Source organism: Gossypium raimondii, chromosome 10, assembly GCF_025698545.1.
Source record: "Gossypium raimondii isolate GPD5lz chromosome 10, ASM2569854v1, whole genome shotgun sequence".
NCBI classification, from domain to species: domain Eukaryota; kingdom Viridiplantae; phylum Streptophyta; class Magnoliopsida; order Malvales; family Malvaceae; genus Gossypium; species Gossypium raimondii.
The window spans coordinates 55,682,292-55,826,470 of record NC_068574.1 but is presented as its reverse complement, the minus strand read 5'-3'; the positions used below and the strand labels follow the sequence as shown (position 1 = coordinate 55,826,470).

The 144,179-nt window shown below is 32.2% G+C and overlaps 8 protein-coding genes across 15 annotated transcripts; 3 read left to right on the top strand and 5 right to left on the bottom strand.

Moving 5' to 3' along the window:
• Positions 1-848: 848 nt before the first annotated feature.
• Positions 849-3,747, bottom strand: LOC105776947 (GATA transcription factor 8). Of its 2 annotated transcripts, XM_012599933.2 has the most exons (4): positions 3,602-3,747; positions 3,057-3,138; positions 2,356-2,638; positions 849-2,043 (listed from the first exon to the last, which is right to left on the bottom strand). In XM_012599933.2, exons 3-4 carry the CDS (start codon positions 2,593-2,595, stop codon positions 1,270-1,272), a joined length of 1,014 nt encoding a protein of 337 aa, XP_012455387.1. In that variant the 5' UTR covers positions 2,596-2,638; positions 3,057-3,138; positions 3,602-3,747; the 3' UTR covers positions 849-1,269. The 2 variants fall into 2 exon arrangements, with proteins under 2 accessions (XP_012455387.1, XP_052478249.1); XM_052622289.1 differs by lacking the exon at positions 3,602-3,747 and having other exon boundaries at positions 3,057-3,513.
• Positions 3,748-39,898: 36,151 nt separating this feature from the next.
• LOC105778049 (dolichyl-diphosphooligosaccharide--protein glycosyltransferase subunit 1B) lies at positions 39,899-44,686 on the bottom strand. Of its 3 annotated transcripts, none has more exons than XM_012601617.2 (8): positions 44,431-44,686; positions 43,588-43,632; positions 42,648-43,282; positions 42,391-42,538; positions 41,669-41,848; positions 41,470-41,538; positions 41,125-41,214; positions 39,899-40,403 (listed from the first exon to the last, which is right to left on the bottom strand). In XM_012601617.2, the coding sequence occupies exons 1-8, from the start codon at positions 44,545-44,547 to the stop codon at positions 40,281-40,283; spliced, it is 1,407 nt and encodes a 468-aa protein (XP_012457071.1). In that variant the 5' UTR covers positions 44,548-44,686; the 3' UTR covers positions 39,899-40,280. The 3 variants fall into 3 exon arrangements, 2 of the variants coding, with proteins under 2 accessions (XP_012457071.1, XP_052477594.1); XR_008189683.1 differs by having other exon boundaries at positions 40,345-40,403; positions 41,125-41,333; XM_052621634.1 differs by lacking the exons at positions 39,899-40,403; positions 41,125-41,214 and having other exon boundaries at positions 41,628-41,848.
• Positions 44,687-46,989: 2,303 nt separating this feature from the next.
• Positions 46,990-49,844, top strand: LOC105775064 (BTB/POZ domain-containing protein At5g03250). Its single transcript, XM_012597603.2, has 4 exons — positions 46,990-47,054; positions 47,594-47,663; positions 47,801-49,024; positions 49,254-49,844. The coding sequence occupies exons 1-4, from the start codon at positions 46,990-46,992 to the stop codon at positions 49,731-49,733; spliced, it is 1,839 nt and encodes a 612-aa protein (XP_012453057.1). The 3' UTR covers positions 49,734-49,844.
• Positions 49,845-50,168: 324 nt separating this feature from the next.
• On the bottom strand, positions 50,169-53,528 carry LOC105778072 (E3 ubiquitin-protein ligase WAV3-like). Its single transcript, XM_012601658.2, has 2 exons — positions 52,912-53,528; positions 50,169-52,285 (listed from the first exon to the last, which is right to left on the bottom strand). The coding sequence occupies exons 1-2, from the start codon at positions 53,164-53,166 to the stop codon at positions 50,417-50,419; spliced, it is 2,124 nt and encodes a 707-aa protein (XP_012457112.1). The 5' UTR covers positions 53,167-53,528; the 3' UTR covers positions 50,169-50,416.
• Positions 53,529-58,260: 4,732 nt separating this feature from the next.
• LOC105776677 (uncharacterized) lies at positions 58,261-64,281 on the top strand. 3 transcript variants are annotated; one of them, XR_008189670.1, is made up of 4 exons: positions 58,261-58,728; positions 58,809-58,937; positions 59,312-59,703; positions 59,818-64,281. XR_008189670.1 is itself a non-coding variant. In XM_012599505.2 (3 exons), exons 1-3 carry the CDS (start codon positions 58,646-58,648, stop codon positions 59,550-59,552), a joined length of 435 nt encoding a protein of 144 aa, XP_012454959.1. In that variant the 5' UTR covers positions 58,269-58,645; the 3' UTR covers positions 59,553-59,580. The 3 variants fall into 3 exon arrangements, 1 of the variants encoding a protein (XP_012454959.1); XR_008189669.1 differs by having other exon boundaries at positions 58,263-58,937; XM_012599505.2 differs by lacking the exon at positions 59,818-64,281 and having other exon boundaries at positions 58,269-58,728; positions 58,827-58,937; positions 59,312-59,580.
• A 458-nt stretch (positions 64,282-64,739) lies between these two features.
• Positions 64,740-69,651, bottom strand: LOC105776676 (synaptotagmin-3). 3 transcript variants are annotated; one of them, XM_012599501.2, is made up of 12 exons: positions 69,295-69,651; positions 67,614-67,712; positions 67,461-67,511; positions 67,259-67,382; positions 67,004-67,122; positions 66,818-66,919; positions 66,621-66,695; positions 66,432-66,508; positions 65,923-66,172; positions 65,446-65,817; positions 65,217-65,345; positions 64,740-65,141 (listed from the first exon to the last, which is right to left on the bottom strand). In XM_012599501.2, the coding sequence occupies exons 1-12, from the start codon at positions 69,403-69,405 to the stop codon at positions 65,013-65,015; spliced, it is 1,638 nt and encodes a 545-aa protein (XP_012454955.1). In that variant the 5' UTR covers positions 69,406-69,651; the 3' UTR covers positions 64,740-65,012. The 3 variants fall into 3 exon arrangements, with proteins under 3 accessions (XP_012454955.1, XP_012454956.1, XP_052477572.1); XM_012599502.2 differs by having other exon boundaries at positions 67,614-67,930; positions 69,295-69,649; XM_052621612.1 differs by lacking the exon at positions 69,295-69,651 and adding an exon at positions 68,065-68,617 and having other exon boundaries at positions 67,614-67,930.
• Positions 69,652-102,230: 32,579 nt separating this feature from the next.
• LOC105775622 (uncharacterized) lies at positions 102,231-102,866 on the top strand. The gene is made up of 2 exons (XM_012598121.1): positions 102,231-102,774; positions 102,862-102,866. The coding sequence occupies exons 1-2, from the start codon at positions 102,231-102,233 to the stop codon at positions 102,864-102,866; spliced, it is 549 nt and encodes a 182-aa protein (XP_012453575.1).
• Positions 102,867-104,337: 1,471 nt separating this feature from the next.
• On the bottom strand, positions 104,338-107,957 carry LOC128034009 (protein MAINTENANCE OF MERISTEMS-like). The gene is made up of 4 exons (XM_052622523.1): positions 107,817-107,957; positions 107,463-107,538; positions 104,999-105,063; positions 104,338-104,886 (listed from the first exon to the last, which is right to left on the bottom strand). Exons 1-4 carry the CDS (start codon positions 107,955-107,957, stop codon positions 104,338-104,340), a joined length of 831 nt encoding a protein of 276 aa, XP_052478483.1.
• Positions 107,958-144,179: the final 36,222 nt, after the last annotated feature.

The following is a 144,179-nucleotide window of genomic DNA, read 5'->3' as shown; positions in this document are numbered from 1 at the left end:
ATTGACACAATCTCAATTGGTGGTATATTGTCCTATCATTTTCAAAAATTTTGTTCAAAATGCAAGCATTACTTTAAAATAAGAATCCCCCAACAAGTATCAAACCATATGATTAGAATGTCCAAATCAACTTTAAAAATAATGAAAGCAACTACCATTCATTGATTTTATTTTCAATTTTCCCATGCTTTTTAATATTACTAATCATTTCCCATACAATCAAGGTAAAAACCCTTCATTTATGTTGCCTCTAGTTTGGTAGCATTGAGTGAGATTAGGAGGATTGAGACATTTTGCCAAATCCTTTCATAACAACCTTACTAATGATTACTTGATTTTGATTATCTAACCAAATTAGCTAAAAGGTTTTTTTTAATTTAGGATTTTTTATAAGAATAACGAGTTATTCATTTATGAACTAGAAACTGATATCATATAAAAACTTGAACAATTTTTTTGAAATTTCAACAATGATTTGACAACAAATTTGGGGTGTGTGTTTTAACAAAACTTAACATTTTCTTAACTTAGATTATAAGGGACTTCTGGGTCCAATTTGGTTGATCAACTATGATATCAATGGGAAGCCTTACTCTTGCTTGAAATTCAAGAATGTCTTTTTAATGACTAGTTTTCATTTTCTAAACTTTTGGGTCTTTATCACTCAAATGATATTATTTTTAACAATTTTGTGGTCTCCTTTGAATAGTTTCCTCAAAATGGGTAATTTCTAAAAAAGTCCAACTACCATTTGCTAGAATCCCAGAGGCTTAAATATGAATTATTTTTCATCACTTATATTTCATTGTTAATGAAGAAAGAGGCACAAAAAGTATAGAAATTAAGCATTTAAAAGGGAAATTTAGATGATTTTTTTTTCACTGCAAAAAGAATCCCCAAATAGGAAGAAAAAAAAATTAAAAAGAAAATAACGACTCCAATAATTAATAACCTTTGAAGGACCTACTCTTTACTAAAAAAACCTACAACTTTTGCTACCCTTAAAACCTTCCATTTTCCCCTAAACCCTTTTTCTTTCTCTCATTAAAATCCCTCTCTACAATTCTAAAATATTTGTCATGTATTGCTCCAATTTCCCCCCCATTTCCAACCCTATACAAAAATAAAACAATGAACAAAGAGAAAAATAACAATAACAAAAATAAACACATAAAAAAAAAAGATTAAAAGAGATTGGGATGGGGGAAACATTGTGAAAGTTTTAACCCCATCAACATTAGGGTTCCAAAATTCTCCAAAGCCCTCCCTTCATATGTAATCTAGTGCTGGGTTGCTTTTATTTGGGATCATTTCTGGTGCATCAGCTGTCCCACATTTGGTCCTCATTTCCAGCACTTTCTTATGAGAATTCGAGTGCACCGACGGGATAAACGTCGGACTCGCCGCCGGTCGGTACTCGGGAAAGAGCCTGCCAGATTTATACCGCACTCCGCATGCATTGCAAAGGGTTTTCGGTCCCATTGGCCCTGCCCTCCATTGAGGTGTCTTTGTTATCTCACAATGCATGCATTTCCTAACAGATGGATTTTGAGTAGTGTTGTTATCAGTAGGTGGTGCTGCTGCTGCTGGGAGTGTCAACTTGATCTTCTTTTTCTTCTTGTGTTCCGGGTTAACTTGTCGTGGCAACTTGATCAGAAGCCGAGACTCAGCGTGGTTCTCGGAGTCGGATGGCACCTTGGGAACAAACAACGACTGAGGAACGTCGTTGTCATTGACGGACGAAGACGGGGAGATAAGCTGAATCGCTGGACGAGGGTTGAAAGTGGCGGGACGGGGACGTTTGCTACGCGCACGTCCGCACTTCCCAGGGGCGGCAACCGGTTTCTCCCCGGAGTAAGAGCTGCTGCTTTCGAGGACCGAAACCGGACTGGATGTCTGGAATTGATGGTGATCATGATCATGATGGGATGGTGAATCCTTATTGTTTGAATTAGGCTCTTGTTTCTTAATTGTCAAGCTTGCTCCACAATTTGAATCTTCAACAAAGTTTGACAACCACTCCAATTGAACAATGTCTTCATACTGCAAAATCAATCGAAAATTAATCAAAATAAAAATATTTGTCAAAAAAAGTATGTGTAAGTGGACCCCACAACACATAAACATTATATTTTCCAACAAAGGCATGCATAACTAATCACATGACAAATCATGTGACTTACATAACCGAAGCAATAATTATGCCTTCAAATAATGCGAGACTCTTGGCTGTATTCCACTTTTTTTCGACCAATGTAGCCGACAATCAGATATCATAAAAAAACCTAAACTTTAATCATGGGTGATATTTATGACGTCATAATTATGATACAAAAAGAACTTTAAGACACTAACCGGAACAGAGAGTTCGGCGGAGAGGTCGGAAGCGCTGTTGTTGGAAAAAACTGAGTCAGAACCCGGGAATGACTCGGGGTGAGCAGTCCAAATGCTGGGAAAAGCGGCGGCGTTGACGGCGGAATCAGGGGCGGAGAAGCCAGCTTCGACATCCTCGTTAGGGAAGTCGAGGAGGTCGTCTATGTGGTCGAAGAAGCTGCCGCAATCTATCTCGTCGATGAAGTTGGTTGGTCCAATCATGGTTTCTTTATGTTAATAATTTCTCTCTAAGAAATTTATAAACCTGTAAAGAAAAGGAAATGTAAGATTTATTAGTAATAATGTTAATTTTGCATGTGAATGTCTCTCTTTATTGAAAAGCGGTCACTGCTAAAATGATTGAGCCGTGTGGCGCATGTTAGCATAAGAATTTTTTTGAAAAATACAATTTTGAAAATTGAAATTTCAAATTTGAGCAATTTTGAATTGAAATTTGGAAGTATTTGAGATTTTTTTTGGTAATACAAATTTGTTTTTATGTTCCAAAATTTTTTATTTTATTTGCTCAAATGGATGGTGAAGTAAAAATTAAAATTTTCTAAGTTAGTGCAAGGTGGTCCAATGCTAGCTAAAATTTGTTTTTTTTAAGGTGGGAGGATTATTGATTTTTAAAATTCTATTTTCAAAAGTGAACAAAAAAATGGAGGGATTATGAAGCAAACCTTTCGTTACTAAGTGAGCAAAACTTTTCTGGGGAAACAGGAGATAATTTTCCAGGAAAATGAAGAGAATTGTTCGAGATACCTGCAACCAAAAAAAAGGTGAAATTGTTAGTGCATAAAAGACTACAATGCTAGCTGAAGTAAACTTTTTTGAGCTAATGAAAACCAGTTCTCAAAAATTCAGTTTCAATTCCTCTGTTTTCTCAGCTACCAAACAGGGTATCATTCATGGAAAAAGAAATGATTTTTGAACCCATAATTGAACACCATACTCCCTGCCGACACTAAAATTTCCAATGTAACAACAAACCCAATTTTAAAAACCAACAAAACTCACTGAAAATGTTAAACTTGGAGCTAAAAAGAATTCAAAAATTCCCAATTTCCCACCAAAACAAGAACTCATTGAGAAACCCAATGTTCAAAAAGATCAAAACTTTCAACTCCAATGAAACAAGTTCCAAAAACCCAACTTCATATTTGTCCAAAATCAGTCATGTAAATGAGTAATAGTGTGAGCAGAGGCAATGAGGAGAGAATAATACCTTTGAAGAAGAAAGAGAGGAAAATTGAAGGGGAGAGAGAAAGGGAAACAAAGGATAAAAAGGAGAGGGCAGGGGGGATTTATGGTAGGTCAGCACTCAGCATCCTTTCCTTCATTGCTAGCTGTCTTTTACTCTTCTTTCTGTCTTCATCTTCAAGGCTTCTCTCTCTTTTTATTACTCCTTTTGGGTCCCATCCCTTTTTTTTTTTCTAGATTTTCAAATTTTTTTCCACCCAAGGTTTTCAATTAAAAATAAAAGATATCAAGAAAAAAAAAATCAAATTTTGGGGTTTTTTTACAAATTTTTTTAAAAAAATTGTTTGAATAAATTGGAGGCAAAAACGTGAACTTTTTTAGAGCACTATTTACACATTTCATTATGAGTTCGTTTTGTTAGTACAATCAGAAGAAAGGTTTTGTTTTTTAGTTTCATGAGTGAATTTAAGAATCATAAGTTTACCTAAAATATTTATATTTCATGAATTTAAGAAAAATAGTTAATTATATTTTTTTATAATAGGATAGTATTTAGTAAATTTTAGTAAAAAATCTCATCCCAACCCATGAATAGAAGAAGAATGTGCTTCAACATACTTGAACCCACATCCTCCTATATTAATAATAATATTCATACTAATCAAATTAAGATTCAATCGGTATTTAATCATTAAATTTAATTATAGTAAACTGTGAAGTAAATTTCGGACTTTATTACCATTACCCTTAAATTTTTAACTCCCTAAGTTAAAAAAACATGAGAAAAACAAAGTCAAAAGAAAGAAACAAGTAACGCGTGTAAATAAGACGTGAATGGAAGTACACCGAATTTGCCTTACGTGGCAAATTTTCATTGGGAATTTTGACGTGGAAATAGAAAACTGCGCGTGGGGTTTGTTTTACTTGGGGTTTAAAATTCCCGTGTGGATTAGATTTGCCACCTATTTCCCATAAAAATACAACTTTTATTTTCTCTTTTGTCAATTAACCTAACGCGGTTTTTATGCCCAAGATTTTTTAAAACTAAGTAAACTAATTGGATATCTTATTCTTTTTATTTTTGCTAAAATAATTGTTTTTTATGGATTTGCTACTTCTTTCGGAGAGGTTTGTGAAGTGTCGTTCGTTTGAATTTGGTAGAATTTCAACAAGTCTACTATTATTTCCTGTGCAAGTTTTATTTATTGACTCTATTGAGAACTCAAGCAACTTCACAAAATAACTTTGTCGAGAGCTTGAAGAAGCAGCGAATTCACAAAGTAAAAAATGCCTCACTAAGTGTTTGAACAGGCAAACCGTGCCCACCATGGTGTACTCATGCCATGTAGCTTGTAAGGCATTAATGGGTGAGAACAATGTTGTTTGAGCTAGTTATAGTGCATGGGTTTGAGTTCAACCATACAGAATTGTGCATGGCTGCTTCCACTTTATGAGCCAAATGCATCTTTAGGCTCTTAAATTCTTGATAAAATCACTCTATAAAACCGAATAAGATCTTAATAGAGTTGAGAAACAATTCCGTATTGGAGGACAATAACGATTTTGCTGAAGGGTCCTTCGACTGCAAGGGAGCGACACTTTGCAAATTTCTCTTAAAAGTGTCTAAAATCTCTCTAGACTTTTAAGTTAAAAGGGGTTTTTTCTTCTTCTGAATTTTAGGAGAATTTGTTCTAATATAATTAATAGTTAGCAATTGGCAAATTAAAATTATTAAACTTAAACCCTTTTCTTTGCAAAATATAATCTTGCATTGTAGTTCTAATTTTTGTTCTTTTACTTGGTGGTTTTTGAAAGTAGTATTGCATTTAAATTTTTTAAAAATCTAATTATTCTCAAAATAGAAGTTTCTTTTTATTTTCACTTGTATAAAGTATAATAATAAATGATGTTGCATTAAAGCTATTTGTTCATTTGATACTAATTAATTTTTTATGAACAATTTAATATTGTCTTCGAATAAGTAATTAGCTTTAGTTAATAACGTAATTGTAATGCATGTGTGCTGATAAATCAATTACAATAAATAATAATTGATTGAAGTGATTTTATTAAATTTTAATAATTGCAACAAATTTATTTTCATAGAGATCAAATAATAAAGAGTTGAATTAGCCATGATTTTTTAACTTTTTTTTAGTGAATTATAAGAAAAGAGCGAAACCCTAACAGGGACGCAATTAACGTGACTTGAACTCAGGCCACACTTAAAATAATAAATATCCTTATGCACATTTGGTTCCATAAAATTAGACCAATCATGAAGTTATTTACTTTTATTTTATAATAATAGAGACACATTTTTACTTTTAATTTATATATCAATGAGTTGTTTTCAGATATATCCCACATTTTCTTTTGGTATTCGATATTGACCACGAAATTTTGAAGTGGGATGGAACAAATTATTATTATCATAAATGCCTCCCATTGTAAGGTGTTTAAATTTCGATAAAATTTTAATAAAAGTGGGGAAAAAGTTTCATTTTAGTTTTTGTTTGTGTTTTCTTTTCTTTCAATAATCGAATTTGGAATTAGTGTTAATTGAGAATATAAGCACAAATTTTTATTACTTTATTTGTGATTTAATTGATAAAAGTAGATTTCATTGTTAATTTTAATTAATTTTTCAGTTAATTTTTTAATTTTCAAATTATATCTTTTAAAATAATTTGAGTATTGAATGACATTACAATTCCAAAATATTGATTTAAATTTGAATTTTAAAATAACATAATTAAAAGGAAAATCACAAACTTAAAAAAATTAATTTTTATAATTCATCAAACAAACATGAAAAATATTTATTTATTTATTTATTAAAAAACATCAATGGTGACAAATTAATTAGAGGTCTCTAATTGAATACATTCATCAAGGCACCTTGTAAAATCTTGACTGTATAATTTAATGTATTTATAAAGTTATGAATTTTGAACAATGATTTTGGGTCCCTTCCACTAACTCTCTTTTAGTAGAGGAAGAAAGAAGGAAAAAATTTAATAGCATTCTTACAAATTAATTTCACTTTTTCCTTTTTCTATTCTTTTACTACATTTATTTTACTTCAACTTCAACTTTTTCTCTATAAATATTACTACGAATTTGACCCTTTTTTTCTTTTTTGGCGCGAAACGTGGGTTGTCATGTTTAAAAATTTAATATTTTAGTTAGTATTCTCATTACAAAAATCATTGCGACTCTTTTTTAAAAGGTTAAGGGTCAAAGTTAACTATTTTTAAAAGATTGAGGGTCAAACTGATAAAAGATGAAATGTAAAGGGCTAAATTTAAGATTAAACCTTTTTTTCTAAGTATAATTACGTGTAATATTGGAAAATGTGAAATATTTCCTTTTCTTTCAATGTTACCCTACAACACCTAATGTAAATTAATTTATTTATTGTTTCGTCCCATGATTCCCCCACTCTATGGATGGGAACCACAGTTTGTTCAAAATTGGAAAGTGGCATTACCATCAAATAAAGGATACTAAATTTAGGATTAAACATATTTTAAAAATATTTTTTGGGCCAAAAAAAGAAAAAGAAAAAAGTTTTGATTTTTTAATTAGATATTATAAAAAGGTTAATAAAAAGAGAGTGCAAAAACATGGTTGGAGGGGTATTAGGGTGTAGAAGAAATGATGAACCTCACTCACTCCATATCTCCTTTCACTCTTTTAACTAACTTCATTTCTACTCTTTGCATCAATTCCTTCTAAAATACTCACTCCTTTTTTTTATTTCCACTCAAAATTTTGCTATAATATTTTTAGAAAGAACTCGATTTTTTTATATATTTTTTTAAATATATAACTTGGGTTGCACTCTTTGGATCACTTTCTTGTAAAAGACTTCTCCCCTTCTTTGGAAAAAGCAAAATTAGGGTTGAAAATCCATTTAAATTAGTAGGAGAGGTTAGGCTCTATGCACCATAAAAATTTGGATTTGTTGCCACAATCAAACAATGGGTATATGCCAATGAAACAATATAATTCTATAGTTTGATGGGTATCTCATTTGATTGAAAAGGAAAGGTTTTATATACTAAATTATGTTACATGTGGTTGAAAAAATCATATAAAAATTAAATGAAATTTTGGTTGAAATAAATGAATTGAGATAATCAAAATTATATTTTGGATTCAAACATCATGATTCTTGTCATTTGTATGTATTTATATAGATTTATCAAAATATAAAAAGAATACATAAATACCCTAAAGTCGTTACCTTATAAAATGAATTTTTGAATTAGGACCTAATTAATCAAACAAATTATAATAGTATAAATAATTATTTTTTCTAAAATTACAATCAAAATGAGTATAATTTGAATAACTACAATCATAATAAATTACTTAAAATAATAATGAAATAAGTCTTGATTATTTACTTATGTCTAAAGGAAAACATGTTTTGTTCTCTTCTTTTTGTATTTTCTTAATTAGATGATGTGATAGATAATAAATGTCTTAGAAATGATGTCAACATGGATAATTTGTAATTGTAGAAAATCATGTTATTCACCTTCAATGAAGATTTTAACCTTTATAAGTCTTACTATAAATTCATGAAATTAAGACATTCCACTAACAATAATAAAAGCAAACTTTTAAAAGTATTAGTTTAATTTCTTAAATCATCTTTTTGGGGGAAATGATATATCCATAAATTTTGTATTTGAAGGGTGCTTTATTATTTATTATTAATTGTAAATTTGTCATGTGTCATGTGACATACATTTTAATACCATTAAATGTCATAAAACTATGATAAGCATACCATTTCTTCACTTTAAAGACAATAGGAAGAAAGGTGTTATGTCCATCATTTTTCCCTCAACAATACCTTATGATAACTAATAAAATGTGTAAATAAAATAATGTATTCACTAAAGGTTCAAAATGCATATACTTAATTCGCAAAACAAAATGAATCCCACATTTCTCAAAATTAAAAGAAGTTTGTTATAATAAACATTGATAATGACGGTAGAACGATTGCAAAGCAATAAGAAAAGAAAAATAAGAACACACACTTTCGAGAAAAAATCATGAGTAGAGAAAAAGAAATTCACTAATGTTGAAAATCGAAGGATACAATAGGAGTGTTGACTACATCTATTTAAGGGTTAAAAAACCCTGTTCTAATCAAAGTTAAATAGTAGAAGTATAGTTCTATAGGGACTCAGCTTGCGTGGTATTCGCAACCTCAATCCAATTTTGTGCTTAATATATATAGGCCCTCGGCCTCTCGCCCCACAAATCCTCTTATTTTACCACTGTTTTTATTTATTCAACAAGTGACGGGATTCGGGTCACACAAACTCAAATTTCTTATTTTTTAATGGTGGATTAATATGATTGTTGATTGCACTAATTGATTATGATTTTAATTTTTTCAAATTCTTACTATAATTGCAATTTTTTTACCGCAAAAAAAAAGGGTAACATAAGGGTGGCATTTCCTTTTGGTCAAAGAAGCATTAGGCGGTACATAATAATAATAATAACTACAAAAACCCATAATATTTCCTTATGTCAAAAAATATGGGCAATGCATCTAAAACCAATGGAAAAAGCACATGGGTTTGTGCCCTAAAATGGGTTCCCATGCATTTATTCATTGATTAAATATTTATTTAATTATTTCAATTACAAGCTACTTTAAAGTTTAAATACATATATAGTACTTCATATTAATCCCTAAACATTTAGCAAATCCACTTAGACATTGACTACTAAATTTCGACTCCTTCTCAATTATATGGTTTAAACACATTGAAAAATGTATCATTTAATTCCATTTATAATGTCTACACAAATTACGTATAAATGTATAATAGAAAATAATTTTTTTGGCCAATGCTGTAATATTAGTTGATAATTACGTGTTAAACGACAATACAATAAGGGCACTGTCTAGATGTATAGATGTATATCTATCGGCATTCAGAATTTCTCTGCATGTTTTCATGTGCTTGCATATGCATCCTACACACATTTTAGACCAAAAAAGTATGAGGAGATGTACCAATAAATTATAACTTGGTTGGTATTAATATTATTATCAATAGAGGAAGACATAAGTTCGAAAGTGTTGAAATGTATTTATTCTCTTATTTAAAAGATGGGAAAAGATTAAGAGTAATTCTTTTGAGGTGTCGGAAAAGACTAAATATTTATATAGAAAATAGAAGATCATTAAGCGATTAAAATATACAAAATTATTTAAAAATATGAAAGTTGAAAAGAGAGACACTTTAGTCAATATATGTTGTTATGGAAAATCAAAACCCCTAAACATAACCCCGTAGACAAAATAGATTCAAAATTACATGATTGGTGCTTATTATTATCTTCTTCTTTTTTTTCATTCCATCCTATTTTATATATTTTACATTTCACTTTCTATTAATAGAATAAAATCAAGTGAGCTTAGAGGATGTGGATGAGTGTGGATTTAGCTTTATGTTACTGCTAATTGCTAAGTGCTAGCTTGCTGTCCTAACGTGGGATACAATTAGAAAGGAATAAAATGAAAAAGGTGTTAATTTACTTACAAGATTATGTGAAAATTAGAATAAAGTACTAATAGTTGTTGAACTTTTCAAAACACAGTGACAATGAAAGGTGTTTTCTCACTTTTTTTGTACAAAGTGGTTTTCAAATTTTAGTGGAAACCACAAAATTATAAATAGTATCATATGCATAGATAGGGTGAATTTGCAATTATATGAAAATTAAAAAAATGTTTTTCATTGAAAGAAAAAAAAAGAAAAAACAAACTCCATTTTATATGGAAAATAGACTTATTTAATAAATTGTATAATTTCTAGAATAACACCAAAAATAGAGGGATTAACTTCCTAAAATAACAAGTGCAAGGACTAAATTTCTAATTTTTGAGAAGTACAGGGACTATAGGTAAATCTAACCAAAAAACAAATTCTTTTTTTTTTCCTCTCATTTTAGAGAAAGGAAACACAGTAAAGGCGCTGGAGGGTTGAAAAACAATATACATATATTGTTGGCTGCAAAGACAAGTCTCAATCCAGTGGGCTGAAATTTAACGTGCTCGCATGATCGTGTGGTCAAGTACCTCTCGCACTACGGATATCGAACTGTCCCACGACGTGGATCCCACTCTCTCACTTCCTCCAATCAACTCTTTCAAAACCTCCCGGACCCACCACTTTTACCATACACCGCAAAACACCCAACAATCCCTTCTTTAAGAGGAAAAAAAACCACCTTAATAGCCACAAAATATTCGAAAAACTCGAATTACCGGGTATTAATCTGGCGTGTCGGTGCCGACACTTGGATCACCGACAGTGTGACCGGGTGTAGCAGGTGATGGTAGCGGTACCCGGTTGCGCAACCGGATATAGAAAACTTAAAAATAAATAAAGCCCGGAAATTCATGCACGAGAATGTGACGCATTATTTAACGCGTCGGTGCGGGGATTATTGACTATCGTGAAAAAACGCCGGTTCCAACGATTTTCCGTTTCGTTCCTCCCAGTTTTCGACCGTTGACATTTCATAAATTACGGTTTTTTTCCTTTTTAAAAATAATTTAGAATTATTTTTAATTATTTCCATTATTGCACTCTTTTCTTTTTGGTGTAAATTACATTGAGTTGAAATTAATGTAGAAAACAAAAATTTCCAAAGTTGATAACTCTATAAGTCATGTGTATAGAGAAACGGACAACAGCATGTGATGATGCCACGTGGATGCAGACCCTCAATTCACGATGATGACGTGGGGAAATCATGTTAAAAATGGTGATACCACCGTTACACTCGCCGTGAACACGAAAGATGATTGAAAGCTATACTGCGTTTACATGTGAAAATTTTGCTACCAATTTAATTTCAAACCAAGAAAAATACATTTTAATTTTAAAATTTCAAATGTAAATGTTGAACAATCAAATGACGTAACGTAGGGACTGCGATGCGATGTTTGAAAATTATTTGAAATGACTATTTTTACCTGTCAAGTGAATTTTTTAAGGTAAAAAAAAAACTAGTAAATATTTGTTTAAATTTTTTCCTTTGAAATATTGTACTTAACTTTGATTTACATTTATATAAATAAAATATTTTTTACACAATACAAATAATTCACACACCCACACACTTCACTCTCACACAAAGTCAATCCTATACAACTTTGATTTCCATGAATAATTGTACAAATGATTAAATGTTTGATTCCCGCCTTAGGTATGGAGTAACTTTAAAATTTGTGGTCAGCATCTACTCCTTTAATGGGCTTACAAAATACGGAGAGTTAGTTACTGGACTCACTCCAGCAGATATATTGAGAAATAAAATAAAAAACCAATCTCATTTTTTCAAGTATTGTTATTATTAGTAGTAGTAATAGTAGTATTAAGGTAAACTACATTAGTAGTCACCCAATTATGATTTTTTTCTTTTTTGGCCATCCAATTATAAAAAATTATTAAAAGGTTACTCAACTATTTAATTTTATCTTTTTTGTCACCCAATTATCTTAGATTTTTAGGTGTTCCTATTTTTATGTTAGCCACCTAATGACCAACAAAGACAAAAAATAGTTAGGTGACCGTTTTATAACTTTTCATGATTAGAATAAAAAATACTAATAATTAAATGACCATTTTATAATTTTTCATAATTAAATGACTAAAAAATCATAATTGAAAGAGCTTATCGTAATTTGCCCTTATTATTATTATTATTATTATTATTATTATTATCTAAATTCATTCAAATATGAAATAAAATGTAGTCAAGTAGATTGGCATCCCACATTTGTATCAAGGGCCAAAGGGAGACAAGTTCTCAAGGTTGGGACTAGGAAACATCGTGTCATTCGTACGAAATTGAAGCATAGTTCCCCACACTTTAATGGCTTTATTATTATTTTGGCTATTTCCTACCCAAATTAAATGTCTCGAGTTGACAAGTATCAAATAAAAATATAGTAAAATATTTTTTTTAAAAAAAGACACATAACAATTTTAATACAATCTGTTGAATAAAAATTACATTGTTATGTATTAAATACTAGCTCTTTCTTTTATTATCAAATAAAAATAAAATAAACTGTCATCCAATCTGTAATGTGATACATGAATTTTAATTTAATTGTATATATAAATGTTAAATTTAATTTAACTATACAAATTTAGAAAACAAATGAATAATTTCAATTATTTTATGTTGAGGATTTCAGCTAGTTGCACCAAACATCTCCCAAGTTATGACCATCATTCTAAATTGATTTTTAAACTTCAAAATGTTTTAATTACATTATCAGATTATCGATGTTAAATTAATAATGTCATTTCATTATTAAAATTGTTAATCTATTCTTACATTATTCATTTTAAGTTTAACTATATAAAATTTCTATGTCATTTAACGGTTAAATTAAATGTTTTAATAATAAAACAACTTGATTGATATAATTTTTATTGTGTTGGAACGTAATTAAAATATTTTAAAATTTGAGTAAATAAACTTGGAATAGTACAAAATTACATGTGGGTACGATATTAGGAACTAAAATATAAAATTTGCATGTATACAAGTAGACAAATTTAAAATTCATGTAAACAATAATAATAGGAAAAACAAGGCAGATGAGGTTTTCATTTAAACACACTCAAAAGTCAAACATAGTATCACTATGGGTTTTAGTACATAATATTTTTCTTATAAAATATCAAAGTTATAATTAATTTCCTAAATTTAGGCAATTATATATATATGAATAATATGAAATTAGTTGATATGCGGAGGAGAAAGTAACATAAATAGATATTCAAATAAGAGTATAAATATCACTTTTGACTTGGAAGGAGTTAAAAACTTTATAATTTTATTACCAAGGGATATTAAAATCTTAAACTCTTTTAACTTGGTCATCGAACTATTTGAAAGTCTTCATTTAAGTTATTGAGTAATTAAAATTGTTGTTGTATGGTTTTCTTTGTTCACACAACATACACCAACCGAAAATCTTCATTCTCTTTCTCTTTTATTATTCAATTTTTTTTCTTTATGAAATAATTTTTAATATCATGAATTTGTAAACCAAAATCTAAACAACTTTCTTCTCTAATCACCAATATTGACTGTCAAATTAACTTGGATCTGTTATACCTTGTGTAGTGAGCCTCGCAGACCTTACAATGTACTTCACAATATACCCATAGAGAGCTAAATACGTGTATCCCAATGGAATCAACTACATTGCAGACCTGGGGTTAGTTCACGAACCTCAACTTGGAGAACTTTAAAAAGGGACTATCCGCTAAGACTATGTAAGGGTCATGTAAATGCCCGACATAATTGATTGCTAGTCACCTTAAAATGTCTCATTCTAGGACATAGCAGCAAAACAAACCCAAATATAAAAACAAAAACAGTCCATTTACAGTAAATATAAACCCAAAAATTACAAGCCCAAATGCCCAATAATAATAAAAACCCTAGAGGCCCGACTGGCCCACAAGTCAAACAATTTCAGCCAAACAAAAAGAAAGGCAGAAACCCTAGCCGCATGCACGCCTCTGCCCATGTGCGCCGCTCCACCTCCTCTTACGCAGCCGCCGCCCAACGCTCGCCTATCACCGGTCATCCACGCGTCTGACACCTGCGAAAAATTGAATACAATGGCAAAAAGGGAGGCACGCGGGAAGTTAATGACAACAGAAATTAAAGAAGAAGACGACATTTTTGATTCGGCTATAAAAGCCTGAATCTAACCTTTAGGGCACGTTTGGTTCGCTGTATTGGATTAGAGGTGTAATGGAATAGAGGTGTAATAGCAAATCAACTGTTTGGTTGAATGTAATGGAATAGAGGCGTAATAGTAATCCTGTGTTTGGTTGAATGTAATAGAGGTGTAATAGCATAATGGAAAAACTAAAATGACTAGAATACCCTTAGCAGAAATTTGTTTAGGTAAATGATTATTGTTATTGTTATTAAATTTTAATAAGATTATTAATATCAATAATAAATAATTTAATCATATTTTAACATAATTATTATTAAATATATTTTAATTAAAATATATAATTTAATAAAATTCTTAATAATTAATATTCTTATATGAATTTACTCAAACCATAATATATAATCTTGTAAAATATAAATTAACATAATTATTATTAAATATATTATAATTAAAATATATAATTTAATAAAATTCTTAATAATTAATATTCTTATATGAATTTACTCAAATCATAATATATGATACTATAAAATAAAATTTGAAATAATTAATATTAAATATATTTTAATTAAAATATATGATTTAATAAAATTTAAAATAATTATAACTAATAAATTATATTTTATGAATTTGTATAATTTAAAATAATAATTATTACATATAATTTAATAATATATAATTTCATAAAATTCTTGATAATAAATTTTCTTATATGAATTTATACAATTTAAAATAATTAATATTAAATATAATTTAATAGTGATATATAATTTCATAAAATTCTTAATAATAAAATGGTATTATATGAATTTACTAAAATCAATATATAACTTGAACATAATTAACTTATATTAAGAAAAGGTTAGATGAAAATGAAATTGTACATTATAATCCATATGTTATATAGTTTTACAACATCAAAAAGTTTGAACATTGATTTTTAATGGTAAGAAAGAAATCTTCTGACCCATTCCAATCGGGCAACAGAAGGTAAACTAAAGAAAACGATCATTTGAATTGGATGATCGGGAATTTTACTCAAAGCATCATACCGCTGATCGTCGGTTAAACCTTCAATTGACCATAAGGCTGAATATAAATTTGAAGCTCTCTCTTCCATATTTTGATGTTCTTCTGACTTCTGCTGAACTACCACCTCGGAGGCAATACTCCTACTGATTTGCTCGCCAACGGCCTGGATTTTGTCCCCCAACAAAGTGGCAGCCTCATTAAATGAAGAAAACACATTATCACGAGCATCAGATTTCTTCTTTCTCTTGTTTGAAGATGAGCAACATTGTTAAACATTAAAAAAGGGAATGGCTGTTAGGATAGGAGCTTTTGCGTCCATAAGGGAAACTGTTGTGGTTCAAAAGAGAAAACAAGGAGAATGAAGAGAAACACGTAAGATGTCACAGTTGGATGATCGGAAACATGCTTCTAATAATAACTTTCAAATTTAATTGTAGCAGTATAATTTAAAAGCAAAGCAGCAATTAAGAACGCAAAAAGAGGGAACTATGAAACTATTAAATCCAATTGCCAAGCTTTCAAAGGATTCATGACTTTTCTTTGTTCTGTATGATACCAAAGCGACAAACCGTTAAACCCAATTCCAAGTTCAATAACCTACACTGAATCGCCTCCTCATTTCCCTCATTATCCAAATTAGTTCTCACCTCAATAATTCTTCCTAATAAAAGACCCCAACCAAAGAAGTGTCCTCTTTTCATTACAATATGAGAAGCTTAAACCCTTTTCTTTTGTTTTCAAGAATGTTGGAAGCAGTCATGGCACAACCATAAAACCAACCATATTAAGTAAATTCGATTGCCTAACATCATACATGTAGTAAGTTGCACTCGTTAATACATAACAAACCACTGGCCTCTAATTCCCCCATATTCATCCCCATTAGCAAACAACACAATGCAGTCATATGTATCATCAGAAAATCATAGGCATGCACTCAATTTCTTAATTTTATGAAGCAAAGAATGCAAAAGGCAAAGACCGTTCCAACAAAGAGCTTTTTGGACAAATGAAGAAACTTGAGATCATAAATAACAAAAATGGAATAAAAAAAAACCAAGCCCCTATACTGTACAGAAAAAGAAAAGCAAAATCTGCAAACAGTTTCCTGTTTATTCTTTCTCCAACTCATAGCAAAGAATAACAAAAAATGAAAAGGGAGTGTCTTTTGTAAGTTTTCTTAATTTAAATGAAGTCCGCAAGGCAAAAAATATATATTATTCATATTTATATGAATTTTTGAAAATTTTATACATGGTGTTGATTTGGTTGACTTTGATTACCTATTGACAGAATATTTCCAGCAATGAAATTGATTGATATTAAGAATGCTTCACACTTTAATGTGAGCACATAAATCCTCACATAAACCTCTTCACATAATCACTGTTAATGTTTGGGTTCAACGAGACAGCTAACCAGCTAGCTATCGTTCACAATACCTATATATTATATCAACTCTTAATTTGATCTAGCTATGAAATATATAACCTAATTTTCAGCTCTTCCCTTTCTTTTTACTCGTTGCCAACCAAGCTAGTTGTTTATTTGGAGCAGCTATAATTTAAAGAAAAATTGAAAATGAATGGAAACAAGAACTTTTAAGTGCTTCTACGTGCATGCATTGCATGGACTACTGATGATGAAACTAACAAAAACCCATTGATTGTTCTTGGTTATCGATCCACTCAAACTGATAAATTCAAGCATCTCTGTTTTAGTTGTTAGTAGAGAAGGAGAAAATGAATACTGGTTACTTTAACAAAACAAAAAAATATTGTTCGAATAATGTGCCATCTTTGGCTGCAAAAGAAAATAGAAAGAAGCTTCATGAATGCAAAATTTGTCATACGAAAATGGAAATATGATTTAGTGAAAGAAGTATATGCTTTAAACTTTTTGATGTTGGTCTTTGAAAATTCAGGATTTATAAATTTGAAAGAAGTATATGCTTTAAACTTTTTGATGTTGGTCTTTGAAAATTCAGGATTTATAAATTACACCGCACTAAATTTATATGAAATCACCATCAGAAAGCAAGGGATATTAAACCCAGAAAAACTTTCGTTAACTAAAACTACTGAAGAATAAAAGATTCATAACCATGAAATCAGCATTAAACTACTGAAGAGTAAAAAACCACAAGCGCAATTATACAATAATTCCAATGAAATCAGCTTTAAAAGTAGTGCATCCATATACACAATAATCTCGATGAAATAAGCAACAATGAATAAAATAAAATAGCAATTTCAACAGAAATTAATCGGTCACAACCCCGTACCAACAATCCAACCGTCAATAGTTCCAAGCAAAATCAATCATTAAGAGCTCTAAATTGAACTATCCCAAGCATAATTTTCAACACGGCGACTAGAACATGGGCGCTCAATGCCTTGCTAACACAACCAAGGTCTCATTGGCTTCTAAAACAAAAACTACTGCTACCAAAAAGGCTTAAAAACAACAACACAACCAACTTCACATGATGTAGTCTAATAGAGTTCCCAATACTACCCCAGAGACCACTTTGAAATTTACACAAGATTTCCCTTGCATAACATCATCAAATTAATGCCAAAGCCAGAGAGGATTCAAGATTTGATATTATATACATAGAAAGCATAACCAATACATAAATAACTTGTAGGAACTAAAACAGGTAACACTTAAAGGTGACGATTAGGCTTAAAAAAGTAAAGAGAAAAGCATGCAGAGGGGTTATTTACAATTGGGAAAAACATTGAGATACATGTACTACAATTGGCAGATTAATTTAGGTCAGAATTAAAACTCACCCGATATTGGATCCTACGTGATGACCCGAAAAACGCTTCACTCTTTTTTCAATGGATTAAGCTATCAGGAATTTCCAATTTTGTGAATATATTGAAGAGAAAAAGAGAGAGTTTTGGTGTGCGGCGCAGATAGGGTTGGGAGGAAATGGGGAAGGGAAATTAGACGCCGAGACGAGAAGAAACGATGACGACAGAATAATCAACGGAAGCAGTGGGAAATGTGAGGAGAAAATGATTAGGACGGAAGAGGAGAGGGTCGGGTAGGGAGGGAGGGTAAAACAGAGAGATGGGGAGGGAGGCCGGACGTAATAGCTAATACAGCGATTTGGGAAGGGATTGGAAAACACGGGAATTTGGGGATTAGGGGCGTAATGTAATACGCGCGTAATACCTATTACAGCGAACCAAACGCCGGAATAGGGGCGTAATGTAATACGCGCGTAATCGGGGCGTAATGGATTGGGTAATACGGCGAACCAAACACAGTGTTATATTTTTTTACGCGCATCAGTAAATAAAAAACAGAATAGAGATTTTAAAAGGTTAAGATCTGATTATTTTCATTTTGCTTTTCTGTTTTCTTTTATTATTTTATTTACTTAGTTATTCATTTCTTTTACAAATCAATTTTAAAAAATAATATAGAATAAAAAAGAAAAGAAAAAGAAAATACCTAGAACGCCCTTTGGTCGTGTCGTTGGAGGCCTCTCTGTCGTCGAAATCGGCACTAAAAGGCAGGGTGAAAGGTTTTTTTTCTCGCGGCCATCGGACAAGAAAGCGTGGCCTTCGAACAGGATTCGAAACGGGGCATAAATAGCCCCTTTGCGCAACTCCGGCCACCGTCCCAGGCGGTACCACGGCGGCGGCCACGGCCAAAACCTAGGCCGGATTTTGAGGGGGAATACCGAGAGGGAGAGAGACCAATGACTCTCTGTACTTTCCTGAAAAATGAAAGGGCAAATGTGTTTTTGTTGTTTTTTTTAAGTATTTATATAAGGTGTAAAACGGCGTCGTTTTGGACTTTAGCATCAGTGGCAAAAAACGACGTCATTTTGGCCTAACCCGTTTTATTCGACCCGCCCGTTAGGAGGATCCGCGCCTTTTTTAGCCAATGGAATATTTTGGCTACAGGTCCTTCCACCTTTGCGACGCGTTGCAATTTAGTTCTTTTCCTTTTTTATTTTAATTTCGCCCGATAATTTTATATTTATTTCATTCTCGTCCTTTAGGGAACACAGCGCATAAGTGATGGGAATATTTTCCCAATCAGTCCCTTGCTTTCTGGGAGCGTCTTATTTTAGTCCTTGAAAATCATTTTTATTTACAATTTAGTCCCCATAATTTTAATTCCATTTCAACCTCATCCTCGGTCCATTTAATTTATTTATTTATAAAAAATGCTCTTTTATCATTATTTATTTTAATTTTTTTTACACTTATTATTTATTTGAAACTGTTTTACATTAAATTTATTCAAATTTTTTATATATTATTTATTGTGAACCATATTATTTATATCTTTTTATTTTTTTTCATATATAATTTTTAAAAACTATTCGTGTCGAAACCGTTTTTTTGAAAACAAAATTTAGTTGTCGACTTTAAAAATTAAACTGGAGTCGCCACCGATCCTTTATTAAGGTGTGATCGGCTCACCCTATTTTGGTCTACGAATTTTGAGAAAATGAGTCCGGGAGTCAGTTACGCACGAGGAAGGGTTATCACCCTCGTAACGCCGAAAATCGGTTCCAAATTGATCATTTAATGTCTTGGTGTCGAAGGTTAAAAAGATTTTAAAATCGACTCGAATGATGAAATTTGAAAAAGGATAATCAATTGTTCAAGTCATATAAAGAAATCGAGTCCCAATACGTTAGGGTACAATTCCTCATAATCCCCGAACTTTGAATATCACTTTTATTTTATGCGAAAATCTTCATTTCGAGAAAGTAACATGCCACATCCAATACGTTAGGGCACGACAAGTTAAGTTCTCAAAAATGATTTTTATACTCATGCCTTTTGAATAAAGAATATCCTCGGTTATTTAAGATTAACAAAAAAAATCAGAACCCAATACGTTAGGGCTCAATTTTCCTTGAAAATCCCAAACTTCGAATATTACTTTTATTCAAAAAAACCTTTGAATCAAGAGAAAATGATTTTAATATATGATTAAAACCAAAATATATTTTCAAAAGGGTATGTTGAAAAGTTAATGTACAATGTGATACAAATACTTTAATTCAAAATATATGTATATATGTATTTTCAAAATATAAGTATGAGACATAAATAAATTTTGAAAACGTGTATAAGCATATATTAAAAGCAGATATATATAAGTATACGTATATAAAATAAAAAATAAATGAAATATATAAAACAAAACAAAAACCTATTATAATTCCTAAGAAAATATGCATGTATATATATGTATGCGAAATTTATGAAAATAGGATAAAAATATAAAAATATGTACATGTGAAAATCAACAAAATAAAAATACAAATTTATGTATATATATATATATATATATATAAAATAAAAATTAGGTAAGTATGTATAAAATATAAGGCATGTGAAAAATAAAAAACTATATAAAAAATGTGCGAGAGAAATATATGTATGCATGTAAAAAACTCAAATTATATATATATATATATATATATATATATATATAAATATGCATATGTGTAAAATACGTGAATGTGAATGTATAGAAAATATATAATGATAACTATAATGCATAATATAATAATAATGTTTTTAAGAAAAATAATTAAATAAAATAATAGTTTTTCCTTAAAAATGGATTAAATTGAGCTTAAAGACAAAAAGTGGGGCGATTTGAAATAAATTGGAAGGCGGGACCAACTTAAATGCGCATAATAGTGGGGACCAAAGGAAATTATTCCGTCTTCCCAAAACATTGCTAGCAATGATGGGCCAAAATGGAACAAAAACAAAACATGCGGGAAAATTTAAAAAGAGATAAAAGGATTTAATTGAAACGCAACGTAAAAATGGGGACTATAAGCGCAATTGTACCATCAAAAGTAAGAACGCGCGGATTTTTCCCTTCGGGTCGGGTCACCGCGTGGGTCTGCTTTAGTAAAAACGACACCATTTCGGTGTCTCTATTTAAACCCTCTTTTTTGCAAAAATATCATTTAAAGTTAACAAAAAAAACAAAAACTCAAATCCACTCCCTTGTCTGCTAGGGTTTCATACCCCAAGCCGCCGCCATCCGTTCGCCACGGCCACGCAACCAAATGGTAGGAGGCTCATGGACTAGGTTTTTTAACCCCTTTTTAGCAGATCTGAGAGCAAGGTACGTTACTCTTTCTCCTTTTTATGCTTTTTTGAATAATAATAAAAAAACTAAAGCGAAAGAATGGGGAAAAATGAAAGGAAACTTGCTCCTTACTTTCAATCACTGTTTTTCGTTTTATTTCAATGGCAGTTACAGAATCTTTTTCTTCTCCTTTTTTTTACAGATTTCCAAAGCACCCTTATATAGCCGAAAATCAGAGAGGAAAACAATCAAAAATCGAATCTATATCTTTTTTGTTATTCCCCCGTATTTTCCTATTATTTTCTTGTTGCGTGGCTGTTTGTTGTTTGTTGCAGGAGCCAACTGAAGGAGAACGTGTGGGGAAGGAGCGCAAGAGGCTGCGACGAACGTGGCTGCTGTTGAGGGCGGCGGCTGGTGGTTTTTTCTGCTTAGGGTTTCTATTATTTTTTTGTTTTTTGGGCTAGGTTTAGTTTGGGCTTAGGTTTAGTTTATTGGGCCCGGGCATATTTGGGCTTATACAATTCGATATATATTTTATTTTATTTTTATTTATGTTGAGTTTTCCTAATGTTGTTTATTTGAAACTTTTATTATTTATTTTGAATCGTTATTAAATCAATTATTTTAAATTATTATTTACTTTAAATTGTTTTATATGTTATCTTGTTTTATTTTCCTTCGATTATTAATATCGGTTAAAATGATATATGCTCATTGTTATCATGTGTACCATAATTTGTTTATTCATATTCTCGTATATTTGTGTATCATTTATTCATAAATCGTTATTTCACGTTATATATTATCATCCCATTTCATTTCATCATTTCGAAAGTCGTGTTCAATTTTTCTACAATAAAACAAATGTACTTCGTTCAAATGCTGTACACGCTATTATTCAAAAAAGGAAAATTTTAAAATAAGACAATATTTCGCGTTTTGGAAATTCGAGAAATTGTACCCTAACTTACGGGGTTTCAATTTTCTCGTTATACCAAGATAACGAAGTATCCTTTTAAGATTTCAAAAATGAAAGGAATCTCAATAAGACAATATCTTTGCGTTTTGGTGATTCGAGAGATCGTACCCTAACTTACGGGGTCTCGATTTTGTCGTTAAACCTAAATAGCAAAGTATCCTTTTAAAATTTTCAAAAATGAAATAAATTTCGTTATGAGGTAACACTTCGTGTTTTGGTAATTCGAGAAAACCATACCCTAACTTACGGGGTTTCGATTTTTCTCATTAAAACAAAATAGTGAAATGTCCCTCTGATTTTCAAAAAATATGAAACTTCGATAAAAATTAAAGTCGCGCTATTCTCCAAAGTTTCAAATACCGCGTCCTAACTCACGGGGTGTAACATTTTGTTACTTTGGAATAAGCGGGTCTTTAACTCATTTTCAAATTTACTCAAACGATTTTTAAATGTACGTCAATAAAAATGGATCGTATTTTAATTTGCTTTTCAAATTTTCAAATTTCGGTATTAAGACATTAAGTAATCAACTAGGTACCAATTTTGGACGCATCGAGGGTGCTAATCCTTCCTCGTGCGTAATCGACTCCCGAACCTGTTTTCTGGATTTTGTAGACCAAAAATTATCGTTTTAGTGAATTTAAACTTTTATTAAATTATGACGTGATCCGATCACACCTAAATAAAAAATATTGGGGCGACTCCCGTTTTTAATTTTTGTTTTCAAACCAACGTCGACCGCGTTTTATTAAAAAAAGATGGTGTCAACAATCGTCACTACCAAGAGTATCAAATCAGACTTCCAAATCAGTAGCCTCGGGACAAGTATCCAAACTTGTTCCCACTATAAAATAGGCTATGCAAATAACACGTTGTTAGCAAATCCACTTAGACATTGACTACTAAATTTCGACTCCTTCTCAATCATATGGTTTAAACACATTGAAATATATATCAATTCATTCCATTTATAATGTCTACACAAATTACGTATAAATGTATAATAGAAAATAATTTTTTGGCTAATGCTTTAATATTAGTTGATAATTACGTGTTAAACGACAATACAACAAGGGCACTGTCTAAAATTATTATTTTATGCAATGAAAACAAATCACTAAAATTACCAATTATTGAAATTTAAAATAATATTATCAACACTATTGCTATTATTATAAATATATAACAATTCTTGTATCTTTCCCATGCTCATGTACCACATCAATAATTTATATTACATCATTTTTTAAATATTATATATAATAAATAATTTCAGAGACTGTAATGGGGAATTTACTAAAGAAGAAGACAATTCTTTTACAATTAGGAATTAGTTGTCACTTACACATGGAGTTGATGAAGGAAAAGACAGGGTAACCTTCCTATTTTTTCATCACTAATATGCCCTTCCCTAACCCTGTTCTTTAATAGACAAGACATGGGCAAAATCGTAAATTCGATTCGATGTGACGTGGCGGCACCCGCGCAATGAACGGGAACGGGGCTCGTGCTGCTCCGGTCATGTGCATCGTGCGTGCAAGCAAGAGAGGGGAAAAAAGGAGGAAGAAGAAGAGAAAGTCTTTGCTGATTGTGGGACCCATTTCGCACGTTGTCATGTTTTTTTGCCAACGTGGCAAGACAGAGATTCACGGCCCACAACGGGGAATCGCAGCTCGCTCAACTCCAGCTACGTTTTTGTGTAGCAAGTTTCTTCTAGTAGAGAAAGAAAAACTAGAAAGGGGATGGAAAGCACGTGAGGTGGGGCCGAAAGACACGTGACTTTCCCTTTGGAACCTTTGTTTTACTTTTGACCGTGTGGACTAGTCGTCATCCGCCACGTTGATAAATACTGACTTTACTTGGACGAAAGTACCCGCGAGGAATTGTTTTTATTACCTCTTTAGGATCTTTTGATGTTTCGTTAGATCATGTGTTCTGTGGGAGCCACTTTTATAGCATCAAATGTAGGCAGACAAAATGTGATCTGAAGACTTTTGCGGGGCTAAGTTTAAGGTATGGGTATATCTTTATAAATGAAATTACTTAAATACCCTTATTAGATAATTTATATTTCGATTAATCCATTTTTGGATCTAAAGTTGTATTAAGATTCCAATTATTTCCAATTTAAACTCTCTTTTTTTTGGATTGTTTGGGTGGGTTTAGATTCAGACAAATATTCTTTTATTAAACCAAATCAATTCTAATTTAAATTAAACTTATTGAATGAATGTTTTAAAATTAACCCAATTTTGTCAACTAAATCGTGGACTAATTAGTAAAGGATGTTATTATTTTTGAAAAAATATCAACTCAGTTTTTGAATTTTTAAATGGCAAAAAATGTGATTTTTATTTAAAATATTAATTAATATTTGTTTGATAATTTTAAAAAAAATTACAGTTACGGATTAGAACTTTAACCTCGCAGTCATCCATTGTGTGTGAAACTAATGATTAGTTTAAATTACATTGGCACAGCTGTTTTAATGTTTTGACTAAACCAAACACATTTTGAAAATAATAATAAAAAGGATTATTAGCAACTAACAAAAGGTTAAATCAATATATAGATGTGTTTATATATATATATATATATACAATTTTATTAAATTTTATTTGGCATTCAGAATTTCTCTGCATGTTTTCATGTGCTTGCATATGCATCATACACACATTTTTACTTTTAATTATCAAATGATTATATGCCTTTTTTTCTTTTGAATTCATAGGAGCTTTACTTAGAACCAAAAACAAAGTCAATCTAGTTTTGAAATTTTGGAGTAAAATTTAAATCTTTAGACCCAAAAGTATGAGGAGATATAATAATAAATTACAAAATATTTTAGTTTTCATATTTAAACACATGGAGTATCAGCTCGTTGAGCCTTAACTTGGTTGGTAATATTATTATCAGTGGAGCAAAACAAAGGTTCGAAAGTGTTGAAGGGTATTTATTTTCTTATTTAAAAGATGGGAAAAGATTAAGAGTAGTTCTTTTAAGTGTCGGGGAGAGACTAAATATTTATATAGAAAAATAGAAGATCATTAAGCGATTAAAATATAAAAATTATTTAAAAATATAAAGTTGAAAAGAGCGATTAAAATTATTTTAATTGTGTTGGAACGTAATTAAAATATTTTAAAATTTCAAAACTCTGAAATAGTACAAAATTACATGTGGGTACGATATTAGGGAACTAAAATATAAAATTTGCATGAATACAAGTAGATAAATTTAAAATTCATGTGAACAATAAAATAGGAAAAACAAGGCAGATGAGGTTTTCATTTAAATACACTCAAAAGTCAAACATAGTATATATCACTGGGTTTTAGTACATAATATTTTTTTATAAAATATCAAAGTTATAATTAATTTCCTAAATTTAGGCAATTATATATATATATATATATATGAAATTAGTTGATATGAGGAGGAGAAAGTGACATAAATAGATATTCAAATAAGAGTATAAATATCACTTTTGACTTGGAAGGAGTTAAAAACTTTATAATTTTACTACCAAGGGATATTAAAATCTTAAACTCTTTTAACTTGGTCATCGAACTATTTAAAAGTCTTCATTTAAGTTATTGGGTAATTAAAATTGTTGTTGTATGACTTTCTTTGTTCACACAACTTACACCAACCGAAAATCTTCATTCTCTTTCTCTTTTATTATTCAGTTTTTTTCTTTATGAAATAATTTTTAATGTCACGAATTTGTAAACCAAAATCCAAACAACTTTCTTCTCTGATCACCAATATTGACTGTCAAATTGATTTGGATATGTTATACCTTGTGTAGTGAGCCTCACAGACCTTACAATGTACCTCACAGTATACCCATAGAGAGCTAAATACGTGTATCCCAATGGAATCAACTACATTGCAGACCTGGGGTTAGTTCACGAACCTCAACTTGGCGAACTTTAAAAAGGGACTATCCGTTAAGACTATGTAAGGGTCATGTAAATGCCCGACATAATTGATTGCTAGTCACCTTAAAATGTCTCATTCTAGGACATAGCATCATCGTCACTACCAAGAGTATTAAATCAGACTTCCAAATCAGTAGCCTCAGGACAAGTATCCAAACTTGTTCCCACTATAAAAAGGGCTATGCAAATAACTCATATGGACTCACGTAGTCATTCCTTCTTTCTAATTTCCAAACTTTGCCCCAAAACTAAAATCACTCCCTAATCTTCACTCATTTCCTTCATTCAATCCCCATCTTCTTCCCATTGTTTACCGTACTAATTAACAATTTGTGCAGTGAGCATGGACAAGCATGTCGCACCCAAGTAACAGTGATCCTCCCAGCATTAAGTTTGATCCTATCTGTGATCAAGTTATAGACCCCACTGGTCGTACCACATGAGCAAATAATGAACAAACTAGGACAACCCAACACCCAAATTCCTTACATGGAAACCAAAATACAAACCCACAAAATCAAACCAACGCTCAAAACCAAAACCAACACAATCCCTATCAACAAAACATATACCAACAAATTTACTAGCACCCCTATGGTATTACAATCCCGAAAATTAGTATCATGCCAAAGCATTGTTGACCAACCAAGTGTCTCAGCATCATCATTCATTGTCAACAATATCTGGACATGCAAGAGAGGATAATAGTCATGGAAGAGCAAATGTCCTCCAAATAAAAAAGATATGAAGAACAACAAAATTTTACCTAGGAACAAATGGTTAGATAAAAACAAGTAGATGAAAAAAATGAAAGGAATGAAAAGCTCATTGAAGATTTAAGAGTAGGCATGATAAATCGTGATTAGAATCTAAGGTATGGAAAGTAAGAATTTATTCATTCTGAGCATGATCACCAACATACAAACCAAGGTAATGAGGATTTAATAAATTATATTGACATGGATGATAGCTATGATGAAGATCGTGATGATAGTTATAACTACTCTAGTTAGAATACATTGGAACAAAAAATAGAAAAGTTAGAAAATCACTTACAAGATTTTCAAAAGGTTGAACCCCAAGACTAGTGAAAAAGTATAAAATGAACCTTTAGCTGAAAAAATTCTGCGATATCATGTCTCCTCTACTTTTATTTTTCCTAAAATAATATATGATGGTCGATGGGATCCTTAAGACCATTTAGCCCATTATGTGAACCATATGAATATATTTAGGGTTTCAAATAAAGTTAAATGTAACACCCCAAACCCGTATCCGTCGCCAAATTAGGGTTATGAGGTATTACCGAACAAAACATAGTTCATCACGATCATTTATTACAATTCATGCACGAAATTATAATGACTTCTTACAATAGTTATCAAATTCAAATAGCAACCATTCACTCATTTATAAAAGTCAAATTCATATATATAAAGCTCATAACCAATTAATTCAAACATGCATTATTAATCATATTACAAATACGAACCATGCTTCAAATTCAATCATATTAATATCCTCTATTCAATCAAATTACTAACCAAACAACAATCATCAAAATCATAGTGCACGTGCTTCATAAATACAAAGTTCGAGCTATGTGACCGTCAATTACATGGCATTCGAATACCTAAATCATAATTAAACATAATTCACCTCATATACCGAGCATACATTAAGACATCCTTTAGTAAAATTTCATGCCTTTAACTAAATACTAAACATACCATTTTCATATGTTAAGCATCATGCCAAAATTTCATATTCACAACCAATTCATTTCTCATTAGTCGATTAGCAAATTAGCATCAAAATACATACCAATTCCACCATTCAAAATTAAGCTAAACATAATATTTCATAACATAATACAAACATCAACATGTCACTTATAACTATATATATATAACCAAATAAACGAACCTAAAACATAGTCATTATTCACCATATAAAATTGTACCAAAATAACCAATACTCAATCAATATGTATATTCATCATTTACCTCGTTACTAAAACCAAAACATATAACCATGAAACATACTTCCCAAAATGAACTTTTACCATAACCGAATATACACAAACATTAACATTATTATCAAGCCATTTTCGCATGGCTACAAATATACAAATCAAAATAAACCATATCGAAACTAGCCTATACATCATTTACAAGCCAACTCACATGGCTAATTTCATATCTCAAAACGTATCCTATTGACACTAGCCTATACATGCCATATACCATATATACAAAGCTTCAAAAGTACCAACTAAAATATCTGATAGTGTGATTGAGTCGCTGACGATCCCAGATCTGAGCTAGCTTGATTTCACTACAAGGCACAAAAAAAAAAAACACAGAGTAAGCTTTATAGCTTAGTAAGTTCGTATACAATTAAACTTAATCTATCAATTGGATATACAATACATTCAATAAGCATTTCATGATAATTTGCATATCAATACACAAACTTTCCATTTCATTTCATATGAGCATTACTCATTTATATATGTTCCATCAAACCTCATACACATAGAATCAACAAACACATAGGTTTTGTACGTACCTGTACTATCTTGTATTTATTTATCACATTCTCACCTCTTCGCTCAATACGTTAAACCATCCCGAAACCTTTCAATGCTTAAAGATCTCACACACTTAGTGCTATATGATTAGCCAAAGCTATAACAATGTCACACACTTAGTGCCATCACATTAAACCGAAGCTCTCTCGGTATCGCACACTTAGTGCCATTTATTCAGTCGAAGTTATCTTAAATTCGCATACTTAGTGCCATATACTTTCGAATCATCATCGAATGCTATTATAGCCTTACATTCACATTTTAATTCATTCCAAAACATAAAAAAAAATTGATAAAATAGTACGTATTACATACGAACTTACTTCGGACGTAAAAACGATAAAACTAGTCGATTAGTCGAGTACTTTGTTCTTGCCTTGATCTAAGTCCGGGTTCCTCTTTTCTTGATCTATATTATAACAAATTCAACTCATTTTATCACATAATCTCTCAATTTAGTCCACAACACACATTTGGGCATATTTACACTTTAGCCCTTAGACTTTCACATTTATCACAATTTAGTCCTTATTACAAACAATCACAATTCATTCAATTTAATACAAATTCATGTTGGCCGAATATTACCCATTCTCATATCAGCCCATATTTTTCATCTATTTTAAAATTTAACCACTAAATTTTCATATTTCACAATTAAATCCAAAATAGACAGTTTTACCAAAATTCACTTTACAAAACTTGTACATCTAACAACAATAATTTATTTTCCATCATCAACTAACAAAATGCTCATGCATTCAACAATGGCAACATTCAAGTACTTTAACAATTTTGAAATCGAAGACACAGGCTAGCTAGTACTAGTTGCAACAATCACAAAAACATAAAAATTAACAAAAACCGAGTCAAAATGGACTTACAATTGAAACATGCATGAACCGAATGCTCAAAGCACCCAAGCTCATCTTTTGCTTTTGATATTCGGCTATGGAGAAAGATGATAGCATAAAAATGTTTTTTTTTGTTTAATTAAATAAAACATTATTTAACATTTTACTAATTTGCCATTATAAATTCATATTTACACAAATGCCAAACCAGATATCATCCACTAACTTACAATTAGGATAATTATCACATAAGGACCTTTACTATAATATTCTATAGCTATTTGACACATTTAGCTTATATAACACAACTTTTACGCTTTATGCGATTTAGTTCTTTTTACCGAATTAAGCATTTAAACGGTAAAATTTCTTTACGAAAATTTCACACCATCATATACTCATGCTGTAAACAATAAAATAATAAAATAATCATTTCAACTTCAGATTTGTGGTCTCAAAATTACTGTTTTTGTAACACCCCTTACCCATATCCAACACCGGAATAGGGTACGAGGCATTACCAGAACACATACACTTGTAAACATATTTAACCTAGTTATAAAATTACATCTAAATTAAAACTTTCAAAATTATTAACATGCTTTTATAATTCTTCACAATATATCCTCAAAATATTATAACCATAATAAATAGGGCCTACGAGACCCGATACATACTCATGCAATTCAATGCATCATTTCCATTTCATTCAATTGGCAATTTCTCATGCTCATAATTCAAATTATTAAGTTCAGTACAAATATGTATTTACCATTTAACTCAACGTTTATTGATTATACCATTCATTAACACAATTACTAAGTTCACCTGTCAATTACAATCATTGGTGGGTCTCCTTGTATAAACTCACTCTCACTTATCCATTTACTATAATTCTTTTGGGCCCATTTGTCACTTACCATCCTTAATCAATCTAGGGAACAGTTACGGAAAATTGAGTACTTCACTTCTACTTTGCCATAGTATAACTATGGTCTTGCGTATGATCACTTATCACTTGTCCCTGATCAGATAAGTGTAGCTAAGCTACCACTTATCACTTGCCATTTATCACTGATCAGATAAGTGTAGCTAAAGCTACCACTTATCACTTGTCACTTGTCACTGATCAGATAAGTGTAGCTGAAGCTATCACTTATCACTTGCCACTTGTCATTGATCAAATAAGTGTAGCTGAAGCAATCACTTATCACTTGCCACTGATCAGAAGCACTCAAATCCGGCGTTCCGCTCAATTTGATCATTTATTCGGTTTTCGCATTTTATTTTATTTTATTCTCATTTCAACAATAAATATATCTCATCATACATTATATAATTCATGAAATTAACATTTAATCATTAAATTTCAGCCATATGAACTTACTAGTTCATTATCTTTCCACACTCGTTTCCTATGCACATCACACAAGATATAAACATATCATTCAGCCATAGTCGCAAGCTAGTGTATTTAAACATAACTCTTATTGGAACTAACCACATGATAAACCATTTCACTAGAGATTACATGATCACAACTAAATATGTTACCATTTCAACCACAACTTGGCCAAAGCCTAAGCATGTACGCTAAATATGTTAGCCAAATACACATATAGCATAAACATTATAAGCATGGATGAGCACAACATTTATTCATGTACCACACTTACCAACATGTGTTAGTTCATAAACCATTCATGACATTACTTCATGCCAAAACATATACCGAATATACCATACACACATTCTATGAAACTTTATTTTCACACACGAGCTTAGACCATGACCAATAATGCACAAATATAAGCATCATTCCTATTTCATCGTTTATCAATTATAATCAAGCATATGACCAATTATACACAAATCATTCATATATTTCCTAATTTTCATCCTCCTTCTCTCCACTCCACATCCTTAATGTGTATAACACACTTAAACAACGTTAACTATAATTTCACTATTCACTCACATGTATATTCAAAGCTGTTTATCCGAGTCAGAGTCACTAAATTATTTTTATCTGGAGCTACAGAGCTCCAAATCAAGATCCGTTAATTTTTCCTGAAACTAGACTCGCATATCTTCTTACCTTTAAATTTTCAGAATTTTTGGTTCATCCAAATAGTACAATTTATTCTTTAAAATTTCCCTTGTTTCACTGCTCAACAGTTCTGACCCCTCATCACTAAAAATTAATTATCTCATTGTACAGAATTCGGATAATGTTCTCGTTTGTTTCTTTTGAAAATAAACTCATTCAAGATTCTAAACATATAAATTCTGTCCCATAATTATATTTTTACAATTTTTAATGATTTTCCAAATTCAGAACAGGGGAACTCGAAATCATTTTGACCTTATCTCACAAAATTAATTATATCTCATGATTTTCAATTCCATTGCTTACACCATTTCTTCTATGAGAAACTACACTCAATAAGATTTAATTTCATATTTTATTCATCTTCTAATTCAATTCCCACAATTTTTGGTGATTTTTCAAAGTGAAACCACTGCTGCTGCCCAAAACTGTTTTAGTGTAAAATGTTGATTACCAATTTGATCCTAAACTTTTAATACATGACAATTTCGTCCCTAGGCTCGGAAAATGAAATTATTGCAATATAATCCTTGATTCAAGCCTAATAATTCTCATACATATCAATAACAGCCCATGGATTCCATGAAATTTCAGAATTTTTCCACAATTTAAATACTTTTCAATTTAATCCCTAAAACATGTTTTTCATCCAAAATTATTTAATAAAACACCTTTAAACATCCATAAACATCTCAATTTCATCATAAAATAACAAAAATTATATGAACTTATCATTGGTATCTTCCAAAACTTTCAACAAATTGAGAAACTAGTAGAATACTAAGTTGGACCTAATTGTAAAAGTCTAAAAATATAAAAATTTCAAGGAAAAAGCAAGAATTAAACTTACTTGAAGCTAAAATATGGAAGACCAGATCTAAACCCTCTTCCATGACGGTTTCCCACCGAAATTTCAAGAAGAATGGTCTTGAAATCCTTAAAATAAAATTTGGCCACACAAACTTTATTGTAATTCCAATTTTGTCCTTAAATACATAAAAATCTTTGATTTTTTTTATCGGTATGCCATCTCAGCCACTTAAATTGGTCCATTTACTCTTTTAGTCCTTCCTTATTTAATTGTTAAGCTATTTAATCAGTTTAGCAAGTTTTGCATCTTTTCAATTTAGTCCTTTTTAATTAATTAATTGTCGAAACATTAAAATTTTCTGACGAAACTTTAACACAACCATATTGACACTCCGTAAATATTTATAAAAATATTTACGGCTCGATTTATAACATCGAGGTCTCGATACCTCTTTTCCTCAATTTCTTGACTTAATAAATTTTTATAAAACACAAATTACTAATTCAAAAATCTCTTAAAAATCATATTTGGCTCGTAATTATTAATAATAAAATTTACGAGCTTATTTTCCGAATTTGGTGATCTCGTACCACTGTTTTCGACATTTCTAAAAATCGGTTATTACATAGTCTATTTACCATTTAAGGACCTGTAGTTTTGAATTTCATAGCTATTTAGCCCCTTCTAGCTTCTAGAATTCAGTTTCTACATTTTATACAAATTGGTCATTTCCTTAATTAATCACTAAATCGATAAAATTTTCATATCAGTATTTTCATGCAACCTTCCTATCATAATACAACCCATGTCATAATTTTAAATTTTTTTTCCCTCGTCGGATTTGTGGTCCCGAAACCACTGTTCCGACTAGATCCAAAATCAGGCTGTTAAAACGGACTGTTACATTAAATGCGGGGCATTTTCAATGTATTTAAAGCTACGACAACACTATCACAAACTTTGAGAAGTTGGCAGACAAAACTTTGAAACAATCAGTTGCATACCTCATGTTTGTTATGTCGAGATTTCATGAAACACAACACGTGTATGCAAATATTAAAATAAAAAATCGCACGATTCGCAAATTTCATATATTTCATTAATATATCCAACATCCATATTGTATTATAACAAGTATTACACTATATTTGGTATAAAAATTGATTGGGGGAATAAAAATTCCAATTTAATTTGATATAAAATTTAAAATGGAAACTATATAGTTTTTAATAATTATAATAATACGAATTAACATAAAAATTAAAAAAAGGCAATACATGTTTCTATATTTAATTCATTAATTAATTTTAAATTGTTCACGAAATCAATGCATTTAGACTTATTTTATTTTCAACATATTATTATAGTTATATTTTGTTGAATAAAGTGAATAAATTTTATATGAATACAAGATTATATATGCACATATAAAAATGATAAAAATATTATAATATTAATACAAAAAACAATCCATGCATGACGAAGGAGTTAAACTATATTATGTAGTCACTAATCTATTATATATATATTTGTTTTCAGTTACAGTTGTATGGGATTTGTTACCATGTAAATGCATATTATCTAGGGTTGCAGATGAACTAGGTTAGGATGAATAAGCCTATGTTCAATTTTTTAATAAATATTTGATTGTATTTGGTTTATAATTTCATATTTGTGTTATATTTATTAATAATTTTAAAATTATGTTCATGTTCTTTTATTTAAAATTGTGTGCGGTCTTTCTTTAATTTAAATTAATGAATCTATTCATGAAAATTAACCAAACACGATCACAAACATTAAACAATATGTTCATGAATAATAAACAAACACATCATAGATAAATACATGCCTTATTTTAAATATAAAATAATCAAGTATAAATATTGATGATTATATTAATAATAAAATAATTTTAATTATATAATAATTGAACAATAAACGAATTTTGAACAAGCTTTAAAGGAACAGAAACGAGCTGATTTAGAAACATAAATGAACTAAACACGAACTGAACATGCCATGTTTGTGTTCAGTTCATCTAATAAACGAGTCTCAAAATGTTGTTCGTGTTTGTTTATTTAGCTTAATAAATGAACATAAATAAACAAAAATTGAGTTATTCATCGAACACGATTTTTATTTATAGCCATAATATTATCTCTAATGAAAGAAAATTTAAAATCATTTTAGATTCAAATTCTTTTAGATTAAAATTTGTTGAGGGGGGCTAACTCCTTTAGGAGAAGTCTTTTAGGTGTCATTCGCTAGGTGAACCCCCAACAATGGAAGGGATTGTCCCTTAATGGGGGATTTTGTCTCTCGCCTCTACTAAAAGCCGTGTACAATTCATTAAGAGGAAGTGTCTCGGTTGGTGAAGATACGACTTACAAGGCTTAAAAGAGAGGTGTCAGTATAGGAGTCGCCCCCCCTTGACAATGCCTTTTATTGTTGAGGGAGGCAACTCATTCGAGAGAAGTCTCCAAAGTGTCATCCGCTGGGCAACTGACCAAACCCTTGATAGTGGAAGGGATTGTCCTCTATTGGAAATTTTGTGTTCTACCTCTACGAAGAATGGTGAACAGTTCATAGAAGGGAGCAAATTGTTTGTGGAGATACGGCTTACAAGGTTAAGGAGAGGTGCTAGTATTGTGTGTAGTATAGCTCAAGTGGTACCATAGTTGCAAGTATCTAAGTTATAAGACTTATGTTAGTGGTTTGAGTCCCCTTGTATGCAGGTGCTTAATAAAACTGTATTAAAATTGAAAACCAATTTGCTGGCAGTTAGGCAACAACCCGGAGAGCTTGTTGGAGAGCTTACCTAAAGGTTCAGTCAAGTCACTTTGGAAGTAAAATACCTCACTGATGATTGAGCCATCTTCAAATTCAATAGCTTTGATAACATGCATGTTAAATTGTGTGATCGATGATTCTAAATACTTAAATGATAAGAAAAAGAATTTAATTGTTATATTTAAATTTCAAGAATAAATAGGCGAAAAAGTTGGATATAATTCATGGAGAAACAAATCCCAAAAATTCAAAACCAAATATGGATAAAGAAATATGAAAAAAATGGTTATTAAAATTTGAGTTCAAAAGCTCTAATACCATACACGTCAAATGAGATATTTAGTTGTTCTAAATACTTAAATTAATAAGAAAAGATGTTTAAATCTCGAGATTATATATTATTGGTGAAAATAAGGATTTGCAAACTAATATTCAATTTCTATTAATTTTCAATAAAATAAATGTTAAAAGAAGTTATATACAAATCTCTGGCTGTTAAATATCGATAAAAAAGTTACAAATTCTTTAGAAAATACTTTAAAAATTTTCAGAAATATTTTTAAAAGGAAATATTAAATTGTTCCCGATTGTTATATAGCATAGACCAAATGAAATTTTTATTCTTAATCGAATCGGTCCAATTAATTAGCTTAACGTTTTTCTTTATATTTGACAAACGAATAACCTAAAAAGAGAAAAGAAATTGGAAACAAAATTTGTAAAGCCTTTAATTTGGAAGTGACATAAATTAAAGCAATGGTGCCCATGCAAATTACATAGCTGTGATTTGATGTTTGCCACATGGTTTGTAAAGACTTCAATTTAAGAATACAACATTCCAATAATTATAATTAGTATGGATTCTACTATATGTCCGTTGGGTTAATTATTAACTATTTTAGGGTTAAATTATAAAGTAAATAATTGAATGTTAAAATGTAGTTCAAACCTTGTGTATTTGAAATTTTATTTTTTAGTTTCGAATGTAAAATTTAGATCTAATTGTTAATACCATTAAATTCTTCTGCTAAAATTGTTAGTGTGACATTTTAAAATTAAAAAAATCTCACTTAGTAGCCATGTAACAAAAAATGACATTGCAATGGACTTGAATTGAGCAAATAATTTTAATAATGGTAACAACTCTTAGGAGTTACATCAACATTTTAATCAATATAAAGTATTTGAGCTAATAAATGATATTGTAAAAATTGAAGTATAAAGATTAAATTTTAAATTTGAGTGTAGTATAGAGACTAAAAATGAAAACTGACCATTGTTATATAATCTTAAATTTAAGTAAAGCATGGGGACTAAACTTGAAATTTGCCCACTATTCTATATAATGAAACAAACGAGGGTGATCCACCACGTGTCAATTTTATATATGGGTTATATAGATTGTTAGAACTAAAAATGAACACAAAAAACTTGCAATGCATTTCTAAACCAAACAACTCAACAAGAAAAAAAAGGATTCATTGGGAAGAAAGAAAATGCTTGAATGGTAACATTGCATGCTGTTATTTTATAAGTAGGAATTTATATGTGATTTTGTAGGTTAGGTTTTGAATGTTTAATGTTAAAACAAAAGAACATTGTTACTCTTGAATAAATGAAGATTTAGTAATATAATATCACATACATGAGTTCAGTTCTTTTGTGCCTGATAATATATATTAAACATAAATATGGGTTGATGGAGGAAAATGAATTGACTATTAGTATAAAAATATAGGGTTTATTGTTGAATTATGGTATAGTAGATATTATCAATCATTCATATTAGAATGTTGAATTCCAAAATGAGCCAACTAGTGTTGGGATTATATTATTTCCACTTGATTGAAAAACCTATACATGATTTGGTATTGACTTAATATATCATTTCAACAAACAAAGAGAGGATACATGAATCCAATTAAAACTTTATTTCTATCAAAACCCTATGATTTTAATACTTATCATGTGCAGGGTCGATGCAAAATTTTAGGTCTGTTTTTAAGTCATACTGAAAATGGACCTAAAATTCTGCCCAAGGCTAACCCAAATTAAAAAGATTAATCCGACCTAACTCATTCATATTAAATTTTTTAGATTATTTTTTATATAAAAATAAATTAAAAAATATAATATATCAAATACACTAAAAATATTAAAATAAATGTTTCTCAACAAATTGAAAATACATTAAAAAAGTCTTTATACTTAAATAACGCTAAGAAAGTTACAACTTAGCAAGCAAATGTCTATAAGATAGTAGCAAAATTAATAATAAAACAAGAGTTATACAATATCCAAACAATGGCAACAAAATAATAGTAATATAATAACGAAATAGTGGCAAAACAACTAATTTAGATCGAGCAGTCTGAGTAAAACATTCTATCCGAAGTTCAGCCCATTTAGTAAACAAGTCTTATTTTTTGTCTAAACCCTTTTCCGAACCTATAGTTTTACCTAAATTCTACCACTTTTTGAATTGGCCTTCAACCTTAAGTGAATAACTCAACCCTAATTAAGTTTAATCATAACAAGAACTAAAAGATTTAGTAATAAAAGATTTAAACTCGTATTCTGTTTCATTATCAGATCATCTTGTTCATGTGACATACTTTTAATAGGACCAACAATGTGTGCCCATAGTTTTAACCAGGGTCGCTATGGATGATGTATCATTTTTATTTAGATATTATACATACCAATACCAATATATTGTTTTGAGTTTATCATTATTTTTAAAATAATCTTTCATATATATATATTTATAATTGAATTTAGATTTTAATAGAACATATTATATATGCAAATATATCTTAATCATATATAAGAAATATATTTATTTGCAAATATAGAATTAATATTAGGGTAAAAACTATATAAATGGTCATCCAACTATGCCCGCATTTCTATTTTGGTAATTTAACTTTAAAAATTTTTAATTTAGGCAATAATGTTTGAATTCATTTCTATTTTGATCACGACCGTTGAATTGAAAACGGAAAGCCTCTTTTCTAACTGGTATGACACATTTAGTCCTTAATACTTACATATTCTATCAATTTGATCTTCAAACTTCCTAATCAAAACTTTCAACTTTTAAAATAAAAGCATTTTACATCTATAAATTTGTAAAACCCAAAAAAGAAAAAAACTTCTCTCAATTACAAGCCATTTTCTAGCCAATTCCTAATATCAACGAGTTTATCTTGAAACCTTATTTTCTTTTTCTTTTCATTAGTTTTCTTTTAAACATAATATTTTATAACTTTTGATTAATAAAATTTTGGATAAAAATAAAAAACCTTAAAAAAAACTTTAGATTTACTCTTGTTGTTAACAGTATGATATTTCCTTCAAGGTACATAAAATAATCTTCAAAATTGGTCCTTGAAATTGAAAATTAAATCTAGAGTTAAAAATTGACTTTAAAAAATAATTCAATTGTTCAATCAACACTTATATAAAAAAATTATGAACATTTAATTTCCTTTTGTTACATTGATAATGATTTTTAATTTTATAAATTGATTAAGAAATCATGTATTCTATTTAAATTTTTTAAAATTTTAAATCCACAATAAGCAATATGTATCACTAATAATCCAATTTAGTGTCAAATCATTTACCAAATTAATTAAAAACTAAAATTATGCTAGTCGAGTAAAATATTATTTTTTACAAATATTAAATTATTTATATAATTTTATTATAGATTATATTTTTCAAATTTGTATTTTGTATTATTTTTAATGGTGTTTAATTAATTTCTAACACTAACTTCTTAAAAATATAAACAAAAGAGTTATGTACCAAATTGGATAATTTCAACCATAAATAAAACAATTAATAGATGTGAAATTCCTCTGTTTTAAACGTTAAAAACTTTGGTTAGGAAGTTTGAGGATCAAATTGATAGAATTTGTAAATGAAGGGTTAAATTTATTGAATGATTTAGAATTAGGATAAATTTGATAGAATAAGTAAGTATTGAGGACTAAAATGTGTTATTATGCCAGTTAGAAAAAGACTTTCCGTTATCCATTTAATAGATGATGGCCAAAACAGAAATGAATCCAAACATTAGTGCTTAAATTGAAAATTTTTAAAGTTAGGTGACCAAAATAGAAACACAGGCATAATTGGATGACCATTTGTGTAATTTACCCTTCATATTAATTAGCTAAAATAACTTCATTTGATGATTATATTTCTGTTTATATGTAATTATAAAAAATAAAATTAATTAAGAGAAAAAAATCAAAATTAGTTTAAAATTTCAAAATCCAATAGACCGAAACATATCAAAATTTTGACTAAACCAAAACTGACTATTTGATGGTAAGTACTAGTACGGTACCGATAACCATGTATTTTAAGTGGTCGATCCATACATCATTGTTTGGTTTTGCGATTAGACTATGACAAGCTTATTGTAATTATTCATCTCATTATTCTTCCTATGGAAAGGGATAGTTTTTGCTAACAAAAATGACAAAATATAATGAAATAATTATTCCATTGTAAATTACGATATTTAAAAAAAAAAACTACTAATTTCATCGGAAAAATTTTCGGAACTATATAGCATGCAAAATAGTTGCCAAGAATTTCCTATTTACGGAGTTGGGGTATGCTCTAACCTGGTAAAGCGGCATTACTGCAGGCTTAAGAGAGACGATTCAGAACTATCTGCTAACTTACTGTTGTGATTACCGCAAAGCTCACTTACGTATGGAAAGATCGATGTGTATGTAAGCAACACAAGCCACGAAAAGCATGAAGAATGCGGATGCCAACATCAGAGGCTCGGCAAGCATGAAGATTGGCTTGAAGGAGTAGTAAACCTGCCAAAGAGGGGGTAAATGAAAAGACACGAGATTGAAGAACATTGCTCGTTCCACTAAACACAATAACATACGACACAACTGATAAATCGTCTTAATCTGGGTTTGTCTACAGAAGGAAGCACAATATAGTGGCTAAAATCACTAGGCTTGTTCACCAGGTTGGACCAAATTATTAACCCCAAACAGTCCAAGAGCATGAATCATTTCCTAGTACATAAGCTTATAGTTTCATGAAGACAAACATATAGCGTCTTCGTAGAATTACCTAGAAAGCATAAGCAAAGAAAAGATTTTGGCCGGAACAATTGTATCAGGTAACCAACAAAGGACAAGCAACGCAAATGATAGTTCTCATCAAAGCCGATCTCTAGAATCTTCAACTTTAGGGTTTGACTCTATATCTTGGATAAATTGGTATATTGTCTAAAATGTAAAACAAGCAAAAAAAATCTATAAATGAAAATGCCAAGTTGCACGGTTAATTGTATGCCTCTTGTTATTCATATGCTGCAATAGTTGGCTTAACTAAGAAGAGTATAACAGCCTCCACAAAAATAGTTTCATATGTATTTCAATCATCATGATTCGAAAGTGTCACTTAGTATGGTGTTCTATCCACCAATGCATAATACCCCAAGGAGATGAAATATTATGGACAATGATAAAATTGACACCATTGCAAAAACACATAAAGCTAGTAGAAAAGGTGATAAATTACCTGGAAATGAGAGTTATGCATGGGAACAAAATTTTTCTTTTCCAAGACGACCACAGTCCTTCCAACAACATCAAGAGAAGAATATTTAGCCTGCATGATTAAATTGGAGTGCATCTCGGTCAACACGGAATACAAGTCTCCTGCAACTATATGCATAAGTGCAAAGCCTTCATATTGCTAGACAACGTTTCTTAACGTAGTACTCAAAGCTGCTCACAAATTTTGTCAAAAGAAAACATTGACGTCATTGTCATTGTAGGCACAAAAATTTATACGCAGCACAAACTACCTTTGCAAGTGTACCAAATTATGAGAGACAGAAAGTGTTATATTCGGAATAACTACCTCAAGATGATGCTCCACAGGGAAGGGAACCACGGGGGAAGGGTCTGTTGACCCCTCGGGTAGCACAACCTGAAAAGTAACATATTAGTTCTGGTATGATAAGATATATGTTTAACATTATGGACAGAAGGACTAAAGCAACAACTATAAACAAGTACATTTAAACAAGAAGAATCCAAGATCATTCTACTAAACCCACTTTTATGGTTAACTTGTCAACCACCATCCCAATAAGGGGGCATCCAAAGGTAAAGTTAAGGTAACGCTTGTCATCAGATGACTCGAAAAGAAAATCTTGTAATGGTAGCCCATAACCAATAACAAAAGTTGCTTTCCAACCTCCAAATAAAGGATAACGTGGCTCAATTTGCAGCTCCGACTGTAAAAGCATAAATTTAGTCAAAATACACAGACAAAAACAGTAGTGATGCTGATGAAGCATATGAAAAATGCATAAATAAAACCTTTCATATTATGCCGACCTTTGCCTCGACAGGAATGATGGCAAAGGCCGCATTAAGATGTAAATGCATGATCATAAAACTGGAAACTACATTAGCAACAGAATAATCAAAACACCTTGCATTTAAAACACAAAGTGCAATGGACCTTCTCCCATTCTAAATGTATGCTGTATTCTATTAAAAACAAATGTGGGAATGAATCAAAACCCATCTTTCCAAAACAAATGTTCCCAATTTATTTCAAGAAGAAACTGAAACGCCATCAAGGAGGATAAAAATGCAAGGGATTTAGCCATCTAATTGGTCAGAACATCCAGCGAACAGGAGTACAACGTATAAATTTCTAGGAATAACTCGTACATGAATTCAAAGTTTTCTAGGAGAGTAATTTGAATGTTCAAAACAACTTTTTGCTGCAAGGGACAAGAGAAAATAGAAGAAAAACATATCTGAATACCTTCAAAGAATCTGTACGCAGATGTGAGGATGAGATGTTTCCTATTTCATCCCGGTAGTAGACAGAATGAACCCTAGGTGGTAATCTTGCCAGAAGGTATCTAAATGAAGATGCACCATTAGAAGATTGCCTTGATTGGTAATCAACCCTGCAAACAGTACACAGCAGAAAGTGAATGATCAAATCAACCTTAAAGAAGGTGCTTTTGTTCTTGATGAACTTTTAAGCTGAACCATAGGAGGTAGTAGCTACCCTACCTTGAAAAAACACCTTTGTGCCGGGCACCTGCATGAATTAACTTGTAATGCTCTGTGACCTGAATGTTGCCCCAATGTGATATTTCGATTTCCTGAACAAGCTCCTCAACGACAGCAAATGGGCTATTATTCTCAAAGTGTACATGAATTGGAGAAATAGAGTATGGAGGACGGTCCTCATATGGCCCATACTTTATTTCAGTGCCGACACGGTTTGTAGGTTCCATCCTTATGAATGATTCGACCTTGGTACTTGGTGTCTTAATAAAAGTTGTTTGTTGCTTAATATGATACGGCGACAATATTAATGCAGTATCATGATAAAATACTAACTGAGATTCTGATTGGGCTATCTCTGCTGGAAAAGGCTCTAGGAAGTGCGTGAACACGTACAACACTTCCAGCGTTGTGCTTTCTCCTGAATTTAATGGATTAGCCAAATAAATAGTAAAATATTTAGTGTCAATAGGTGGTGCATCAGGCAGTTCAGTTGGTTTTACTTCAAGACGAACTGAAGTAGTCTTCTTCCGCTTTCCTTTAATTGCTGATGCATCAACCATTGCTAGATGGTCAACTTCAGTGGGGGTCAAAGCAAGAACAACTTCTGAAGCAGATCTAGTACCAGCATTCTCGACCTAAAAGAGACTCATATGTTAACATAAACAATATTACATGCAAATATTAGAAATCTAGAGATTCAGTAATTCAGTTCTACATATCATCATGCAAATATTTGAATGTTATGTTTGGGAAGATGAAATTGAGACCCCACGTTTATAAACCTCATCCTCTATGTGTTAATATTCTTTTTCTTTCAATCTTTTTTTTTTTTTCTTTGAGGAGATATTCTTTCAATCATTTAAACAATAATTCATATATGTCAATAAATATAAAGTCATTAGGAAATCAATAAATTAGCAGCATTAAAGAAAGAAATTACCTTCAAAGTCAAGTGAACATTAATAATGTGGGAGCTCAAGTCAATCTGCATCAACCAAAAACAACATCTTAAATAATCAAACAACTAAGAAACAAAACAACTGACAAAATCCACGTAAATCAGGTAAAAGGAAAACTAAATTAAACAAAATATTAAAATCAAGCATCAATTTTACATTATTTTTAGAATTGGATCAATTAAAACATAAATTCATATATATTCTCACCCAAAATCATTTCCTTATCCCCCCACACAGACAAAAAGAATCTAGAATCGTAAATCATAATTTCAACAATTTCAAATAAAAATAAAGATTAAAATAAAAGAAGGGCTGTAATCAAGCATTAATGTTACTTTTTTTTTTGGCAATAGGAGCATTTACAGTACAAATTCTTATAGTCTCATTCAAAATCAATTCCTTAAGCAAAAAAAAAAAGTTCATAAATTCGAAAATTTCGAATAAAAACTTAGGATTAGAAAAGAAAGAAAGAGTTGTAATCAAGCATTAGTGTCACAATATTATTACAATTGGATCAATTAAAATCCAATTTCATATATACTCTGACTCAAAATCTTTTCGTTATCAAAAAGTAAAATTATATAATCTTAAATCATAGTTTCGACAATTCGAATAAAAATTTAATATTGAAAAAGAAAGAACTGTAATCAAGCATTAATCTTACATTTCCTCCTTTTTTTTTCAATTGGAGAAATTTAAATATAATTCACATATACTCTAACTCAAAACCATTTCCTTCTAAAGCGGATAACATAATTTCGACAATGCCGAACAATTTAAGATAAAAAAAAAAAAGCAGAAGAAGAAAAAGATATGGTGGTTACTCTACGCTCGGCGTTGGAGATCACAAATTGACGTGGAGGAGAAGATCCGGCGACGAAGAATAAAAGAGCGAAGAAAGTGAGAGCTAAGTTTACTCTAGCTCTGATCCGAGCCTCCATTGCTGTTGACGAGAGACTTGTAATACCGTCCTCGGCTTTAGGCCAAGATCGAAGGAGGACTTCAATACAAAGACTCAAGAGTGAGAGAGAGAGAGACAGAGACAGAGGTATTGTTCGTTGAGTCAGCTTTATGGGCTTCTTTTCATGGTTTGGGATAACCTTTTTCTTTTCTTCTTGTTATTAGTAGGTAAAAAAACTCTCCAGTCCCTCTTAATATCAAAATTGAGTAAATTAGTCCTTCTAAATTTTGTCAATTTCAAATGCGAGCAACTAAGAACAATTAATCACAATGTTAATATCTTCCGCCAATTGCACATAATTTTGATTGATATAATAACAAATTAACTTTCAATTTTTACATATTTGTCATTTTGGCCTTAATTCTAAAAAAACTCAACAAATCTTGCCTCAACATTTACACATTTACAAAATGTTGTGAGATAAATTTGTTAAAATAAGACCACTTTGACTGAATGAGTAAAATTTGAGGGCTAAATTTGTTATTATACCAATCAAAATCATATACAATTTATGAAAACATTAATGTTGTGATTAATTATCCTTAGTTTCTCACTTTTGAAATTGACAGGATTGAATTACTCTAATTTTTAGAGGGACCAAATTTCTCAATTATGAAATTGAGAGGGACTCGAGAGATCTTTTTATCTTATTAGTCTTAAGGGCATATAAAATTTTGGAAATGACATAATTTAATTTAATGAATTTAGCAATTATCGTTTAGTTAAGACTAAATTTTTAAAATTTGAAAAGTACAGAAATTAAAAATGATCAATTTAAAGTGAAAAACCAAATCTGTAACTTATGCATAGTAAAAGGACTAATAAAATTATTTGACCTAAGAATTTGTATTGATTCAATATTAATTTAATTGATATGATGCGTTTTGGTGTAAATTTAGACACTTAATTTTCTCTTAATGTGAATAATTTGTTAGGGCTACCGAGATTTAAATATAATTTAAAAATATGTTAAAATTAAATGGTAAAAAATCTCTCCGGTCTCTCTCAATTTTAATAACGATCAAATTAGTCCCTCTAATAAAACCGCAACAATATAGTCCCTATCAATTTCGAAAGTGCGAACTAATGACAATTAATCACGGCGTTAATGTTTTAGTCAATTTTACATAAATTTGATTGGTATAATAACAAATTTAGCTCTCATAATTTACATATTCTATCAATTTTGTCATAATTTAACAAATTTAGGCCATAATTTTTTTTGTAAATGTGTAAATATTGAGGCTAAATTTGTTGAACTTTTTAGAATCAAGACCAAATTAACAAAATATGTAAACATCGAGGGCTAAATTTGTTATTATACCAATCAAAATTATGCACAATTGAAGAAAAAAATTAACACGGTGGTTAATTATCCTTAATTGCTCACTTTTAAAATTTACAAGATTAAATTACTCCGATTTGTTAAGAAGGACTAATTTGCTCAATTCCGAAATTGAAAGAAACTAGAGATGGCTTTTTACCAATTAAAATTAAAGTTTATGAGCCGAGGTACAAGCCCTGCTGACTAGGCTCGTATGTAATGGGCCCTAAAATGCAAGTCTTTTAAATTTTTATAGATTTGACTTGAATTAAATTAAATAATTAAATATTTTTAATTAATTATTAACAATGGAAATAATTTTACCATCTTTTGCAATAAATATCATTTTTAGTATGGTGTTTGGAAATAATTTTATTTTTATCGGTTGATTTTTATCTTCTTCATTTTATTAATTATTTTCAATTCAATATTCAAGATAGTAATTTGTTAATAATGTATAAATATTAGTTATAAACCTCAAAATTATACATGGATTTTGAATTAATGTGTAATTTGATATATAGATTTTAATTTGGTGTAATTATACGCATTAAATTATGATTATGGTTAAAATGTATACATGAAATTTTAATTTTAATTTAATCATACATCTTCAAATATATAAATACATCAACTTATTTTATATTTGATAAATATAATTCTTTCTGTATGCAATATATAAACAAAAATAATATTATATTAATAATTGTATTAATATTTGTGAAGATTGAATTAAATTAAAATTTTATATATAAAATTACACGAAATCAAAATTTATGTATACAAAAGCACGCTCAATGTATAATTTTGTTATTTACCTTGAAAGATTTTTTCTTTTTTGTCTAACTTTCACGTAAGTTGTAACAACAAGGAACTGCCTGGATATTCATTCCCCTTTAGACTCGGGACTTCCCTTATTTCCCATTTTCTTTTAATTTTTCTTCCTTTTTATGAATACTATTTACTATTTTTAAAAAGAATTTATTGTTTAGTGTAACGTAGAAATCATTTCTATTTTCATTTCACTTTGTTTCTTTCAGTTTTTTTTTTTTTAAATTTAAGGTGACAGTGTAAACGTTTGGATTCAAGTGAAAAAAAATGGCAAGCATGATCATGAAATTGGGATCGAAATCAGAAGTCTTTCACCGTGACGGCCAAACCTGGTAATTTCTTCCATTTTTCTGTAGTTTCATTCTTGCTTGGTTAACTGTTTCGATTTTTTTTCTTTCTAAATTTCCTCAAAAATATGGGTTTAACCGTTTGTTTCTTGAGTTACAAGTAACTTTCTATTTTACTTGTTATTATCATTTTTAAGTTAGAATTTTGGGTTTTTGATGGTTAGGTGTTTCTAATTCCCAATGAAAAAAAAAAAGAGATTGAAATGTGCTTAAAGGGAAATTTTGGTTTTTTTGTTAATATGCAGAATTTTGTTTGATACCTATTTGTATTCTGCGCTGATAATTAGGATTTAGGGATCATGGATTTATGGTTCTTTTTAATATATGAAGAGTGAACTAAGAGTGTGAAATCAGTAAATTCGATATGGGTTCAATTCTGGTTTACCTGTATGTGTCTGTGTTTGAATTTTTCTTGAATACTGGCATTAGTTCCATGATTGAACTGGCAGCTTGTTTCTCCATTATTATTTTTTTCCCTTTTTCGCGTTTCGTATTACAATATGATCCTGTATTTCGTCTTTCAGGTTGTGCTCGACCGGTCTGCCGAGCGATCTTGTTGTCGAAGTAGGAGAAATGGCCTTCCATCTACACAAGGTGCTTACCTTGGTTCATATCGTTGTAGAAGAATGCTTCCTACTTTCATTCATTAAAGATATTGTCAATGGAATACCTTATTCCTTTACTAATCAGAATGTCTTTTCCCTTTTCTCGATTTTCGCCTTGTTAATCAGTTTCCTTTGCTGTCAAGAAGCCAAGTAATTGAGAATCGAATTAACGATTATTCCAGTGAGGATGACGAAAAGTGTGTCCTGCAATTTCATGACTTACCTGGTGGAGCCAAGACCTTTTTGCTTGTAGCCAAATTCTGCTATGGCATTAGATTAGAGCTCACTGCGCTGAATATAGTAGGTATTCGTTGTGCTGCCGAGTATCTTCAAATGACCGAAGATCGCGGGGATGGAAATCTTATAATGCTAAGCGAAAGTTTTCTGAACGAAATGTTTGGTCATTGGACGGACACGATCAAAGCTCTTGAAACCTGCAAAGAGTTTCTACCGTATTCAGAAGAGCTTCATATTGTTTCGCGATGCATTGATTCCTTGGCAATGAAAGCTTGTGCTGATACGAATTTGTTTAGTTGGCCTCTGCCGGAAAACGGCATCGCACAATGTCCTGAAGGCAATCATGTCTTATGGAATGGAATATGTTCGACATCCAAACCACAACCATTGAGTGAGGATTGGTGGTATGAAGATGCGTCCTTCCTTAGATTATCGTCGTATAAAAGGTTGATTCTAGCTGTCGAATCAAGAGGCATGAAGCCAGAGAGGATTGCCGGTTCTGTTGTCCACTACGCTAAGAGGCATCTTCCGTTGTTGTGTAGGCAACCAAGCTTCCGGGGCCGAAACCATGCAGCCCCTAGATCACTTGTGTCTCACCCATCCGATGCAGATCAAAGGAATCTCCTTGAAGAAATAGTGGCATTGGTACCCATTCAAAAGGGTGCCACCCCAACAAATTTCTTGTTGAGGCTTCTCCGAACATCAATGGTTTTACAGGCGAGGCCATCGTGTCAAGACAAGCTAGAGAAACAGATTGGGGCTCAGCTGGATCAAGCTGCTTTGGAAGATCTTCTGATACCGAATATCGGGTACTCCATGGAAACCCTTTACGACATTGATTGTGTTCAGCGGATTCTTGATCACTTTGCTCACATAGATAACGAGCCGCTGGACCCTTCGAATTATATCATTGATGAGGGGCAGCTTATGGGAGGTTCCCATCCATTGACCCCAATGACAATGGTGGCTACCTTGGTGGATGGATACCTGGCTGAAGTGGCACCTGATGTTAATTTGAAGTTGCCAAAGTTTCAGTCACTTGCTGCTGTTATTCCCGACTATGCCAGACCATTAAATGACGGAATTTATTGTGCAATCGACATATACCTTAAGGTAAGATTCTTCCTAGTTCTTGGTTCATCACCAAATTTGATCATTCGTTTCGAGTCACTAGATTGAAAAACTATGATTATGCATTCATTCTTATTAATAATTTCAATATTTCATATCCTTATCAGCACAGATACTCACACCCGAATCCATGGAAGAAACGCCTGCAAAATAATCTTTGTATTGCCATTACATTTCGTCTTAGCTTCACAGTTTATTACTTTTCATCCAGGCGCATCCATGGCTGACAGATTCCGAGAGGGAACAAATATGCAGCCTTATGAACTGCCAGAAGCTCTCATTGGAAGCCAGCACTCACGCAACCCAGAACGAGAGGCTACCACTCCGAGTCATTGTCCAAGTCCTATTTTTTGAACAACTTCGGCTTCGCACATCCATTTCCGGTTGGTTATTTGTCTCGGACAACCTCAAAAACTCACAAAATCCAAATGGGAATCTCGCTAACGCTGGAAACAACACACGTGTTGGAGCTGTTCGAGACCATTTGGTGGAGGCTGATGACATAATGGAGCGGGTTTCGGAACTTGAGAAAGAATGCTTGGGCATGAAGGAAGAACTTGAAAAGTTGGTGAAAGCAAAGCGTGGTTGGAACCTTTTCTTGAGAAAATTCGGGTTTCGATCGAAGTCTAAGTCCATTGATCCGAAAGCGGTAAAAAGCTGCCTTCTGATTCAAAAAAATCAAAGCCCGTAGCAAAAGCTCCGAGGAAACCTCAACAATGGTGAGTCTGGATTACAGGTTTTTAAAAAAAACTAACAAGGGCAAGTCCTTTGTTGCTTTAGGCAGTATTTGTACATAGTCAAAAGTTCATTAGGCTTTAAATTATAGAAATGAATCTCTTTATTTTTAATGAAGTACATGTATTTGACACTGTCTTTAACATTTTCTCAAATACGGATTTAGAAATGAATCTCTAAACTTGTACTTCATTAAATTTCTTGTTGAAAATATTTTAGTGCCTTGAGAAATTTTTTCCCCAGAAAAAATTACATTGTTTAACCTTTACAGGGTTAAAATTTCAAGTAAAAGAGATTGTTTAAAGTGTGTTTCAAGTTAAAAGATACATCTTTCTATCGGTTAGAAAATATTTTGATCAAAAAATTCATGTATGTTTTAAAAATCGACAACTTTAGTGAATTTAATTTAATAAATTTCATCTCATCCATGCATGTATCATAAATATACAAAAATAATCTGAAACCTATGTTACTGGAACTAAAGATATAACCGTATGACCGTTGGATGCATGTATTTACTTGAAGAGTTATTCTCATACTTATTCGGATGATTGTAAGACACAGGTACTCGTAGTAACATAGGTGTAGTTTTGCTTCTCTTTGCTGCTCCGTGTTATTTTGCCCTAAAAACTTCCAATATTACCTTGGCTTTGGTTGTGACCATGGTGATTGAAGAAGTCCTTGTCTTGATGGACTACTCAATAAAAATGCCTGAGATTGAGTTAGCATCTCAACCATTGATGGCGTTTGATATGCCTGAACCAAGCTTGAACCATCAGTGGAGTCGCCTCTCGCGGTGGCTCTTTGCCATGAGTGCGAGCTCAGTCCCGAAAGAATATATGCTCTCCCAGATACCTCGTATACATGCCTACTTACCATTCTTTCTTCCATCTCCTTGAGCTCCGCATCCAATGCAACCCAAAGTCGGTCCCGAGATTTGGCGGAAACAGTCTCGGACAATACCCTTTGGCAATTTTCGAGGATTGAAACAGCACCGGCAAGATCTCCTTGCTCGGCTGCGGTTCTTGCCTCCACCATTGCATCTGCTGCTCGGAACCTATTGCGTTGCCTATCTACTTCGATTGACATTTCTTCTTGCCCGGCTATTTTAGGTCTTTGAATCCGGACGACACCACTCTCCGTAGATGTCATTTCTTTCGTTAAAGGATCCCTATAAAAACATTTCACCTTTAGTAATGATGTTTCACATTGAGAGGACTCGGCTGGTACTTTAACCGATACCAAGAAATCCCTCTCTTCGTCGGCATAGAGATCCCCAACATCGATCAATCCGGTTTTTCCATCAGCTGAAACATGGCTTCGATAGCTTCCAGCTTTAAGTGAACTAAGGCAGAGCTTCGGATTCATGCACTCTACACACACTTGTAGCTCTTGAACCACAACGCTTAAAAGACCTCCGATGCATTGTGCAAGTGCATCTTGGATCATAGTTTCAGTTTCTATAAAAGAAAATGTCCCTCCAGAGATCTCCGAAATCGAATGCATCAATGAAGCATCATGATCTGTACCAAAACCGAAAGTGTGGACTGGAATCTGAAATTCTCTGTTGCTACCACTGCGTATGGAAAGGGGAATGAGCGACTCATAGTTGGGGTAAGACGAGTTCATACCCACGCCATTAATGGTATCCCGCCCATCCGACAAAAGTATAATGCTGGAAACTGGATTCTTTTCAGTCCGATCTTCCATTACCTTGCCACCTTTTCTTAGACCTTCTGCAATGTTGGTACCACCATTTGCAATCACAGAATTAACAGCTCGAAGTGCCTGCTGCTGCCCTATGTCAGACATCCGACGGAGTGGAAAGAGGCGGCGAGCATTTGAGGAGAAGGCAATGACCGAGAGTCTATCATTGCAACCGAGGTTTTGTATGAGAAATCCCATTGCTCGTTTTAGTAACGCAAGCTTAGTACCGGACATGCTACCACTAATATCAAGCACCGTTACAAGGTCAACAGGAGCACGAGGATTTCGAGATTGCAACAAGCTAACCTGATCTCCACTCAGACTAGGATTTCGAATTGCAGCCATGGCAGCAGCCTTGAGATGAACAAGAATTGTGAAATCATCATAAGAATGGGACCTCGGTGCGGTTGAAACCTCTGGATACGTTTCGATCTTTATTGTTGTATCAGACGTGTTATCCAAGGTATTGTTACTTTCAGCAATCACAGGTAGATGATCCAAGGATTCATCATCGTTGAAAACACCTGGCTCGGGACCTCGAATGTGCCATTGATTTAAATTACGTTGAGGTACAGGCAACCGGTGGGCTACATCCATCAAAGCATCGTTTCGTGACCGTCCTCCAGGATCCAAACCGGGGCTCCGGATCGGGATTTCTTTCCATTTTGATCGACAAACCGGACAGACTTGATTGTTGTGCGAAGCAACGCAATGGAAGTGGAACGAATGTGAGCACTCTGCAGTGAATATAGCATGTCCATCTCCTTGTTTCATCTTCATCAAACATATCGAACATGTTTGCTGAAACAAAATACACAACAAACATTTAAGGTATTATTTTTCGTGTCCTAAATTATATACGCGTTCTAATATTTATACTGGAATCTATGTAAGGCATGTCACAACATCAAGCTCATAAAAAAAAAAGGTTTTTTTTTTCTTTTCTTTCTAAATATTTTTTTACCCATCTTTAACCATGCAATAGAAAATAGTCCTGAAAGGAACTTTATGTATTAACCCCACAAACCCAAAGGAAAAATCCAAAGTTCAACAACTTTGGTCAATACACCCTACTTAATCATATGTTAAAATAAGACTAAAATATGATTAGACACACAATACAACCTTAATAATTGAATTAAGGCTATCTTAGTCAAAATCTAGGATGTATATGTACTTTCAAAACTATGAAAATTATTAAAAAAATTTGAATATACTAAATATATTCATACAAAAAAAACAATATTTTTCCTTCAATTAAAAATCCAAGTTCCAACATAACAAGAAATTTTTCGCATCAATAGTTAATATCAAAAGCTAAACAATAAATGCAAAACACAATCAAACTACACCATTTTCTCACTAACCAAACAGGAAAAAGAAACAATCCAAAGGGAAAAAAGCTAGAAGAAAGGGTTGAACCAAACCTTAGATGATTTGCTTGAACTTTTAGACAAACTTTTAGGCAACCTTAAACAATGAGAAGAAGGCAAAGGAGTTGTTGTCCTAGAAGGAACCATATTTTCCCAGTTTGAAGGAGGTAACAAAACAGCATCAGATAATCTTTCACTAGAAGGAAGTGGATGATAATCACCATCATCATCACCATCTGTAGTTCTTGGTAAATAAGCACAAAGATTCAAGCCTAAACTCAACTTCACTTTCCTCCATTTACTACCCATTTTTTTTACCCAAAAAACAAAACAAGAAAACCCCAGAGTTAAAAAAATGGTTCTTCAAGTTGATTCTAATGTCAAAGCTGCTTCCTTTCACAGAGCATGGAAAAGAAAGGACAAAAAAGAAAATGGGTCCATAATAAAAGTGAAAATGGAACGAAAAACCAAGAGAAATATTATATAAAGAGAAGAGAGAGAGGAGTTTAATGGAGGTTTTTGTTATTGTTTTAATATTACATATACATATATATATATAAGAGTGATAAAGCTGTAGTCCTTTTTTTTGTTTTTTGAAGGGTGGCGTCAAAGGGACTAAGTCAGAGTGTGAAGTAATGGTTTGTTTGTAACGAGAAGAAGAATAATAGTGGTGGTGGTTTTGGCCGCCATTACAGGATTTATTGGAGATTTGAGAATTGTTCGACCTTTTTGTTGTTGTCTGGATATGGTAAAGGGCAGACCCCGTTAATAGAAGCACGTTTTGGTTGAATTTTTATTGTGAAAAAACCAAATATTTTTGCTGCTTTAAAGAGATAATTCAATCCTACGTCCTATTTTGATAAGTTTTTTATATATATATATAAATTATATAGTTTGTTGCTAAATTTTTATTTTAAATATAGAAAGAAATTTGCATTTTATTTAAAGAATAAAACGGCTTTACAAGTGAAAACTCGTTTTTTCTTATAAAATCTAAATAATTGGATGTAAAACCCTAAGTTTACAAAGGAAATTAAAAAAAAGATTTTATCTATAAAACACAAATTTTCCCCGTAAAACTCAACTCTTAATCAATTAGTTAATTAAAATGAGTGTAAAATAATATTAAATTAATGAGAAATAGTCAAAATAAAAACAAATTTTAATGACAATACTTAAAATATAAATCAACAACCCTTTAAGTAACCCCTAAGTATAAATATAAAGTATCACCGTATTTTCTCCATAATGGAGATGTGTTATAGAAACCCCAAAAACTCTTAACGTTTTCCAACTCAAAACACTCTACTTCTAAGTTCTAACCCATCTATAACTAATTATTTAGCATTTTATTTAAGTATCGAGCTTGTAAATTTCATCATTAATTTGTTGGTTTTCAAAAGCTTTTAGCATCTAAATATAAGAAGAAGCATCATTTTGTATTATCAAATTTCAGATTTGACACTGTCCTATCTTTTAGTGGCAAACAATCAAACTTTTCTCTACCAAATGGCTGACAAACATTGCATCAATCTTTCTATGTACCAATGCTTGATTGCCAAATGTTACATTTTCCTTTTTATATTAATTATGTAAATAATATGTTACATCATAAATTGGGTAAAATAATAAAGCATATTATATTTTTTAAAAAAATTTAAATTTAAGTCTTAAATATGACGTTATTAGAATAAATATTCATAAATTCCATGAACATAATATAAAAAAAGATGCGGCTTTAACGTACCATATAACAAAGCCCCTTTTGCTTTGGCGAATGGAACATCACATCACATCCAACATTTTTAGGACAATTGGCTCCTCTCTAATCGCATCAATTTCTTCCTTTTTCTTTCTTTCTTTAAATATTTCTTTCTTTCTCCATTTATTGCATCATATTTTTTCATTTTAATTTCGATTAAATCATTATTCGATAAAAAAAATTTAAACTCCAATACAGAAATAAATGCCAAATTGATAAATTATAATTATATAAATTTATTTATTTTAATACTTAGAAATGATTTTTTTTCTTGGTAAACTTGATTGCTATTGTTACTTCCAAAATGGGAATGAATATATTCATTGAAATTTATGCAACTTATGTGGCAACCACATCCTTTGATAAATTCTCAAAAATATTCATGTGCAAGTAAGTTAGCTTCTAGATTGTTGACTTGACTACCATTAGAGTCTTTATTATATAAATAAAAGAATTGTTCAAATTTGGAATATTTCCTTCGTAAGTAGTCTATCATCCTCAAAAGGAAATCACAAATAATTTTTTGAAGTAAATATTTAAATCATGTGGGAAGTTTTCAGTCCAAAATCTTATCATTTTTCTGATTTAAATTTAAATATATTTTGGTTGTAATTTTATAAATATATTAATTTCAATTGAGTTTATACTTATAATCATTGTATTTGTAAACTTTAAAAAAAAAGTTAGGGTAAATTATATTAGTAGACATTAAATTATGAAAAGTTACAAAATAGTTACTTAACCATTCAATTGTCTTGTTTTGGTCATTCAACCTTCTTAGGTTTTTGGGCGTTTTCATTTTTACCTTAACCAGTTGGTGACCAAAAAAGATGAAATTAAATAGTTAGGTGACTATTTTGTAACTTTTCATAGTTGGATGATAAAAGAAAAACTATAGTTGAGTGACCTTTACTTTAATTTACCCAAAAAGTTATTATAGTGTCTATTATTCCCATTGGAATTGACTGATTGAGATTTAAGGTTCATTTTGCAATTACACAACTTGATCTTGAAATCAAGTTGAATTGACCCAAAAACCCAATTTTACTATTCAAAGTAACAAGAAAATTATTTTAAAATATTTTATATTAATTTTATTATAAATTTAAACAAACTTTTAGTTATTTAAATTACAAAATATCTTATTCGGACCTAACCTAATTCATTTTGAACACGATTATTTTCTTTTTAAAAGAAGTATATAAAATTGTTTTGAGTCAAAATAAGTTATGGCTTATTTATAATTTATTATATCATGAATTTTAATTAAAAAACATCATAAATAAAACACCATTAAGTCGATAGAATTTTAATTTAGTTGGTATTGATATTGTTGTCGGGGCAGAAAATATGGGTTCGTATTGAAGCGCATTAATCGTTGTATTTAAAGGTTGAGATAATATTGTAAGTAGTTATAAAAATAAAATTATGCATGACATGTTAAATTCGTTGGTGATAAGAGAATATTGGGAAGAAAAAAAAGGTGATTACTAAGCATATTTCACATAAATTGGACCGTTAAAAGCATAGGTTATGAACAGAAGTCATTATATGAGTTGAAGTTGGGTCCAATCCAAGCTTTATTTTAGAATAGCATAAAACCATATAATAGAAGAATATGGGCACTAAAATTAATTAAGAGTGGAGTATTGTTGTTAGAAATTTAATAAGAACTTATTCTTTGTGTTGGAAGAATTTCTCTATTTTTTCATAGGGAATCTAGAATAATAAGAGTTGCAATTGCATACTTATCATGGAACTATATTTATTTGAATTTTTTAATAATACAAGTTGATTTGGAGACTCGAAAACATTTTAATATATTTTAAATAATAAATTGAAATTTTAAGATTGAATTAAACCTTATTAAATTTGAGTAAATAAATCTTTCTTATTCAATGATTACTTCAAAATCAATAATATGCATAGAAATATTAATCTCGAAAATTGAATTTAAAGAAGAATATTATGACCTGAGTTTGAGTTTTAATATTCAAAGTTCGAACTTAATCCACCCAAATTCATTTTCAAGCTGCTAATATGTTATCTTTTTTGGGGATAAATTATACCGAGATCACTAAATTATTAGTAAATTTATGTTTTGGTCACTAAACTTCAAAGAGTTATAAAATTGTCACTAAATTATTCAAAAGTTACTGGGTTGTTAGGTTTTATTTTTTAAAGTTTGGCTAATGAGCTTCAAGCAACGATTCAATAACCGGTACAACGGATCAGTATCCATCGACAAATAGAAGAACATATCTTAGATCCAAGCCAATCTGACAGTTAGTCTAGGAGATCAGAGAAGAAACCTATTTGGATTCAGGTTTGTAGATTTGTGACGTTCAAAATTGTTTCATAAAAAAGAAAAATTAAATTATAGAAGAGAAGGGAAAAAACAGATTTTAATTGGTGCAAGTAGTGCAAATGGAGAAAGCCATGCAATAGTGATTTTAATAGCCTAGTGACTTTCGAATAGTTTACTGACATTTTTTAACTTTTGAAGTTTAATAGCCAAAACGTAAAGTTACTAAAAATTTAGTGATTATCGTATAGAAATTAAACATAGTAATTATTAAACATGTTCATTCATAAAATTGAGTAATTAAGTAAACTTATAACCCATATTTTCGACGTACTGAATGCATGAGATGGATTTAAATTCAGTCTAATTTCATGGATTTAGATGGATGAATTATTGAACTAAGAATAAAGAAGGTGGGTTGCAATGAGTAGAGATCCATTAACAAAAGTATACTTTGATAAAAGGTAACTTTGTGGAGGGTATAAGATTCCCTTTCCTTTTACCATCCTCTAAACTTTCTAGGCCAAGTCAACTACAAAAGCTAAAACCTCCCCTTTTTTTCCCGACAATAATAATAATAATAATAATAATAATAATATACAAATGAAATTTGGTTAAAATATATCATAAGTTTTTGTACTCTTTTTAAATTTATAATTTAGTCCTTATACTTTTATTTCTAAGAATTCAGTCTTTCTATTTTAAAATTTCAAATTTAAAACTAATTGTTAACATTATTAAAATTATTTTGTAAAATTTAGGTTCATTATAATGCTATTTTTAGTTACATAGCTATCAAGTGAAATTTTTTACTTGAATGTCACACCAACAAATTTAATGAAATTTTTTATGGTATTAACAATTAGACCTAAATTTTGAAATTTGGAAAGTAAAAACTAAATCACTGAAAATAAAAGTATAGGTTCTAAATTCTAAATTTGAAAAGAGTATAAGAACTAATGATATTTTTAACATGAAACTTTATAGTGCCAAATGTTTTAACAACCAGCAGCCCAGAGTTGAGTCGCTTAGATAATCAATTTCCAATTTAATTAGTTCAATCGATTTAAAATTAAATTTTTTAAAAATTCTAAAATATTCATAAGTATTTAAAATAGTTAGGAAAAATATCATAAAATAAAATAAAATAAAAATAACTGCACATAAATGATAATAGAAATATAAGCATCCATTTTATGAATTATAAAAAAATAAATTAATTGTTTAAATTTTTATTTTCTGAAGTAAAATCAGAATGCATTAAAAAGAGGATATGCGATACACTAATCAAAGTTCTGAAAGCATCAGCTGTCTAACAGCTGTCAACAAATTATTGATAACCAAGGCGGTGCCTCGGGTTTGCCTAATAGTAAAGAAAAAAATAAAAGAAATTGAACCTAATTAAAGCAAAAACCTAAGAAAACTGAAAAAAGCCTAAATCCTATCGTCAATTAGAATCACATTTCCTCTTTTTTGCATCTATAGTTGTTGTGGTGGAGTATACTGATTGTCCCTTTTCATCACTGGAAAAGAGTCTCATTGAAGCGCTCTACCAGATTTCTCCTTAATCTGAGTTCATCAGAGAGTGGTGAGGACAGATGTTTTTGTGTTGCATCCCCGGACTTAGACAAAAATGTCCTATTTCTACCAATTCTAGAGTCTTCTTTAGTCGTTGGCGATGATGGGTTCAATCTCCGTCGGTACTTCTTCAATCCAATAGGATGGGTTATCCAGGTTGTATCCTCGAGTTGAAAGGGCATGCGCTACGTCATTTGTCTTTCGAGGGGTATACTCAAAAGATAAGGTAACAAAGCTGAGTCTTTTTCTTTGGATTTCACTAATGATGTTTCCAATCACCGATCTATCTACTGAATATGAATTAAGCTTTTTATTGATTGTAAGGGCATCTCCTTCGACAACCAGATCTCGAAAGCCCATTTCTTCCCCAAATATGACGGTCTGTAGACATGCCTTCGCTTCAGCAGTGGTCGGATCCCTTGTTCTTCCTAGTGGGTAAGAACATGCTCCCATAACAAATCCTTCATGATTTCTTATAATAACTCCCGCAGTTGCTGTCATGTCTTGTCGTGAATAGCTGCGTCAAAATTGGCTTTGACTTGATCTTCCTTGGGGGGTCTCCAAAATACCTCTCTTGGACTGAGTCTAGTTTCTGTTGAGGATTTAACTTGCTCTAACTCTCGTAAATAAGCTCAAATAAAATTGACAACCTCTTGTACCCTTTCCTTTTTTCCTTCGTGGTAAATTCTATTTCTGTTGTACCATATTGCCCAAATGGTAATTGCCATGTAGTACATATTTTAATATTATTCATTTGGAAGAAAGAGGCAGACCATTGTTTCCATGTATGACTTGCGTTTATGTGCAAGGTGTCCAAGCAGGACCTGTTTTGTGAATTCGCAATCTCGAAAGAGGTGTTCCGTAGTTTCTTCTTCAACTGAGCAGACTGAACATGCAACATCATTCTTGATTCTTCGAAGTCTAAGAGTACTGAGCGTCGGAAGAAAATTATTGGCAACTCTTCACAGATGTATTTTTATTTTACTTGGGATCGGGAGATTCCAAATCTTTGTAAAATATTCTTTTTTGGTAATTTGGCCCATAATATAATCCTGTAGGTGTAGAGTCTTAGTCATTAGCCATTTAAAGCCACTTTGAACTGTGTATTCGCCTAATTTGTCCCCTCGCCATATTAGAACATCTGACTGCGTCTTGTTTACCAAAGGAATAGACAGAACTGCCTCCGCTTGCTCCCTTTCGAGTAAGTTCCATATTGCCTCATAGTTTCATGAAAATGAGTCTTTATTGATTAGATCTGCTACTTTTGAATAGTTGATATTTATGTTTTAATTTTTTACTCTTCCATCATCAATAGTGGGTAGCCAAGCGTCATTCCAGATGTTTGTTGATTGATCGTTCCCTATCCTCTAGCCTGTTCCTTCTTCAAGTAAGCTTCGTGCGTTCCAAATGCTGCGCCAGGTAAAGGAGGGGTAAGCTTTTAACCTTGCATTTAAAAATTTATCATGCGGATAATAATTTAATTTCATAACGCGCGCAAACAAACAGTCAGGTTGGGTGATTAGTCTCCATCCCTATTTAGCCAACAGGGCCGTATTAAACATTGTTAAATCCCTAAACCCCATAACACTGAACGCTTTTGGACTAATCGTGAACCAACTACACCAGTGAATGCCTTTATTAGTTTTTAAATTGTGCCACCAAAATTTACTCACCAGATTTTCTAGTTCTTTGCAAAGTAAAACTGGTAACTTAAAACACTGCATGGCGTAAATCGGGAGGGCTTGTAAAATTGATTTAATAAAAACTTCTTTACCCCCAAAGGACAAATTGCGGATACTCTAATTCTTTGATTTTTGGATGAATCTTTCTTTTAGTTCAAGAAACGCTCATTTCTTTTTCCGCCTACCATTGTTGGTAAACCCAGATATTTTTCTAGATTATTTGAAATTCGTACCCCCAAAACTCTCCCTGTCTGCCCTTTAATTTCGTCTTGTACATTTTTGCTAAAGTAGATCAATAACTTCTTGAAATTCACTAGTTGTCTGGAAATACTTTCGTATTCATTAACTACTACCTTCATTAACATTACGCCTTCCATTGTTGCTTTCCCAAATAAGATGCTGTCATCAGCAAAGAAAAGATGAGTGATAGCTAGTTCTCTTATTCTCACTTTAGCCCCGTCAATTTGTCTTTCCCTTTTAGCCTTGTTCAGGAGCTTAAAGCAGCCTTCTGCACATATGATAAATAAGTATGGGCTCAATGGATCTCCTTGTTTGATTCCTCTTATTGGTTTAAATTCTGCCCTTGAATCCCATTAAGTACTACTGAGTATGACATTGTTCGTACGCACTTCATTATGAGCTCAATCCACCTATTGCAAAAGCCTAGCATTTTCATCATGCTTTCAAGGTAGTTCCATTCCATTCTGCCATAGGCTTTGCTCATATCCAATTTTAAAGCAAAATACACCGTGCCTCCTCTTTTCTTTTTTTTTTGAAAGAGTGTAGTAATTCATAAGCAATCATTATGTTGTCAGTTATTTGTCTTCCTAGGACAAAAGCACATTGTGTTTCTTCAATACATAAGTGTAGCACCCTTCGAAATCTATTAACCACTATTTTTTAGATCAATTTGTATGTGACATTACAAAGACTTATGGGTCTGAATTGTCCCAAATTCGTGGGGGTTTGTACCTTTAGGATAAGTACAATATTGGTTTTATTAACTTCCTCAAAATCCATCCCATTATTCAGTACTTGAAGGTAATAATTAACATCTTTCCTATAATATTCCATAATTTTTGGTAGAAAAACGCCGGGTATCCATATTTTCCTAATGCTTTGAGAGGTGCCATACTTTTTAAAGGTTCCACTACCTCTTCTTCCTTAAATTCTCTAATAAGTTCCTCATTTAGAGATTCTGTAATACACGGTTGGACTTCGCTTTTGAGCCTTTCACAACTTTGTAGTGGATTGGAAGAAAATAGATGTCGAAAAAATTGGTTGCAAGTTCGTTAATGGCGTTGTCACCCTCCACCCATTCACCCCTTCCATCCTCCAGAGTTTTTACTGTATTTCTTTTTTTGCTTTGTGTTGCAAAATTGTGGAAGAAGGCAGTGTTTCGGTCCCCCATACGTAACCAATTAGCTCTTGCCAGTTGTTCCCAATATAATTCTTCCTTGTCGGCTTCCATGTTGAATGTTAACTTAACTTCTGTTAATTCTGCCAAAATATCATTATCTAGATCTTCTCTATTTAAATTAATAAGTCGTGATTTTAAATCCTCTTTGGTCTTCCATCTGGATCTACTACTAGATTTATCCCAATTTTTCAATTTCAATTTCAGATCTTCTAATTTCTCTGGCAGATCCTTATCTCCCAAATCTCATCCTTGATTGATTACCTATTCGAAATCGTTTTCCAGCACCCAATCAACATTTAGTCTAAACATATTTTTACTATTCTCAAATCTCTCTCTTCCATGCGTCACTATGTTAATAAATATGGGACAATTGTCGGAAATACTATGACACTTATGTTGAACTGAGAAATTTAAGAACCTTTCCCACCATAGTGGATTGGCCACCCCTATCCAGTCTTTCACGAATGTTATTGCTTGGAAGTCTCCCTCGTTCCCATGTAAACCATTGTCCTGAAAATCCTAAGTCATTCAATTCACAATCTTCCAAAGCCTCCCTAAATGCCAACATTTGTCTTTCCTCCCTTAATCTACTCCCTCTTTTTTCAAACGAGAACAGTATTTCATTACAATTCCCCATAACAAGCCATGACAACTAGTTGCTTCCTTTTAGCTGTCTAAGGAGGTTCCATGAATCTTTCCCTTTCTGTTCAATTGATGAGCCATAAAAGCCTGTAAAACGCCAATACTCTTCTCCACTATTTTCTATAACTTCTATATCTATATGATCTTTAGAATAACTTTTCAATTTAACATATACTCCTTCTTTCCAACCAAGAGAAAGTCCCCCTTTTGATCCTTCTGCACACACATCAATCCCGTTTGCATATCCACATATTTTCCTTATTGCTTGAATTCAATTTTCCTCATATTTTTTTTTTGTATCAGTGGACCGATTGGATTATTGATTTTTAGTTCAACCGATTGATTTGGTCTAGTTCCAACATAATGCCCACCAAAGGTGTTTACAGGTCGAGTCTATAAATCAATACATACATAACTGCCTAAGCCTGCCCCGACATAAAATATGTGCCTCAAATTTTACTCAAACTCGCTTATATTTGTAAATGATTAATTCAAACTCATTTAGGCTACCCATATTGTTTAACTTAACATATTTTTTAATATTTACTTTATGATATAATATATTTAATTTAATATGATCTAAATTACCTAAAATTTAAAAGAAAAGAGAAAAAAATTCATATTATAAACTTGAAAATGGGTCGAGTCAAATTAAGCTTGACATTGAATATTAAAACCCGAATATGACCCATATTTTAAACCAATAAGTATAATTTTTATTTATCCAAGCCTATTTTTCAAAATCTTTCTAAACTTTTCTCCAAACCTATGGTATACTAGGGTGTAAATGAGACATTGGTGCTCGCAAGCTACTCGAGTTTGACAAAAAAAATATTTCAAACTCGATTCGGTAATTATCGAGTTGAGCTCGAGCTATCGATCAAGTTGAATTCGAGCTTAATAATACTTGACTAGAATGTCTCGTGAGACTTATCAAGCTTTTCATATTTTTTATATTATTAAATTATGTTATTGCCCATAATATATATTATTAGCCCTAAGCTTAACTATTGAGTCGAGCTCGAATACAAAAATTGGTAAACAAGCTTAATCGAACTTGAACTTAAAAATAAATGTTCAACTAAACTTGAATTGAATATTGAACTCCGAATTTTGAATCGAGCTTGAACTTAACAATATTTAGGTCAACTCAACTCGATTACACCCCTATATATAAATATGGGCTGTTACTGACCTAAAAGACGGAGAGTAGCATGTAAGTACATTTGTTTTAACTTAAACCAGTATGGTTACTACTAAGAAATAAAATTTACGACCATAAGGAACATCGAGTATGGATAATCTTTTTTCTGAATATAGCTAATTAAACATAATTAAATTTTGTAGTAAACTGTGTAGCCAATCAAAATTTGTTCTTAAAACTTAAAACAACAACTTTATTTCAAGAAGATTTGGGTTGTGTTTATGCCACCAAATATTAATCAAATGAAGATTATTATTATAAAATAATTTAATTTTCTTATATATATAAAGCTTTTCTCGTGATCTCACATGCATTTGATCATAATCAAGTCAAATCTAAGTCATTTATTAGTAGGGTCCATTTTCTTTTCACATTTTATAAAGAAATTGTCAGCTTATGTTTCTTTTCCTTTTGTACAGAGAAAGTTTCAGTCTTCTGCATTATTGTGAATGCATGTAAATGTCTTTTTTCTTTTTAATGTATATAAATTAAAGCGAAAATGCCTCCTTCAATTAGGTTTTTAAAACAAATTTAATTATTACGTTAGGGTATTCTAAAGTAAGGTTGATTTAGCAAAGATAACAAGTGATTGGTAAAAGCTATATATTGCTTTTGAATGGTGACTTATGAGATAATATTAGATAAAAGAGAGTAGAGATTGTGATATATATATATATATATACATGATGGTCCATGCAAACTCATAAATAAAACAAAAGATATAAGAAGTAGTGCATGCTGCATCATTTTACCTTTTCTTTAATTTAGTGATCTATCATCCTACATGAAATTAATTGAATATATATATATATACTGTTTAAAATTTCAGCATCCAATTTGAAGTACTCACTGCTTTTATATACACACACACACACTCATGTTTAAGATAGTATAATTATTTTGTTTAAGTTTTAACATATTTGTTTTGCATATATACATATATATATTATCCTTCATCTTGAAAAAGAAAAAGAAAAACCTCTTGGGTACTGAAAGATAAATTGGACTTGAGCAAGTTCAAGAAACATCTAATTCAAACTGAGCTTTAACTAAGAAAATATGGGAGTTGGGCTGCCTCACATCCCAAAAGATTAGTCCTAAAATGGAATTTCCAAGTTCCCTTTCAGCCATTGATGTAAAATAGTTGATTTGACAAGTAAATTTGATATGTTTATATTGTGTTATGTTTACAACATTAGACACTTTTATGGGGTTTAACGCATAAATAAATTCATATTTTGGATTGTCAACCAAGACATCCCATAGCATCCTATATGTGGATTTATGAATTGAGTTGGTAGGTTCCTCAGCTTCATTGGCTGTTTTCAATAGCAATAACAACATAAGAGGTATACTCCAAATAAAATAACTAAATAAGCATACCTATATTAAGGCACTGAAAATTTACAGTAAAAAATATATTGGCACTGAATTTAACTGGGATTCTATAAATGGATTTTTTGCAGTAATCTTTGTTTCTGTATATTTCTCTTGTACTTGTATCAATCTTTGTATGTTACTGCAAAACCAATTGACATCGGTTTAAATTCTCTTCCTGTTTCTCAAGCTGTCACCCATTTTATCGCAACATGTATTACTCCATTCTTCGAATCGATCAGGTGGTATTTCTGGTTGATTCGTCCGTTATGGACGACGTCAGTAAGATTAATATCGACATTTCCCAGATGTTCCTACATAGGAAATGATTCAAAGTAATGTTAAAGATATAACGATGCAGTGAGAATTAGAGAAAGTTGAGTGCATACCTTTGATCGGAAGCTAAAGCCTGTTCGCTTGCTCATGACTTCGATATGGATCTTCTCATTTAATGGAGGTTCCTCGAGCATGTAGTGAAACTCTTCGTTCCAGACAGGATCTCGGGTTCTCTTGATCATCTGAAAACACCATTTTTGTAAAATGGTGGACCGAGCAATGTTAAGCCGAGAAAAGAAGTTGGAGTTCGAACAAAAACAAATGCAAATGCGAGAAGTTTACCTTTGTCCTTTTTGTTTCTCCTCTGAAAAAAACTACGGCATAAGGGTTATTGTGGCGTTCACCCTCGACATCCTCGGCTCCTTGAATCAGAACCGAAAGGAGACCTGCTCCACCAAAGACTTCACTGTCGGATGTCCGGTCAAACCCGCTTTCCTTTCTGCTGTATCCATCTTGTGTCCCGTCTAACTTACCACTGTCAGCTCTAAAAGGGGCATACATAAGCTCAACCACAATTTTACCTCTTTGCTTCTTATCCTGAGGATCATAACTATCTGTGTGCTTCAGCAAATCGAGTTTAAATTCCTTTGTCTCATAGGGTGTAAGAAATTTCAATGGGACAAACTGCATTCCAAGTCGGTCATGATTACCGACCTGCAAATAACAACACATACAAAGAAGAAACAATTTGAATTGTCATCTAGATAAAATCTCCTTTTATCACAATAAATAAACCGAGTGACCGGAAGGCGAAAAAACCTTGTCCCAGTCAAAGACTTGTAACTGAAGAACTTGAGATCCGGGGTCCTTTACGATAAGCTTGAACTTTTCGTTCCATTCTGGATTCAAATTCCTCTTCTTGATGGTTGTTTTCTTCGATGGCAGCCTCTCTCCAGATAGATTTAACTTGACATAAGGGTCCGATGTCCCGAGGATGTCCTTCTTTAAGAGCTTTTGTGCCCGCACAACCTTTACATGTAGTATTCCAACAGGTTTCTTTACAGCCACCCTAAAAAAAGAACCAAACTAAAAACTCGGCCAACAAGCATAAAACTCTATAGTTTTATAAGAATCGATCAAAAATAATTATTAGAAGTACTTCTAGTACACATGGTTAAGTACCCAATATCCAGAACTTAACGCAATATAACCAAGGCCTTAAAAGTTAAAATAGTTCACAACATACAGTATGTATGAACATTAAAGTTCTAGAAAGCTCAGTAACAAAAAATGGAGTAGATATAACATAGTACGTAATAGAAACTTACGTTGCAGGATCAAGAATCGGTATCTCTAGTGCTTGTGGCCAGATGTAGAGGCTTGCAACTTGCCTTTTAATTGTTTTCTGCAGGCAACTCGAACAGTTAGCCAACCGTTCTTCAGACAAAATTCTAAGTTCATAAGCCCTCCACAATTATATCCGACTATTTTTTGTATAGAAATTACCAGTACAATACCTGGACAAACTGATAAAGTCCGGGTATAGCCATAATATCACCTCCAAGTATACTCATTCCGAAGTCTACATCAGGCTGCATGGTAGGTAGTAAACATCATCATCGGAAAATAATTGTAGCTTTCATTGATATTTAAAAGTGAACATAACCAACATTTTAATCCAATAAATTTTCGATGTTCAAAAAGTTTTACTAACCTTCCCAAGGAGTGATACTGCAACAGTTGCAAAACATGGAAAGGTAGGTACAAGAGGTTTCAAAGTTATCCGTGGTGCCATAAATATTTGTAAATCGACTAACTGCGAAGCAGCAGAATCAAACTCTCGAAGAAAACAGAAAAAGGATACATTCTTCTTTCAATTCTGTCTCTAGACTCGTCTAACCTGAATGGTGATTCGGAAAGACAACAACTTCAGCGTCAAAACAATGTTTGGATTGCCAGCCCAACGAACTGCCGGTTCCAGGACTAGTTCTTTCTCATTTGTTTCACACACTTTAAGACCTGCAAATAGTGAAATACGATAAAATGAGAATATTAGTAGGAAGAAATTTAGGCCTCGTGCTCATGATTCCCACACTTAATCGTTCTATGCTATGATTTTGGTGAACAAATCAAGAAAAAAAAATCCATTTCTTACCATGAATTTCCGGAGGAATAGTTCCGAGACTTAGATTATCAAACTCAATGGCTTCTATTTGATACTTCCCGACATACTCGGCAAACATGGGTTCGGTAGCGCTTCTTATTTGAGCACAAATTGCCTGTAGATTAAAATTAAATTCCGAGTTCATAACTAACATAATTGAAAATCTCGAAACCTTTTCAAGTCACCAAACTACCTTATCGAGGTACGGCCACATATCAGCAACAAACTTGTTCAGCCAATCTACCTGCATTGTTTTCACAATTACCATCAATATACGGCTAGAAGAAAAACAAGATGAGTGTAAATCAAGACTATGATAAATCATTCTAAAAGTTCGAATACTTACTCTCTCATAATCGGGACATTTAACCCATAACGGAATATCGGGAAGAATATCCAGCAATTGATCATTATCTAGCTCATAAAGCGGCCTAGGAACTGGTTCCTATACCAAGCAGTCCACACATGAGCTTAAAACAAACATAAATTAGCTGGAAAACTACACCATTATCAACATGGAAATTCGATTCTTGAAGTTCTGGACATTTTCTACTATACTAGTGAGTACATAAAAGACAATGATCACACGAGGAAACCCGTTTCTTGATGCGAATTCACCATCATGTCTGACTTTACTCGGTATCGTAAAACCTTTGGTTTTATCTGTTTCAAGGAGATTCAACTTCCATCAAACGTATACAAAAATTTAGACACATCATTCCATCTTAATTCGATAATCACGAGCTATACTATAGCAACAGAACAGCTAGAGGCATCATTGAATAATTTGGCCATACCAAGGATGAATGCAATATAATCAAATATTAGATCAGAATTCCATTCCTTGTCCGGAATTTGCCATCGGTCTTTCCACGACTTTACGATATAATCTCCCGGCTTATCCAATTCGAGGGAATTCAACAATCATTGAATCACCAGAAAATCCATACATCCCATCCTATCTAAAACTTGACAATTCATATATTTCTTTGTCAAACTACCCTATGTATGATATCAATGGAACAGCTAGAGGCATAGATCATTAATTAATTAGGCCATATATCAATTGCATTAATATAATTCACCAAAAATATAAAAAAGAAAAAATTAGAGCAAGTCCATGGGTGCTTATTGGTTAAGGAATTCTCCAGAAAGAGCATTAAATGCAAGGAATAAAAAATGGTCCATATCCATTTTGTCAATTACTTCCATTGTTAGCTTAGCTCCCCTCACTCAAGGAACAGTTAAGAGCCACAAAGTCTTGACCATCAAAAGGAAATAAAAGTTCCCATTTTTGCTTATAATTCTAATTACTTTAATTTTGAATATTAATTCTAAATACTTGACTTTGACAACAAGGTTTTTTTTTTTTTTTTTATAAAGACAACAAGGTTTCAATCATCAAAATTTAACATCTTGAACAAGTTTCTCTAAAATCAAAACATGTCAAGTTATCAACGATGATAAACATGAAAAATAATCTCCACCATGAAAAAACACACACATAAAAACAAAGAAAAAAATAAGTCACAATCACTTGGCTTAGGTTCTAGCAGTAATAGTAAAGAACAGTATGTATATAGTAAAAATATTTAATAACAATTGAAAAGCTTCTTTCGTTAAAAAAGTACAGGGGAAAAAATTGCAGAAATTAGTAATGGAAAAGTTTTACGACAGTTGCAAAAAAACACCATTTTTACCAAGGCTTTGAAGGCATCAATGAAAACCCAGATGGAATATAAATCCTTAGTACAAAATACTAAGAAACTATGATACATTGTTATCTCAAAACCAATAAGAAGAAAAAGTATAAAACTATGGCAGAAGAAAATTAATAAAAAAAGAGGATATTTTTACAATAGCAATGGAGAAACTAAGAGATACCCAGATGTAATCTTAACAAAAACCTTGAACTTTGATTAAAAGAGGTGGAAAATATATATTTTTAACAAATACCCAGATGAAATGAGAACATGAACAAGGGGAAAAAAAGAACACATTGAAGCTGGGATAAATTCATTGCTTACCTTTACAGTTTTGGGTTTAGAGTATATGAAGAGAAAGAATCCAATCAAGAGTCCAATAGAAGTTCCAATCCCAAAACCAAAAATTCCCAATAAAGTACTTAAAAATCCCATTATTTTCCAGGTCAGATTGGCTCTTTTGATGAAGAAAACAAGAACAAAAATGGAGCTGGGATTAAAATCAAAGGAAGAAAAAAATAAAATAAAAGAAGAGATGTTTTAAAAATGGGAGGAATTTGGAGTGTAGAAGGAAATGGTGGTGTGAGTTCAGAAACGTAACAAAGACAAAGAGAGCCTTTGAGACTCTAACTAAAACCGCCAAAAACATAGACTGGTTTACGTTGGGCGACAACTTTTACTTTTCTGTTCAAATAATAAATTCAAACTTCTGTCTTCTAAATAAAATCAAATATATCAACATTAGTATAAAATTCACATATGATTTGACATAATTTTAATATAGATCCACGAAATTATTGAGAGAGGCAATTACGGACCTTAAACATAGATATTAAAATAGATATAAAAATAAAAAATGTATAAAATATAAATATTTAATTTATTAAAATTTTGTATAAATATAAAATATTTTGAATATGTTAGAAAATATTAAAATTTTATATAACAAAAATATTGCAAAGATAAAACTAAATTTTAATTTGAGTGTAGCATCACGATTCCTGATTTTATTTTTGATATAATATCTAGACTATTCATAGCCTTTCCTTAACCCTTAAATAAGAGGATAATCCATATTTTCTTACATTGATAATAATATTAATGCCAACTGAACTATTACTCAATCAACGATATTTTAACATTTTTAAATAATATTGATGATTTGATTGAGGCAAATCAAATTACCAATTGAGTCAATCCAACTCATAAATTACCTATAAAAGTTATATGTACTTTATTTGTTTTTCATAAAAAGAAAGGAAAATTCAAACTATGGTCTTTGAATAATTATTCCATTATTATATACCCACCTTAACCAAAATAAAATTGTTGTTTGTTGGGGACAAAAGGGGCAAAAAGGGTAGGGGCAAAAAGGGTAGGTTTAATTCTTAATCTCAATTTTTGAGAGAATCAAATTAAAAATTTTCCAAAATCAAGTTCGTTTTTGCTTCTATCCATTTAAAATGAGAGAACTGTCAGAATTATTAATATTAAAAAAATTATATAACTAATAAGCAGTTGGGTGCAATGATAAGTTACATTGCACTTCTAAGGAAAGGATTCAAGTTCAAATTTTGGAGACGACATTGTTAGGAGAGACAATTCTAAATCCCGAACATGAACCGTAAAATGGACACAAAGTAAAAATATATATATAAACAAACAAAAATTAAATTATAAATTCAGTTGGTATATATGTGGAAAATGCAACATTTGTCAAATGCATAGATGAATTTCAAGTTGGCCAACCGTTTTTAATTTTTGTTCAACTAATTAGCTGGTTAATTAGTATTCAACTTTCCTAGTTTAATGACCATTCTACTTTTGTCCCCTAGTGGGAAAAAAAAAGGTGTTCAAAGGGTTTATTTTGAAAAATAGGAAGTGCATTTAATTAGTAATAAAACACTTTTTAAGTGACGAGTTTGAAATCTTTTTATTTAGGTTAAAATTTACTATTAATCCTTATATTATGTATAAATTATGGATTAAGTCTATATATTTTAATTTGATTATTTTTAACACTTGTATTTTTTTATTTTAAATTTCCAATCATGACCTAATTAGCTATTGTTAAATTTGTTAGGTTAGATTCTATCACATGTGTAATGTCATATCAACTTGTTATTTTCACATAATACTTATAAAAAGCATATATTTTAGTTAATAAATTAAATGGCTACTATTTGAGTCATAATTGAAATTTTAAAATGTGAAAATATAAGAAACAAAATGATTAAATTGGAGAACATAAACTAAATCTACAACTTACGCATAGTACAAGATTAATAGTAAAATTTGACTACTAATGTTTGATTCAATGATAAAATTTTAAAGTTCTAAAATATAAAATTAAAATTGACCAAATTAAATACGAATTGAATCTACAATTTACGCATAACACGTTATAATATAGCAAAATTTGACACATTTTAAGTCAATGGAATGGTTGAGGTAATTAAAATTTGGAATCTTAGGTCAAGTCTCATCCTACGTGAATTATATCCGAATTCTCCTCAAATTTTACTTCATTTTAAGTCCTACCATTTTGTGAATTATATCTAGATATTACAATAACCAGTCCATCCCTGCATTGTAATTATTTGAACAGTGCTATTTGTGATTATTCATAATTATATTTTAAAAGTTGTCCCATCAATTAATTAATATTTATTTATTCATATTTTAGTTAAATAATCTTTTATTAATTAAAAAAAGTAGAATAGAGAAGAAAACAACAAAACTGAAGTCTACCTGAATGAAAACCAATTGGAATGATTTTGTGAAAGGCATAATATCATCACGCCCCGCACGATTTTTTGTTTTTTGTTTTTCAAAAAACCATATAAAAAGTGTTTTTTAATAAAATAAATAAATTTGAAATTGGAAAGCTAGATTGATACGATATGACATCAATTTTAATTAAAATAAAATTAAGTTGGCAGCTGGTACCAGATTATATATAAAAAAAAAAAGAATGAGGTGATAGTCATGTGAAAATACCATAAAGGCGCCTAATGCAGAGTTTGTATTAAAGCTTTGGGAAATACGATTCTTGAAATCAAATCTTATTTTTATGAGATCAGATTTCATTTTCCAAAAAGTACATTAATTAAAAATTCTGACAAATTAGAATATATATTTTTTACAATACGTAATTAAATTATGTAATACTCTAGATCTGGTATAGTTGTTAAACTCGAGCTATAAAACATCACGTTAGTCACCTAAGTGATTCTCCATTAATTCTCAACTTAAGCTCCATCACACCACAATGTTCAAACATAAAATATGCTTAAATTATTAACTGTGCAGCGGAATATTACAAAACTTTTTTTAAAGTAACTTTCATTCAATACAACTTGCATGCAATATAGGGTTCGCATACATAGAATGTAAGGGTTCACATGCAAAATAGGTAAGGGTTAACATACATATATCAATAGGGCATGTCTACCATTCACAAAAGGGTTCACATAACTATTCTTTTAGGGTTTGCTTAACAGATCTCATGAGATTCATATTTTTTTTCATTAAGAGTTCACCTCATAAGGGTTTTAGGTCTTCCTTATAGGATTAGCCTTGCAAATTGGGTTTGCATACATAACCCTTTAACAGGGTAAGTTTCGCGACCGACCCCTATGTGTAGAGATACTACGAACATGGTTCACAGGGTTTCTCCTATGTGGTTTACCATAAATTATTAAGGGTTCGCTAGAAGCTGTTCACCAACTGATAGAGTTCGCACCCTGTCACTTCGTAATAACTTTTGGTGAACTCTTTATAAGTTAGCCAAGCTGTTTTATTACTTGCTAAGGCGTATGGTGAAAACTATGTTTAGCAATTAAATTACTTAAATATGGACTTGTAATTTAAGAAAACATCAAATCAGACTCGGTTTATATTCATGAACTTAAAATTTAGATTTTTGTACAATAAATAGGTTCGCAAGTAAAAACATAAGGGAAGACATAAGAAAACATAAAATAACTAAGTCCTAGGATAATCAATGAAGTCATCAGAAAGATATCTCTAAGCCCAAGCATAATGTCCCACATTGCCTTTTAAACAAGGTTCGCTTGTTTCACCTTATCAATAATTATGCTTCTTAGATCACCTACCTCATCGCTGCTCACCTTTTGATCTTAACTTCCTATAGTGTTTAGAAAAGAGTGTGTGAGTTCTTGTGAACTCAGTGAATATATAGGAAATAATAACCACAAAACACAAGTTAAATAAAAACTTTGGTAAAATCACTCAGGACTACGAACAAGATTCACCATACTTACGCGAAACCTGGTTCACAAATACTTATTGTCAGATAGCTTTAGAACTTGAAAAAACATAGTATTACAGAAAACATAATCATGTTCTTTCCTGTTGGATACACGAATCTCCTTACAATGCCTCAGAATGACTCAATGAGTCCTTAATATGTCCCATAAGTGTAGCATAAAGCTAAACACTCTCTATCACACCAACATGTCCCATTAATTGCAATCCCTTATCTCTCCAACTTGTCCTAGGGCCTTAATGCCCAAAATATAAAACATATAGGTGAGTACTCACAATCCTATGGTATGCCATTATATCCAACAGTTTTAGAAAACATATCTGTCAAAACATGTACTTAAAACATAGAGCTCGTCCATTATGAGGAGCCCAAGCATTTGTTCGTATTGAGCTCGCATATCATTGTTCATAAAAACACATATTTAATCTTAAAAACAAAAACAAAGTTTTAAAGAAAGCTTACTCTTGGAACATAGGTTAAAACCCTAAGCTCTTGATTAACATTATGGTTCGTACATACAAGTGGCGATCCTTGAACACTCACCAATTGTTGAAAACCTTTAGACAAACTTGTTGGACAAAACACGTTAACGAACAAATATAAATATAAATAATTATATAAACAAATAAAACAACTTAACATAAGTAAATATTTATATAAACAAATATTTATATTTATGTAAAAACACCAGATTTAAATAAAATAGATTAAATAAATATTTGTATTTATTTAAAACATCATATTTGAAAACAATTAAATGAACAAGATTTTGGAAAACCAAAAATCAAATAAACGTAATCGAGTTTTACTAGATGTTGAGGCCTGTTTTCACAATTTCTTTAAGACATATTCGGCCGCTCCTATGGTACTTGGAGAAACGTTGGTCAACTGTCTCCCAGGATACAACAATAAAATGATCGCGGTAGTAGCACCTTTGCAATGATCAACGAACAAACCTTGCCTTTTTCTATCACCGAAACGTTTGAAAATTTGGAGAGGAAAATAAAAAGAATTTTTGAGAGTGAAAAAAAAGTCGTTGTAAGTCTGTGTAAGGAATTTTGTAGACTTCTTTAGGCTTTTATAAGCATTCAATATGGAGGAATTTTGGAAATTTTCATGAATAAAGATTTGAATAAAATCAAATCAAATTGAAAATCAATCTGATTAGAATAAAATCAAATCGATGTATTTTTTTCTTTTAATACAGATTCTATATAATATCTACTGAGAAAAAAAATAAAATACGTATTGGGCTAAAATATCCACAGGCTCTTCTTGGGCTTGACCGGTCCGGATATTTCGCATCGCCCACGTCGTGCGAGTGCGCCCCCAACCCCGGCGGGTTTCGACCTACACCTACTCTGCGCGCGAGGTAAGGTTTTAAGCTTAGTTATTCAATTACCCTTCAAGTGGGTTCTCATATATATATCTCACACTTGGTATTTAACCAATGTGGGATCTAAGCTTTTCTTTTCCTGAACAAATATTCACAAGTAGCTTACTTTGAGTATCAATTTCTCATTCATCACTCAACCATTTTAAACATATGATATACCGTTGTAAATGTCTCATGGATTAGAATATAAAACCATAATTTTATGATTCAACTCTCCACCTTTACCAATCGAGAATACGCCTAAAAGTTTCCAAAAAATTATATTTTTTCCAACAATCCCCCACATGAATGAAAATTGAAAGTTTTAACGAAAACATTAACTCGATGTGGTGATAGAATCTACGATAAATAGTTGTATAGGATAGGTAGGCATCCACCCTTGAACCTTCCCTTGTGAAAGTATATATTTCTCTATAGTTTCGTCTTTGCTCTTAAGTAAATATACGTAGCAATATTTTGTGCTATCATCAATGAAGATAATAAAATACTTATTCCCTCCTCTCGTTTGAACAAACTTTAAGTCACAAACATCGCTATGTATTAGATCAAATGGTTCAGACCTTGTTAATTTTACCTCAACACATGTTTCACATTTATGATTATAATTAGTGTGAAACGAATGAATGTGCTCTAAGTTAATTAATGTACGTAAAGTATCATAATTAACATGTCCGAGCCTACCATGCCATAAATTAAATGACTCAAGTATATAAACTGAAGAAGAATCAACATTCTTATTCATAGTTTTGCTTTTACAGAGATTGCATTAAGTTTATTACATACCCCCTTCCCACAAACATTCCCCCCTTAGACAAAACTAGCTTTTGGGATTCAAATACCATTTTAAAGCCGTGTACACTAAGGAGTGTCTAAGAAACAAGGTTCTTGTGTATGTCAGGCACATACAACACATTTTGAAGCTTGAGTTCTTTGCCAGAAGTCATCTTCAAGACCACAATACCTTTCCCCTTGATCTTGGAAGTCGCAACATTATCCATATAGAGCGTCTCCCCATTTTCACAAGGCTCTAACTTACAAAAGAAGTCTTTGCCACAGCAGATATGACGTGTGACACCAGTATCAAGCCACCATTTTCTTAGATTTGAGTCAACCATGTTGACTTCAGAAATCATAACACATAAGTCCTTACATTGGTGGGAGTTTCCGTTTTCTATTAAGATTTTAGAAACAAAACCAGAATTAGAAAAATTATCAACTTTTGTTAGATGACAGAAATCTAATAAAACCCTGAACAAAAGTTTATACGGTCTAATCGAAAACACAATAAAATAATACATTAGGTAGGTAACTCTGAAAGAGAGGTGGTGCACTTGGCACGCTTAAATACCAAGTCTTTCAAAGAACCAATCCTAGACATGCACTCTTATATTGTTGTTTTAATTCACCGTTGATAAATTTCTTTTTCTTTGATGTCACAATTTTAAAGCTACAATTTAAGCTTTCACAATTTAGAGCCGCAATTAAGGCCACAATAAATAGAAATTTTAATTTCCAATTTATATTACCTTTTGATTTTGTTAAACGACAAAATTAAAATTCTGAAACAAAATAAAATTAAAATCAATTCTATTGAATGGCAGGATTAAATTCCGAAACAAAGTTATTTAATTAAATCTTGTTTGAAAACAAAATTAAAATAAAATATGTTAAATGGCGGGAACAAATCCCAAAACAGAATTATTTGATTAAATCCTGTTTGGAAACAAAATCAAAATAAAATCTGTTAAGCGGCGGAATAAATCTTGAAACAAAATTATTTAATTAAATCTTCTCATTTGGAAACAAAATTAAAATCGAATAAAATCTGTTAAACGGCGGGAATAAATCTTGAAACAGATTATTCAATTAATTCTCTTTTGGAAACAAAATCAAAATCGAATAAAATTTGTTAAACGGCAAGAATAAATTCGGGAATAGAATTATTCAATTAATTCTTGTTTGCAAACAAAATCAAAATCGAATAAAATCTGTTAAACGACAGGAATAAATCCCGGTTTAATAGTAAAAATCCCGATTTAATAGGAATAAATCCCGAAACAGAATTATTCAATTATTTCTCGTTTGGAAAAAAATCAAAATCGAATAAAATTTGTTAAACTGCAGCAATAAATCCCGAAATAGAATTATTCAAATTTTATTTTTATTTTCAAACAGAACACATTAATTTTTTTTCTTCGCCTTGGTGTCTCGTTTGACTTAAATTAGAGAATTGTAAAATAATAAATCTGTCTTAAGATTGTTGGACAAAATATGTTAGTGAACAAATATAAATATAAATATAAATAATTATATAAACAAAATAATAAATCTGTCTTAAGATTGTTGGACAAAAAATTGTTGTAAGCTTGTAAAGAATTATGGAGGAATTTTGAAAATTTTCATGAATAAAGATACAAATCTTTCCATTAAAGGAGCCTTTAAAAATTTGAATAAAATAAAATCAAATTGAGATATTTTTCCTTTTAATACAGATTCTATATAATATCTGCCGAGAAAAAATAAAATACGCATTGGGCTAAAATATCTGTAAGCCCCTTTTAGGCTTAATCGATCTAGATATTTCGCATTGCCCACATCGTGCGGGTGCACCCCTAACCTTAACAAGTTTGGACTTTTACCCCTTGCGTGTGAGACAAGGTTTCAAGTTTAGTCATTTAATCACCTTTCTAGTGGGTTCTCATATATATACATATCTCACATTTGATATTTAATCAATGTGGGATCTAGCTTTTCTTTTTCTCAACAAATATTCACAAGTAGCTTACTTTGAGCATCAATTTCTCATTCATCACTAAACCATTTTGAGCATATGATATATTGTTGTAAAGGTCTCATGGAGTAGAATATAAAACTATAATTTTATGATTCAACTCTCGATCTTTACCAATCGAAAATATGTCTCAAAGTTTCCAAAAAATTACATTTTTCCAACAAAGCTTTCCCTTGTCCTTGCTTGTAGATGGTTCTGTCAAGTTCACAATTTCACAAACACAAGTCACTAATTGATAAAACACATAAAATCTTATAATAAACACAAACGACCCTAAGTTCGCACATATTCTTCTAAACACAATATAGGAACAGAGTCTTACCTTAGATCCTAAGAGCTAAGTTCTGGGTACTTAGAACTTGATGTAAGAATAATCGATGAATTTGAAAGAATCTTGTTGCTTAACAGAATATGAACTTTCTAAGGGAAATGACTTAATTTATAGGCACTGAGTGTTCTAATGTTCTTAGAACACCCTAGTCGCAGTAGAAGTAGGAAAGAAGTTACGTGCATGGATGGTGTTTCGAAGAGAAAAGTAAGTTGACTTTCCTAACTTTGGTATAATTATCCTTTAGGGACTCCTACTTTTGACTTTTGGCCCAAAATAACTATCACAGTTTGCTAGGCCCACTGGCGATCTTTGCTTCGCCAAGCCTACTGGCGAACACTAACTTGCCAGACCAACTATCGAACACTAGCTCGCCAGACCTACTAGCGTACACTATCTTGCCAGTCTTGTTGGCGTATACCATCTCGTCAGACCTGCTGGCGTATACTAGCTGTGTAACACCCTTCAACCCGACCCGATTCATGGGTCCGAATCTCGAGTATTACTACACAACATACTTAACGTAATTCGTAATAGTAAACAAATATTCTTTACTTAAAACCTTATTCTTATCGCTTCTTTTAAAAACTTAACTTCAAGAAACAAAAGAAAGTATTTAGAATTGAACTATTACATCACATTTAGTATCTCTTAGGGAGTATAAATCAAACTAGGAGGCTAAATCGTAGTTTAAAAGCAATATTATATATTATATAGAGAGAGAGAATAATTTAGTTTTATGCTTCTTTTGTCTACATGGGATTTATCCAAAGTTCTAATATCACTATGGACATATTAATGCAAAGCCGATTATAATTTTAATATCTATATGTTTATTATTTCGAGTCTCATCTGTCACTAAAAGAATCTTTTAAGAAAATTTTAAAGAAATTTAGAAAGACTCGTTTTCTTTGAAACCAATTTTCTTAGGTGGCCAATATTTATCTTTCTTTCTTTTCTTTTCTTTTTAAATTACCAACTACTCTTTAGTTGAAAAATACTTGGTAGATTTCTTTAAAATATAATTTATTAATTTTATATTTTAAATAAAACAATTATCAACATATTCGTTTGAAGTTAAAAATTAGCATATTTTACAACTTAATATATAATGGGTTTTTTCATATTTATTCTAATTTACGTTTGGTTATATTTTGATTTTGATCTCAAAAAATTATAATGAACGTTACAATCCTTTCAAATATAGTGAAATATTAATTTAGTCCGTCCGTAAACTATAAAGTTATTAATTGTGAACTTAAATTTTCACCCTTCTAAAAAATTATATTTTGTGCATTATTTGTACTTGCACTTATGATAGTTCTTGCAACTTCAAGAAAAGAAATCACTTTTTATTAAAATTATATTTATAAGTAATGATATTTAAGTTCTGTGAAAAGCACTTTTGAAACTATATATAATGGAAGAATGCTTTTGCAAAGCTAAAGCTTCCTTTGGTTTTAGGAAATGGTTATTTTCATTTTCTTAAAAACTGGCTTTAACTTATTTGAATGTAATTTTAAAAATAAAAAAGTAAAAATTAGAAAATAATAAAAAAATATTTTCATTGTTTTTTACTAAAAAAATATTTTCTAAATTATAAAAATATTTTTCAAAAATTATAATAATCCAAAAAATTTTAAAACCATAAAACTCTAAAGTATTCCAATCAAATTTGGTTGGATTTAAACTTAACTTGGTACATACATGATGATGCACTGTAACACCCCATATCCGGCCTAAACGTTACGATCGGATTATGGAAGTTACATTGTTATGTAAAGATAGTGCCGATTAATTCTCGTGAAAAACCCACTTTATTCAAAGATATCAAAATCAATTAATTTATCGAAAACATATGTATTTAGAAAATTACGTATGCGTTCTGGCGAAAACCGCGCTTTACTAATTTAATCAAAACAAATACAATTGTTTACCCACTTACATCGCAAAACATCGTATTCATTTCCAAAATTTTGCAGCGAAAAACATTCTAGAATTTGTTTGTCTTATGAAACTATAGTACCTTGTTAGCTATGTCGTCTTGAATAAAATTTTGATTATGAATAGCATGTTTGCAAGATAAGTTTCAAACCAAAATTAAAAGTCCCAAAACAAAAACCAAAAAGTCTGAAAGTTCATAAATTCCAAAATTTAAATCCAATCATACTTAAAAACAAAATGTTTGAACTAAGCTTCGGATTCGCCGCCCAATTTTAAGTTTGAGGATCACTTGAAACGAAACAAAACGAATGAGTTAGAAGCCTAGTGTGTGACTTGGCCCACATACAGAATTCACTTACAAAATTCGTATAATGCAAATATCAATCAGAATTTTTCATATTTCCAAAATGTATATCATTTATCATATTTTCAAAACATATAACATTTAAAAATAAACCCTACTCCATGCTACACATTATCTCCGACCAACCAATCACACCAATTAGAACTATAGGAGGCCATCCATCCAATCACACCGGAACGTAGTAGTATGTTACTCATAAAAGTGCAGCTGGGTTGCCAGACAGAAATTACGGTTTAACCATCAAAGTTGCAATAGAACTACCAAAATACACTTCCTCCAACATAGCAAAACCCACCCCAATGCATATGCATGATCATGTTAACATACATATGTATCATATAGGTTGCATGGCATGCAAATCTAAACTTATATTTATAGAACATAACATAAAACATAACTTATACAAAGAGAAACTTACATAACATGCTTCCTAAGCTTACTTAGGTGTAACATACCAAAATTTTCGCTTTTATAGGCCTACCAAAATGCCTACGGGTCAAATTTTTTAGTCCTTAAATCGGCCCCTAATCGAGCCTTCAAAATTGGCCAAAAGGCTCACACGACCCAATAAGCCAAACCGTGTGGTCTACACGGCCTACTTGTTTAGGCCATGTAATCGGGAGCACACGGCTTGGCACACGACTAGCTACACGACAGTGTGGTATACACATGGTCTGCCACACGGCTGTGTGACGCTGGGCAATTTCAAAAACAGACCCTATTTTTGGGTTTTTTTCGAGATTCGATTGAGTTTTCAGGTTAGTTCACACACCTGATGACGAAATTGATTAACCACACAATCAGGGAACTCATGAATCCTACAACAATCATAGAGTCGCACTAATTAAACATCGAAAATCCATCCAAGAAAACATTCTTTTGTCAAATTTTCAGTCCTTAAAGTGAGGTTCGTGTACTTACTACTCAAAAACAACGTCCAAAACGAGAACTACTCCGCTGGAGGCATTCGATTTTCACCCCTTTCGCCTAAACAAAAACCATAAGAATACTTATCATAACATAATACTAGGATTAATACTAATAATTTCACCCTTGCACAATGAACAAGTTAACACTAAAATAACAGCAAAATAACTTAACGAAACTTACACTATCCTTGGATTATAAACAGAAACAGAAAGTCAAGGTAGTCCTGCAAAGAAATAATGGCAGCAAGCAAGATTCAAAAACAAAAGAAAAAGAAAGACCTCAAGAGAGGTTGAAGAAAATAGGAAAAGAACGAAATAGTGAAGAACAACAAAAAAGAAAAGAAAAACGTGGAAGGGGTGAGGGAATAGTGGATAGTTTAGTGGGTGAGGGAAAATAGGGATTTTGATAAATTCCAAATTAAAAAATAACTTATTTTAATCCCAATCCTAACCACCAGATTTTAAGGAATTTAAAATAAACTCAACCTTCAACAAATAGCAAATAGCAAAATATTTCAAATTTGCACACAACGAAATTCAAACACAAGACTTAGGGTAAGTTAATGCCTTACCACATCATTCTATCATAACTTTCATAGAAATAAGATTTAATTCAAATGATTTGGGATAGGGATTGAACCAAAAATTAACAAAATTTCAAAGGAAAGACTTAAACCCAGAACCTCACGCACACAATCACAACACTCAACCACCGAACCAAATTAAATTATTTGACATAATTTAACATTTCATACTTAAGAAAATTTGGGGCGTTACATACACATCCCGAGTTGTAGATTTTGATTGCAGTTCAGCATGTTGACACATCATAAGTCACATTTTATATTGCAGTCTGTGCATCTATTTGCATAATTGACTTGAGAAATGACTGCATCAACTGTCATTTACTTCAACCAAATTGACATTTGGCTTAGTAGGATTATTATTTCTCCCCTTTCGGTTTTTGCTTTGATGTGCATGATGGCTTGATTTGCCACGCACAAAATAATATCCTTTTCTTGTTAAAGATAATGTTTAGAATTTTAGGCTTGTCATCATGTTTTTTCATACCTATTTGCCTTACCTTCCACCAAGTTGGCATTTGTAGCAATTTCTTTTCTTTTGATAGCTTTGAAGTATTTGCAGTTGGTGTCTATAATGATGATATGAGTGGAAGTTTATGAAGAAGAGATGCTCGTGTTTGTATTTAAGTTACTACTTGTAGTCACTTCATGAAACGACTTTTTAATAAGAAGTACAACAAAAATACTCTTCTTGTAGATTTATATCTTAGATTTGAGGTCCTCTAACAATTAGAAGTACTCATTGATTTACACCTTGATGTCTTTGTCATCAACCATCTCTCACCTATAGTACTTCCTCATAACAAATTTCTTCTTGCTAGCTTCTTTAATCATAGGGTCCCTAATATCATTTGCTTCATTGTACGAATAGTAGATGTCCAAAAGTTTATTTGAAAGTGTGGAAATAATAGTGTAGCCATATACCTTATTCGCTCATTTGAAAAATTAGTTGGTTTGCATACTACGACTGCAAAAACAACTCCATGCATATTCAAGGCGAGAAGATGCAGTCCTTCCATATCTTGAAATTATCCCCATTGAACACTTCAGTTTTGGAGATGCTAGATGTAATGACTCAGTTTCTAGTGGTGTTGAAAATACGATTTTAGAATCTCGTTTCTGTAAACCGAGTCCGTAAATATTAAATAGGGATTTTTACAGAGTTAGTGTATAGATTAATTGGAATTCGATTAAGTTATTTATCCAAAAAAGTGGTTAATTAAGGCCCAAGGACTAAATTGTAAAAGTTTAATTACTATGGATTTTTAATTAGAAAAAGGTTTGGGGACTTAGATAATAATTATCCAAAGGACCAAAATGGTAAGTAAATCAATTTGGAATAATGGAAAGTGGATGATGATGATGATGATGGATACCATTAAGTTTAAATAATTAATAATTAAATAAAATAAACTATAATTAAATTAATTAACTAAGATTAATTAACAATTAACTTATGTATAAAAGAAAATTTAGTGGATGAAAACTTTGTCTTCATCCTTCATCACCGTCCACCATTGTTGAAGGCTAAGAAAACCTTCAAAATTTCTTCATTTAAATCGGCCAAAAATTCAACTAAAGATGATGCCAGACCATTGAGAGGAAAAGGAAAGCCAAGAGCTGACGACGAGTAACGCGAGTTTTTGGTTTGTATTTCTATGATTCTGGATCAATTTAATTATTGCATATTCATGATATTTTGCATAGTGTGATAATGAGGTCAGTTGAAAATGGTTATTTGACTTGAATTGATATGATTGGGATTGATTATCGAGATAGAGGACTAAATTGAATAGAATGAAAAGTAGCATAACTTATGATTTATGATATTTGATATGGAATTGAGTGAATTGATGATAAATTGAGATTGATAGAATGTTAATTGAACTATATAATGAAATTGGAAAATTAGTTACCCTATTAATTGTTCGAGCAGAGTCAAATATAGTTGGAATGTCATAGGATAGATTGAGTACAAGATTACTTCGAATATATGTCGATAAACGTTGGGCGCATTTTCCTTCGGATGTTCCAATTAGTGCTAGGCACAACCTTTACTTCGGTTAAATCGATGAGCGTTGGGCACAATCTATTTATTTCAAATGTTCTGATAAGGCACTGGGTTGCAAATTGGTGTGTTGGTTGGGATCTGTGTATCTGTTCGAGTCCAAGTTATGTTAATAGGGGAGATAAATTGTGAATTGGTTGAATGATGCTCAAAATTGATAAATGTTATGAAATTTTACTATAGGGACATATATACGATACATGATTATCGATATCATGTGAAAGACTATGCGAACTGATTAAACGAGCCTAAGGGTCGATATGGAAAGATAATGAATGAATTGATTCGATTGAAAATGAAATGTGATATAATCAAATGTTTTAAATAGAATAGATATGAAAATATCAATGGCATTGAGATGTTTGTATAATATGTTCATTTAGCTTGGTTATTTGAAGTAATGTATAGATGATTCATATAATGCATTTGGTATATTTTTGACATATGTATATGTTGATGCATTGGATGAGATTTGGCATGAGATATGCATAAATTGGTTGACATTAGAAATCAAATAGATTGTATGCAATTGATTATAAACTATGTTATCTTGATTTGAATCACGAAAATACCACTGAATTTTATCGCTTAGTATATGGTTTGTTTCCCGTGCGTAAGCAATGGCTCCAACATCTAGCTAAAGAATCCTTGATTCATCAATGTTTGTAAAGTCTCTCTTTGTTCATTATACGACATGTACCTAAGTTGAATTGGTTGTTGGCATAACAATTGGTCATGTTTATATTTGGAGCTTGAAATGGTAAGTTGGAAATAATCAATTGCATATGTGAATTTGGTACCTTGATGAATTGTATGAAAGGTTACCATATTTGAGACTTATATGTGAGTGTATATGCCAACTTGGTACATTATTGGTGAATGGCATAAGTATTTAAGTTAGATGTATCTTTAAGCAATGTATACATGTATGTTTAAGAACAACAAGCAGAAACAATTCTAAATTAATGATAAAGCACACAAGATTATTTTTTTTATGTATTTTGGAAAGCCATCAGGGCATGGTTTTTATAGCAATCAAAGTATTACAAATAATTAAGGCAAATAACTACTATATGTAGAGAAAACTAAGGGAATAATAGGTAGTCATAATACGATTGAACGTTAGGAAAAATTCAAGAGTAACGAGTAGTCAAAGTTGTTAGTGTGCTACTATATGTGATGTGTTTAAGGTACATAAAATATATATGTATGATCTGTGTTCTGTTAAATCTGATGGTATGTCTCTATGTTGCAGTGTTGTGTATGAGTATAAGATGTTTGAATATGTTGAACTGTAAATCTTTGAATTTTCTATATGATCATGCATGTGACATTGTGGTTTTTCTGGTCAAAGTGATTCGTTATCTAGTATATTTGTCTGCAAAGCATGTAAGCCATGCTTACTGGATTCTTTTAAGAATATGGATGCATGTTCAACATGCTTATCATTCTGATTTTGTATACGTATGTCATGTCACATTGCATAGGGTTGGGATAATATGGTAAGGAGAAAGTTTTGACAGTTTAATGATCTGCACTTTCTGGTGGTTTACCCACGTTTTTGTTTGGCAGCTTGGTTGCAATTATGGTGGCTCGACCACTCATATCTATTCTGGCAGCTTGGCTGCAATATAGTGGCTTGGCCACATATATTTGATCTAGAAGTTTAATTGCAACTCTGGTGGCAATGTCCACAATTTTCTATTGGTGTGATTTAGTTGGATGAGTTCTGGAAGACTCTATTTTGGTGTGTAGCAGAGTTGGGTAGGAAGTTTTTTGAAAAATCTGTATTATGTTTTCCTGAAAAATACTGCATTGGCATAATCATGCATTCTCAGTTCTGCTCAATTATATGTGATGAAATTCTTTATGATACTCTAATTTGTATATTGTGATATATGTGTTCTCTGTTTGAGTTTGGTTATACACTGATCTTTATAGCTCACCTTTTTGTTTTATTTTTAACTTTTTAGGTAATCAGTAAGTTTAGAATTGGATGGCGTGCGGGAACTCGGATTGATTCTCTCATAAAATGGTTTGCTTTGGTTAATAAATGAATTTTCTGGACTTTTGGCTTTTGGTTTAATTTCTTGAATTTTATTTTGCCTTTGGGTTTCTTTTACTTAGTTAAAGTTTTTTTTTTCTTTTTGCATGATTTGTGTTAATCAACAATCAATGCTGGGTTTTTAAAATTATACAAACCAAGATTTTTCCGCCACAAAGATACTAATTGGGATTTTACGAAAGTTAATAACTTAAGTTTAAAAATATGGTCAATCGGCTAAATAAAACGTTTTTACTTGACAAAATCACGATTTACGAATATTAGCTCTGGAATTTCCGCTGCAAAGTTTGTCATAATTACAAGTTTTACGAAGCAAGTGATTTAAGCATCATGATTGAATAAGTTTGAGTTTTTAAAGTTAATAATTAATACGTTCACATTAACTTTTTAAAGAATTTACAAATTTTCCTATTGAGGAATCGCGACGAACTTATATAAACTTTCGTTTTCAATTTCGTAACAAAACACACTTTGGAAAAAGCAAAATTTTTGCGTACTGATGTAACCTTCCAAATTTGGTTATAACGTCTAGGTCGGGTTTGAGGTGTTACAAATGTCTTCACCTATACATTTCATTTCACATTGTTAATTAGTCCTTATACAAGTGTGATAATAGAATGTCGATAATGGCAATGTATTGCAAAGAAAAGAAAGAAAAATAGAACACACAAGTTTTAAGTGGAGACTCTTTCGGGAAAAAAACCACGGGTAGAGGAAAAAAAATTACTATGTTAAATTCAAATGATATAAGAGGAGAGATGAATATGTCTATTTATAGGTTTGTAAAACCATATTTTAATTAAAGTCAAACAGAAATAATGCAGTAAGGTTAAAACACCTTATTCTAATCAGCATCAAATAGAGGAAGTATACTTCTATACGAATTTCACTTGTGCAGCTTGTACCATACCGCAAGGGCCAGTTGCAACCCCAACCCAGTATCTTGTCACTTGAATTTTATTTTAACAAGAATTTGGGTCACATATCTTTAACAACAAGTTTTCAGTGTTCAATTATCCTTTGTTAGATTATGATCATTTCCACATTTTATCTTGTATCGACTCTTGTCGATATTAAGCAAGACTTTACATTTTAACATAATTTGGCCATAATGGCATTATTCAACCTTTTCATATTAATGGCGTGGTTCATATATGTTCACTAATGTCGTAACATGCCTATAATTTTTCCCTGACACTCAAAAATTCAATTTCTCATAGTTGACTAACAAAACTTCACATGGCCACTTATAACTTTTCTTCCACAGTTTAGAGTTTTATATACACATCATGCCATAGAATTTCACATTATTATTAACAAAAGTAAGCACTTAATTACAAAATTAATTCATAACCTTGAGCTTACTAACTTAGGTAAAAGATGAGTATCAATGATACTTACCTCAATGGATGCTTTACTACACTAAATCAAGCCTCCACAAGCTTTATTTCATCATAAATCAAGTGTGAACATCCACTAATCACCATTTTCTCATTTTCCATAAACCAAAAATATAACCAATAATTAATATAATTTTTTTCTAAACTTTTCATATAATTTCTCTACAAATATCAACTAATGGAGGTGTAGTAAACCATTTATTACCATTGTTGAAGTTTTCTCAGTCTAGTTTCATCTTCTCTCACAAAATATTCATAAACCCTAAGTTGAAATTAGTAAAATTAATGATGATAATGAGTTTAGGAGGTAGTTTCCATAGAGACTCTATCAAAATCTTATGGTGGATAGTGAAAATTATGAGAGAAATTGATGAAATAAGCAAAGAAAATAGAAAAAGGAATTGGAAGCTTTCATGTTTTTCTGCTGCTGTCTTGGAGAAGAAAAGAATGATTTTATGGGTTTCTTTCCCATCTTTAAAATACCAACAAATGGGCTTTAGGCCCATGTTTACATGTTTCAAGTCTATTTTATGTAAATTTGAAGTCTATTTCCATTACTGCGAGATTCAAAATAGTTTTGGATACCAAATATCATATTTCAATATTATTTTCATTATTGAAGTCTCGAGAATTAACCAAATTATTCTTTTTCGATAAAATTACCATTTCCCTCTTTTAACGATTTATTCACAAAATTCAATACTTAGATCAATTTAAATTCATAATTAATCATAAATGTTTATTATAACTCCATGAATAATGAAAATCTCACTTTGACTCTTTCCCAACAAAATAGAAAAATTACAATTTAATCTTTGTATTATTTAAAATTTTCAATCTAGTCTCAAAAGTGATTTTCATTGCATCAAATCACGTTCTAAACCATTGCATAATTAATAATCTCCATATTCGAATATTTTGCACATTAGTTCTCATACTTTGTACATTTTGTAATTTGATCCTTTTGTTATATTTTCACTTTAACCATTCTTTTCACATGCTTCCATCTCCAATATCAAATTTCTTTAATAAAAGTATCATCTGAGTCATTCCATAATTTTTTTATAGTTTTATTCAAATTCAGAATTGTATCACAGGTGATATCAAAATTTTGAGGTGTTATAAAATCTATCAAAGAAATTTGAATAGTTGGAATGAAGATGATGGAATTTGTAGATGGTACATTCAATTGTGTTGACCAAAATCTATAAATTTTAATAGAACATAATAAAGAGGTCCTCCATTCGAATATAAATGCTTCAAGTTTGTTGGTGAAAAGTTGTATTTTATAAATGGGAGAGATTAAATAAAGTGGTTTTTTATATTTTTTATATTTTTATGATTAATATTTTAAAATTCAATGGTCCTTCATTCATATAGATATTATATATATATATATATATATATATATATATAAATTTAGCATAAATTAAAATTTTTAACTTTCATTTTATATAAAAGCTTTTAATACCTTTAAATATATATTAATATAGACAATATTTTAAGTCAATAGGATAGAGATATCGAATCAATTAAAAATTTGCATGCACGACAAGTATAAATATCTTGATAAATTCAATGATTACACTGTTAAAATATTAAGTAAAAAAGTTATGGAATAGAGTAAAACCAGTTGAGTTTTATATTGGCGTTTTGCAATGATGTAAGTGGACCCTATAAATATTTATATCTTTTAGATATTTATGTTCATATAGAAAGGTTCTTGTTATTTCTTTTGAAATGTATTTTTATTGGCATCGTTATTAGTGTAGGAGGACATGAGTTTGAGCGCGTAGCTGAAACGCATTTATCTTTCTATTTAAGAGTTGGGGAGAGGTTATGAATAATTCTAGGCATTATGTAAAAAATACAATTTTAATTACAACAACATTCTTATAGTTATGTTAGAATCAATCATTATGATGCATAAATAGACGAATGGGTAATCGAAATATATCTAAATTTAAATCAAAATAAATTTACTCAAATTTCATGCATAATGAAATTTAAACCAAAATAAAATCTTGACTGAAAATCCATACATATTATTTAGGCATAATGAAAATTCAACCTTAAACCACAAAATTCTACCCTCAACTTCACAATTAAGTTGAAATTCAATTTTCTTATTAATATCTCCTAGGAGGTATTAAATAACCTAGGGAGGCTAACTCTTAATTTTATTATTTTACAAAGTAAATTTTATTATTTTAATAGTATTTTATCGTTTTATATTTTTATATAAAATAAAAAATATATACATACAAAATATTATTTCAACCCAAGTTTATAATTTTATTATATGAATATATTTTTACATATTTTTGTTTTTCGCCACGTTGTGAGTATACTACAATCTAGTTTAATTTAGTTGGTTGTTCAATTATTTGAAGTTGTTTAAAGTTTCTATTTGACAAGTAGATGACATGGATTCAAATTTTATCGTCCCTCTCTCATTTCCTCTAATATTTTTATAAAAATAGAAACCAATTCTTTAAGGTGGCCAACTAATTTTTTAATGGAAATTACCAACTAGTCTTTAACTAAAAAGTTTTATTTTTATTTATTTATTGTGGTAGGAATTGTTTTAGAAAAGGAAATTATTGATTTTATATTTTAAATGCAAACAATTATCAACATAGTGGATTGAATAGATGTAGAGGCCAAGAGTGCAAATAGGATCATATTCCACACAGTGCATCAATTAAAGTGATGATAATAATTTAAACTGAAATATATAGAGGTGTTTACATTGGATTTAGGTTGGAATTATTTGTGATATCCACATTTATTCAAATATCTGAAATATAAATTTTAAAATTTATCTAAAATCGTTTATATTTGTAAATAAATAACTCAAACTTATTTTAGGCCTATATATATTATTTAAAATTTAAATTATATTTATACGATTTTAATTTATTTATTAAAATTTTAGATACAAACAATTTAACATATATTTTGTAATGTTTACATTATAATATATATCATTATAAATTTATTTTTTTATGTTTTATAATATAATATAATATAAACTTAAAACAGTTAATTTTTTAAGCTCAAGTCCAATTCTTATTATAGACAGTTAATTTTTTTGCTTAAATCCATTTTTAAGGTTAATAATTTTTAGGTCAAGCTTCGGGCTTAGACATAGACAAATAACTCGACCTTGAACATGACAAATAATATGCATATGCATATTTATAGTTATAATAAAACGTTATAAAGCAAGATAAAATCAATAACTAAAAATATATGGACCTAAATTAGACTAAATCTAAATAGGGATCCACTGACACTTAAATTATAATACAATTCAAACTGAAAACTAAAACTAGTTTATATATGACGTGAATCGAATCTAGGATCTCAAAGTTTTAAGACTTCAACATTACCATTAAATTTAAACTTAATCAATTAAATGAAATATTTATTTTATACAAGTTTTAAAGTATCCTAAATTTTCAAACTTTTAAATAGAATGATAATATGTACATAAATATGTTTAAACATATAAATTTTTTTTGTAACAATAAGAACGATGTCAACTAAATTTAGCTGATATAAAATGTGTGTTAATGGGTAGGACATAAACTTATGATTCATAATATATATATATAGCTTTGTGTTTTTATCAGAAATGGAAATGGTGATATGGATTTGGGTCACAGGTTACTTAAAACAAGTTATTTCATTGTTGAAAAGTGTTAGAATTAAAGTGGCCCATTAGACCATAGGACCATAGGTTCGGCATTTTCTCAAATTTTGGTATAGATCGACTTTATCGAAAAAAATAAAATCGGTTGTGTATTTAAAACCATTTGGGTTCATTAGGTTGATTTATATATATATATATCAAAGACTATGCGGTAATTTCAGTAAAACTAACCTTTTTTCTTCTAATAAAAAATGAATAAATAAATTAGATATTGTCTGCAATATTAAAGGTAAATTGGTTCTTTTAAAATTTTTATTTATTTCTACTGTTAAAAATTAGTCTCCATACGTTAAAATAAGGTACAAGTAGTAGGCCATGCATATTTGTCTGATTATTCTATCAACCACTCTAATTTTTAATAGTAAAAATAGATAGAATTTTTAACAAAAAGAACCAATTTGCTTTTTGATCTAACGTGCAAAGATTAATTTACTCATTTTTTAAGTGAAAAAAATAAAATACAATTTGACTCCAAGTGTAACACCCCCAACCCGACCTAGGAGCTTTGGCTAAGTCGAAGGCGTTACATTCAATCATTGAAGTGATCCAGTAAGCCTCTCTTTAAACAAGTGAAAAAAGTTTAACAAAATCTTTAAATATTAAAAAAAAAAGCAGACAATCATTTGTTAAAAAATTGGTAGTTTTCTAAACCGAATTAGCATGCAATATATCCGAATATTAACTTTAAATATCAAGCTAAGTTGAACTACTTTTAATCCTAAAATAAAAATGTGGAACAATAATAAATACAACTAAAAAATAAATTGTTTTAAGGAAAACTTTAAAATAGAAATAATGAAAACAACTTGCTAATTCGAGGGTCCTTCGATGCCATCCTGCATCCTAGTTTTCTGTGTTACCTGAGAAGTAAGAAAGGGGGAGTGAGCTTATAACGGCTCAGTGTGAGTCTAAATTATAAATTATTGTATATAATTGTAAAAACGGTAAAGCATATAATTCATAGAATAGTAATGAACTAAGCATTCTTCATGGTACATATAAGAAATTAATGTATAATCAATTTATATATGATACAATGCAATTTATGGATTATTAGGTTCTCACCGGTCCATCCTATCCACCCTCAAGCATTGCCCGACAATCCAAAACACATAACAAATACTAACCATATTAGATTTGATTATCGGTGATGATGGTCGTTCACTTTGTCATTTGTGGCGATGACTTTTACTATAATAACTTACCATCCAAGTTGCCAGATTTTTTATAGTTTTTTAAACTATCATCCTGATTTATCTAGTTTTGATGACATTGTCGCCTACTTCATGCAATACTGACTTTCGGTGTGGACTTAAATTGCCACTATCTCCTACAGAACTCCTCCTTCCTCCATACCCATTTTTCATATAATTATACGCATATACTTAGTATGTAATGCTTTTTATCATCAATTGATTGCAACATTCAATATTTCATACTAGCATTTAATGGCATGTGGTCATTCATGCATTCATATCAATTTCACATATACACATATAATTTGTGTGTATTAAAACACTACTACATATACAATTTTCTTCATGCGATTTAACATACTTGGTTTGGCTAATACATACATAAGTAGGGTTTGCACTTATAGGGTTATACATATAGGGTCGCACACATAGTCTCGCACAGGTAGTTTGTACCTAGGGTTCATGTAACTAGGGATCGCACCTAGGGTTCACATTACATAAATATTAAGGGTTCATAGTTTGGGGTTCGCATGTTGCACCTATTATGGAGTTCGCATAATTATGGCTCGTGTATTATCATACAGTGGTTCGAATGTAATAAAAAATAGTTGATTCGCATAATTTGACTCGTATGTAATATTAAAAGGCTCGGATAAATTTATTCGCATTTAATAATATCAGACTCGCATAAATTGACTTGCATGGCATATTCTAGGGTTTGTAAGCAAATCATAGGGGTTCGCACGTCATAAAAAATTAGGGTTTGCATGGATCTAGTAAGGGTTCGCATAAGTAAATCTTATATGTTTATGCATGTGGGGTCATAATAGGGGGTTCACATGCAAAAGGGGGTCGCATACCAGGGTGTTTGCATACAAAGGGGGTTTACATGCATGGGGTTCGCCTACTAGAAGGTTCACACATGCTAGGGGCTTGCACATATAGGTTCTCACCTAATAGGGGTTCACACTTGGTTTCGCACATACAGGGGGTTCTACTTGGGTTAGCCTTATGCTACTTCTACTTCCTAATATTTTCAATTATACACAAAGGTTTAGGATAGATCCCACACCCGATTTGAGAAAACACAAAATCCTTGGTTGGAAGAGAAGGCTAACAATCCACTTGAGGGGGAGAGATGGTTTTGAAAACTGACTCTTTTTTCTTGAAAGTTGATTTGGAAAGAAAAGTATTTGAAGGTGTTTTTCGTGTAAATTTGCTAAGTAATGATTCTAGGGTTTGATTAAACTTGCCTATTTATAATACACTCTTTCCCTAATTGAAATAGGTTTTAACAATTCATGTAAAATTGGGACTACTTTAAAATAAGAACTAAATTGAAAAAAAAACGGTTTTTGACTGAGTTATTTTGAGAATTCGGTACTTTCATGTGATGAAAATAGAAAAATGAAACATTTTGGCAGCATGCATACTAGGGGTTTCAAACTTGGAACCTATAGATCAACTAAGGTCTTACCACTAAACCAACAAACTCATTATTACTAACTATTTAACAAAAATAATTTTTAAAGCATTTTAAGTTATCTTACTTTATGCGCTAGAAAAGAAAAGAGAAAATACAGTAATTAACTCACCATCCTAATTACATACCAATAATTAATTGAAAAATAATAATAAAATTTCAATTAAATTGATAATTAATTGAATTATAATAAAAAATATAGATAAAATGGGTTCAGGAGTTGGTTACGCATAAGGAAGGATTAACACTCTCATAATGCCCAAAATTGATACCTAGTTGATTACTTGATGTCTTAACATCGAGACTTATGAATTAGAAGAAAATTTACAGTACAATCCTTTTTTTTGCATGATGTTATTTTTTTAAAATATCGCTAATTAAATCAAATTTTATGAAAAATGCCTTCATGTTTTGAGTTAATCGAGAAGAAAATCATGTCTCGTAAGTTAGGGCACGATGTCTCGAATTCCCAAAAAAAGAAATTAAATCAAATTTTATGCAGAATGTCTTTGTATTTCGAGTTAATCGGGAAGAAAATCATGCCTCATAAGTTAGGGCATGATGTCTCGAATTCTCGAAAATAAGAATGCTCATTTTTTAATTATTGCCCAAATCTTATATATTTTTAATTATTATTTCTTTAAAAAAAGAGAAGGACGTTCAATTATGTTGGTTCGAGGAGAAAACCATACCCTGTAAGTTAGGGGCACAATTTCTTGAATCCTCAAAATAAAGAATATCGCCTTAGTCTTTTATTCTTTTATGTGCTTATGCCGAAAAACGGATGTATGTAGCAATTGTTTACAATGTACGATAATGGAGAAAATTATGGTAAAATAACATAAATAATAAAACAAAATGACAATAATATAATGAGTACAAATGAAAAAAACAATAAAAAAATATTCAATTAATAATATTATCTAATAATACTAATAATGAAATAATATAAAAAGGCATGATAATAATAGAATTACGTTAAGTAAAATATTGGTTCTTTGAGCGAATTTTAACAAAATTAATATCAATTAACAACAATAATTACTTAATAATGTTAGTAATATCAATAATTAAAAGTAAGGATCAAAATAAAATAATCGAAAAATCGACGGTAAAAAAATGAAAAAAGAAATATATGGACTTAATTAAATGAATGGAGGATTAAATTAAAATTCAAACAAAACTTAAAGCACAAATTGCAAGAAAAATAAAGGAAAGGGAAGTAAATGACTAAATTAAAAATATAACAAAACAAAATGCTTAAATTAAAAAGAAATGAAACTTAAAGGATTAAATTAAAATAAGATAGAAAACTTTAGGGGGACAAATGGAAATTATCCCCATCATATTGACACATGTCACTCCTCAAGGGGTTCATAGTGGGTCAGGGGACCAAATTGCACAGGAATTTAAATTATAGGGAGAAAATTAAAACAAATAAAATGAGCATGACTAAATTAAAAAGATGAAAAAAAGCGGAAGGACCAAAGCTGCAAATATCCCCTCTCAAAAACACGCAGATCCTAAGGGAGAACGAGTCGTTTTTTGGGTTGAGTTCAAAACGAAGTTGTTTTGGGGTTTCTGAAGTTAGGCCAAAACGACGTCGTTTTGATATTTCTATATAAGTTAAAATTTTGAAAAAAAAAAATATCATTTTAGCCTTTTCTTTTTTTAAAAAAACTTCATTCTTTTTTTTCCTCTGAAGTGGCTTCAAGTCCGGCCACGGGGCCGGGCAGTCTCTGCCGTGTTGCCAGTCACCAGTGACGGAGACCGCCGCATCCGGTGGTTGGAGATCGCCAAAAAAATTTTCCGAAATCCTTTTTCCCCGTAGATCTTCGATTTGGAGTCAGAATCGCCGAAAACTTATCCAAAATCTCAGAAAAGGAGAGAAACCTTTCGGTTTCTGCTCTCTCCGATGAGGCCCTCCGTGGACCCTAAGAGGTCTGAGGCTTCTCGAGTCGAAGGGGACCTCTGGCGATGGCGCAAAACAGGTAAAGTTTCTCCTTTTTTTATTTTTTGTTTTGAAAAGAGAAAAAAAATAAACAATACAATTTTACCATTTTGAACTTTGTGATATTTTTATTTCGATTGTTCTAAATTTTTTGTATTTCGATTTCATTTTTTTTTGTATTTAGATAGTGGGCCTTAGGTTTTTTTTTGTATTTGGGCCATTATTTTTTATAAATGGACTTTAATAATGGACATTTTTATTGTTTTTATTTATTTGTTTGGTTTTTGTTGGGCCAGACGAAATTGGTCCCTTACAGTTGCCCCTCTTTGCTCGTTGTCGTGTAACGAGAATGGAGCAAAAATTTTAGAAATGACCAATTTTATCTAGTCCTGCTGAATCTCGACTTCTTTGGTGCTCCTCTTTTCAAGTAACTTATCCTTTCCATCCAGTGGTTACTTTGCTTTCCCACATTTGCTTTGCTATAACTTTAGGAAGGCAAAGTTTGGTATCATGGCTTCATCTTACTCTATTGCAACTTCAAGGAGATAAGATTTGTTTTTGTAGCTTCATTCTAGCCCACTGCAACTTTAGGGGTATAGGAATTGTAGCGTCAATTTGTTTCACTGCAACTTCAGGGAGATAAGATTTGTAGCTTCAATCTGCTCCCCTGCAACTTTAGGGAGATGAGGTTTATAGCTTTAATTTGCTCTACTGCAACTTCAGGGAGATAAGGTTCGCTGTGGTGGAATTAATCCAACCCACTGCAACTTTAAGGGTATATGATTTGTAACTTCAATCTACTCCACTGCAATTTCAGGGAGATGAGGTTCGTAGCTTCAATCTGCTCCACTGCAACTTCAGGGAGATACGGTTCGCTATGGTGGATTTAATCCGACCCATTGCAACTTCAGGGGTATAGGATTTGTAGCTTCAATCTGCTCCACTGCAACTTTAAGGAGATAAGATTCATATATTTAATTTGCTCTACTGCAACTTCAGGGAGATAAGATTCACTATGGTGACTTTAATTCGACCCACTGCAACTTCAGGGGTATAGGATCTATGGTTTCACTGATCTGTTACACCATTCTCTGGGAAACATGACCTGTAGAATCCATTTCATAAGCCTATATTCATGCCAAGCGATTAGTATGTTATGATTAGAATGAATCAAATGCTCCTAACTAGATGTATATGAATGATATTTGCATGAATGCAGAATGTCATTTTTCGAGAATAATCCCCCTTTTAATGCTTAGGTTGACATTGCTCGTTGTTCGTCAAGGTTCCATCACTGATATGTTACCATGCCTTCTTGTTCAGATCTGGTATCTTTGATAGAAAACCCAAAGAAGTAATCACAATTCGTTCCGAGATATTTCCAACCCTTAGATTTGGTTAGTTCTAACTAGTGGTCCTGTTTCAGGTCCTTATACTATTTAGAAACCTTTCAGAGCAATATGCAGAAACCTTTTTACTTGAATATTGCTAGTCCATTAATCGTTATTTCAATACAAAAAATGCTTGAATAAGGTCGTAAAAATGGACAAGATCGAAATTTATTGGGAGCAAAGCTCGAAATGAAAAAAATTAATCAAAATAGCAAACATTGCTAGAACACAAAGTGAGTAAGACGAAATTAGATGCCCCAGATATTGCAGTATGAGCTTCTCCTAGCAAACTTGTTGAAGGCCATCCTGAGCCTGATATGTGTTCAGGAGTTCTGGAGTACTTTGTTGACGTCCCAAGATGTAAAATTTCTCCTATTTGTTGTCTTGAGGGGAAATGACTATTACATGCCCATTATTTGGTCAAAATTTGAGCCACCTTTTTCGGGTTTTCAACTCAAAACTCATTTAGTCTCAAGTTGCCCTTTGTGGGTTTTTGCCTTGACCTTTTTTTAGGTAAAGTATTTCTTGACTGAATCTGAATTCACGAGCAAGTTTTTTCCATCAATCTTAGTGAGAATAAATGCTACTCTAGAAAAAGCTTTTTTTACCACATAAGGTCCTTCCCAATTCGGCATCCATTTTGCTCTGAAGTGTTTTTGTATGGGTAGAATCTTTTTCAATGCCAGGTCCCCCTCATGGAATTCTCTAGGGCGAACATTTTTGTCATAAGCTCGCATCATTCGTTTTAGCTCGCATAAAGTTCAACTGATCATGTCTTGTCAATTGACGAATATCTTGTTTCACATTTAGTAAATTTCTTATTGAGGTAGTATATCAATCTTTCTTTCCTCCCTGATTCATCATGTTGGCTAAGCACGCATCCTATAGAATTCTCAAATACTACCAAGTACAGTATTAGTGGCTTATCTGGGCTACGTGGCATCAATACTAGGGCATTGGATAGGTAATGTTTGACATTGCTAAAGGTCTTCTGGCATTCCTCATCCCATACACCTAGATTATGTTTCTTAAAGAGACGAAATATGGGGTTGTATTTCTCAGTTAGTTGTGAAATGAACCGGGAGATGTAATTTAATCTCCCTAAGAAACCTCAGACATCCTTTTGAGAGTGCGATAGAGGCAACTCCTGTATAGCCTTGACTTTATCCGGGTTGATCTCGATCCCTTTCTTACTGACTACAAATCCTAGCAATTTTCTCGACCTAGCCTCGAAGGTACATTTTACTGAATTCAATTTTAGCTGGAATTTTTTCAACCTCAAAAATAATTTCCTCAGGACTTGTACATGCTCCTTTTCTGTTCGGAATTTTACGATCATATCATCGACATAAACCTCGATTTTTTTGTGCATCATATCATGAAATAAAGTTCCCATGGCTCTTTAATACGTTGCTCTCACATTTTTTAGTTCGAATGGCATTACTTTATAGCAAAATGTTCCCCACATGGTTACGAATATGGTATTTTCCATGTCTTTAGGATACATCTTTATCTGATTGCATCCGGAGAAGCCATCCAAGAAAGAGAACAATGAATAACTTGTCGTGTTGTCCACTAAGGTGTCGATGTGAGGAAACAGGAAATTATCCTTTGGGCTGGCTTTATTTAAATCCCTATAGTCTATACACATTCGTACTTTCCCATCTTTCTTAGGGACGGGGACTATATTAGCTACCCACTCCAAGTATTTAACCAATTATAGGAAACAAACATCAAATTATTTCTTGACCTCTTCTTTTATTTTCAACAGAACGTCGGGCCTCATCCTTAGGTGTTTCTGTTGAATCGGCTTGCATTCTTCCTTTATGGGAAGTCGATGTACCATGATATCGGTGCTTAGACCAGACATGTCTTGATACGACCATGCGAAGACATCTTTAAATTTTTGGAGTAACTTAATGAGGTCTCGCTTTGTCTTTGCAGTGATGCAAGCTCTGACCTTCACCTCTTTCTTTTCTTATTTGTTTCTTAAGCTCACAATTTCCACTGACTCTTTGTGAGGTAGGATCTGTTTCTCATCTTATTCTACCATCCTTAATAAATGAGGAGATAAACTATAATCTCAATAATCTTCAAAGTCCTGAGGTTTCTCTGGACTTATATCCTACTCAAAAAGAGATTCTGAATCAGCGGCAGCGTCGCTCGTATCATTGATATCCAGAGACCTGTTATAGGAATAAAAGAAGACCTAAAAAATAAATGAATCTGAGAATAATTATCTGTGTGGTATGAGTATGAATGAAATGAAAAATAAAAGAATATTTGCCAAATGAGACACAAGGATACATTATTTTGTTGAAATAAAAATAGTGCACATATGCCTTTTTCACAAAAGGATTACTATTACTCCCAGGCTTAGAGCAATAAGTGGGGTTTTTTACAAAAATATTATAAAAAAATAAAAATTTACCAAAATATTATAACTTTTTTTTATTTACCAAAATATATATTATTTTTTTATTTACCAAAATATATCAAAAACAAAAACAAAAAGAAACCTGTAAAAAAAATCTGACCGATGTGACGGCACCTTAGTCACGCCAATGGCATTGGCGGCACCAAAGGTGCCAAAACCATTGGCGGCACCAATGGTGCCAATTCCATTGGCGGCACCAATGGTGCCATATTGATTGGCGGCACTATTCGTATTATATATCCGAGATCTGTCTAGCTGAAGGGAGAAAAATCAAAAGAAGAAGAAGAAGAAGAAGAGTTGCTGCGGAAAAGAAGAGAAAATGAGAGAAAAAAGAGAGAAAAAGAAGGTATTTTTTTAAAAATTTTTGATTATATTGTTGTTATTATTTTGTATATTTTGTAATATTTTTTGTTTTAGTTTAGTTATTAAGATTAATAAAACTCAAAATAATAGTATTAGTTAGTATTATTATTATTATTGTTGTTGTTGTTGTTGTTGTTAGTATTAAGATGTTATTAATGTATTAAGATGTAACTTAGTAATATTATTGTTAGCAAAAACTAGTATTATTATTATGGTTACTTATTATTTTTATTTACTAAATTAATAATTTTAGTGTGTATTATTTTTCGTATAAAATTATTAATATTATTAGTGAGTTAGTTATAAGGATTAGTGGTTAAACATTAAATTTCGTTTAAGTAATTTAGTTACCGTTCGAGAATTTTTATGAGATTTTTTTTGACAGATTAAATATTGAAGATGGATGCTAAGTTTCTTGTATGCGTTTATTTCGATAGAGTCGTCTTGACAACAAGTGTTGGATGTGTATTTGAATGTCGGCAACAAATAGCAATGAGATTTAATAGAAATGTATCGTTCGATGAAATGAAGGCAATGATTAAAGCAAAAATTCATAGACGTTGTGGGAGAAGGGTATCAAAAATTTCTACAAGTTTCCAGTTTCGACAAATCCGGTCAAATTCGTCGAAATGGAACTTGTAGACGACGAAGATGTGGAGACAATGGTCGATCTCTACTGTGGGAATGAGAGTGAGAAGAATGCACCGATTCACTTATTTGCTGAGTTAGTCGGTATGGAGCAAAATGAAGATTTTAATGCATCTGATGAAGAATATGGGGCTGAAGAACCGCGGATGGTGGCTCCAATGTCATACGTTGATAGTGAATCAACTATGGGTGGGATAGGTATTTACCTGAATATTACACTCGATGTTGACATGGTTGGTGGTGAAGAAGAAGGTGCCGGCGAAGAAGAAGGTGGTGGCGATCATTGGCATGAAGAGGTCGATAGTGACGCTGATCCCGATGTGGACGATGTACCTGATGATATTGACGATGAAGATGTCAACAACGATGAAGGCATTAACGCTTCTTCGGTCGGGGAGCAGATGCGGCGTATTGTGATACACAATAATCTTGGGCCACACATGTCGCTCATAGACCCCGACGCAGCGTATGTAGCTAAGTTTCTGGAGTACCCTGAAATAGTTCATTCTCATGGGCTGGCCGTAACATCTGATGATGATGAGTTATTCATAGGCCAGAGATTCAGCTGTAAAGAAGAGTGCGTATATACCATTAAACGGTACAGCATGAAGATATCGGTGGATTATAAAGTCTCTATGTCTACTCCGACAATATATGTTGGGGAGTGTTGGAAGGCAGCGGAAGGCTGCACTTGGCGGGTACGAGCTGCATTCATTAGAAGTTCACAGATGTGGGAGATACGAAAATTTGTTGGTCATCATACATGCACATCAACACGTATGACAGAAGATCATAGAAAACTTGATTCGAAAACTATTTGTACGTGTATCATGCCAATGGTGAAGGGCATGCCGACCATTAAAGTTTCGGTCCTCATTGCGGAAATGCAAGCACGATTCCAGTATCGAGTCTCATATCGGAAGGCATTCATAGCTAAACAGATGGCGATAGAGCAACTGTATGGGGATTACGATTTGTCGTATATCGAGCTTGAAGGTTGGATAGCTGCTATGCGGGAGTACGTACCGAGGACTGTGATTGAGTTGCAGACAAGTCCATATTACGGCCTGGATGACCAGTTACAGCCGTCAAAAAGGATTTTCCATCGGATGTTCTGGACGTTCGATCCATGTGTGCGGCCATTTCCCCACTGCAAGCCACTTGTACAGGTGGATGGGACCTAGCTGTATGGAAAATATACACAGATACTGCTTCTTGCAGTTGCTCAAGACGGTAACAGAAACGTGCTCCTGATAGCATTTGCTATCGTAGATAAAGAGAACATGGAGTCTTGGGAATTCTTCCTCACAAATCTGCGAAGGTCTGTTATTAGGAACGATAACATTTGCGTCATCTCCGATAGAGGGAAGGGTTTAATTGCAGCTATTAGGCGTTCCGGTGTGCCGTGGAGATCCGTTTACTGCATTCGTCACATTGCGTCTAACTTCCATAAAGATTATAAGAATGCAGACTGGAAGAGACAAGTCGTGGCAATGGGTAAATGATAACCTTATCTTTTCAATATAAGTTGTAATGTTTGATGTTATCGACTTACTAGAACTTATTTTTCGTATGTAGCGTACGAGTTAGAGCCACATATTTTCCGACAAAGAATGATCCGACTTGAGAGTGACATGAAGGGGCAGACAAACACATCTTTCTGACAATGGTTGCGCACAATGGAGTCGTGGCAGTGGGCTCAAAATTTTGACGAGGGCTTTCGTTATGGCCACATGACCACAAACTTAGTCGAGGGGATCAACGCTGTCTTGTTGAAAACACGTCATCTTCTGATTGCATCGGTATTTTCTGCTACTTTCTACAGGCTGGCTACTTTGATGCCAAGAATGGGTCAGCAGCAAGTCGACTAGATTCAGGTGGGACATGTGTTTGTCGAACATGTCCGGGATGCAATGGTCGTAAACTGTCGGTTGGCGAGGTCAATGAACGTGGAAATATATTCACAACGACTGGAAACGTTTCGAGTTACTGAGAACATTAGTCGTCGACCTAGGTCCTATGGAGCTGATCTCCAGAACAGACGGTGCGAGTGCAGGAAGTTCGAAACACTTCATTATCCCTGTGCGCATGTCGTGGCAGCGTGTGCTAAAGTCAACCTTGATGCTGAACAATATGTCGATGATGTGTACACGCTGGAGCGCACATTGCGTGTCTGGGTGAATGAGTTCCCCGTCCTGCTGGAGCTATCTACGTGGGAGGTGCCGCCGATCACTTTCGAGCTTGTCCCAGACAGAGGGCTACGGAGGAATCCAAGGGGTCGTCCGCAGTCAAGCAAAATCCGTAATGAGATGGACATTAGGGAGAAATCTGACGGAAAGCGTTGTGGAATATGCAGGTTAAGTGGTCATAGCCGGAATAAATGCCCTAACCGAAACTTTCATGTTGGGCAGTCGTCGGGATCGGGTCGAAATGAAGCTAATGCTATAAAATTTTTATGTATATTGTTATAAAAGGTAATTTTATTAATAATAATTTTTTTATTCGGCTATGCTTACACTTAAATTGTATCCAAATTGTTTGCAGATTAAGTTATAAAATACCATGTGCGCATTTGGAATTATTAAGATTATATCGAAAATAGAGGCATTCATAATTTGATTGAGCTTTAATATAATGAAAACATAGAATAATGGATATTTATACATAAAATTCAGAAGTAAGCAATAACTAAAATACAAATATTAAATTTATACAAAAAGTACCCTAAACCCCTAAAATTCATGGTTCGATGGTGTTGTCCGGGGGGTATACCTACGCGAAGGTCGACGCTCACGGCCTGGGCGATGACTAACATCCTCATCGTCCGCAGGTGGGGGCGTGGAAAACATAGAGGAAAGGTCCTGTTGCTCGTTCGCCGCCGACGAACTTGAACCATCATGAGTCCCATAATGCTGCGGATACGCGTCAGACGGGCCGGGCATGCCGTACTGCGGCCGGGGGGATCCAAACAGTTCAAACTCGTAGGCGTATTCGCCCTCTGCGAAGCTCGGATAATATTCACCGCCCACCAAATCCGGACGATAGCCATGTGAATCCACATTTGACTGCGATTGTCCGGGATCTGCCTGGGGTTCCTGCTCGGGCTCTGCATGTTGCGGAGAATAATATGCCGTCGAATTCGGATCTAGCATGCTCGCTGCGTCCGATCCTCAAACTTGCTGCACGTAGGGGGGATTACAGTCGATTGCCCTCCAAGGAAATACGGCTTCCCGCAGCTATCGTACCATTGTGAATACTCTAATGATGGTTGCAGGTCGGTAGCCATAACCATCTGAGGAATTCGGCGCAATCGATCGTTCCACAGTGTGACGTATTTTCGGTGCTTAATTCCCCAGTCTAATTGAACTTTTCCTCTCTTTGTCAAGCCGTGATAATCCCCCAACTGGCACGGTAGATCCGGGATAGGTTGGATGCAGCCAAACTGCCGAAGCACCCGATCGCCGTGATACCACTCGACGACGTTGAAATTTATAATTGGTGTGTTAGTACACCATATGTGGGAATCAACGAGTGCGGATGAGGGTACAACATTTGTAATTTCTGGCCTCCGGTATGGCATCCATATATACTGCATGAGTAATAACATTGTAACGAGTTCGACTGATAACATGTGAGTAAGATATAGAAATAGAATAGATGTCACAAATATTAGAATAGCAGCTTACCCCTTCCCGGGCATGCTGTTCAATCTTGAGGCGGTATATCGGGACATCACTCGACTTCCCAATGCCTGGACGGGTCGTCCACCTACAAAAAATAGTATAGGGTTTAGGGTTGGTAACATTACCATATATATTATGACTACAAATAATGACAATTTATATTTTATCACCTGAGTGGCAGTGGATACAGATAGGGTTGATGACTAACGCGTGCCAAAAACGGCATCTGATAAAGCGCCCATGACTGCAGCAGTATGAGGCATCCGGCGATGTCTTTAATTTGCGGCTCTGTCGCCCGACAAAGCTCCCGGTACAGCGTTGCTAGAACGGCGGAACCTCAACTGTACGACCTAGCAGTGGAGAAATCAGCTAGCAGGGGCAAGTACGACAAATGCACACTGTCGCCGTTTGCATCAGGCATGAGTACTGCCCCTATCATATGCATGATGTACGCTCGAGCAGCGCACATCAACTCACCTTCAGTGGCGGTCGCTGATAATCCACATATTTTGGCTTTTAGCCATGTAAATTTTATGCCGGAAAAATATTTATCATCATCCTCTGGTGACTCTCCTAGGAGTTGATAGCAAATTGCAGCTGGATCGGTGAATGAAGATACTCCCGTTACGGGACTCCCGTCAATTGGGAGCCCAAGCTGCACTGCAACATCCTCCAAGGTCACCGTGCACTCCCCGCACGGAAAATGGAAAGTATGGGTCTCCGGACGCCACCGCTCCACTAGCGCAGATAATAAATCAAACCGCATGTCGGAGGACCGGATCAATGCTACTGACCCAAATCCGGCTAGCTCCAGGTACGACATAAATCGTGCATCCAGAGCTATCTTTAAAACACTCACACGGCCCCTTAATACTCTGAACGAGTCCTGATAGTGTAAAATTACAGAAAAAATATTACGATAACATAATTTATTGTATATACTGTGTATATCGTTTTTAAATAAATAGAACTCCTGATTAACAAATAATAAATCATACCGCGTTATTAGCCGCATCAGATATGTGTCTAATATCGCTTCGTATCAATCGAGCCATTGCGATGCCTGCAAGTTGAAAAAAAAGTTAGTAAAAAAATCTTACTTCGGCCATTTATTCGTATTTTTTTCTCCGCATTTTATTACTTTAAAAAATATCATAATTTCTAATTTTATAATTTTACATTATTTCAGTGCATAATGTTTGAAATTTATTACTCTAGTGTGTTATTTAAATTAATTTGGTGTAAAAAAACCCTTACCCACGCCTTTGTTCAGTATTATTTTCTCAATTTTATTACTTTAAATAAAATATATTATTCTCGTATATTATTGTTTTATATTATTTCAGCACATTTTCTTTGAAATATTTTGTATTAATTATTTCTGAATTTTATAAAAGTTAGTAATACACTCTTACTTCGCCATTTGTTCGTATTTTTTCTCCGTATTTTATTACTTTAAAAAATATCATAAACTTAGTATTTTATAATTTTACATTATTTCAGTGCATCATGTTTGAAATTTATTAATTTAGTGTGTTAAGGGGAATAAAAGAAAATAAGAAATAATAAGGGATTAAAAGGTAATTAGCCACATATTTGTGCCGCCTTTGTTTTTCCCTCCATCGCCCTTTTTTTTTCCTCTATTATTTTGGTAAATAAAGAAAAAATTTATAATATTTTGGTTTTTTTTTTGTAATATTTTGCTAAAAAACCCGCAATAAACCATTTCCCCTTCCTTGGTCGTATTATTATTTTCCGATTTTATTACTTTCAATAAAACTATATTATTTTGTATTTTATTATTTTATATTATTTCAGTACATTTTGTTTCAATTATTTGTATAAATTATTTCTGAATTTTTTTAAAAGTTTACTAATACACTCTTACTTGCCATTTGTTCGTATTTTTTATCCGCATTTTATTTTTTTAAAATATCGCAATTTTTATTTTATAATTTTACATTATTTCAATCTATTACATGTGCATTTTTCGCATTTTTCCGCATTTTATTATTTTCAATAAATATACAATTCTCGTTTTTCTTTTCGTATTTTATGTTTTCTTAAACATACTTCTTTGTCATTTTACTTTTAATGCTATTTTCCTAAAATTTTAATTTCAAATTCCTAAGTAAATTTCATAAAAAATCCTAATCAACATACAATGTACATACCATTATTTTTCATTCTAAATATATTTCATAAAAATATATGCTAAATAAAATAATAAAATAACTATAATGTACATAACATAAATTTTAAATACACAAATATTACAAAAAAATTAAATTTATAAATAAAATTACCTTTTTTTCTTTTTTTTTTCCTTTCTTCCCTCTTGTTCTTTTTTTTCTCTCTTCTCCTTTCCTTTTCTTTCCTTCTTTCTTTCTTTTTTCTTCTCTTTTCCTTTTCTTCTTCTTCTTTCTTTCTTTTTTTCTCTTCTCCTTTCCTTTTCTTTCCTTCTTTTTCTTTCTTTCCTCTCCTTTCTTTCTTTCTTTCCCTCTCCTTCTGGCCCCACCACCGACTCCCCCTATTATTAAGTGGTGCTGCCAATGGTATTGGCACCATTGGTGCCGCCAATGGTTTTGGCACCTTTGGTGCCGCCAATGCCATTGGCGTGATTGGCGTGACCAAGGTGCCGTCACATCGGTCAGATTTTTTTTTGCAGGTTTTTTTGTTTTTTGTTTTTTTTGATATATTTTGGTAAATAAAAAAATAATATATATTTTGGTAAATAAAAAAAGTTATAATATTTTGGTAAATTTTTATTTTTTTATAATATTTTTGTAAAAAACCCCCAATAAGTGTGTTTTGAACGTTACGTTGAAATAGTTCTAAAAATTACAGGGATCTCTTCTGCAGTCCAATTGTTTAGAACACTTTCGGGGATATAAGGATAAATGCCTGATAGGTTTTCTTCTCCAATTCCTTCTTCGGGTATAGCATTGATGCTCAATTTTCCCAACACTCCTTCCGCAGTTTCTTTTTCTGGAATTTTTCGTTTGGGATAAATGATTTCTCTTAACACGAACGTTTTAGATATATGGGAAAAGATCATTGGTTCCTATTTGACCGTTCCCATTTGACCTCTCCCCCACTTAGTCGTGCTCTTCTCTTTTATTGCTTATTTTCCAGTTCCTTCTTCTTTTGTCTCGCACCTGGCTTGTACCCTAAGCCAAAGCGGTCTTGTTTGTCCATCAACATTGGTGTCTCAACTCTTACTTGAAGGTATTTTTCGAGTCTTCTTCCAGACAAGGCTCATTTTTTGACCGTCAACTGCAAACCCATCCTTGTGGTTTTGGATATTTTTAGTACTTGGATCTTGCTTCCTTCAATAATGTCAGTTGCATCAACAAATTCCAATGATCAAAAGGAACATTATTTTGCCTATTCATCCGCTCCTATGTATGGTGTGTCACTAGTTACGGATGCAATGATATCCTCTTCAATGTTTATTGTTACCAGTTGACCCTCCGTTACCAACTTCAGTTTTTGGTGCAGTGACAACGGCATTGCCCCAGTCGAATGAATGCAAGGCCTACCCAACAAGTAGTTATAAGAGGGTTTGATATCCATTACCAAAAAGTCTACCTCATATGTATTCGGACCAATTAAAAGTGGTATTTCAATCCTGCCCATCACCTTCCTTTCTGTACCATCGAATGCTCTCACTATATTTTGACACGTCTTCATATGAGAGCTATCCACTGGCACCCTATTCAGTGTGGATAGAGGCAAGACGTTCAGCGCGGATCTATTGTCGATTAACACTCCTTGCAATGTATATTATTTGCAGCAGGTAGTGATGTGTAAAACCTTCGTGGATCCCATACCCCCTGGAGGTATTTCATTATCATTTAAAAAGATGAAATTGTCGGCACTCAGATTGTTAACCAAACGGTTTAGCTTGTTTACAGAGATATTATCAGCGACATAAGTTTCATTTAACACTTTCATCAAGGCGCTATGATGTGTCTTTGAGCTCAAGAGTAAGGCTAATACTGATATGCAACCTGGTTACTTGTGTAACTGTTCTACAACATTATACTAATTATGTTTTAAGAACTTCAAGAATTCCTTAGCCTCATTTTCAGTTACTGGCTCATTAATAGGTGATTCAAGACTAGTCATTTTTTCTTTCTTATACTTAACTGCTAGGTTTTTTCCTTAATGGGCTTGATTCTCGCACTTGTAGAGTTATAGCGTCTCCCAATGCGTGTGAAGAAACTAATATCCTAGCCTCCTTCTGAAGTTCCAATCGAGTTCTTCTCTCTTGGGATCATCACATAGCAATCATAATTCCATGGAACCATTTTGCTATCCTTGTAGGGAAAAGTTACAGGTTTTTGAATTATGACTCTTGGTGTAGCTTGTGCTCCTACTTTATTACTTCTCGGTTGTGAAATAATCACCAATTTATTGTAGACTTTCTCCATTGATCCTTCCTCTGAGGCGCAAACATCTCCTCCTTCCAAGCCCTTGACATCTTTAAAGAATTTCAATTCTTTGTTATCCATCAAACTTTGCACTAGAGCTCTGAACTCAGTGCACTCTTAGATATCATGACATTCTTTAGCGTGGCACTCACAGTAGCTCCTCACTCCTTTGGGCATCTCTTTTGAATATTGAATGATTAATCTCACATCTATTATTTTTGCCAAACCCATTTTGGTGGGGATTTCACTTCCGCAACATCGACTTTGGTCCTCTTTCCTCCACTCTCGATTATCGTATTTACCCCTTGGTCAGAATGTCTGGGTAACGGATTTCCTACCACATTAGGTTTCTAAGGATCATCGAACCTTACAATTCCCATCTTGATGAACCTCTCGATCAACTTTTTGAATGCAGTGTAGTTCTCAACTGAGTGTCCGGTTATTCCTGCATGATACTCGCATTGAGCATTCGTATCATACCATTTTGGGAACGAGGGTTGCATGGGTTTCAAATAAAATAGAGATACAACATGCGCGTTAAATAAATTCTGATATAACTCTCCATATGTCATCGAGATAGGTGTGAATTAGATTTTTTTCGTGTCTGGCCTTGAGTTAGATCCTTACCGTGAAGGGTCTTGATGATTGGTTTTCATGGTCTTCAGTTGGCCAACAGTGACCAGTTTTTAATAGCTCTTATTCTACACACTCGCGGTGTTTACTTCATTTTTTTAGGGCAGACTTTTTAGTGTTTTCTCCCATGTCTATTTTCCCACTCTTTATTGCATTCTCAGTCATTTCTCCAGACATTACTATATATGAGAAGCTCTTGACAGCATATGGTTAATGCACGAGGCTTTCAAAGTGTTTATGAAAAGCATTGTTGTCTCCTTTTCTATAAAGGTTGGTTGAACATGTGTTACCACCTCTCTCCATTTTTGAGCATCTTGTCTAAAGCTTTCACTTTGCTTAATCTCCATGTTTTACAGTGTAATTCTTTCGGGTGTCATGTTGGTCACATAGCTGTATTGTTTCATGAAAGCCTGTGCCAAGTCTTTTCATGAATTAATTTTCGTACGGCTTAGTTGATTGTACCATTTGGCAGTTGACCCCATTAAATTATCCTGGAAGCAATGGATTAAAAATTGGTCATTATTAACGTATCACGTCATTCTTCGGCAAAACATTGTGATATAGGCTTCAGGACAACTAGTCCAATTGTATTTTTTGAATTCTGGAGTTTTGAATTTTGGTGGGAGCCCTAGATCTTGGACTAAACTCAATTCTTTAGCATTGACCTCGCAAAGGTAGTCAGCACTTTCCCTAGCTTTGAATTTCTCTTCCAACCACTTGCACCGATCTTGTAGCTGTTTTTGCAATTCTACTCTTACTCTATCCATTTCCAACGGGGTTGGTTGGATTATCTCCAGGATCAGAACCTGAACTTGTTGGGTAATTCACCGGTCCTGAGGTATCGGTCTGGTATTATTATAGTCTTATGGTAACGGGTACTCTTTGTGGATATGTATTCGGCTGGGCTTGGACATTCACTAGGGTAAAGCCTGGGGGGTATGTAGGATCTTCATTATCATCCCTAGAGTTAATCACAGTACTCTTCCCTTTTTCAATCCCTCCGGCCAGTAACTGGGTCAACTGACTTAATATGCTTTATTGAGACTCTTGTATTTGATCCATTATGTCTTACTGTACCTTAGCTAATTGGTCCTACAGCTGCGCTTGCAACTCTTCAATCTTAGACAGGCTTGCTTTCAACTCGATCATAGAGTTACGACTATGATATTAATGCAGTGACCTTTCTAATTCTGCTACCCAGGCTTTCAATCCAACCTTTTTATTTCGACTTTCTAAAAAATTCCTTTTTGGAGTATCTTCTCAGACTCGAGCATCTTGGAATTTCTTTTCCCACTAATTACCTCTAATATTTTTTTTCTTGGATTTCTTGCTACCATTGTTCTGATGTTTTACCCAACCTGGCATTCTTTATCGACAAACACAGTTTCTAATAATTTGTTTTTAAGCTATCCAAGTTTTCCTTAGCCTTGTTCTTTCCTTTTCTCATTTTCTCAGCTTCTAACTTTTGGATGTCGACATCTAATCTTAGCTGAATCTTTTCCTATTCCAAATTTTCTATCATTTTCTCCAGCTTCGAACTCTTCTTTTCGAAGTATTGCTTTACGATCTCTAATTCAAACGGGATCACTTGCAAGTGTTCTTCTGTCGGCTGGGTACTTTTTTGGCTTACTGAAGGGACGTTGTCATTGATTTTTTTACCCAACCACTAATCATATTCTGGGGTCGTCATGGGATTCACGAAAACTCTCTTTATTTTGTAAGTTTGGTTCTACGTGTTCGAAATTTCACGAACCTTCTTTTTGTAATTATCACCTTTGTATGCAAACTCAGATTGAGCTAACCCTTATGTTGCCTGTATAAACTGCCTCAACTTATACTGTCTCAATACAAGTAGGGGGCATATCCAACAGTTCCCCATATTCCGAGTATAGGAACCCAGTTAAAGGCTCCACATCTATACAAAATTTCATCAGGGATCATCCAAGGGGCTCCCTATTTAACGTCTTCATTTTGGAGACTCTGGAGAGTTGCCATATACTTTTCTTCAGAAATGTTGTCTCATCGTAGGATAGCTATGAATTTTTTCAATGGAGAGTAGTCCTCGAAGAAAACTCGATAAGAGACTTTTTCTACCTTCCAGAAGTGGTTATGAAACCAGGCTAGTAAGAGTTGTACACATCTGATAAATCTTTCTTCGCCCGCTCTTTGGCATGCACTGAAAGATCTGAAAGTTTCAGCCAAAATTGCCAGGACGAGTGTGACCCTTTTGTTAAGCTGGTCAAAAAGATCTGAAACTGCATCATCAACGTGTCCTAGTACTTTGGGGAAGATAACTAACCCATAAATACTGAAGGTGAAAACGTTGACTCTTTTCCTCGCATCTGGATGTACCAAGATCAAATCCCACAGGCTTTTCTAAGGGATGCATTTACTATCCCTATTTTGTTTAATCTGGGCCGCGACCTATTGCTCGCTCATCCCAGTTTGTCCATTAGTCTTTTTAAGAAAGTCGGGATGTTGGCAGCTCTGGAATAAGCTTTGTGGACTTGGATCCTCGGGCAACGGAATAAAGTTGTGTACTCTTCTACAGTGGGCAACAAGTCTACCTTTCCAAAAGTGAAACAACTATAGGCAGGATTCCAATAGTGGGTAAGAGCTCGAAATAGGTTCTTATCCACTTTGACATCGAGTAAATAAGGCAAATCACTATATTCATGGTAAAATAACTGCTTGATTTTGTCATCCCATTGGTTCCATATTTCTTTCAACTATTGAAGATTATTCTGAGTCATATTGATGTGGGTGAAGTCCCATAATTCTGACATGTACCCCTCCGTCAGGCTATCACCCTTCTCTTGTTGTGTTTTCTTAGACCATATTCGTATGGCTGCATTGCCTTCCACTTTATCAAGAAATATCTTTTCCATGACAAGCCTATTTAGCAACTGAACGCGAATTAACACATTTTTCTATAATGAAAATGCAATGCAATCACAACCAAAACAAAATGAAACAAGTTAGTACATTTCATACAAAGCTAGAATACAAAGCAAGAAATAGTAAATAGAACATCAATTCGGGTGATCATTAAAGGTTTGACATGGTTCTACCTAGGGTGTGTTCTTTAGGGCTCATTATATGCGATTCAGTTCTAAAGTAAGGATACCTGAATCAGCAAATTCCTCAATCCTCACCCATTATAGGCTCATACGGACCGTGTTCAGGTCAGGGGAATACATTTCCCTATAGTTGTACAGAGGTGAAGAACTCACGAAGACATAGGTATAGATGTATCCCGAAAGATCTACTATCCTATACGGAGGTGAAGACCTCACGAAGGAATAACTTCTCTCTCCTACTTAAGAAGGGCAAAATGGAACGATTACATGCAATATGCGAAAATATACCAAGAGAAACTCGAACCAATAAAGCAGACATATTGAATCATTGTGTAACCCAAAATAATGAAGACATTATTTACCACGAAAATAAAATATGAAGGATGAAATGCAAGGATTGGATTATCAATTTAAACCAAATTATCAATTTTCGACAAAAAGACCAAAAAGTAATCAACTCGTGGCTTGACTCTCTTATTTTATCCTTAGTGGAGTCGCCAAGCTGTCAAAAGCATTTTGAAATCGACTTTTTATTTTTTTAAAATGAAAATGGAGTCGTCACCAATCTTTTTTTAATTAGGTGTGATCGGGTCACCTTGAAATTTGATCATTTTAATAAAAGGTTAAATTTACTAAAACGATATTTTTGGTCTACAAACTTGGGAAATGGGTTCGAGAGTTGATTACGCATGAGGAAAGATTAAGACCCTCATAACGCCCAAAATTGGTACCTAGTTGATTACTTGATATCTTAACATCGAGACTTGTAAATTAGAAGAAAATTTACAGTACGGTCCTTTTTTTTTGCATGATGTTATTTGATTAAAATATCGCTAATTAAATCAAATTTTATGAAAAATACCTTTGTATTTCGAGTTAATCGGGAAGAAAATCATGTCTCGTAAGTTAGGGCACAATGTCTCGAATTCCCAAAAATAAGAAATTAAATCAAATTTTATGTCGAATTTCTTTGTATTTCGAGTTAATCGAGAAGAAAACCATGCCCCGTAAGTTAGGGCATGACGACTCGAATTTAAAATATGGGGAAAAAATTAAAACAAATAAAATGAGCAGGACTAAATTTAAGAGATGAAAAAAGTAGAAGGATCAAAGCTGCAAATATCCCCTCCTTTCAAAAACATGCGGATCTTAGGGGGAAAACGGGTCGTTTTTTGGGTTGAGTTCAAAACAATGTCATTTTGGGGTTTTTGAAGCCAGACCAAAACGACGTCGTTTTGATATGTTTATATAAGTTAAAATTTTGAAAAAAAAATCATTTTAGCATGTTCTTAAAAAAAAACAGTTTGTTCTATTTTTTCCTCTGAAATGGCTTCAAGTCCAGCCACGGGGCTGGTGAGTCTTCACCGTAGCCGACAGTCACTGGTGTCGGAGACCACCGCCTTCGATGGCTGAAGATCGCCAAAAAATTTCTCGGAATCCTTTTTCGCTTAGATCTCTGACCTTCAGTCAGAACCGCCGAAAACTTAGCCAAAATCTTTGAAAATGAGAGAAATCTTTCGATTTTTGCTCTCTTCGACGAGGCCCTCTATGGACCCTATGGGGTTCGAGGCTTCTCGAGTCGGAGGGGACCTTCGGCGGCGGCGCAAAACAGGTAAAGTTTCTCCCTTTTCTATTTTTTGTTTCGAAAAGAGAAAAATCAAAATAATAATAATAAACAATAAAATGTTACCTTTTTAAACTTTATGGTATTTTATTTCGATTCTTCTGATATTTTTTGTATTTCAATTTCAGTTTTTTATTTCAATCTATTCGATCCCTTTTTGTGTTACAAAGATCGGTTTTCATAACCAAAATAATATTACAATATATGTTTTTCTCGGTTGCTTGTGTCGCAACCATTTTTTGAAAAACAAAAAATTAGTTTAACCGACTTTTTAAAAAAGAAAATTGGGAGTCACCACCGATCTTTTAAAGAGGTGTGATCAGATCACGTTGAAAACGATTTTAGGTCTACGAATTTTGAGAAGATAGGGTCGGGAGTCGATTACGCACGAGGAAGGGTTAGCACCCTCGTAACGCCCAAAATTGGAACCGAATTGATTGTTTAATGTCTTAGTGTCGAGAATTTGAAAAGATTTTAAAATACGATCCTTCCTTTTTTATTAATGTTAATTTTATAAAAGATGCTTGGATAAATTGAGCCGAATGCTAAAGACCTTCTCGTCTCAGAGTAATAAAATGTCACACCCAATACATTAGGACACGACATTTTTAGTCCTCGAGAATAAGCTTGCCTTTTGATTTTTAGAACTCTTGCGGTGAAGTTAAAAAGGGATATTCAATTGCTTTAAGTCAGATGAAAAATTGAAACCCAATACGTTAGGGCACAATCTTTCAAAATTCCTAGCATTGAATATAGCCCTTGTTATTATTATTTTTTTAAAATCTTCATTTTGAGAAAACGACATGTCACATCCAATACATTAGGACACGACGTATCGAATTCCCGAAAATGAGTTTTTGGTTTATATGTTTTGATTGAAGAAAATTTTCGATTATTTAGATTCAACGAGGAAAGTTGGAACCCAATACGTTAGGGCTCAATTCTCTTGAGGATTCCAAATTTCGAGTATTGCGTTGTTTTATGGATAAATCAATTTTAATGCTTAGAATAGAATATAGTCATTTTAATAAAACGCAATAAGACAATATGTATCGCGAAAGAAAAATTCGTAAGCTAAGTGTAAGCTAATGAACAACAAAGAAACCTTAAATATAAATGAGCAACACAATACATTCAAGAGCAATAATCTCACATCATATATTATGCTAACATTCAAAGGCTAATGAATCTAAAGTCAATCAAACCACCAAATTATAAATTAACACACATGAAATTGTACAAGTTTTTTAAAAAAAATAACCCAAGAAATATGAAAGAAGGAAATTATAGTTAAAATAAATTTGAAATAGATAATATATACATTATATTATATATATAAAAACTAAACAATACTAATAATAGTATATCATGGTTTTAAAAGGTAATAATATATGAAATTTTAGAAGAAACTTAAAAATAATGTATAGAATGAAATATTGTATATATATAAAAAGGTAAATATATAAGCAAATATCATAATAATAATATCGCTATTACTAATAATAATAATAATAATAGTAATAATAACATTGATGTCAAATTAGTTAATTTCCTTTTTTTTTTTAAAAACACGTATACGAAAAGGATTAAAGCAAGTGTTTGGGGCAAATTCAAAAATAAATAAAATAAAAGAGAACCGATTTGAAGTTTGTTTGAAATTGAAGGGACTAATGCAACAATTAAATGCACCAGTTTAGGAAACCAGGTCAGATCATTGGAAACAACGTCATTTTGGACGTATGTCTCCTCAACTGATGAGAGGATGAAATTGAAAACAAAATAGAACTATATAGCCAAAATAAAATAAATGAAAGGGATTACATCAAAACCAATCGAGAAAACAGGAGGATTCATTGCGCAAATAAACCACCAATAAAACACGCGGATCCTCTTTCTCAAATCGGGTCACGCACACGGGTACTGCCCTATACGGCACCGTCTTGAAACCACTGATCAGGCTCCAAACAGTGCCGTTTTGGGTTACCTAAGGGTCACCAAAACCCTAAATTAGCACCTACTTTACCACTCTAAAGCAAACTCTAAAAAAACTCTCCTCTAACGCCAAAGAAATTGACGCTTGAGACTTCGATCCTCGTCCGACTCGATTGCATGACGAGCGAACGACGCCTCGCCTACTGTAAGCTACTCTCCCTAACCTCTCTTTCTCTTTTATTCATGCCATTAATGAACAGAGCAGTAAAAGAGGGAAAAGTGAAGAAGAAAAATAATGAAAAATCACCTTACAAAATTCTCTTTTTTGAATCTTTCTTGTTTTTTGTATTCAATCCCCTGTAAAAAAAACCTTACAATGGCTTCTCTATTCGTTTTTTTATATCCCTCTGTGTGAAAAGAAACCAATAAAAATAAAATAAAACCAAAGAAAAACCCCCTGTCTCTCTGCTACGTTTTTTGTTTTGTTTGCAGGTGTGGCGTACGGGTGGTGGACGTGGCGTGTACGGAGGCCAACTGGAGGCGCGTGGAGCGCTCGACACGCTCGGAGGTCTTGGCTACTGCGGTACTGGGAACTGGGTATTGCTTAGGGTTTCGATGGATTTTGGGCCTAGGATAAATTAGGTTTGGGCAGTAATTGGTTATTGGGCTGGATTTTGTAATTTGGGTTGCTAGGGTGTATTGGGTTAGTGATTTGGGCCCAAATTTTGTAGTCTGGACTGTTATTAGACCATTTAATTTTGATTTTTTATTTGGTTTATTTTACTAACGGGTCGGGCAAATTAGGTATTACAGCTTGTTTCTGCTTCTTTTTCTTTTTTGTGTTTATTACAGGGGTGGTGGAAGTCAATGTGGTTACTGCTGCCGTTTTGGTGCAAGGGGGAAGGTTTCGGGCGCCGCGTCCGCAGACATGTCAGGGAGCGGAGCGGCAGGGGGTTAGGGACTATTAGAGTTTCTGAAAATTTTTAAGACAGTGGGCCTTAGGGTTTTTTTTTGTATTTAAGCCATTATTTTTTATAAATGAACTTTAATAATAGACATTTTTTATTGTTTTTATTTATTTGTTTGGTTTTTGTTGGGCCGGATGAAATTGAGCCCTAACAATATGTATCATTAAATGGTAAGTTTGATGAGTTATAGCGGACCCTTGACTAGAGGTGTTCATGGGCCGGGCGGCCCGGCCCGACGGCCCGCCCGAAAAATGAGAGGGTTTGGGCAAAAATATAGGCTCGAAATATGGGCTTGGGCAAAAATTGAGGCCCGTTTAAAAAACGGGCCGGGCCTCGGGCAAAATTTTTTTGGCCCAGGCCCGGCCCGGCTATAAATAATATATTTTTTATTTTATTATTACATTTTACATTTGAGTGACCTTTCCCATTTCCCCTCCCCATTTCCCCAACCCCGTTAAAATTTTAGACAGAAATCCCTAACCCCTTCCCTTTCCTCCTCCATTTTTTCCCCAAATTGAAAACCCACCTACAGTCCCCACTGATCCACCATCCCACCTCCGGTCTCTGGTCCTCCAGCACTCCATCTCCACTCCACGACACTAGGTGGCATTGTTGTTCTCTTCACTTTGATTTTCTGCAACTTCCGAGTCCGACCCAAACCCTTCAAATCAACAAGTTCAAGCCTTCAAGGTAACTTCTTTCTATTCTTCTTCACTTTAGTTTTCATTTTAATCATGTATTTAAGACTTAAGAGAAGGCTGCTCTTTATTGCTGAGTTTAGTGACGGTGACATGCTTCGATTTTTAATATATTGTTGCCATGTTCTCTTTGAACTTTGAAGTTTGAAGTCATTTGCTAGTGCTTTTCTGTAAAAATTGTCTAGATGGCTTGATCATTTTCCAGATTTTATTTTATTTCCAGAAAAACTGTTTAAAGTTTAAATAAAAATTATTAAGTATATATTTTTAAAATGATTGTACTGTGGCGGAATTTGAATTTGAATTTGAATTTGAATTTATTGATGTAAAATTAAAATATGAATTACGATGTTAGGTTTACATGTATGAGTAGTAAATACTTCTTGTCATCTGTTTTCTTGGTCAACAAACGGGAATTTGATCTTAAAGATCCTTAAGATTAAAATACGAATGAAGTTAGGTTTACATGGTCATGTTTTTGCAAAGTCAAAATTTCATCTGCTTTTCTTTTTGGTTTGATCTGTTTTTTGGTTGGTGAGAAAGTGAATGAAAAGTTGCTGAAAATGAATTGAATTGAATTTGTTGGTTGATGTAAAATGAATTGAAAATGAACTGTATGGGTTTTGTTTTTCGTAGAGTTTCGGTTAGTAAAAATACATTTTGTAAGCTCATGGGATCAATATCTATAATTAATATTATGTATAATATTGATATTTCTTGTGAATTTACAGATTATATCTCTATTGGTCGAGGTATTCCTTAAATTTAGTGAACCTAATGAGCTCTCGAACACTGTTTTAAATTCTCTTAGTACAACACTGTTTTAAATTCTCTAATAAGGAGCCTATCTACATTTATATCCATATGTTATTTCTTCTTGTATGAAAACAGACCAAGCAAGTTTTAATGAACATAAGAGAATAGGACTTTGATAATGAAATGATTTTGATGCGTCTAAGAACATGTTCACTACTGGTCCAAAAAAACAAACAACCAACCCTCTGTAGCAGTCATGACAATCCCAGTACCAGCTCTTTGAAAAATCGAGTCTTTTATTGTAGCAAAGGTCGTTTAACTGGCATTCACATGGGTCTAATTTTGTCTTGTCTCATCTTTTTTGTTTTTGCTTTGTTTTATTGCAGAAACAAGCTATTGAGGCAGAAAAACAGCAGGCCCAGTCAGGTTGCTATCGCTTAGAGGTTGCTATCACCCCTTTTCCTTCGAAACAATCAAACTCAGATCTTTTCATAAATGATAGACAATAAAACACCCGTTAAAATTATAGACAATTAAATAACATTTAAATTCAATTAGTTGGTAATTTTTTAAACTTACAGTGTATTAGTTTAGTGTAATACTACATCAATTCTAACATAAAGTTTATAGATAACATGATGAAAGCTATTATTTTAAATTTTTTTATTATATACAAAAAAAATATAATTTGATATTTGATATAACTTTAATAAAAATTAGTTTTAACTTTTAAGTAAAAAAAAAAAGGGCCGGGCCGGGCTCGGGCTTCATATTTTTCCACGGGCCAGGCCTGGGCTATATCTCAGGCCCATATTTCGGGCTGGGCCAGGCCCGGGCCTAGTAAGCGGGCCAAAATTTTTTCCCGGGCCCGGCCCATAAGCACCTCTACCCTTGACATAGGGGTGGCACCAAGGGGTTGGTAGTAGCCCTCGCCTCCTCTAAATTGTAAAATTTCATTTTTCCTTTTTAAGTTTTATAAATTTTTAATTTAGTAAAAAGTAAAATTGCACTTTGATACTTAAATGTTATTCAAGTATTCTTTTAACCTAATTAATATTTAGATACTTAGATGTTATAATTATTAAACTTTATTTTACCAAATTAACATTTAAAATGCAACTTTTTATTAGTTTACCAAATTAAACTAAAAATGTTACTAGATGTATCATTAAAAATTATATATCCTATAAAAGAAATCAATTTTTAAAAAATTTGGGGGCCAAACAAAATTTTTCCTTTTTTAAACATTAATTATAATATTAAAAATAAAATTTGAAAACTCAAAGGGATAAAAAAGAAATTTTACAAAAATTAGGGGAGGCGAGGCCTGCCGGCCCTTGAATTCACCCCTAAGAGACAAATGTCAATGACCATACAAGGTGTAATCTGTAGGCTAAGTGTATACTTCGCAGTGTACTTTGGTTAAAGTGGTTAATTTTACAAGCTTCTTTGCATATGACATTTTTTTTCTTATAATTATATATTAAAATGTGAGAAGAAAAAAAATATTATAAAGAAATAGATTAAAATTAGAAAGAGAAGACAAAAGTAATAAAAATATGTTTAATAATCATAGTCCGTTCAATTTATTTGATTTGTAGATGATGAAAAATATAAAACTATCGTCTAAATCTCGAATATTGGCAACATTTGTGGTGTTATGGTGGAATTTTAGGTGGTACCATTGTGGATTACATACAATGCCGTTATGGAGTTAATTTTAATGGCGTGTTGAACGGCTGGTGGTTGTGCTGCCGCCTTGTGGTCCATATGGATTACAAGGAACGAGGAGATGTTTAATGGCCGATCAGTCACCATTGATGAGCCCATGTTCACTGTTGGGTTTTTCAACAATATTTTGATTTAATAGCAAGAGTATTTGTTTGTGGTATGAAAATTGAAGTATCCTACCCTTATCTCTAACGTCATTTTTTTAATAAGCATTAAAATAAACAGATCCAACCCAATCATTCAAACGACCAAATTTATGCTTTTGGATATTAAATTAAAATAAATTGAAATTGAAAAAAATGTCCAATTTGTCTTACGCAAATTAATGACAAATCCGAAAGCTTACCCATTTTTTCATGCACATGTGACAGTTGTGCCCTTACTTTACCACCTCCTTATATATATACATACTTTTTTTTCCATAGAAGTATGGTGTAGTATTATAGATTTGTCTAAAACATCAAACGAAAAAACTAAAAAGGCTATAAAAAAAAGTTAAGGACATTATCAAAGAAAAAAAGTCAAAACATCGTTTTTCATATATTGATGATGAAAATTTTAATTTTAAAGATACTGAATTTACTTATAAATATTTAAAATTACAATATGAACCGTAGATGCTTTTTTCTTTTTCATTTTAATATGTTTGATATCGTTTGTTGTACATGTAACAAGTCAGAGAAAAAATATAAAAGATTTCAAGGATATATATTTTTCAATAATTAGTGAAAATATTCTATTTAGATATACAGTACAAAAGCAAAAAAAATTATCTTAACTTATTTTTCTTAAAAAGGAAATAATCCAAACGAATTATAGAAAAGAGACGTCAGTTTAGGTAATTCATTGTTAAAATGACATTTATAAAGTAGATTGATGAAAGAAAAATATTTATAGTCGGTTCAAATTATCATTCTATCAAAAAAATATTTATGGACGATTTGATTCATATGTTTTGTCTACATCATTTCTAAGATCCTTGTAAAAATCGTTTGGTTTGCTTTAGTTCAACCCTTATAGTCAATGCCGTGAGAAATAGGTTGGTAATGAAATTTTCCAATTATTTTTAAAACTATTCACATTCAGTAAGAGAAAATGGCTGGAATTCTATTTTAATTACTAAAATTTTCTTAGTATATATAAAATTATTATTGTAGTTAAAATGTTCTTGGTTGATGTTAAAACAAATGTTACAATAGTATGCAGAATAGAAATCATTCGTGGAATCTACTAAGACATCTTCCTCAGGAATCATCTCTTTCTAGGCTATGCTTGGGGGATGTGGAGTTTTGAAAAATCAGGGCAAATGGCGAGCTTTCACGAAGCTTTGGATGAGAGTGGCCTCACTGATGTAGGGTTTAATGGGAAAGGGGGAACTCGGTTGATAATAACGTTAGGGAGAGGATCAGTAAGGTTGTGGCAAATCAAGAATGGTGGGACATTTTTCCTAGGTTGCTTGGAAAGATTGAAGGCCACCATCTACAAAGCATGACAATTATGGAACACAATTTTCGAAGATATGCAATCTTAAAGATAACTTGTAATCTTAGAAGATATGATTCTGTAACCTTAGATATTTAATTTTGTAGATAGCTTTTAATATTAGCCATTGATGTACTTTAATATGTACCATTGAATATGGGGAGGCTTAACTATAAATAAAGTCATATCCCCTCATTGTAAATCACTTTAGTTTTGAGTAATAGAATTCTTGAGAGCATTCACTAAAACATTCTCTCTCGTGCTTTTGCTTTTCTGTGGCTTTGTTTTTATATTTCAAGTTCATTCATCTTTGAGTTGCTTCTGCTTTGTGTTGGTGCTTTGGAGGAATTCTATTTGAATCCTCAATGGTTGGGAGTAAGGCTGATTTAGGTGTTTCTGAAGTGAAGAATTCGCCTAAGGCCGCATGAATTGCGAGACTAAACTTCTAGCCCCATAACAGTAGACCAATGTAAAGATGCATCTCAAGGTGCATTACACAATATGATTGTTACCTATGAAATTATTATAATATGTATTACACAATATTAATATTAACTCTAAAAATTGTAAGTATAAATAAATATATCTAAGAAAAGGTTAAAAAAAATTAAAATTTGTCTACTTCCAAAAGGATTCAAACTCAAGCTTGGGATACGAAGATGCTTCAACCACTATGCTAACCCCAAGCACTTGATTAAAATTGATGGGCGTCAAAACCACAAAAAATAATTCCTACAATAAAATGACTCTAAACAGTAGTAAAGAGTAGTAGGGTCGAGTCCACAGGAATTGGATATTATGATCAACTTCCGTGTTTTTCTTGTGAACAGAAAAATAAATTATGGTAATAGTCGTACCCACGACTCCAAACGAACCTGCTAAAAAATAAATTAAATGAATTAGAGGAGTTGGAAATGTCTAGAAATTAAATAATTGAGATAGAAGAAATAAGCAATTAAAGAAATCGAAAGTAAAATTAAATTAGAAAATGAATTTGGATTTTTGCAAACAAAATTATAAAGCCTTAGCTCTAGACTCGGTGAAGTCCGGTCTCTGAATTGATCCTCGAAAATGAGTTTTCTCTTCCAAATAATAAGTTGGTTATAGCGGCTAAGAACGCCCTAACCATCAATTCTTCCTCTGATAGTTGATTCTGGTACGCCCTATAAACCAACCCTTACCGATTATGTAACTGCGATACACACATTTGCGAATTCAAGACTTCGGTATCCTTGCGTTATGAAGAACCCAACTCGAATTAATGGCCCCAACCGTGCGGGTCGTTTAAATCAGATCATTATATCCCTTAACGAAAATCCCAGTAGTATGACCCCGCCAAGATACGCCAATTTGTTCGTGGCCGACTCGTCTTCCCAACTATACACTAAAATGACTCCATCATAACGTGCACTTTGTGTTAAAATTGAGTTAGCTTTAAGGGATGAATTTGTTAATCTCGATATTCTGGAGAGATGATGAATACCATTATGAAAGATTTTAGTGCGGATACATTTCTTACGATTCTTGACTGGAAAGAATATTGGCCTAATAAAACTAAGTAGAGATTTAGTGAAGCATGAAATTAATCATGCTTTTATTGGTTTATGGAAATGGTTTAAATGGAAATGGTGGTAGATGAAAAGGGAAGGGACTTGGAAAGTAATTAAACAATTTTGTAAAGAAACAAGAAAATGGAAATGGAATGGTAGTTTGCTTACTGACGCATGAAATTGGAAGGGAAAAATATAATTTTATTCAATTCCAAGTGAATTCAAGTGTGTCCTTTCAAGTCCACCATATCACCTATTTATACATAAATCATATACTAAAATTAAGCTAATCCCATCTACCCACTAATTACATAAAATATCAGATTTTATTTTCTAAATTTGGTTTTTACAAGGTTAAAAATCTGATCAGCCCTTAAAAGTCTCCAAATTTCTGATTTGGCCCCTCTTCTATTGTTCATGCTTCAATTGAATCATTTTTTGTTTAATTTTTGCATTAAAGCATCCGAATTTCATTCCTAATAAGCTTTAAACATAAAATTCACCAATTAGCAGAAATTAATTCAAAAACAAGTTGATTTGAGCACATAAAATATGCAAAATAAACGTGCTATCAAAATTTTAAATAATTTAATATATATAATGTATTTAACTTAAGTCATATTCCCACCACTAACTCAAAGTCTCTGACACGGGAGACCCTTTACTCTTTCTTTAAACATCACAAAAAGATGTACAGTTTGTTACCTTTTTCTTAGTTTTCGTGACATTTTTATAAATGTACAGATTGGAAAACTTTTTGTGATGTTCCGTCTCATTTTTTCTTGATTTCTTATGCATCAGAAAAACCTATGTTTTTGTTACTTCTCTAATTGCCTAACGAGACGCTTTGAAATGTAACAAAAAAAAATTTTGTGATGCTTTTTTTATTTTTTTGTGACATTTTTAAAGTGTCACAAAATTTTTCTCTTACTATTATTCGTGATGCTTTTTTACCTTCGGAAAAAAGTCAAAAATTGACTTTTTGTGACGTTTTGGTGTGGTTTTTGTGACATTTTTAGAGTGTCACAAGAACACAATTTTGATGTAGTGTAAGATATATTGTGGAGGATGTCAAAGAGGCTAATTTGGAGGTTTCAAGGATGTTTATTTCGGGATTGTAATAAATTAGCCCGTTCTTTTGCTAAGTTCGCATTAAATTTGGCAAATGAGAGAGTTTGGATAGAAGAAGAGCCACACTTGGTCTCGGACATTGCTGCTAGTGATTGACATTTGTAATCAATTATCATTTATTTAAGGTAAAAAGATCATTATGATCCCTCTAAAAAAATTAGAGCAATTTAATATCTATAAATTTTAAAAGTCGGTAATTATGGACAATTAATCACAACGTTAATGTTTTTTATTGGTATTATAATAAATTTAGCCTTCAAAGTTTACATATTCTAACAATTTGATATTGATTTAACAAATTTAGATCGCAACATTCGAAAAAGGTGTTTTACATTTTTCCTAAAAATAAAAAAAGAGTTTTACCTATTTAAACGACCAACGAGTTTTACCTATACTCAAATTTACCATCTTGAAAAATATTGTTTCAAAAGGAGAAAATGCATTTTAAAAGAAATAATACTTAAAAAATTAATTATGTTATGAAAATCTTATTAAGTGGATATCCATCATAATCAAGATAAAGTTTTAATGTCCTTTAAATTCTAATAGTTATTAGAATTTAATCTCTACTTCTTTTATACTTCTTATGCCTATAAATAGAGACTTTATGAAGCATTGTAATCATTCCTTTTGATCAATAAAGTACATCCTCTATTGCTTTCATATTTTCTTTGTTCTTTATTCTCTCTATCTCTCTTTATTTTATAACACATTATCAGCATGATCTTGCTCAAAGTGATAGTTCCTTTTATCAACGATCAAATTTATCATTCATGATTTTCAATATCTTTGACGGCAAGATGCAAAGTTTTTCTGGAAGTTTCTTTTATTTAATGTTTCATATCGATTATTATTTTCATTCTTCTTTCATTATACATTATCATTATTTTGATTAACTTATTTTACTTTTTATTCTTAAGGATGGTGAAAGATTTGATACCGTTATCTATATGAAATCAAGAAGTAAGATTCACTCTCAAAATTTGCTTTTTGATATTTTCTTAGGGATGATCTTTTTTCTTCATTACAAAGGATTTTATAATCACTACTTCTCATCCATGGTAACGTAAGTCAATCTAATCAACTTTTGAAATTTGATTTGATTTCGATTAAAATTTCAATTTATATAATTCACTATTCGTGTCTCTATGAATTTATAAAACCCTTCACGCATTTTGTTATTGAGATTTTTATGTGGAGATAAATATTTTTCATTTTTAATAAAATTGATTGATTTAATTTTGATTTTGATTAAGATATATGATTATTGCAGAATGTGAGTAAAATAATTACTTGTCATGAACTTTGGGATATTCACCTTATGCGTGATAATTTCATATCATTGTAAAATTGAGATGAAATTATGTCATAACAGTGGAGGTTAGAAAATGTTTATGTTTAAAATTTTATAGTTGTAAAGTTATTTTAATTTGACATTATAATATTTTGTATTTTGTTGTGGTATGATATATAAAATATATATTATTTAACCATAATGATTTATTAGTGACATGAATTTATTATTTGTTACGTTTAATATATGTTTTATTTATACCTATTCATTTTATTTTTATATGAATGAATAAAATTTTATTTAAAATAAATTAAACATTTATTAAGGTTATATATAAATAACATAAGATACTCATTTATTTGCATTATATATATTCCCGAAGGAATACATTACTATATGATTGAAATATCTAATGTGCTCTTGCAGTAGCAATATTGTGAAAATGACTTTAACAGTATTTTCGAACGATCTCATCCCTTCTAGTGGCTAAGCAAAATAATAAGTTACTAATAAAAAACTATGAAATTCTTCCCACTAGTTTTGCTTCATTCCCGTTTTGCTTCATTCCCTGAAATGAATGTAGCAATACATAACAATTATAAAAAAAAAATGAAAATATAGAGATCATGATTGTTGTTGTAATTGAGGATGTGGTTGGAGACTAATCATGACAAAATGAATAAATATATTTTAATTTGAAATCCACGCATGTTTTGCGATGGTGATTATGAAATAAAGAATCAATGGCGGTGTTTAGAAGTGTGTCCTACCAGATTTATTGCATTCTTTAAAGTGAATACAAATATAAAGAAAATAAAAAATATAATCATGGACCACTAAAAGTGGGAACATAGTAATATATAAGAGAACAATGAGAGTTCTCAAGATAACTCTTCAAAAGGTGTTTGCCCAAATATTTTTTTTCTATTAATATTCTTTGAGGAAGGATATGAGAATGTAGTAATGAATTCTATCATTATAGATAGAAAATATTTATCTTATTTGTATGAAACAAACAAATATTATTCCAATATTTGGTAGTACAAAATTATCGAAAGCTTCGAAGAGCTAATATATTAATATCTTGTGATGGTTAATCCATTGGTTTTAAAATATATTTACAATTGATCTTATATTGATATTATGAATGAGGAAAATATTATATTTCATATGAATTACTATTGCTATAAATATCTATTTTGAAAGGATGAAAAGAAAGGATTGGGTTATTAATTTATATTTATTTTATAATCTTTGTGATCTTCTTTTGTCATCATCCCCATTAAGGGTTGAAAGTAAAATATTTGACTATGAAAGATCTATTTATGAGCAATAAAATATGATAATTCTATCTAAAGCTCGTTATGGTTGGATGCACTGAAGTTGCAATTTTTTTTAGTTATTTGAAGATTTTAGCATATTCCCTAAAGCGAATATTGCATATAATTGTTTGAAAATTATATTTTTTGTTGACTTAGTGACATTATAATATTCACATTGATTTAGACATTTCTAGTAGTAAATGTCATTATAGCACTTATATGTGGATACAAAGTAAAAGGAATGATAGTAAAATATTAATTTGTTACAATTTAGTACAATTGAAACACATGTTAAAGTAAACCGAAGTTTCTTGATATAAATGCATTTACTACTTGACGTGACCAATTAGACTATCCTAGATCATATATGATGCGAAAATTAATTAAGAATTCATATGGACATTCATTAAAGAACCAGAAGATTCTTTAATTTAAAAGAATTCTCATTTGTTGCTTGTTCTCAATGAAAATTGATTATTAGAAACTCACTAGCTAAAGTTGAGATTTAATGTCTTGCATTTCTAAAATGAATATCGGTTCATTCATCCACCATGTGGATGGTTTTGATATTATATGATTTTGGTAGATGCATATACAAAATAATCACATTTGTGTTGTCAATTAGCAACATGTTGTTTGCAAGATTGCTTGTTTAAATAATTAATTTCGGATCATGCAATTAAGACAATTCATCTTGCTAATACTGATGAGTTTATATCTCAATCTTTTATTGATTGAGTTTGAAAAACTTTTGTAAAAGTTTGCACATAATGGTTTAGAGAAATTATTGATTAAACACATTTGATTAATGTCTAAACCATTACTTGTGATAATTAAACTTCCTATTTCAACATGAGATTATGTTGATTTACGTGTTGTACACATCAAGCCAATAAGTTATAAATACTCACCGTTACAATTGGTTTTGATCAAGAGCTAAATATTTTCATCTTTAAATTTTTGTATGTGTGTATATGTTCCAATTGCTCCACCACAATGCACAAAGATGAGTGAATTCTCAAAGAAAGTTGGGAATATATATTAATTACAAGTTTCTTTATATTATTAAATGTTTTGAATGTATTTGAGATTCAATTATGATATGATTTGTGATTACAATTTTGATTCGATAGTTTTCCTAACATTAGGAGGAGAGAAATAATAACTTGTAATGGATTAGGAGGAGAGTATTTTGAATTAGAAGTTCAATAATGATAACTCATTACAAGTTAACTATTAGATGTATTTACAAACTTAATGAGAATAACCAAGTGCTATATACCATCTAATATTTTAATTTGAATCAAAGTCCCAGTAGGAAAATTAGTTAAAATAAATAATAGATTGATCGTTTCCAAAGATAAAATCCTTCTAGATGGTCATATAGTGGAGGCGAGTGCTCTAGAAGAGACCCAAGACATAACTAATAAGTAAAACTTCAGAAGAAATTGAGGTACCTAAAACTGAATTTTAAAATAATAAAAAAAGAGATCTCGATAAGTTATGCCAATTCGAGAAAATGTGGAACCGAATAATAAAAGTGGTCGACAATGATTTTGCATGCAATATTATTATTGAAATAATGAAATAAAAGGAGGATCTTGAATAAATCTACTGAGAAATATAGATATGGAATAAATTGACCAAAATAGAAAGACGCAACTCAAGTACAATTAAATTCATGGAGTTTTTGGACTAGTAGTCCAAATATCTAAAGGTATAAAGCCAGTGAGGGTGCAATTGAAGTGTTTTGCAAGAGCAGAATAAAAATATGAAGTTTTTCGCTAAGTCCCGGCATTGATTATGAAAAGGTATAATATTCTTTTGTGGTGGATGCAATAACCTTTAGATATATTATTAAATTGATAATTCATAAAAGATTTAATTTGCGTCTAATGGTTATTGTTACAACCTTTTATGAACCACTATATAGTAAAATTTATATTAAAATCCTTGAAGAATTTAGGATGTTAGAAGAATATTGAAATCCTCGAGAAATTATTCATTTATATGAATTGAAATAATTTGAACATATGTGGTAAATTTGAATTAGTGAATAGTAGTTGAAGGAGGATTATAAAATGATCCAAAATACCTATTTGTGTTTTTATAAAAAATCATGATTAAAGTTTGTTATGATTATTGTTGAATCTTATGAAGAGATCAAAATATATTTCCCCAAATTTCCCTTACTCATGACTTTTAAAAGAATGATAATATAAATGCTTAGCAAATACATTCAAATAGTCATTTGAAAAACTAGTATTCAAGATTGAATACATAGACTATGAGAAAGTATATGATGTTTTCGTGAGGGGGAGTAAATACGCGGTGCACTCTTTTTCCCTTAATCGAGGTATTGTCCCATTGGGTTTCCCAGTAAGGTTTTTAATGTGGCAGCATATTATGCATGTAGAAGCCCAATTTCGCCCGGACCTATTTACAAAATAAACAAACCAAACCGACCCAATTACTAACCTAGATAGCCCAAAATTAAGGCCTAAATACCCATCAGACCTAATAGCTAGTCAGACTAGGGTTTCAGACACTGAAACCCTAGCACCGCTTTTGTCACCTCAGCTCTCTGCCCTCCTAGCTGCCACCTACTTCTTTTGCTCTTCTGCCGTCGCCGCACCCTAGCCTCCAGACCTGGCGCCGCCCATCAATCACCTGCAAAGAAGAAACTCACGCAAAGAACAGTAGCAAACAGAGAAAAAGAAAAAGAAGACTAAAATAACATGTAAAATTGGCTATAAAAGCCAAGTATCATCTCTGTAACGGGCTTCTCCTTTTTTTCACGAGTATGAAATAAAAAACACAACCACCATTGAATCGAAATAGCAGAAGAAATTTTAAGGTGGATTTAGATTATTCTTTTTATTGTTTTCCTCTTGTATTTTTATTTTTCTATCCATTTTTATTATTTGTTTTTTAATTTACGAACCTTATTCAAAAAAAAACAAAAAAGGGGTGAACGTACCTGTGGCCGGACCGCGCGCCATCGTCGGATATCTCCTCCGTTCGCTAAGGCCTCGGAAACTCTTTAGAGTTTCGCTTGGATTGCGGCCGGAAGGATAGTAAGGCCGAAAGGCCGTTCTTTTTTCTTTTTTTTCTTTTCATTTTTGGTTTAAAAACACCCAAATCGGGTATATGCTTTAAAAATGAGAAATCTTTAAAAACTTTTGGGTTTTGAATCATTTTGGACCACCGGCGCGGCAGCGGTATGGCAGAGCCACCATGAGAGCTCGCCGGATACCAAAGGCCGGATGTTTGAGAAAAAGGGGGAGAGTTTTTTAAGGGTTTCAGATTTTTTTTATATTTTAAAAAGGAGAAATGAATTTTTAAAAAAATATATAACTTATATAGTGTTGACACCTTTTTTTTATGAAAACGGGGTCGACTTGGATTTTGAAAACTAAAACGAAAACGGGAGTCGCCACCAATCTTTTTTGATGAGGTGTGATTGGGTCACCTCGAAGAGTGGTTGTTTTTAATAAACGATTTAATTTTTATTAAAACAACAATTTTGGTCTACGAAATTCAGAAAAATGGGTTCGGGAGTCGATTACGCACGAGGAAGGATTAGCACCCTCGATACGCCCAAAATTGGTACCTAATTGATTACTTAATGTCTTGGTGTCAAAAAATAAAAAAACTCGAAAAGAATTTAAAAATATGATCCCTTTTATATTGTTGATTTTAAAATGCTTTAATTAAATAAAAAATGGAAAATGCCTCCTTATCTCGAAGTAACAAGATGTCACACTCAGAAGTTAGGACCCGACATCTCATATTTTGAGAGTAAGTTTGCATTTCACTTTCTATTTAAACCTCATTTATTTTAATTTTAAAAGGATATTCGGTTATTTAGAATCAACGAGAAAACCGAAGCCCGATAAGTTAGGGCACGATTTCTTGAATTTTCTAAATATAGAGTATTGCCTTTATTTTTAAATTTCATGTGTTTGAAATGCCAAAAGGATATTTTGCTATTTGGGTTTTACGAGAAAATCGAGACCCAGAAGTTAGGGTACAATTTCTCAAATTTCCAAAATGCAAAATATTGCCTTATTTAGCAAATTTCCATTTCAATAATAGCGGGTAATCTATTTGAAGGTAATCATTTGTTTTGTTTGAAATAAAATAAAGCAATCCACATTGGACAACTATGTTGGATTTTAAGTTACAATATAATGGCGTGAAATAACAATATAATAATAAACATGAAATAATGACACATAAATAAAATTATACCAATGGCACACACAATGAAACTAATCACTCAACACACATTATTTAAACATCATTATTAATAAAAAAGGATGAATAAATTAAATACATATATAACGATTTCAAAATGAGTGGTATAGAGCAAATTAAAATAAATAAAAAGTAGAGTAAATTTAAAATAATAATGAATGAATCTTGAATAAATAATAAAAATAAAAAATAAAATAAAATAAAAAACCATATGCGAAACAATTTAAAAGTATTATATATGAGAAATTTTAAAATAAATAATAACATATGTATACGTACATAAAAAAATTTTTGAAAGATGTTCATACATGAGTTTATAAGAAATAATGTAAAACAACTTCAAATAAATAATAAATATAAAAACTTAAAATAAGTAACGATAAAAGAACATTTTCTACGAATAAAAATGGAATTAAAAATCGAGGCTTTAATTGCAAAATTATAAACAGTTCGCAAGGGGACTAAAATAAGATGCGCTGATGACATGAGGGACCTTTAGGGAGATATTCCCCACCCCAAAACACAGTGAGAGTCTGCGCATGGTCCAAGGACCAGATTGAAACAGACGCCAAATTTGCAGCCCAAATAAAAAAACACATGCGGATGGAGGGACCAAATGCAAAATTACCCATTAGGGTAAGAGTGCGCAGGTCTCTCCCCTCAAACGGCGTCGTTTTAGTTTATGTTATTTAAACTTTTTTTTTTTTGAAATTTCATTCTTCCTTCTTCAGAGGAAAAAAAATGGGAGACTCTTTGAAATCCCCCACAATGCCTACCGACGGTCGGGTTTCTCACCGCCGTTCACCAGTCCGCCGCACCGCCACTAAATCCGACGACCGACGAAGCGCAATAATAGGCTTTTAAAGCCCGTTCCCGGTTTAGTCAGAAAGTTAAGTCTTTGAGCCCCGTAAGCAACGATACAGAGGCTCTCGACCCTCCCTCTCCGAATCCAAATCCAATGCCGACGAGAGGCCACCGACGGCACAAACCGATTCAGGTAACCCTCTCTTGTACCTTTTTATTTATTAATAGTTTTCTTTTTTAAAAGATTTGTAAAACGATAAAATAAATATATAAAAAAAATTGAAAAAAAAGAATAAGAAACAACAACCTCTTTTATTTCTCTTGATTTCTGATTCTGATATGCGTTTTTTTACAAAGAAAATCGAAGAAGAAAAAATAGTGATAAGCTTCGGCCTTTATAGCCGGATTACAACTTTTTTTCATTTTTTATTACTTTTGCTTTGGATTGTTGTTGTGTGCGGGAGGTCCGACACGCGTGAAGGATGGCTTTGGCGCGCATGCATGCATTGTGGCAGACGAGGAGAGGCTAGCGGCGCTTTAGGGTTTCTTTTGCTCATTTCTTGAAAATGTTTAGGTTGTGGGCCTATTAATTTGGGCTTAGGGTTTCGATTTTTGGGATTATTGGGTTTGGGCTTGTAGTTTTTGTGTTTAATGTAACTGGACTGATTATTTTTTGTTAATTTGAGTTGTTTCGGGTTCTATTGGGCCCCGGGCAGAATTTGGGCTCTACAGCTGCCCCTCTTTGCTCATTGTCGTGTAACGGGAATTGAGCAAAGACTGAGAAAGACCAAATTTGCCCGGGCTCGCCGAGTTTTGACTTCTCTTGGTGCTTATCTTCTTCAAGTAGCCTCCTTCCAGTCCACTGTGTCTTCTTGCTTTGATCCAATTCACGACATCTTTAAAGAGATGTAAGTTCAATCTACTCTACTGCAACTCTATGGGGATGAGATTTATGGTTTTAAATCTATTCCACTGCTACCCAAGGGGATAGAACTACCGGCTTCAATGTACTCCACTGTAATCTCAGGGAGGTAAAATCCGCCATCTTTGATCTTCAATCTATTCCACTGCTAACCAGGGAGATAGAATTATCAACTTCAATGTACTCCACTGTAGTCAGAGAGGTAAAATCTGCCATATCTGATCTGCCTCGCTGACGATGCAGGGAGGGCAAGATCTGTTATCTTCAATCTATTCTCCGCCAAATACAGGAGATAGAGTTATCGGCTTCAATGTACTCCACTTGTAGTCGGGAGGTAAAATCATCATCTTCGATCCGCTTCACGCCAAATACAGAAGGCAAGATCTGCAATCTTCAATCTATTCCACCGCCAAATACAGGAGATAGAGTTATCGGCTTCAATGTACTCCTCTCGTAGTCGGGGAGGTAAATCGCCATCTTCGATCTGCTTACGCCAAATACAGAAGGCAAGATCTGCAATCTTCAATCTATTCCATCACAAATATAGGAGATAGAGTTATCGGCTTCAATGTACTCCTCTGTAGTCAGGGAGGTAAAATCTGTCATCTTCGATCTGCTTCGCTGCCAAATACAGGAAGGCAAGATCTGCAATCTTCAACCAGCTCTGCTACAAACGAGAGAGGCAAGGTTTGTCTTCGATCTGCTTCACCGTCAATGCAGGAAGGCAAGATCTGTTATCTTCAACCAGCTCTGCTACAAACGAGAGAGGCAAGGTTTGTCTTCGATCTGCTTCGCCGTCAATGCAGGAAGGCAAGATCTGTTATCTTCAACCAGCTCTGCTACAAACGAGAGAGGCAAGGTTTGTCTTCAATCTGCTTCGCTGTCAATGCAGGAAGGCAAGATCTATTTTTCGATCCATTTCCTACCAATATAGAAAGACAGGACCTGCAATCTTCGATCTACTTCACGCCAATACATGAAGACAAGATCTGTTTTCTTTGATCTACTTCGCCACCAGTATGGGAAGACAAGATCTGCATCTTCGATCCACTTCCTACCAATATAGGAAGACAGGATCTGCTATCTTCGATCTACTTCACGCCAATACATGAAGACAAGATCTGTTTTCTTCGATCTACTTCGCCACCAGTATGGGAAGACAAGATCTGCATCTTCGATCCACTTCCTACCAATATAGGAAGACAGGACCTGCTCTCTTCGATCTACTTCACGCCAATACATGAAGACAAGATCTGTTTTCTTCGATCTACTTCGCCACCAGTATGGGAATACAAGATCTGCATCTTCGATCCACTTCCTACCAATATAGGAAGACAGGACCTGCTATCTTCGATCTACTTCACGCCAATACATGAAGACAAGATCTGTTTTCTTCGATCTACTTCGCCACCAGTATGGGAAGACAAGATCTGCTTTTTCGATCCCCTTCCTACCAATATAGGAAGACAGGACCTGTTATCTTCGATCTACTTCACGTCAATACATGAAGACAAGATCTGCTTTCTTTTATGACTTCAATCCATCCCACTACAACGTCAGGGGTATAGGATCTGTTTCTTTGATCTGTTCTCTGGGGAACATGACCTGCAAAATATATTTCATGGACCTATTTATGCCTAGTGTTTAGAATGTCATGATTAAAATGAATCAAATCCTCCTAACTAGATGTGTATGCATGATACTTGCATGAATGTAGAATGTCATGGGAATGATCCTTTTTTAATGTTTGGGTTATCATTCTTCTTTGTTCATCAATGTTCTATCACTGATGTTTTCTCGTTCAGAAGTATCTTTGACAGAAGATTCAAAGAAATAGTCTCAATTTAGACTATCTTTTCTCAAATGCTTTCAACCCTCAGGTTTGGTCAGTTCTAAACAATAGTCCTGTTTCAAGTCCTCGTATTATTTAGAAACTTTCAGAGTAATATGCAGAACTTCTTCTGCTCGAGTATTGTCAGTCCATTAATCGTTATTTCAATGAAAAATGCTTGAAAAAGATTATCAAAATGGACAGGATGAAATTTTGTTAAGAGCAAAGCTCGAAATGAATCAATCAAGATAGCAAATTTTGCTAGAATACAAAATGAGAATAAATTAATCAAGATGGCGTATTTTGTCAAAAATGCCAAAAAATGAATAAAATGGAGATAGGTGCCCCAAATATCGTAGCATGAGCTTCTCTGCCCCAAACTTCTTGAGTACCCTTTTGAACTTGATATGTGTTTAAAAGTCCTAAAAAATTTTGTTGATGCCCCAAGATGTAGCATATCTCCTTTTTCTGTTGATTCAAGGAGGGCAAGACGACCTCATGCCCCACCTTTGATCGAAATTTGAACTGCCCATTCCTAGGTTTTCAATTCAAAACCCCTTTGGTTTCAAGGCGCCCTTTGCGGGTTTTCACTTTGGCCTATCCTTTTTCTTTTTTCGTTCTTCTTTTTTTCTTTTCTCTTTTCATTTTTTTCTCTTTTTCTTTTTGTTTTTTTTTTCAAGTGAAGTATTTATTGCTTGAATCAGAATTCTCAAGATTAGGCAGGTTCTTGCCATCTATCCTGGTCAATATCGACGCTTTTTCAGATAATGCCCTCCACATAAGGCCCTTTCCAGTTCGGCATCTACTTTCTTCTGAAGTCCCCTTTGTATAGGAAGGATATTCTTGATATTAGGTGCTCCTCATAGAACTCTCTGGGGTAAACCTTTTGGTGAACTTGCATCATTCGCTTTTGTCACATTTGACCATGACGAATAGCTTTCAACCTTTTTTCTTCAATCAAATTTTAACTGATTATATCGGGCTTGGATTCCTTCTACTTTATCCAACTTCAGCTCTGACAAGACTCGAAGGGAAGGAATATCAACTTTGATGGGTAAAATTGTCCATATTCCATATGCCAATGAGAAATGAGTTGCCCCGGTAGAGTTTTTTTCTCTCTTGTTTTTTTCTTTTGTTTTTTTTGTTTGGTTTTTTTATTTTTTGTTCTTTTTTTGCCTCCACTGAACTGTTCATTTTGGGGGCAACATGGTGTTAATCCTGAACAGACTACAAACTTCTGATGTCGTGCTGTTGCTCAAATTCAATATATGGCCTAATATGAGCCTTTTGCCATTCCATACTGACATATGATTTATTTTTCAGGAATTTGCTGACCGTCGAATTAGCATATGAAGCAGCTTCTGCCCACTTAGTGATAGTCGATGACCATAAAGATGAATTGATGATCGCCAGAAGCTTTTGGCGAGGTCGGACCAATGACATCCATGCCCCTCATAGAGAAAGTCAATGGAAAAGTCATAACATGAAGAGATAAAGGAAGCACATAAATCTTGTCTCCGTAAATTTGGCCCTTGTGGCGTTTCTTGGTATAACTGATGCAATCCCCTTCAATGGTGGACCAGCGGTACCTAAATCTCATGATTTACTTGGCCATTGCAAAATCAATGCATGTGTTCCTTAGACCCCTTATGGACATTTTCTAATACTTTCTTAGCCTCAACAGCATCCACACGTCTTGGTAGCTCAGGCATATCTCGATCATACGAAAACATCTTTGAATTCTCAAAGTAACTCAATGACGTCCCGCTTTGTCTCTGCGGTGATACAGGCCCTGATTTTCACCTTTTTCTCTTCTCCTAAGCTCACAATTTCCAACTATTTTTTTTGTAAGGTAGGATCTGTTTTTCGACTTGCTCTACCATCCTTAACAAATCAAGAGATAAGCTACAGTCTCGATCATCTTCGAAGTTTCGAGGTTCCTCTAAACACATATCTTGCTCAAAAGAAAGTTCTGAGTCAATAGCAGTGTCGCTCATATCATTGATATCTGGAGACCTATTCTAGGGACGAAGGAAGTCTCAAAGAGCTAACGAATCAAAGGGTAATTACCTGTGTGGTATGAGTATGAATGAACTGGAAGGAACAAAAGAATATTTGCCAAAACAAGACACAAAGATGCATTTCGTTGAAATAAAGAATAGTGGACATGTGCCTTTTCATAAAAGGATTTTCTATTGCTCCCAGGCTTAGAACAATAAGAGTGTTCCAAATATTACTCTGAAATGGTCCTAAAAAATACAAGAATCTCCTCCACAGTCCAGTTGTTTAGAACGCCTCTAGGGATGTAGAAACAAATTCATGATAGGTTTTTTCATTTTTTTAGTTCTTCTTCAAAGGCACACACATCTTCACCTTTCGAACCATCGATATATTCAAAGAATTCCAATCCATCTGGTTTTGTACTAAAGTTCTAAACTCGACGTACTTTTGGATTTTAGGAAATTTATTGTATGCAATGAAATGTAATGTTGATGCATGAATGCGTATTTTTGGATTTTAGGAAATTTATTGTATGCAATGAAATGTAATGTTGATGCATGAATGCAAAAAAAAAAAGAGACGTTGATTCTTGGTTCAATTCTATTAGAACAATTTTACTAGAAAACAAATCTCTTTACATAAAGTGGATATATATACAGTTTTGCCCTCATATGTGGAGACATTCGATCCCCTTCTTCATTCGAGCGTTAAGATAAATTTCACGAACTCTCCAAAAGGGAAGTCTCTTCTATTTCCTCTGGGCCGCGACTCGTTGCTCACTCATCCTCATAATGCTCGTTGGCTTTTTTTTAAGAAAGTTTAGTGGCTCTCGAATAATCTTTGTCATCTTGAATCCTCGGGCAATAAAGCAAAGTCGTGTAGTCCTCCATTAAACTATCACCATTCTCTTATCACATTTTCTTAGACCATATTCGGACAACCGTATTGTTATCCACTTTATCAAGAAACTCATTTTCTTATGATAAGCTCTCTATTTAGCAACTAAACATGAATTAACACCTTTTTTTTATTATGAACATGTAATGCAATCATAACCAAAACAAAAGAAAACAGGTTAGTACAGAGCAAAAGTAAGCAAGAATAAATAGAACACCTAGTCGGGTGACCACTAGGGGTTTGAAGTGGTTCTACCTAGGGTAGGCTTTTAGGGCTCACTATATGTTGTTTGGTTCTAAAGCGAGGGTACCCGAACCAGCAGATTCCTCGATTCTCACCCATTATAGGCTCATACGGACTGAGTTCGGTTCAGGGGAATACATTTCCCTATGGTTGCACTGAGATGAAAATCTCACGAAGACATAGGTACGGATGTACCCCGAAAGCGATTCACTGTCCCATGCGGAGGTGAAAACCTCACGAAGGCGTAGTTTCTCACTCCCACTTAAAAGGTGTGACCCACGGTCATGCAATGCAATGCAGCAGTATACCAAGCTTAAACTACCACAGCAATAAAATCACAATGATAAAAACCGAAATAAAGATGAATGAAATGCAACGAAAGGATCGTATATTTAAATTAAATTCTCGATTTTCGACAAGACAAAAATAATCAACACGTGGCTTGACTCTCTTTTTAAATGTCCCCAGTGGAGTCGCCAAGCTGTTGACACCTTTTTTTTTATGAAAACGGGGTCGACTTAGATTTTGAAAACGAAAACGAAAACGGGAGTCGCCACCAATCTTTTTTGATGAGGTGTGATTGGGTCACCTCGAAGAGTGGTTGTTTTTAATAAACGATTTAATTTTTATTAAAACAACAATTTTGGTCTACGAAATTCAGAAAAATGGGTTCGGGAGTCGATTACGCACGAGGAAGGATTAGCACCCTCGATACGCCCAAAATTGGTACCTAATTGATTACTTAATGTCTTGGTGTCAAAAAATAAAAAAACTCGAAAAGAATTTAAAAATATGATCCCTTTTTATATTGTTGATTTTAAAATGCTTTAATTAAATAAAAAATGGAAAATGCCTCCTTATCTCGAAGTAACAAGATGTCACACTCAGTAAGTTAGGACCCGACATCTCATATTTTGAGAGTAAGTTTGCATTTCACTTTCTATTTAAACCTCATTTATTTTAATTTTAAAAGGATATTCGGTTATTTAGAATCAACGAGAAAAACCGAAGCCCAGTAAGTTAGGGCACGATTTCTTGAATTTTCTAAATATAGAGTATTGCCTTTATTTTTTAAATTTCATGTGTTTGAAATGCAAAAGGATATTTTGCTATTTGGGTTTTACGAGAAAATCGAGACCCAGTAAGTTAGGGTACAATTTCTCAAATTTCCAAAATGCAAAATATTGCCTTATTTAGCAAATTTCCATTTCGAATAATAGCGGGTAATCTATTTGAAGGTAATCATTTGTTTTGTTTGAAATAAAATAAAACAATCCACATTGGACAACTATGTTGGATTTTAAGTTACAATATAATGGCGTGAAATAACAATATAATAATAAACATGAAATAATGACACATAAATAAAATTATACCAATGGCACACACAATGAAACTAATCACTCAACACACATTATTTAAACATCATTATTAATAAAAAAGGATGAATAAATTAAATACATATATAACGATTTCAAAATGAGTGGTATAGAGCAAATTAAAATAAATAAAAAGTAGAGTAAATTTAAAATAATAATGAATGAATCTTGAATAAATAATAAAAATAAAAATAAAATAAAATAAAAAACCATATGCTAAACAATTTAAAAGTATTATATATGAGAAATTTTAAAATAAATAATAACATATGTATACGTACATAAAAAAATTTTGAAAGATGTTCATACATGAGTTTATAAGAAATAATGTAAAACAACTTCAGATAAATAATAAATATAAAAACTTAAAATAAGTAACGATAAAAGAACATTTTCTACGAATAAATAAATTAAATAAACCAAGGATGAGGTTGAAATGGAATTAAAAATTGAGGCTTTAATTGCAAAATTATAAACAGTTCGCAAGGGGACTAAAATAAGATGCGCTGATGACATGAGGGACCTTTAGGGAGATATTCCCCACCCCAAAACGCAGTGAGAGTCTGCGCATGGTCCAAGGACCAGATTGAAACAGACGCCAAATTTGCAGCCCAAATAAAAAAAACACATGCCAGATGGAGGGACCAAATGCGCAAATTACCCATTAGGGTAAGAGTGCGCAGGTCTCTCCCCTCAAACGGCGTCGTTTTAGTTTATGTTATTTAAACTATTTTTTTTTTGAAATTTCATTCTTCCTTCTTCAGAGGAAAAAAAATGGGAGACTCTTTGAAACCCCCACAATGCCTACCGACGGTCGGGTTTCTCACCGCCGTTCACCAGTCCGCCGCACCGCCACTAAATCCGACGACCGACGAAGCGCAATAACAGGCTTTTAAAGCCCGTTCCGATTTAGTCGAAGTTAAGTCTTTGAGCCCGTAAGCAACGATCTGAGGCTCTCGACCCTCCTCTCCGAATCCAAATCCGATGCCGACGAGAGGCCACCGACGCACAAACCCATTCAGTAACCTCTCTTGTACCTTTTATTTATTAATAGTTTTCTTTTTTAAAAGATTTGTAAAACGATAAAATAAATATATAAAAAAAAGAATCGAAAAAAAAGAATAAGAAACAACAACCTCTTTTATTTCTCTTGATTTCTGATTCTGATATGCGTTTTTTTACAAAGAAAATCGAAGAAGAAAAAACGGTGATAAGCTTCGGCCTTTATAGCCGGATTACAACTTTTTTCATTTTTTATTGCTTTTTGCTTTGGATTGTTGTTGTGTGCAGCGGTCCGACACGCGTGAAGGATGGCGCTGCATGCAATGTGCATGGCAGACGAAGAGGCTAGCGGCGCTTTAGGGTTTCTTTTGCTCATTTCATTGAAAATGTTTAGGTCGTGGGCCTATTAACTTGGGCTTAGGGTTTCTGATTTTTGGGCTTATTGGGTTTAGGCTTGTAGTTTTTGTGTTTAATGTAACTGGACTGATTATTTTTTGTTAATTTGGGCTGTTTCGGGTTCTATTGGGCCCCGGGCAGAATTTGGGCTCTACATATAGGCCTATCCAAACGGTGTCATTTTGGGTAGACCATAATTTCCCTAAAACGGTGCCGTATCACTCCATGGCCCGCGCGTGAGACCCGACCCGGGGAGGATCCGCGTGTTTTCACTCTAATGGGAATTTTGCACGTTTGGCCCTTCTTCCTTTCCTGTCCCTTCAAATCGGTTTATTTTATTTTCAAATTTGGCCCCAAGAAATTATTTCCATTTCGCTTTGATCCGCATTTGAACGACGATGTTTTAAAAAGAGGGATATTTGCTGTTTTGGTTCCCTCATTGTGTGCGTGTCTTAATTTAATCCATTTCATTTTGTTATTTTGAATATGCCCTATATTTTTCGTTTTTATTTTAAATTAGTCTGTATTTTAGTAATTTCATTATTTAATTAATTATGTTAATGTTATTATCATGATCATATCATACCATTAATCTTATATTAGTATTATTATAATTACTATTATTAGTTGCTCATTTATACTTTTTTTATTTTAGATCTAATTATATATATATATATATATATATACATATCTATATATCTATATACATATTTTGTTTTCATAAATATATATATACACACACTTATATATATTCTTTAGATTTTAAAATATAACCTCTTTTACACATATCTTTTATATTTTATAATTCACATATACATATATATATATATATATTCCTATATTTTACAACTTACATATACATCTATATATATCTACATATATATATTTTTATACTTTATAATTTTAATATACGTACATATATACATATATATATTTTATAATTTTATTCATTTTCTTTATCGTTACTATTGCTTTTGGTGTTCATTTATTTATTTATTTACATGCCCATTATTATTATTATTATTATTTAAGTGCTTTAGTTTTTATTTGTTTATTTACTTTTTATTGTGTATACATGATTGATTTTTTTTATTATATATTTGTCAATCGTCATCTTATTTATTTATCTTTTTGTCTGCTCGTATTATTTTAACTTGCATTATCATACTTGTTATTCCGTCATAAATAATTTTACCCGAACTCGTAAACAAGAGAAAATTTTGAAAATAAAGGCAATACTCGGTATTTGGGATCTTCGAGAGGATTGAGCCCTAACGTATTGGGTTTCAATTTTCTTTGTTGAATCTAAATAATCGAGAATGCTCGTATTTTAAAAAAATAAATAAAAACTCATTATCGGGAATTCAATCATTGTGTCCTAACGCATTGGATATGACACGTTGTTTTCTCGAAACGAGGATTTTTTTTAAAACACAAAAAATAAATAAAAGCAATATTCAATGTTTAGAATTTTGAGAAATTGTGCCCTAACGTATTGGGCTGCGATTTCTTCATCTGACTTAAACAATTTAATATCCTTTTAAATTTTATTGCATGAGTTTTTTAAGGACAAACTCATCTTTGAAGATGTAAAATATCATACCCTAACTCATTGGGTATGTCATTTTCTCTCTCTGAAATGAGAGGGTCTTAACATATAATTTGATTTATATAAGTTTTTAATACAAGGATCGTATTTCGAATTTCTTTAAACTTTTCAATCTTTGACACTAAGACATTAATTAATCAACTAGGTACCAATTTTGGGCGTTACGAGGGTGCTAATCCTTCCTCGTACGTAACCGACTCCTGAACCCATTTTTCTGAATTTCGTGGACCAAAATCGTTATTTTAATAAAATTAAATTGTTTATTAAAAACAACCATTTTTCAAGGTGGCTCGATCACACCTTATCAAAAAAGATTGGTAGCGACTCCCGTGTTCGTCTTCGTTTTTTAAAATCCAAGTCGACCCTGGTTTTATCAAAAAAATGGTGTCAACAATGCATATTATAGATTGTGTACTATTTTTCCTTCATTAAGTTTTTATCCCACAGGGTTTTTCCTAATAAGATTTTAACGAGGCACATTATCTACTAATGGACATCCAAAGAGGCGTATTATGAATATCTTATTAAGTGGATTGTCTATCATGATCAAGATGAATTTTTAATGTACGTTAAATTCTAATAGTTATTAGAATTAGATATCTACTTCTTTTATACTTCTTATGCCTATAAATAGATATTACGATGAAGCATTGTAATCATCACTTTTTTATCAATAAAGTACATCCTTTTCATATTTTCTTTGTTCTTTATTCTCTTCATCTCTCTTTATTTTATAACAAATTAATAATTTTTAATGAGTAATTATTTTAAATAAAAGCATAAATTTTCACCGTTGAAGTAATATATGGTTTACTCATAGATCTTTATATATATACACTAATATTATATGTAAATTTTGTTAGCATAATCCTATCAATTATTACATAACAATAAGCACATAAAAATTGCTAAATTAAAATATTGAGCCAATACAACCTGATTAAACCTTGATTATTGAAATTAAAACCCAAACCTTTACTAATATTCTAATTACAACATAAGTCAGACCTTTTGTTTTCAATTTGATTAATTTCCGAATATATATATTATAAGTAATTATCATCAATTAAAAATTTTATTTTATTCTCAAATCAATTCATATGTATACACATGCACTTAGATGTAGTCAAGGCATAATGAATTGACTTGTACCGAATGCTCTATACATATGTATATATATCTAAAGCACAACCTCATTGGGTTCACCTACCCCTTTTAGGGGAGAAAAGAAGTGGTGGTTGGTGATGATCATGACTTAAGCTTAGCAACCCCCTTTATAACTTTATTCATTTAATTAACTCATCCTTATTTATGTTTATTTTATTAATCTTGTATGGATAATGCAATTGTTTTGGCCCCTCGAAACCTTGCTTTTCTAAGCTCTTGAGCAACATTTAATTTGGAGAAAAATTAAAAAAAGTTTACTCTCTAAAGGGCTTCACATATCTATTTCTCAAATAAATTAAAAACATTCATTAGAGAAACCCTATATGTAAAGAATAAAAGGTGGCCTAAAATATCATTGGTTTTTAGAATTATGATTAAAGTTGAGAGAATTAAAAATATGACTATCATTGAGCAGTTGATAATCATCCCCAATTTGTGATGAAACTATGACTAGGACAATATGAATGTATGATTAGAAAATTTGATCATAAATTAAATTTTTGAGAACTAAAGAGATGAAAGAGTTTTTAAAGGAGGTGGGTGGATGCAATAGATATTGTTGACAACATCCTACCAACTATTAGGCAATTAACTAATTGAAATGGGGTTGGTAGATTTTCCACCATTAAGTGATGGGAATTTTGTAAGGTATTTTTGTTATAGGAAATTGGTTGTTTTTTTTTTAATTTTATGAAATAATTTGATTAATCTACAGTATATTTGATTTAGAACTTATCAAGAAAACTCAAACTTGTTTTTGGAATAAAAAGTAGTAGTAGGCACTTTGAATTTGATAGCTAGTTGTGAATATTCAAATTCTATCCTATTTTTAAAATGTTTTGTCTATTTATTTCCTGGTGTGAGATATCTTCTCATTTCCAAGCAAAAGCTAATTATAGAAAAACAAAAACATACCAACACAACTCAAACCAACTTCTATAAGGACATTAACAAATAAGAAATTTAAGTAAAATTTTAGGGTTTTTTTGCAAATTATATAGGTTTTATAAGTTAAGTGAATGAAAAGAACC

What these genes read in the sequence shown, in the direction of transcription:
- LOC105776947 (XM_012599933.2), bottom strand. Translation starts at nt 2,595, where the DNA reads ATGATTGGACCAACCAACTTCATCGACGAGATAGATTGCGGCAGCTTC. An exon ending in CCGCCGAACTCTCTGTTCCG is followed by an intron (nt 2,044 to 2,355) that starts GTTAGTGTCTTA and finishes TTGATTTTGCAG; the next exon opens with TATGAAGACATTGTTCAATT.
- LOC105778049 (XM_012601617.2), bottom strand. Translation starts at nt 44,547, where the DNA reads ATGGAGGCTCGGATCAGAGCTAGAGTAAACTTAGCTCTCACTTTCTTC. An exon ending in TCTCCAACGCCGAGCGTAGA is followed by an intron (nt 43,633 to 44,430) that starts GTAACCACCATA and finishes TGGTTGATGCAG; the next exon opens with ATTGACTTGAGCTCCCACAT. An exon ending in TGCGTACAGATTCTTTGAAG is followed by an intron (nt 41,849 to 42,390) that starts GTATTCAGATAT and finishes ATGCTTTTACAG; the next exon opens with TCGGAGCTGCAAATTGAGCC.
- LOC105775064 (XM_012597603.2), top strand. Translation starts at nt 46,990, where the DNA reads ATGGCAAGCATGATCATGAAATTGGGATCGAAATCAGAAGTCTTTCAC. An exon ending in CACCGTGACGGCCAAACCTG is followed by an intron (nt 47,055 to 47,593) that starts GTAATTTCTTCC and finishes TTCGTCTTTCAG; the next exon opens with GTTGTGCTCGACCGGTCTGC. An exon ending in TGGCCTTCCATCTACACAAG is followed by an intron (nt 47,664 to 47,800) that starts GTGCTTACCTTG and finishes CTTGTTAATCAG; the next exon opens with TTTCCTTTGCTGTCAAGAAG.
- LOC105778072 (XM_012601658.2), bottom strand. Translation starts at nt 53,166, where the DNA reads ATGGGTAGTAAATGGAGGAAAGTGAAGTTGAGTTTAGGCTTGAATCTT. An exon ending in GTTCAAGCAAATCATCTAAG is followed by an intron (nt 52,286 to 52,911) that starts GTTTGGTTCAAC and finishes ATTTTGTTTCAG; the next exon opens with CAAACATGTTCGATATGTTT.
- LOC105776677 (XM_012599505.2), top strand. Translation starts at nt 58,646, where the DNA reads ATGGGTTATCCAGGTTGTATCCTCGAGTTGAAAGGGCATGCGCTACGT. An exon ending in GGGTATACTCAAAAGATAAG is followed by an intron (nt 58,729 to 58,826) that starts GTAACAAAGCTG and finishes ATTGATTGTAAG; the next exon opens with GGCATCTCCTTCGACAACCA. An exon ending in TCCCTTGTTCTTCCTAGTGG is followed by an intron (nt 58,938 to 59,311) that starts GTAAGAACATGC and finishes TTTATGTGCAAG; the next exon opens with GTGTCCAAGCAGGACCTGTT.
- LOC105776676 (XM_012599501.2), bottom strand. Translation starts at nt 69,405, where the DNA reads ATGGGATTTTTAAGTACTTTATTGGGAATTTTTGGTTTTGGGATTGGA. An exon ending in CAGTATCACTCCTTGGGAAG is followed by an intron (nt 66,696 to 66,817) that starts GTTAGTAAAACT and finishes CCTACCATGCAG; the next exon opens with CCTGATGTAGACTTCGGAAT. An exon ending in AAGTCTTTGACTGGGACAAG is followed by an intron (nt 65,818 to 65,922) that starts GTTTTTTCGCCT and finishes TGTTATTTGCAG; the next exon opens with GTCGGTAATCATGACCGACT.
- LOC105775622 (XM_012598121.1), top strand. Translation starts at nt 102,231, where the DNA reads ATGGTCGTAAACTGTCGGTTGGCGAGGTCAATGAACGTGGAAATATAT.
- LOC128034009 (XM_052622523.1), bottom strand. Translation starts at nt 107,957, where the DNA reads ATGAAAGTGTTAAATGAAACTTATGTCGCTGATAATATCTCTGTAAAC. An exon ending in GGGGTATGGGATCCACGAAG is followed by an intron (nt 107,539 to 107,816) that starts GTTTTACACATC and finishes CTTGTTGGGTAG; the next exon opens with GCCTTGCATTCATTCGACTG. An exon ending in TGGTAACGGAGGGTCAACTG is followed by an intron (nt 105,064 to 107,462) that starts GTAACAATAAAC and finishes TTCAACTTGCAG; the next exon opens with GCATCGCAATGGCTCGATTG.